The sequence below is a fragment of the Chrysemys picta genome, chromosome 2, assembly GCF_011386835.1.
Source record: "Chrysemys picta bellii isolate R12L10 chromosome 2, ASM1138683v2, whole genome shotgun sequence".
In the NCBI taxonomy this organism is placed as follows: domain Eukaryota; kingdom Metazoa; phylum Chordata; order Testudines; family Emydidae; genus Chrysemys; species Chrysemys picta.
Window position 1 is genome coordinate 162,933,273 of NC_088792.1, and position 142,715 is coordinate 163,075,987.

The 142,715-nt window shown below is 52.1% G+C and overlaps 1 protein-coding gene across 15 annotated transcripts; it reads right to left on the minus strand.

Moving 5' to 3' along the window:
* Window positions 1-796: 796 nt before the first annotated feature.
* On the minus strand, window positions 797-76,509 carry FGFR1 (fibroblast growth factor receptor 1). 15 transcript variants are annotated; one of them, XM_065584666.1, is made up of 19 exons: window positions 76,044-76,509; window positions 62,844-63,058; window positions 42,217-42,480; window positions 38,731-38,814; window positions 36,636-36,811; window positions 31,100-31,223; window positions 23,748-23,938; window positions 21,440-21,584; window positions 17,556-17,752; window positions 14,587-14,732; window positions 14,061-14,129; window positions 12,684-12,805; window positions 11,219-11,329; window positions 9,904-10,094; window positions 8,889-9,011; window positions 8,052-8,122; window positions 6,773-6,910; window positions 5,024-5,129; window positions 797-3,399 (listed from the first exon to the last, which is right to left on the minus strand). In XM_065584666.1, the coding sequence occupies exons 2-19, from the start codon at window positions 62,932-62,934 to the stop codon at window positions 3,223-3,225; spliced, it is 2,526 nt and encodes an 841-aa protein (XP_065440738.1). In that variant the 5' UTR covers window positions 62,935-63,058; window positions 76,044-76,509; the 3' UTR covers window positions 797-3,222. The 15 variants fall into 15 exon arrangements, with proteins under 15 accessions (XP_065440738.1, XP_065440737.1, XP_042696314.2 ...); XM_065584665.1 differs by having other exon boundaries at window positions 14,587-14,731; window positions 17,549-17,752; XM_042840380.2 differs by lacking the exon at window positions 21,440-21,584 and adding an exon at window positions 22,448-22,598.
* Between the last annotated feature and the right edge of the window lie 66,206 nt (window positions 76,510-142,715).

Below are 142,715 nucleotides of genomic sequence, written 5' to 3' on the forward strand. Positions count from 1 at the left end.
ATGGCAGAGCAAGGGGCCACGCCCAGGCCGGCCGCTGCTAGACCAAGTGGAGCCCAAAGCCGAACAGAAGTGCCGTAGAAATCCGTTAGTTATGCTCCCGTAGTGCCCACGGGCCCAATCAGGCTTATGGCTTGGCTGGGTGCTGTACAGACACACGAGGATACATTCCTTGCCCCAAAATACTAATTTTAACCCGCTTACCACAAGTTCCTTTAAGACTGACTGCTGTTTTCTGTTGGCTCAGGTCAGAGCTGCCTCTCTGCTGACCTCAGCCAACACCAAAGCAGGAGGCGGCAGCTACCGAGTCCTTGGCTGAGCGATTATGTCACCCAGCGGGCCAGCAGCAGAACCCCGGTGTCCTGTGGCCTAGCCACAAAGCCTTCCCCCAGAGGACCCGATGCAGCATCCTCCATTAGGACCTTCTGGAGCCCTGAAGTCTTTGCTCCATGCTCTCCTGGCTGTCTGAGAACCAGGGAATGCTGGGAAGGCCCCATATCAGGCTGAAGTGCTCAGAGCAGCCATACAGATTCTCCCCCTCTCTCCCCCCCCTCCCAATTTAATTTCTCCCAAAGCCAGGTAAAGGAGGTGGCCATATATACTCAAGAGTACTTGAAATCCAAGGAGCAGCCTTTTCACCAGGTCGCAACTTGTGCAATGCCAACAGTAGCTGTGTCTGTACCCGTCCCCTTCCCTCCTGCCCCACCTCCCTGCTCACAAGGAATTAGAGAGCACACAAGCCACCCAGAGAGACGCCTCCCACCGGAGGTGGTATAAACTGCAAGGCTGTATCAAAATCTCTTGGTTAAAGTCTTTAATAATTACAAGAATTCCAGATTCATTACAGAAGAGCTTAGAACAATAATATTTCTCCGTACAAAGGCAAAATAAACTTTTCAAGTAATAGCATCCTGGCTCTGGAGTTTGAAATGCCTGTGAGTGGGAGGGAAGGGCTCCTGCTCCTGGGTGTCTGCCACAGCACGAAGGCACCTTTCCCCCGGAGGAACTGCTCCAGGCGGCGAGAGGGTGGGAAATCTGGACTCGGCCTTCAGTGCCCGCAGCTAAGAGGGTGAATTTGCGGGTAATGGGAATTCAATGAAGTGCAAGGTCTGGCACAAGGAGAAGCCAATTAACGATGTGGCTTCGTGTAAAAAAACAACAACAACAAAAATGCACTATTCCCTTCCACAGCCCAAGCTAAGCGGCCCAGGTTTATCTCCATGCTAACCACAGCTGGGGTTTCCAATACAAGGCAGGGCTGGGGTTTCTAAGAACTGAAAGTGTCACTGGAAAAAGTATGTTCAAAGACACACAAAACCACTGGCCGAACTGTCCTTGCTGAGCCTCTGCAAGGAACCTCCCCCGGAACAAGGACAAGGACACCTCTTATTCTGCTTTGGAAGGGAGCTTCCTTTGGCCTTCCACTGGACAGAAAGAATCTACAGAGCTCCTCCCTGCAGATCTCCTCAGCCACACCGTGTGGATGTACCAGGTGCATTTAAGGCACTCAAGGAGTTCATTCGAGGAAGCAGAGCACCTCGCCAGGGTGGAGGAGAGACAGGGGCTCACCAGCCCCTGCACTCCGTGCTCTAGACCAAGGGCTGCAATCAGAGTGCATGGCAGGAGCAACGAGGAGCGGATTCAGAGACAGGGATGGGAAAAGATTGAAGCAGGCTTGGAGCACGGCTGGAATGTATATGGCAAAGCAGGATCGGAGCTGGCTCAGTATTCCCTGCTCTCTCCACGGAAGGCACACAGCAGGGAACCAACTCAGCTATGACAAAGGCCTCCCCGACCTAGGGATGGGGTGTGGGTTATTCACGCTTCCGACAAACGCCTCTGGCGATTGCTGGGAAAGGCGCTTTGCCCCTCCCCACATGGGCAGAGTCCCAGCTCGGACACTGCCAGTGTCCTAAGCCCTCTGTTTAAAATACAGATCACAGTGGCTCTCCAGCACGTCGCTATGACACACTCACGCACCAATATGGTGATCCGAGTGCTTCACAAGCTGTGCCCAAGTCCAGAAGGGCCCCTCAGATCCAGAACCCAGCACCAGATGCCAACAGAGGGATTTACATGGGGGTTGAGGAGTGAGAAGGCAGAAAAGGCCATTTATACAATGACAACATATTCCCAAAAGGCAGCAAACATTGTCATTAGTATTATTATTATTACTGTTTAATACAACCCCATATAAAACTGAAGCAGCAGCAATTTTTATTGAGGGACCTAAACTGAAATAGGTTTAGAACATAATTTAAAAAAATAAAAACAGCAAAAGTAGTAAAATATATGAACTTTTTTTTTTTATAGCAACTGATCTCTACCAGCCACTAGTAACTTACTACCAAACTGGTATATCTCTGGTAACAACCCTTTTAAAAAGACATGTAAATATATATTCATATTTATACATATTTGTAGCTATGTACACAAGATTTCTTTTTGTTTGTTTGTTTTTAGCACTGGTATATTTGGCTGCTTCCTCCACTATCAGTACTGAGCCGGGGTATATGCTGCGTCTGGCCAGTTCCAACGTACCATGAGTTTGGTCAGCAAAGCAAATTAGTATTGGAATTAATAAGCCATTGGCCAGTCTTCAAACCATCTCACATAGCAATAACCACCCAGCTAGGGTTCCCGCAGCATCAAAGACAGAGATGCTTCTAACGCATTACGATTTCCCAGCCTGCACTTCTTCACTGCTGGTGGAGCTGCACTCAGTACTGGCATTAGCTTATGGAGCTGTCGAAGTTTGGATCGCGTGGGTTTGCAAGTATAAAAGAACACAAGGATAGCCCAGGTTTCCATGTCCTCCTCCTTGGGAATGTCAGTCTGTCAATCCCTTGCAAAGAAGGGAATGCGCATTATTGACTGGTTCCAGGAGAAGGAGCCCGCAGCTGGTTCTCTGTCTGGCCACTGGCCAAAGAGTGGGGTTCAGTTTTAGTCCACTGGAACTATTCAAGCACAGATTTCATAGAAGGGAAATAAAAAACAAACCTTTGAGGTGCAGACAGTTCACAGCTAAGGTGGCTGGTGAAGCTGGCATGAGACATCGGTGGATTTGGTGATGGGAGATGTGTCTTAGAAATCCTTTACGCAATAGCTAAAAGTGATGGATGGCTGCACAGACAGCTTCCTGGCAGCAGCCTGGATAGCAGAGACGCATGCAAACACACACGCACACACACAGAGTTGTCAGTCTGTTGCATGGAAGTCCCAGCCTCAGCGTCGTTTAAGTCCACCGTTGGCGTGCTGATGCGGGTACTTGGGAAGACAAGGTTCGTCTGGAAGGGGATCATGGGAAAAAACTGAGTCCTCCCCTGAGGAACAGGTGGAGCTGCGGGTGTCTGGGAAACTGGGAGAATACTGGTCCAGCGGCATGGAAAGATCCAGGTATTCCTGGAGGGGACAAAATCCCAGGGACACAGCTCAGACCAAGAAACCAGAACCCAGGTTAGAAGAGGCCATGCAGTGAGCACACTACACTAAAGAAACAAGCAGAGCTGCACCAGGAACCTCAGTTCCCCCACACGCGAGGGAACCTTTGCCCTAGTGGGCAGGGGAGGCATGGGCATGGAACTCCCAACGATACCCACAGGCACCAGCCACCAGGCTGCATGGAGCCAACAACTCCAGCTCGCTCACTTGTGGACTGAGGGTGCCAACTGGGGGCAAATGATGCAGAGACTGAATTTGAAAGTCTCTTCATAAAGATGGCTATGGGAGAGTTTTATTCTGGAACAGGCATAGAATCATAGCACTGGAAGGGACTTCGTGAGGTCATTTAGTCCAGTCCCCTGCACTCATGGCGGGACTAAGGATTATCTAGACCATCCCTGACAGGTTTTTGTCTAACTTGCTCTTTATTCCAGTGCTTAACCACCCTGACAGTTAGGAAGTTTTTCCTAATGTCCAACCTAAACCTCCCTTGCTGCAATTTAAGCACATTGCTTCTTGTCTTATCCTCAGGGGTTAAGAAGAACAATTTTTCTCCCTCCTCCTTGTAACAACCTTTTATGTACTTGAAAACTGTTATCATGTCCCCTCTCAGTCTTCTCTTCTACAGACTAAACAAACACCATTTTTTCAATCTTCCCTCATAGGTCATGTTTTCTAGACCTTTAATAATTTTTGTTGCTCTTCTCTGGACTTTCTCCGGTTTGTCTACATCTTTCCTGAAATGTGGTGCCCAGAACTGGACACAATACTCCAGCTGAGGCCTAATCAGCACGGAGTAGAGGGGAATAATTACTTCTTGTGTCTTGCTTTCAACATTCCTGCTAATACATCCCAGAATGATGTTTGGTTTTTTTGCAACAGTGTTACACTGTTGACTCATATTTAGCTTGTGGTCCACTATGACCCCCAGATCCCTTTCCGCAGTACTCCTTCCTAGGCAGTCATTTCCCATTTTGTATGTGTGCAATTGATTGTTCCTTCCTAAATGGAGTACTTTGCATTTGTCCTTATTGAATTTTATCCTATTTACTTCAGACCATTTCTCCAGTTTGTCCAGATCATTTTGAATTATAATCCTATCCTCCAAAGAATTTGCAACGCCTTCCAGTTTGGTGTCATCCACAAACTTTAGAAGTGTACTCTCTATGCCATTATCTAAATCACTGAGGAAAATATTGAACAGAACCGGACCCAGACCTGTTCCGTGCAGGACCCCACTTGATATGCTATTCTAGCATGATTGTGAACCACCGACAACTACTCTCTGGGAATGGTTTTCCAACTAGTTTTGCACCCACCGTATAGTAGCTCCATCTGGGATGCATTTCCCTAGTTTGTGTATGAGAAGGTAATGTGAGACAGTATCAAAAGCTTTACTAAAGTCAAGATATACCATATCTACTGCTTCCCCCCATCCACAAGGCTTGTTACCCTGTCAAAGAAATCTATCAGGTTGGTTTGACACAATTTGTTCTTGACAAAGCCATGCTGACTGTTACTTATCACCTTATTATCTTCTAGGCTTTTGCAAATTGGTTGCTTAATTATTTGCTCCATGTCTTACCTGGTTGGAGGTCATGGCCACGATCCTATCCAAGTCTTCTACCAGCTGCTTAAAGGTGGGTCTCTGGGATGGGACTGCGTGCCAGCAATCTCGCATCATCATGTATCTGGAAACAGAGGAGTATGAGGAGACTGAATAAGCGTCCTGGGGACAATTCCTAGCTGGCTAGTCTATCTGCTAGAGCCCAGGACACAGGAGCTGACCAGCAGCAGCTCCAAACCTGAGTGAAACGGAGCAGGGTGCAAGCAGCCCACCACAAAGCTGCAGCCCTCGGGGCTTCTGGCTCTTCACACAGATCAAAATGGAGGGCAGCACATGGAGAGCTACTGTCTCCTTGGGGCTGTGCATTGGTGGGAGTGACTCTGTGGGCCACCCAGGCTGCAGTGAGCCAGCGGGCCGCACCTTGGGCCAGGACAGAATCAGAGATGATGTTATTTTTCAGGATTAGCGTTAATCCTTTTCATGAAAAGAAGATGAATCTCCCACCCCAGGCTGGGTACCCTGGGAAGGACACTGTGGCTTGTTCTAAGAGCAGGATATAACTAAAGCCTAAGTTAGTCCCTGCTTTGGGGTCAAGCTGGGATTCTCTCTTGGAAGATGTTGATTATTGCAAACAGATTTAGCTGAGATTTCTGCAGGGCTGGGAACTGCTTGGAAAATAACTTGGAACATCTGTCATTGCCCACAACGTGCCCCTGCCACTCAGCTCTCGGCAGTGCTGCTTGCACTGCTGAGGAGGCTGACTTTTAATATGGTCTCTGCCGATCTCCGCAATAATACCCTTAGCTGTTTTGCTGAGCTCTGGCTTTGCTGCAGCCCCAGGATCCTGGGCTGGAGGAAGGGACATAAAACAAATGGGTGAAAGTCCAGCAAGGAGCAGTATAGAAAGGACACAGATTAGGAAAAGGAGCTGGAACAAGCCGGGCAGGGGCAAGGCCGAGGAGAGAGCTCCGTCCCCAGATCCATCAACAAACATTGAACAGAGGATGGAAAGAGCCGAAGTGGCAGCAGGAGAAATGTAGGTTTTATAGGAGGAAGTAAAGCAGCGATCTGTGAACAGTCTGGGGATGGCACAGGCTGCCAGACGAGGGGAAGGAATGGCCATCGCTAGAGACATTTGAAGTTGAGACGAGAAGTCAGGGAGGGGACTTCTGCCATCAGCACGTTCCTGGAGGCTCATCTTCTAACTCTGAGTTCTGGAAAAGATTCCCCTCCTCTCCTCGTTTTTCCAAGGCAGTTTATTTTAAGGACATGTCCAGCTAACGAACCACCAGCCGACGTGACTAGCAATAAGGATGCTGGGCCGAAAGCTGCTTCTGCGCTGGGGCAGCCAGGGGAACCAAGTTAATCTAAATCAAAACCCTGCAGCAGCCCAGAGCCTCTCCTTCCTCAGAACCACACAGCTCAGAGTTCTGGTCTGAATCAAGAACCCAAGGCTTGCCAGTGGGCTCTAAGGGCTTGTCTACACACGGGGAGTTAGTCCCAATTAACTCCATGTGTAGATGCCCTTATTCTGGAATAATAATATTCCAAATTAGCTTAATCCACTTCCCCAGCTTTAAATTCACACCCTACTTTATTCTGGATTAACTGTCATGTGCTGACAATCCCTAAATCAATTTCACCTGACACTCATCTGTCAGTGAGGGTCCTGGCACAAAGCAGGGGGAGGGGACAGGTAACATCAGTCAGGACTCTGCATCTCCTTCCCCATCCCAGCTTTGCTCCCTGGCAGAGAGCTGCACTTACAGCTCATTGGTGCAGTTGCTGGGTTTGTCCATTCTGTGGCCTTCTTTCAACAACTTGAAGAGCTCCTCAACGGGCACCCCCGGGTACGGCGAGCCACCCAGCGTGAAGATCTCCCACAGCAGCACGCCGAAGGACCATCTGCTCCAGAAACAAAAACACAGTATCAAAAAGGCACAGCTCCCACCACAACACCGCCTTGCAACCCATCCCTCTGCCTGACACACAGCTCTTCTGGGCAGCTGCAGACACAGAGAGGGGAGAACGCCTGTGCCACCAGTGTGCATCACTAGCTCACAAGAACAACACCAGTGCTACCCACTGAGAACACAACACCCTGGGTCCATCTGGCGCAGCGGAAGTAAGTCACAGTCCTAGTGCACTACGCCTTGCCCCTTGTTAGGACACCAAGGCCACGGTTTGCATAAGTGATTAGTGATTTTGGGTGTCCAACTTGACATATCTTAAAGGGGCCTGTTCTTCAGAAAATGCTGAGCACCCATGCTGTGAAAATCAGGCCCCTGCAAGATGTCTCAGGCTGGGCATCCAAAAATCGCTGGACTCTTGTGAAAAACCTTTGCCCAAGTGCCAAATTCAGCTTCCAGTTCCACTAGTGCAAGCGGCCGGCTTCAACAGCCTCACAGGAGGCAGCTGAGAGCAGAATGTAGCCTCCAAATGTTCGGCGTCAGAAGGCATCGGACAGGAGAGAGTTTAAAAGCTTTCGATGACTTAAAAGATCTTCGCAGGAAAGTGAAGAGCTGGGATTAGCAGCTCTAATTCAGTGGCATTTGGAAGACAAACAAGCCGTGCTCATGACAATTATTGTTTCATTCGATTAAGATGAATCACATCTGGGGCTTTTCACCTTTGGGAAAATACTCAACACAAAGGAGGCTTATGGAGAGGCTGCTTGGCAGGCCGATGGCTAAATATGAAGGGGAGACATGCAGACAGGGTCCCACCACGATGTGATACAGCAGGTGTGCTGGGAGAGCAATGTGGATGGGTCAGCGATATGGAGCTTCCTTCAGAGTCCAGCTGCACATCTGTGTTTGCAGTGGAGAACGCTCAGCATATTGGAAAGAGGCGGGTGTTATCCATGAGAGAGGGGAGAGGAAAAACAGTTCCCTGGAACAATGATTTTGGTACAGACCCTCCCACAACCCAGATGGCCCTAATCTAGTCTATCATTTGAATTGTGCCTAGGCACGCATAGCCATGCAAGGACCATGCTGCGACACAGAGACCTCCTCATGGCTGGCAGGAGCAGTGGGGTACTCACACGTCACTCTGATGGGTGTATATTCGGTCGAACAAGGCCTCCGGTGCCATCCACTTCACTGGTAAGCGACCCTGGAATGCAGGAAAGCCCCCACCTGAATTCAGCCTCCAGAGCAAAAGCAGGCATGATGCAGTTACAGAGGGGAGGCTAACATACCTTCCACAGACACCCAGCCTCGGTACATGGCGCCCTGGGCAATGCCAGCAAGGGCATCATGACACTGATGCTGGGCAAGTCTCTTTGGCAAAGAGGGACCTTCGTCCTGGGTAAAAGGGACAGACGATGTCTAGTGCTCCATCCCCGAGGGCTTTACAGACGATCACCCACCACCAAAATGCAGCCTCCCCCGGGGGGAAAATGGCAGCGTCTAACATCTTTCTCCTAACTAGTTAGTGCCGCCACTCTTGTGAGAAAGGCCAGGGAGCGTTCCATGATCGCACGTGTTCGGGACCTTGGCACCAGGAGGAGAAACTCGGGGCCTTCTTTCTCCCAGCCCCGAGACTTCATCCGCCTTGGGAACATAGAACGGCCTTCTCATTGCCATGGCAACTGAGCGGTGTGGGAGGCAGAGGGCGAGGAGAGAGGGCAGACTGGGGGGGAGAACAAAGGGAGCAGAGGGCACGCTGCCCACCAGGCAGACGTCATTCTGCTGTTACAGTACCGAGGAGAATCTCTATGTATATGGCAGCCCATGCTCAGAGAGCTCGGGACTCCGGTACAGAAACCACCCTAGAAAGCTCCAGCCAAGCTATAAATATTGGCAGCGGCCTCAGGAAAAACCTGCTAGCTCTAAAGCGGAGCTTCAGCACGTTTCCCTTCCCCCACTGCACCACTCACATTAGTTGTCTTCTTGTAGTAATCTATGTGGTGGATGTCCCGGGCCAGGCCGAAGTCTGCGATCTTCATCACGTTGTCTTCCGTCACCAGGACGTTCCTGGCAGCCAGGTCTCTGTGGATGCACTGAAGAGAATGGAGATCCAGTTAGGCCGGGGGGTTCCTCTGCTGCATTGGCTGGAGTGGTAGCAAAGACACTGAACTACCCGCCAGCCTTCAAAGGGCCACAGCCACGATCCCAGAGCACAAACCACGGTCAGCAAGGGGGGAGCCAGGTGCCAAGCCCTAATCCCTTCCTGGCCAAGGCAAGGTGGGAATCTCTAGAGCCCCTTTCTCTTACTGCTGATGTACGTGCAGCGGGTGGGGCTCCTCCAGCATTGTTAGAGTGATCTTTCAAGCATTATAAACGTGTCCTGATTCCAGAGAGAATGCAGGTAACGGGTTTCATTTCAGTAATTACCTCCTTCGCTCCAGCCTCACTTCAGCTTCAGCTAGGGGTGTGCGGAGATGGAATCAGTGCCATTGTATTGCTTGGCTTTTAATTTTCAACATGCTGGGGAAAGAGGCCAGATCTGCAGCCCTGAACAGCTAAGATTGCCGCTTGTCCGCAGAGCCCAGACAGACGGTACAGTGGCATTCACAGGCCCCAGGCAAAGTCCTTGGCTCTGTTCGGGGACAGGCCTCTAGAGGGAGAAGGAGTTCGGTCTTCACGGCTCCCTTGGCCTTTCAGTGGCAAAGGGGCCAGTTAGTGACAGCTGCAGGGATGGGTTTGGGGATCCTGGGATCGAGAGCCCCAAACTCATTTGACTCAGACCAGCCAAGCACCACCTGAATTTTCAGTCACAGTGGCTGTTTTCATCACTTCGGGTGGATTCAGACTAGGAACCCAGGGCCTCCATTGACTGGGTCAGGCCCGTAGAGGTGCCCGATCACCACTCCTTTGCGTTCCCCAGGCCCTGAGAGGGACAGGGGTTCTGCGAGTGCTCCCCCAGGGATGGAGCTCGCAACCATTGCTCACCTTTTTGGATGCCAGGTATTCCATTCCCCTGGCCACCTGGTACGCGCAGGACACCAGGTCCTTAAAGGAGAGCTGCTCCTCAGGGAGGTGGGTCGGGTTGTAGCAGTATTCCATGCCGGGGGGCCGCCGGGCCTGCAGGTACTCCCGCAGGTTGCCTTTGGACGCATACTCCACGATCACATAGAGTGGACCTAAGGCAAACGGGAGGGGACAAAGCCGAGCGTCTCAGGCTTTGGGCTTGGATGCACAGGACACATGGCTGCATGGGCAATTAAGCTGTGTATTGTGCACATGCACAAGCCCTTCAGAACCCCATGACTGCGAAGTGTCTGTCTGAGGGGCACCTGTGGGCTTGGGCAGGGGTTTCAAACAGGGGAACCCTGCAGCAGCTGACCCACAGCAAGGAATCAAGGTCTCTGCTCAGAACAGAGCTCAGGCATCTTGCGTGCGTATGTACACACCCCCATGTCCCCAGCACACTCTCACACACATACACATACCACTTCTTTGGCAAATCAGAAGCTGCTCCTCTGACGTGTGAGGGGAAGAACTGGCCCTGCTCCTGCTCTGTGGTGAGCCAGCCGCACTCCAAGCCAGAAAATCACATAACAAAAACAAACCCAGGCCCACATACAGGCTGGGTGTGACGTGACTCATCCAACCCCAGGGCTCTGTGAACAGCTCCAGCCATGTGAAAAAAAACCGCTCTGCTCCACTCTTCCCCACCGCCGATATCAAGTGAGCTGTGTGCGTGCGCATATGCACAACCGTGCCTGCATAAATACCTCACAGAGGCTTTCAGGCACGGCGTGCCTTCCGTTCCTTCAGGCCCAAACACAGAGAGACTCTAGAAATGGCCAGACAACTCTAACCCCATTAGCGTTTGCCAGGAGAGGTGCCTCCTTGCCAGCCACACACGCCCCCCCCCTCCCCCGGTCTTCATATGAAGAGTCATACTGGGTCAGACCAAAGGTCCATCTAGCCCAGTAGTCTGTCTTCCAATAGTGGTCAATGCCAGGTGCCCCAGAGGGAATGAACAGAACACGTAATCATCAAGTGATCCATCCCCTGTCACCCATTCCCAGCTTCTGGCAAACAGGCTAGGGACACCACACCATCCCTGCCATTCACCGGGCACTGGCCCATTCAGACAGCTCTGGGATGGCCAACCATTTTCAAAACTCATCTGGATTAAAGTCCCTGTATCTTTCCACCTCTACAACCTCACCCTGGAGGCCCACGCTACCCCCAGCATTCTTGCTGTCCTAGCAGAGAAGCAGTTTGCTGGAGTTTCAGCCATGCACAGATAACTTACCATCCTGAGTGCAGGCTCCCAGGAGGTTGATGATGTTCTTGTGCTTGCCAATCATTTTCATCATCTCCATCTCAGATATCAGGTCAGATAAATCCTTCTCCGTAGCATCAGCTTAAAGCACAAAGAAAGGCACAGGTCATGTTTGTTCAGGCTGGGTTAAGCTAAAGCGAGGCCTAGAACTAAGTCTGCAGCAGCATCCGTTAGGGTAGCTTTAGATTTCCAGACTTGGTTTTCTCTGTCCTCCTCCTTGGCAGAGATGCAGAGCACTCGCACAGTGTACGTACAGGCATATCTCGCGGTAGCCCCATCAGAATGATTTCACCTCCGAAGTGCTGCAGTATTTACAGCTAAACCAGCATTCTCAGGTTCATCTCCCTTTCCAGGACTGGGAGGGTTAGGGTAGTTGGGTATTTTTCCCCAGCCACCTCCCAGGTGGAGTGACAGAGACCGAGCTCAAGTGAGAAAGGTGCTCAGATAGCAGTGACAAGCATGGCATAGATTAACGAGGTAGCTCAGAGAGAGTGAAATCTGTACAAGAGACTCTCCTTACAGGCATTCTCCGGCCTTAAGGGACCACCCACAGCATCCCCATACACGCAGTATAATTCTTCTCTACCTTTATTTGCAGGCCCCTTCCATGAAGCAACCAGTTTTTATTGCCCTTTTTGTCACTCAAAACCAGGGCCGGCTCTAGGCACCAGCTTGTCAAGCAGGTGCTTGGGGCGGCCACTCCGGAGAGGGGCGGTACGTCCAGCTATTCGGCGGCAATTCGGCGGACAGTCCCTCACTCCCACTCGGAGCGAAGGACCTCCCGCCGAATTGCCGCCGCAGATCGCGGCTTTTTTTTTTTTTTTTGGGGGCTGCTTGGGGCGGCAAAAACCTTGGAGCCGGCCCTGTTCAAAACAGAGATTGCTGGAGAAGCTATTACATTGTGCAGGGTGACTCCATCAGAGCAGCCGCTGGGGAGCGCCCAGCTCTCCCTGGGCAGCATGTGCTGCTGCAGGGCTGAACTGCAGAGAGTCTGGATAAGCGAATGCTGGCTCGAGGGGAGAGCAAACTGGGTGTGAAAGGCTATTCCTTGGCTGTACAGGGAAGGTGCTGTGCAGCCTTTGGCCATGGCTACGCTCCGGGCCTCAAGCTATCGCTCTGGGACAGCCGCTGGGAACGCAGAGTCAGAAGCTCGTCTTGAAAAAAACCCAACCAATAAACCTAACGATAAACTTGCTCAGTTGGGTCCCAATCCAACAACTCCCATTGGTTTCAGTGGGAGAGAGACGAGGCCCTTCTGGAACACAGGGCTGGACCAGGCCAGGCCTCCAGCAAACATGCACAGTCCACCTGTCTCCCCGCTGCAAGGTACGTTTCCCAAAGTCAGCAGGATTGATGCTAGCCTGAACTGAGACCGACTCAGAGAGGCAGCTGCAAAGCTGGGAAAAACCCTGCGGTGCCTATAGCCGCTACTTACACTTCAGCATCTTGACTGCCACTTTAGTCACTCGGTTTGGCTTGTCCTTGTCCAAGCCGATGGCTTCAGCGAGAACCACCTGCCCAAAGCAGCCTTCACCCAGAGGCTTACCCAGGATGAGCCTAGATGAAAGGAGAGAAGAAGGTAAAACAGAGGAGGAAGGATGCAGCTCGTGTCTGCAGAGAGAGATACACTCACACAGAACGGGACCCAAAAGGTAACTCTGCAGAAAAAATGCAACTCCTGTCTGCAGGCAGGCAGACACAGAGGGTGTCTTGCCATTTCTGTGGCCACTTGCTTATGACGGCATCGCTCCCCAACTAGCAACATTCAGCATAAAGTCTCCCCTGCCTGTTCCCCTTTGGATCACACTGGTTATTTGAAACAATACGCCCTGGGTACGGGCAGGACATCGAGACATACCCCAAGTGCAGCACAGAGCCAGCTGGTAACATGCTTGGGGAAGAGGGTTGTCTGAGAGACAGCTACTAGCATAATATACAATGCTATGTCAGACTGGCCAGTGTGGCATCCAATCCCGCTGCAAAGAGGAAGTTCCCGCCAGTCTCATGGCACAGAGCTAGGCCTGAGTCTCCAGGACTGTTGGGCAGTTCTGAAGCATCATGCTCTGCTTGGTTCCAAGCTAACGGGACCCTGGTGAATTCCAGGCACTGGGCCTGTTTGGAGCCCCATGCCAAGTTGTTCTGGTAGGGCTCAAAGACGCTGCCTCCCATCCAGGAGCAGACACCTCACAGCCCTGGCCAAACATTCACTTTTTGTTCAAAGTGCCAAAAATCTAGAGATTTAACTGCTCCCAACTGTGGTTTTCCTTCCTCAGACATCATCCCAGGCACTTTCCAAGGTGTCAGCTTCCAACGGGGAGCAGTTAGACAGTAACCTCCGGATCCACGCCACACCCCCCAGCAGCCTCCCCCCTCCCGGTGGCAGAGTTGCAGGCGTAAGACAGAGTGCCTTTGGAAAACCGAGGCTGCACTGAGGCAAACGGGAAAGTCCCACCCTGGAGGCAAGTTCCTGATGGGAATGCGTGCTCCCCTGGGAAAGGCAGGGCCAAGGTCATGGGTATGCCTGGGACTGGGAGAGGACGTTGTGTGGGTGACACTGCCCCAGTGACTTCAGCACAGACTCCAGCAAGACCGTAAGCAGGAACACACATAATGCCCTTTGCAGGCTGGAGGAGTCTATCTGCGGGCTAAGGAGCCCAGCACAGCTCAGGACACATTTTTTTTGCATATCAGGATGCGTTCTAATGGAGAGTTATACAATTAGAAAACAGCAACTTCAGGAGAAGGTTGTAATCAATGCAGTGCAGCTAAGGCTGCTGGAGAGAGATCGATTCAGGTTCCAGGAAGCCCTCACCTTCCGTAGATTTGAGTGTGGGGGTTGATCTCTCCGCAGGGCTGGGAATATTCTGAGCACCTGCAGCGGCTGGGGGAGCGAGAGGGGCGGAGGTTTCATGGAGGGAGTTATCACACAGGAAGGCGCAAACCTAGCAGTCATTTATCTTAGCTATTTGAAACCAATTTCAGACGTGACACAGCAGAACAGGCACACGGAGATGCGCAATGCTCCCTGCTGCTGGTCTGGAAGCAGCAAGGGTAGGAGGGAGATGCACATCAGTCCCTGGGAGCATATGCTCACCCTGAGGGCAACACTCCCAAATGGTTGTTTCAGGGAGGAACACACCAGCCAGGAGTCCTCCTCCCCATTAGCATAATTAAGGGACATGATGTGCTAAGGGCCTGATCCAGCAGGAGCCTTTCCTTTGACTTCAGTAGCATTTGGATCAGGCTGTGGAGGAACTGTGATCAGATGTAGGAGCCAGCTAGATACAGAAAGGCCGGGGTCGCCCCGCTGTGGAGCCCAGTGTGAGAGAGTGCATCACCTGTCCCTGGGGAGCTCCCACCGAGGGTCTTCGGGAAGCTCGTATTCCGAGACGCCTGCCAGCATTGGGGTACCGCTGGAGGAGAGCCGCGAGGGCCTCACAAGCATCACCCCTGAGTTCATGGAGGAGCTGGAGTCTGCTGACACCTGCAATGGGAGAGCCAAGGGACAGTGGGTTACCTTCAGGAAGCACCTGAGGTGGGGACATGCTTGGTTCTGGTAAGGAGAGGAGCTGCCGACCAAAGTGCTTTAGTTACCTGCTGGAGGCGGAGAGAGCCCTCTCTCCCGGGTACTGAATCTGCTGCAGCATGCAGTTGCCTGGCCCTTCTCTAGGCACTTCAAAGGGCTTTACAAACACCAGTTATGCCTCACAGCCCCCCTGGGAGGAGGTTGGAATCGTTATCCCCAAGTTACAGGTGCTGTGACTTGCCTAAGGTGGCAGAGCCAGGGACACAGGGCCGGCTCCAGGCACCAGCCCTCCAAGCATGTGCTTGGGGTGGCACCTGGAGGGGGGCGGCGCTCACCCGGAGAGAGCGGAGCTGCGGCCGGGCTCGCCGCCCTCCCCCGGCGCTCCAGCTGGCCGGGGAGAGTGGGGCTGCGGCCGGGCTCAGCGCCCTCCCCTGCCACGCTCCCCGCCAGGGGGCGGGGGGCAGCGGGAGGCTTTTTTGCCTGGGGCGGCAAAAAAGCCAGAGCCGGCCCTGCAGGGACAGAAGCCAGGAGTCCTGGCTCCCACTTCCCTGCTCTACCCAACTACTCCTTTTGCCGTAGAATGGACATGGACACAGCTGCGGACCCTTTTCCCCTCTTCCCCAGGTACAGCAGAAGGGACAGGAACATCAGCTCTCAGACCGACTGAGTCACCCCTGATCTTGTGCCCTATACTGCACCATCCGATCTGGTCTGATTCCTGGGCTTGGTCGCTCATTCCCTAGTGCTGGAGGAGCAGCACGCTCAGCCCCTGGAGGTAACTGCTCTGCAGCAAACCCCTTCAGCTCTCCCTGCTCTGCAGCAAACCCCTTCAGCTGATCTAGGTGAGGGCTTAGCAGGGAGCTTCAGACTTGATTACAAGCCGTTTTCTTGTGACACGGGACTGAGGAAAAGACCAAGGACACCCTCCAAAAAGCTAACCCAGTATAGAACCCTCCCAGTTTGCATGCCAGAGGAAGAACACGGCGTTCTGCACAGATCTAGCTGCAATCCTGGCCCCATTGGCATTACTCCAACATGGAGTGGGATTAAATTATTTCTAATTAACTTCCTCTAGGCTGTGCTGATATCGTAAAATCTACGGCCCATGGAGCCCTTCCAGCCACTCGGTGTGTAGGCCACGCTCCCCCCGTCAAATATTAAATTGCCACAAACCCTTCCAGATCCCCCCCATGACCCTTACTGACCCGCCGTAAATGCCAAGAGAAGAGGGGAAGATTCACAGAGGTGCCTGCTCAGAGTTGCTCCCACCCCCCGTATACAGAGAAGGGCCCCTCCCGCCCCACTCCCAGATCCTAGGACCTCCTTGATTGTAGCAAGGGCCAAAGGAATAAGCACAGAAGTACAGGAACAAGAGGCATTTTGAAGTGCAGCTGCCCATGCCTTTGTGGCTGGGCCCTCACGGGGGCCTCGGGATGGGCAGCCCCAAGTCACTGTTTCTAACAGGACAGGAATTATTCTTATTTGGTGCAGTGCGAAAGGGCCTGTTAGCTCGAGAGGTGAGGGCTTGTCTGTGCCAGGGGGCCCCAGGTTCAAGCCCCGCAGGTGAGCCAGCTCCAGAGGCAGGTTGCACATGCTCTAGTGAACTGGAACCAGATCTGACGTGGCAGGTCTGGACAGCCACATTTAAACAGCCTGCCGAAAACAACCCTTCTACACCCTTTCCATCCACAGACCTCTATGTGCCAAGCACCATGATCCTCAGATTGCAGGTAAGGAAACTGAAGCAGAGGGCGGCAGGGGACTTGCCCAAGGTCACAGAGCAGGTTAATGACCAAGCTGGAAATAAAAGCCCTGGCTCTTCATCCTGTGCCTTTTCCACTAGCCCATGTTGTGGCAAAGATGTGACACAACGCTAGGGGAGAACAGATATTTTTGGGCTGGGGGAATTTTTTTTTTTAAAACCATCATTACAGTCTGCCCACTTGCCCCCACCCCTGTGCCCATCTCATGTCGCCCCTCCCCACACTGGCTTTTCTGACTCATTCTTCTTCCCTCTCTGGCCCAAGCTAAGAAATTCCACACTGCTGCATCGACACACTTTCCCCAGGGACCATAATCAACCAAGCCCCGGAGATCCTGCTCAGGTGCGGCACTGGGAATGGCAGCTCTCTGGATCGCAGCAGTCTGGCTGGACCAGGGGAAGATCTGTCATCCGGCCACACCACCCAGGCTTACCCCTGGGGAAGGGAGAACTGGGCCCAAGCAGAGGCATGGCTGGGAGATTCGGACATGGGTCAAGTGAAGACGTCAAGTGGACATCTGATGGAGAGCTATGGGATATGAAAATGTGTCTCTCACCCACAGAAGCAGAGCCAGTAAAAGATACTACCCCATGCGCCTTGTCTCTCTAGTGAACGGCATGCGTGTGAGTGTATATGAGGGGTGGTTGTCTGTTGACTTAGAGAATCGGGGGGGTTAAAGAGGTTTTGTAGCTTAGAAACATGGCAAGAGATCAGCTTGGCGTTTAACCCAATCCACCTGCAACTCTCTTACCAAGCCTACCCACACCCCCCTACTCTGCGGCTTTGCTTTGCAAGCAATCCAGATTGCACTTCGGTCCCCGCCGCTCAAATAACATGTTCCCCTCCTTTCGTTCCTCCTCCTGACCCCCAGAGAGAGGATCCTCCCCTGGCTGTTTGTGCCGCTGGCCTGTGCTAGCTCAGACAGGACTGGCGGTCAGGGCAGCGTTGCTGGGCAGGCAGCAGGGGCTCTGAGTACAGGCAATACGTGCAGTCAAACCCCCTATCTACTTTCTGTTACCTGTCTGCGCAGCGGGATGCTCTTGGCCAGCTTGTGCACAGCCAGCTGGCTGTTGAAGTCGGTCTTCTTGGTGGTGCTCTTCATCTTGTAGATGATGACGGTCACCACCATGCACGAGATGAGAAAGGCCCCTGTGCAGTAAATGATGATCTCCAGGTACAGCGACGAGGTCATCATGGCTGGCCTGTCTTCAATAGCTGGGTCAGCGTGAACAAGGCATTAGTACTGCAAATCCTTCGCGGGGCGGAGTGTTAGAACGGGGGGGGGGGGGAGCGACGCCCACCCGCAGAGATTGTGATGGGCCATTCCTCCCCTCCCAGCCCACAGAGGCTCCAAGCACCAGGCAAACAGCTGAGTCCAAGCCAGGCAAACCTCCTGGCTCCAGCTATCTCGGGGTCTGAACCCTGTCTAGGACACACAGCCCAACGTACAGCAGGGACCAGCCGAGGCCAGGCACCTCCTCTCTGCCCCAGCATTCCTGTGCACACGAGTGACCGTGTGGTGTTCTCGAGCTGCCTCACCACGCTGGTCCGCAGCCAACCAGAACTTGGAGAGACACGAGGAACGAGCACAAAGCTTTATGTAAAAGGGCATGTATCCCCCCCCCCAGCCCCACCCCACCATAAGCAGATGTTGGCTGGTGGGAAAGAAGCAGCTGAGGGAACTTGAGACCAAATGGCCAGGCAATGCAGCCCAGAGAGGTCACAAATGCACGTGTCTGAGAGTGGAGTAGCGAGAGGAGGCACGGCTGTAACCTCCTCTAAGGAGCCGGGATTAAATGAGAATTACAAACATACATAAAAGTGGGTAGATATATTGGGCTGAGAACTTCTGGGACTTCCCATGGGTCCCTGGCTAGTGGCAGGAGACTGGGTCAGGGGCAGTCAGGGCAGGAGTCAGAATCAGAGTCTGAATGCCAGAGCCATGGGTCGAGGCAGGTCAGGAATCAGAACCAGATGATCTGGAATCAGGGAAGGCAGGAGCAGGGCTACGAGTGAGGCTAGGACAGGCCTGGAACAAGGCCAGGTGCAGGGCACAATATAGGCTGGAGCAGGGCTTGGAGCATGGCAAGCACAGAAAGGCAGAGACTCCACAGGCATCTGCATTGAGCAGCCTGCTGCTGAGCTTAGAAAGAGGCCTGCTAGCTTCCTAGGCCCTGTGGCCGGCCCCTGCCCCGTGTGGCCCAGCTGTGCTCCTTAGGCCATCACAAGACTGAGCAAGCGCAGCTGCAGAGCCTCCCCCCGGTAGCTAGAGGGGCAAGAGGCTGTGCTGGGCATCCAGGGATCCTTCTGGGATGGTATTGACTTCATTTTAACCCATGCAGGCGTTGCAAAGCAGCATGTACAGAGGGGCCTGGCCCAGGCCTGGCTTGGGGATGCCCCCTTTCCGTTCATGGTGGGTAAGAGCAGGAGGGGATTCGGGGACATGCACCTTTGAGGATTTTCCTACCCAGCCTGAGCTGGGACTGTAGATTTCTAGGGGAAGTTACCAGGAACAACGCTGGGACAGGCCAAAATAAAACGCTGTCCTTGTGAGACTGCAAACAGTTTGAACAGGAGTCACAAGCATTAAAAAAAAATTACTATGGGGGCTTGTTTTTTTTGTTTTGTTTTTTAAATGGTCCCTAGCAGCCCCTTAAATAGGGTTACCATACGTCCGGATTTTCCCGGACATGTCCGGCTTTTTGGGCCTCAAATCCCCGTCCGGGGAGAAATCCCAAAAAGCCGGACATGTCTGGGAAAATAGGGAGGAAGGGCCTGGTGGTGCTTGGCCGGGGCTGGGGCAGGCGGTGCGGGGCTGGGCCGGGGCCAGCGGTGCTCGGCAGGGGCTGGGGCCGGCACGGTGCTCGGCCAGGGGCGCGGTGCTCGGCCGGGGGCGCGGGTGCTGGGCCGGGGGCCGGCGCCCCAGGGCCCGAGCTGAGCTGGGCGGGAGATGCTGGGGCCAGAGCCTCTTGGCCTGGGCCGGCCGGCCACCAGAGGGAGCCGCTCGGCCAGGGGGGGCCGGACTGGGCTGCGCCACACCCCGCCCTAGCCCCAGCCCCAGCCCCAGCTTACCTCTGCCTCCCTGTTTCAGGCTTCCCGTGAACATTTGATTTGCGGGAAGCAGGGGAGGGGGAGGAGCAGGGGGCGGAGCGTTCAGGGGAGGGGGCAGAGTTGGGGCGGGGCTGGGGGTGGGGAAGGGGCGGAGCCGAGGCCCTATGGAGTGTCCTCCTTTTTAAAAATTAAAATATGGTAACCCTACCTTAAAGAGAGTTTCATTTCATCATGAGACAAAACCTGCCCCCTCCCCCAGGGACTGAACTGCAGCAGGACCCCCCCAGCTGAGTCGCAGCGAGAGCGGTGGAAGTTCAGGAACAGTTTCAGCGCAGTCGCAGCTAGGGGCTGCGGTGTATTACGCATAGCACCACAGCCGGGGCGGTGAGGATACTGGAGTTGCAGTTCATTAAGACACAAGTCCCCCCAGCCCAGCCCAGCCCTCCCTCCAGAAAAGCAGAGAGCCTCAGAGAAGGCATTAGAGGGAGTCCAAGTCTTTCGTGCTATACCCCACTGGAGAGAAGCAGCCACCATCTCCTGTTCAGATCCCAGAGCTCTGAACGGGGCAGGTCTGACAAGGGAGAAGTGGCTGATAACGGAGAAAGTTTTTGTATGAAAAGCACCACCAGGCGTACCCCAAAAACTTCCTGCAGCTGCCAGTTATCAGGCCTTGTCAGGGAAAGGGAAGCAGCATGCACAGGGCATGGCTGAGCCAGACCCATGCCAGGACAGGAGCACAACCTGCCCACAGAGGGCTCATGCAGAGGAAGTAGCACCTGTCGCTGCAACCCCAGCACCCAGGGGCCAGGTTCCTCCTCAGGGCAAGGCCAGGGCTACTGATGCTCAAACCGCCTCAGGGGGTCGGTGTGGGGGGTGGGAAAAGGGGAGACAGCAGCATGAGGCATGGGGGCTGCAGCTGACCCATCACTTTCCCCAATTTATTATTGGTTAACTTAGTTCTGTTTGTGAGGGCTCGGGGGACAAAGGGGACCAGGAACCTCCTCCACAGTCCTCTTCTTTCACCCTACTATCAAAGGCCCGGCGTCAGACTGAGCGGCGCTTCCACTCAAGATGGCTTCAGAACCAGTCTGTGCTGCCCCCGGGCTGGCAAGAAGGGTCTGAGAACTCCTCTGCCTCCATAGGCTGCAATCCCCGCTCCCAAACTCCCTCCAGGTGCTGCCATATGGCACTGTGACACCCACTGCATCCCCTCTTCCGCTGAAACCAAGGGGCAGCCGCTTGGGAGCCAGAGGCCTGGGTGGTTCCTAAAAACACTGTTATCGCCCTGGGCTAATGCATCAGCGCTTTGGTCAGCCGGCGTGGGGGCACAGGGAATGGAAAACACTGGCATTGCCTGAGAGGACAGAACCAGCCTGTTCTAGTTGGACTGAACCACCGGTTACACGTAAATCAGAGATATGCATTGCCTCGGCCAGGGAGAGAGCGGGTGGGCATGGCCACCAATTCTGAACCGTCCTCAAGGTGGGAAGAGGCAGGGCCCTGGCACCAAGCGGAGAGGGCACACGCTCCTGCCAGCTCCAGCATGGGAGACAGCATTAAATTACCCCCTTGCTTTGGATTCTCACCAGCAGGAGCCGCACAGGGAGGTGCAGCATGAGACCCCCTGGGGATGGGTTGAGTCCTAACTTGTACCAGGGCAGAGTGGCTGAGAGCACTGCCCTTGCTGGGGAAGCCGGGTGTCTAGGTGTGGAAGAATTGACTGGCAGGCTCTGTGCTTTCCCCAGGGCGGGGAGGAAAGGGAAAGCCCAGGCTCTCTCCCAGGCTGCAATGCATAGTTCATCAGACACGGAAATGAGGTGGGGAAAGGACAGCAGAAGGAGGAGTATGTACCTTCGAGAACTGTCAACCATGCAGAGTGATGGGAGATCCCAATAGAATTACCCGCCAAACATGTATACTCCCCAGCATCCTCAAATGAGACATTCCTTAAGTGAAGGACTTCCATTTCTTTGTCTGTTGTGTTAACTCCAGCCGTCTAGAAGAAAACAAATGGAAGCAAAAAACGGACAAGCAAACGACATGAGATCTTCTAGGAACCAAGGTGGAGGAGGGGGGAGGAACGTGCCCTGGTGTCTCATTTGCAAGACCCCCGGGTAGCAGAGAGAGACCACTGTAGACCTGTTAAAGAGACCCTTAGGACGACCTTTGATCCAGGCTGACCTAAGGAGATGTTTGTTAAAACCCTTCACCAAACTGAATTTCCTGCCCATCTGAACATGCTGGTGATGGGCTGCATGGAAAAATGGACCTCAGGAAGAAGGGGCCGGCTTAGTTTCATGCGACACAACTGCACAAGGGGAAGCGATGGGATTACGGAGAAACATGATGGAAGACAACATAGCTGAAGGAGTGGGGTTTGGGTAGGGAGATGACAGACTGTGAGATGGAGGGGAGAACACAACACTGTATTGTCACAGTCAGATCTGGTGCATAGATCGAGGTTTGAAAGCGAGGAGACATGAGCAAAATATGGCTGAATCACATCTTTATTTTGGAGGGGATCTAACTCAGCAAAGATCCCAAGCCCAGATGCGCTGGAAAAGACGCAGCTGGAGCGAGAAGTGACAGCTTGTGTTTCACCAGGAAGATGCTGAGATGGTTTAGATGCACCTATCCAATGTGTTTTGCTAATACAGTGAGAGCGCGCAGGGGAGAAACATCCAGGAGGGGAAGGCGGGCAAGCGACACAGAGCACAAAACTAAACTGGCCACTGCGAGTATTTTTCCATGGCTTGTGGCACCAGAAATATAGCAGAAACAAGAGAGCCCAGAGTTTTGTTTTCCACCGCTAGGGACTGACTGTCCAAGTAAGATCCCAGTTGGTGTTCTTCAGTTTACCTTTTGCCATGGGTCTGGTGACAGTGAGCCACGCAGACTGGTTAGCCTCGCCAATATAATTGGAAACCTTACAAATATACTCCCCGCTCTCGGCCTCTGTCACATTATACAGGGTCAGCACCTCCGCATCAGAGCTATTAATTCCTGAGTGCTAGAACAAACCAACAACACAGGAGTCACATTGACACAGTCGGACATTGCAGCCCCAAGATCAACATCAATCACATCATCAGTGCCTTGCCCAGACGCTGAATCAAGGGGCGACTAGCGCAAGTCCTCTGTGCCCCATCCCCCATATCAAGCAGTGGTGGTGTCTGTTTGCAGAAGTACAAGGGTCTGATAACAAGCCAGACACACACAGCCCCGAGGTGCCTATAGGTTTAACGAAGAAGGGCTTGTGCATTGAAACAGCTGACCGATGCACTGGCTTATGACAATTTGGTGACCAGTGCAGGAAGTCAGCAACAGCACAACCTTTCTCCCCTCCCTTTGAATAAACACATGGGCATCCCCAGAGCTCCCAGATGAATGAACATGCCCTGCTTGACAAGGAACAGATTCGGGGTGGGGTACCAAGGTGGCCATGAAACCACTGGATAAAGGGCACAGTGGGTTGCTTTAAGTGGCACAGACTGGTGTTAAGTACAACACAGCAGAGAGCCGTGTGCAAGGCAGGGTTACATCAGCTGCTTCTGCTCTCTGCTGTGCAGCAACTTGGCTCTCTTGAAGTGGAATTCCAGGCTTGTGGTGGGGGCTAAGGGAGCCGGGCTCACCTGAGCTATTATCTTGCTTTCTACATTCGCTATTTTAAAAATAACAATTTACAGAATAGGAGTGACCCTGCCCCAGCCCGCTGCATCTCTGAGCATGCAGATCCAAGGGCCACTGAATGCTTCACTGACAGTCTGTTCCTGGGCCAGTTAAGACAACCCCACTCTCTGCTTCCCAAGTCACTCTACACCAGTGTATTTAGTTTAACTTGGTGCTTCGGGGAGGGCATCTCTCATCCACATTCTGCTGAAAAGACTAGAACCTTCCTGACCTACCCACCAGTCAGGCTTTGGAGGGAGGAGAGAACAGAAGAAGGCTCTGCATGTCCCATCGTTTTGGCTCAGCTGGTCAGGAGACTGATACCTAACCCAGTCTGAATGGTAGCAAACATCATCCCTCTGCCCCGTTCCTGATACGCCAGTTCCATCCCAAATGGCTTCCTCCCCCAATTCATCTCCACCTCACCAGCTCCATTCCCGGCTCGTCCTGTGAAGGAAACTAAACGGGCCCACCCAGAATGGGACGTTACCTTCAGGATCTGCACGTAGGGTAAGTTATCGGGTCCGATCTTGCTGCCATTGACCTCTATGTGCTTCAGCCACTGGATGTGGGGCTGTGGGTCGCTGTAAACTTTGCACACAAACTCCACATTGCTGCCCAGGGCCACGGTCTTGTTAGCGGGCAGCCCAGCTTGGAGGATGGGCCGGTGAGGTGATCTCTCTGCAAGACATGGCAAGAGAGGGGATGGTCTCACAAAACCAGGGCGCCAAGTCCAGCGGGCCACTAAAGAGCAGCTCTGGGTGACCCGGACATTGTTCTCAATCTCACGCACATACACTTTGCTAGAGAAATGATCTTTTCTTGTCTATATTTTTTACGATGCTTCTTGCAGCCCTGTAGACTCTATTACTTGATGAGGACTCGTGGCTGGGATTCTACATAAAAAGACTAGTCTTAGCACATCATTGGCTACGTCTCCGTCCACCCCGTCCCAAACTTGTATCCCGCCCCCACCCCCACGCAACACACTTCTACCAGAGCCTGCTTGAGAGCTTAGATAGGGGAGGGCATCTCCTGAGTGACAGCACAGCAGTGGGGGCATAGAGTATTTAGCATCACTCCCTCTTTCGCTTCCTCTCCCGCCACCTGGGAAGAGCTTGCTGCCCACTGGACTGGGCCCATAGGGATCTAGTTAATTATCAGGCGGGTTTGACCTGGTGTCTGGCTATTGGTGGAAGCAGGCCATTTAAATCTACCTAGGTAGATACTTCTTGACACCTCTTCTGTGTGTGCAAAGTGAGAGAAGGCTGACTAACCTAATTGCCTTCTATGATGAGATAACTGGCTCTGTGGATGACGGGAAAGCAGTGGACATGTTATTCCTTGACTTTAGCAAAGCTTTTGATACGGTCTCCCACAGTATTCTTGCCACCAAGTTAAAGAAGTATGGGCTGGCTGAATGGACTGTAAGGTGGATAGAAAGCTGGCTAGATCGTCGGGCTCAATAGGTAGTGATCAATGGCTCCATGTCTAGTTGGCAGCCGGTTTCAAGTGGAGTGCCCCAAGGGTCGGTCCTGGGGCCGGTTTTGTTTAATATCTTTATTAATGATCTGGAGGATGGTGTGGACTGCACTCTCAGCAAGTTTGCAGACGACACTAAACTGGGAGGCGTGGTAGATACACTGGAGGGTAGGGCTCGGATACAGAGGGACCTAGACAAATTAGAGGATTGGGCCAAAAAAAACCTGATGAGGTTCAACAAGGACAAGTGCAGAGTCCTGCACTTAGGACGGAAGAATCCTATACACTGCTACAGACTAGGGACCGAATGGCTAGGTAGCAGTTCTGCAGAAAAGGACCTAGGGGTCACAGTGGACGAGAAGCTGGATATGAGTCAACAGTGTGTTCTTGTTGCCAAGAAGGCTAACGGCATTTTGGGCTGTATAAAGTAGGGGCATTGCCAGCAGATCGAGGAACGTGATCGTTCCCCTTTATTCGACATTGGTGAGGCCTCATCTGGAGTACTGTGTCCAGTTTTGGGCCCCACACTACAAGAAGGATGTGGAAAATTCAGAAAGAGTCCAGCGGAGGGCAACAAAAATGATTAGGGGGCTGGAGCACATGACTTCTGAGGAGAGGCTGAGGGAACTGGGATTGTTTAGTCTGCAGAAGAGAAGAATGAGGGGGGATTTGATAGCTGCTTTCAACTACCTGAAGGGGGGTTCCAAAGAGGATGGAGCTCGGCTGTTCTCAGTGATGGTAGATGACAGAACAAGGAGCAATGGTCTCAAGTTGCAGTGGGGGAGGTCTAGATTGGATATTAGGAAACATTATTTCACTAGGAGGGTGGTGAAGCACTGGAATGCGTTACCTAGGGAGGTGGTGGAATCTCCTTCCTTGGAGGTTTTTAACGCCTGGCTTGACAAAGCCCTGGCTGGGATGATTTACTTGGGACTTGGTCCTGCTTTGAGCAGGGGGTTGGACTAGATGACCTCCTGAGGTCCCTTCCAACCCGGATATTCTATGATTCTATGATTCTAAGGCAGAAGTAGAAGTGCCAGAGATCCCTGAAGTCCACTCGACTTTGCTATTGATTTTACATGAAAGGTGGTCAGATGCCCAAGTGATGGATGGCAGTATAAAACCATTAGACAGACAGACAGAACACAATAACAGGACAAGAGACCAGCCCAAAGCCCTGGGAGCAGCATGACCCATAACCTCACTCTATGGGACAACAATACAAGTGAGGCAACATAGAGCTACTGAAAACACAGGCCTGTCCCCAGCCTCCAGAACAAAACTGCCATGCTCGGCCAGAGCACAAAGTAGGCCCTAACCCAAGCCCGTATGCGGGCAGGGACGCAGTCCCAGCCCCTCGCTCTCTCTCATGCTGCTCGGGGTCAGAAAGCAAGCAAGCATGAACAAGACAGACGTGGATTCAAAGCGAACGTAGCTTCCCAGAAACAAAGAGAGTTAGGCCCATGGCAGCAGCAGGGAAAGGCCCTGCCGCCAGCCACTGCCTTCGCATCTTCACTCGGGAGGGATTAAGGGGTTATTTTTTCATGGTGAGCGGCCGGAGCCAAGATCTTTTTCATCCCAGCCAGTCACTTATTAAAAATACGAAGGGAAAGCTTCACCGGCTGCCTTCCCCTCTAATCCCTCTCGCTAAGGAACCTTGACGAGCGGCCCCCTGTATCCTAAAATCACACTCCAGTTCCCGAAGTAAGTATCACAGGACCGGCACAGCCCCTGCCAAGAGCTCCCCTCTGCTCGCACTCACACCCGCCTTGAATTACACAGCACGCTTTCTGCGGTGCCTCACCACTCCCCCCTCTGATGATGCAGGCAGGCCTCAGCCTGCTTCCTGTCCCGAGCGCCGCTTGAGGCCTAGCTAGAGGGCTACAGCCAGGGCTGATCACTGAGGAGGGAGTTAGGAAGAGGCCAAGCGACAGCTGGTTTCTCTGACAAGGGGGGAAAGAAAGGACAAAGCTGATGATTTAGAGCCCCAGCTCTGGTGGGAGCTGTCAAGGCCTGTGCCTCTAACCAATGCAGCAGGTGCCTAGAGATGCTGCAGGTAGCACCTGGAAGCCAGCCTGGCTCACTGGAGCTCGCTCCACACTTGAATTTCCACCTGGGAAAGGGTGAAAAGGGAAGAGTTGTTTTAATTCATAGTGAACTCACATCCTGCCCTCTGATCTCTTGCAGTTGCCACTCTGCCTGGTGCCACAGAGGAGGGGAGGCGGGCGTGGCTTCCTAAGGGCAGGAGAACGAGATTGGCAGGGAATACAGATGTATCTCGGAAGGAGATACATGCCACGTACGGACACTGTGCAGAGGCAACGGTGGCCTCTGTTCAGTGAAGCTTCTTGGAGGAAAGGGGATGGAGGAGACTCTGGGCCTGATTGCAATGGGATACAAGGTAAATGCTGGTAAACCAGTGCAGCAAGTGGGAGTGCGGACACTGGAAGGATTCGAGGCCTGCTCTCCTATGCATACTCTGCTTTCACCACCCATCCTCTAGCGCGCACACCACACTCACTAACATGCAGCTCCTACTACCACGGATATTCCCTCTGACTCTGTCCCTTTGCCTGCAAACCAAGTCTGCATCAGAGCCCAGGCTTTGCCTTTCCTCCAGCAAGGGAACAGCAGCACAGAGGAGATGAAATACATCCAGCACTAGCAGTTCTGAGCAGCAAGAGCTGTGGTGGCTGATTTTATGATTCCGTGTCCGCTCATTGCCTTGATAGCCAGGCCCGCAAGGAACAGTCCCTCCAATGGAGCGGCACTGGCAGTGCCATCAGATGTGTCCCCTTGAAAGCAGAAAGTGGGCAAAGGATTAGCTTTGGACCAGACCGGAGTGAGAAGATGACAGGATCTGCCTGGAGTCTGGCTGGCGATATTCTAGCTGAGATCTCACTGCACTCAGCGCTGGGTGTCTGGGATTTCCTGCCACTTGCCACCTGGCTGGAATCGGGTCCCTTTTCCCATACGTAGCCAGGATGAAATGGAAGCGCCACTATGCTGCATTGTAGGTGTCAGTGCATGGGGCCGGGCCTGGATACTTGGTGACCAAGCCTTCCTGAGCTGGGGCATTGCACGGAAGGATTCACACGGGGCTCCTAGGGGCAGGGCTAGCCACTAACCTCCAAAGGGATTTCCAACAACAGGGGCCCCAAAAGCCCCTTATGAAACCAAACTAAACAAGCCACCCAACCAGTTTGGATTAGTGACTTTCACCGCAGAGGGCAGTTCCATTCCAACAGTCTTACAACAAAAGGGCGAAGAGAAATCAAACAGGGAGGAGACCTTTCCTTCCCAAGAATGGACAAGGGCATCACGGCCCCACACAGACGACTCTCCCCCCAATGCCCTCCTGGGCCTGAAGCCAAGCAAGGGATCAGGTGAAAGGCCAGACCGAGAGAACCCCTGCTTTGCTCCTGGGGCCAGCAGAAGCTGGAGGAAATGCCGCTGCTCCAGAGAACAGCCACCGGTGCACTGTGTGGTGAATGGGGCGGATCACCCTCCCTAGCACAAACAGAAACCGAGTGTTTGCAAAGTGGAAAGGGGGCACGGACAGGTGAAATTCTTGTCAGGGAATGTGGGGGAGGGGGATAAACATGGCTACCTATTCATTTGAGGTCAAAGGTCAAACAAACCCAATGAGGACCTAGCTGATTAACAAAGAGCCTGCCACTGCGGTGAGTGAGCATTAAGAAACCCCTTTGTTCCCCCTGCTGACTATTCCCTTCAGTTTGCTCAGTGTAATCAAATTAAATCACATTTTTAATGGTTCATTTACTGGCATTTAGAGCAGCTCCACATGTGCAACTGCATAGACTAGCCTTCCCAGCTGGGAATTAAGGCTCATAAGATGATAAAAAAAAAAAAAAAGGTTGTGTCTGGACGACAAAATTATTTTAACTAAAATTTAAAAAAACAAAACTAAAAACCAAACCACCAGCTCTGAGGCCAGGCCACCCCTCCCATCCCCCAAGGGAGACAAGCTGAGCTCTCGGGAGACAGAAGAGATGAGTCTGATTATAGTTGGGGCAAGTGACAATTAAAGGGGGGAAGCAGAGTCCATCCAGCTATCTAGGTGCTTATGTAGCTCCTGGCTGTGCAGTATCCGAGTGCCACCCAGTAACAATTCCAAAAACAAGCTCTCTTGCAGGTGTAGAAACTGGGGGAGGTCACTGATTGAATTGTAATGCGAGGGAGCGGACCCATGCAGGCAAGGAGCTTGTGGAGGGGAAGCTAAGCTGAAGGAAAGGGCTTTGCATTTGGCTCAAAGTACTGCGAGGCCCGAGGGTTCTTCTTCACCCTGATGGGAGCCCCCACTGGAGGCGTCTGGGCGTCTTCCTGGATTAGCCAGAGTGGGGTTTGGGTTCCCCTCCCAGAGGTGAGACAGCCACTGGGAGCTCGCTGACTGTGACGTTGTGCTCGGGTATAACACCCCGGCCTTCTTTGGGGAAGTGAACATAAGAACGGCCACACTGGGTCAGATCAAAGGTTCATCCAGCCCAGTATCCTGTCTACCGACAGTGGCCAATACCAGGTGCGCCAGAGGGAGTGAACCTCTCTCCCGCTGTCCATCTCCACCCTCTGACAAACAGGGGGTGGGGACACCTTTCCTTACCCATCCTGGCTAATAGCCATTAATGGACTTGACTTCCATGAATTTATCTAGTTCTATTTTAAACCCTGTTACAGTCTTAGCCTTCACAACCTCCGCAGGCAAGGAGTTCCACAGGTTGACTGTGCGCTGTGTGAAGAAGAATTTCCTTTTTTTTTTTTTAAAACCTGCTGCCTATTAATTTCATTTGGTGGCCCCTAGTTCTTATATTATGGGAACAACTAAATAACTTTTCCTTATTCACTTTCTCCACATCACTCATGATTTTATAGACTTCTATCATATCCCCCCTTAGTCTCCTCTTTTCCAAGCTGAAAAGTCCTAGCCTCTTTAATCTCTCCTCATATGGGACCTGTTCCAAACCCCTAATCATTTAGCCCTTCTCTGAACCTTTTCTAATGCCAGTATATCTTTTTTGAGATGAGGAGACCACATCTGTACGCAGTATTCAAAATGTGGGCAAACCATGGATTTATATAAGGGCAATAAGATATTCTCCATCCCTTTTTTAATGATTCCTAACATCCTGTTTGCTTTTTTGACCGCTGCTGCACACTGTGTGGACGTCTTCAGAGAACTATCCACGATGACTCCAAGATCTTTTTCCTGATTAGCTGTAGCTAAATTAGCCCCCCCATCATGTTGTATGTATAGTTGGGGTTATTTTTTCCAATGTGCATTACTTTACATTTATCCACATTAAATTTCATTTGCCATTTTGTTGCCCAATCACTTAGTTTTGTGAGATCTTTTTGAAGTTCTTCACAGTCTGCTTTGGTCTTAACTATCTTGAGCAGTTTAGTATCATCTGCAAACTTTGCCACCTCACTGTTTACCCTTTTCTCCAGATCATTTATGAATAAGTTGAATAGGATTGGTCCTAGGACTGACCCTTGGGGAACACCACTAATTACCCCTCTCCATTCTGAGAATTTACCATTAATTCCTACCCTTTGTTCCCTGTCTTTTAACCAGTTCTCAATCCATGAAAGGATCTTCCCTCTTATCCCATGACAACTTAATTTACGTAAGAGCCTTTGGTGAGGGACCTTGTCAAAGGCTTTCTGGAAATCTAAGTACACTATGTCCACTGGATCTCCCTTGTCCACATGTTTGTTGACCCACAAGATCCAACCTCTTCTTGGCCTGCAGCCGACCGGAAGGGACTCACTACAGTGCCTCAGGCTAGCAGCGGTGCAGAACTCCACCCCACCCCAGGACTGCCCTCCACTGTCCAGTTGGGATATCAGCTCAAGTCCTGATATGGGCCCAAAGAGGAGAGACAGCAACCAGCTGACACCTCACCTGAGAGGTGGGCTGAAATCTGACAACGGTCACCGATTCCAAACGCCACATACAGCGAGGTGCCTAGAGCTAATTATAGAGCTTTGAGCAATTCCTTTCCACTGGGATGTGCTAAGGTTTCTCTGGTCCTGGACCCAGAACACCTTTCTCCCAACTGGGGCCTCAGTCCCAGAGCTCAGGTTCCCAGCATCGCCATGGTTTCCCCAGTCTTCGAGTCAGCCTCCACAATCCCCACCCAGAGCCCTACAAGAGCATCCCCGGGCTGCAGAACATCGTGTGCACGGCTACAGCTGAACAGAACAGGACCTCAGGGGAGCCCCCTCCTCTGCACAACCATGACCCCTTGTGCTACATTTATGGTTTGCATCACTGATTTCCCAGGGACATACGTTTCCAATTTTCCTTCTTAACCCTCTGCCCAGCTCAGCCTTTCTCACCCACTACGTCGAGCTGGTAGGTGTGGTTGATGCTCCCATATTTGTTCTCCACGATGCAGGTGTAGTTGCCTTTATCGGACGGCACCACTGAGTCCATGATGATGCTCCAGGTTGCGTAGCGGACCTAAGGAGGCAGGAGAGACAACAAAGACAGTTCAATGTGGTTATTGGCATACAGCTTTATCATTTGCGTACTCCAAATGGTATGGTGAGGAATTAGCAGCCCCAGACCATGCCAGGGCTGCGTTTGATAGAACAAATGCCCTTGAATTCCAGAGCATGTCAAAGCCATCTCTGACCCCTGGGCCTCATGTTCTAGGCAGGCCATAAATCTCGGCTCAAGGTCACCTTTACCCGTTGCTACAGGGGGATGGTAATCGCTCCCAGCTGTCCCAGGACAGACGCGACACAGAGCCATCTGCATCTGGAAACATGATGTCAATGGAGTTTGATGGGCTGGCACTGACTGCAGGAAACCCCTCTCCAGGTAGTCCCAGCCTGCCCTCCCGCCCGCAGCATCACGGGAGCAGAATCTCACCACGCCAAACTGTCTCGCATCTCTCAAAAGAGACTGCCCCGGCCTCTGCTACTCCCATGTCAGTCAGATAAGCACTCCTCCCTAGCCAGTCCTCACTCCCACGCAGGAATCAATTCCCAGTTCAGCAGACAGGACAGAGCCTGGGTATCAGGGCACATCCCTGAGTCACCTCCCGCAACTCCCTGACTTTATCCCCTTTTATGGGCAGTCCTCTTCCCACCCTCGCCCCCAGGGCCAGCATCTCCACACCCAACTGCAGGGGGGCTCTCTGTCACATGAGCCCCTGAGTGGAAACAGGGATTAAAAAGCATGCAGGTGAGCAAGGGTTCTCCTGCTGATGTTCCTAGGGGGCTTCATGAAACTGTAGGCCAGACTCCACCCCATGCATTTCACAACACCGCAGCAAGCTCTGAACAGCTCAGCATGCTCCAGGCAGGGCAGCTGAGACATGCACTGTTGCAATTACAGCATCTTGGAGCAGCAAAACTGTTTCCTGCCCTCCCAGCCCCAAAGCATCCCAGATCTCGGCTGTTTGGCTTGGAGAGGGTGAGGGGTTTTTACTGTGGATGTCCCATGCTGGACTAGCGTCTCCACTATAGTTTCCTGGGCCCTGGAAGCTGAGCTCCTTCTTCTCAACACGGCCATGTTCACTCCTGAATAAAACCACCTTTGTCACTGCTGGATGAAAGCAGGATCCCAAGAAGCAGCTTCTCCTATCGAGACCTTCTCTGATACCAGCTTCATGCTGGTGCTGTTGCATTCCTGGCTCCCAGCTGGATTCCAGCCCCATTATCCCACCTCCCCATCCGGGCATTGCATTGTGTGCCCAGGCCTTCACCTTCCAATTACAGCCAGTGTGCCACTGTCAGAGTCAGCTCACAGCAACAGGCAGGGGCAGCAGGAGCTTCCCACAGCACAAGGACACAATGCAGAGCACTGAGCCCTAGGCGCCTCTGTAGCCTCTCCAGGCACTGTCACTGCAGAAATGCCATACGGTAGCAGAGTGATTTAGGGTGGCATTTGGGGAATGGAGAAGCATTTTCTTCCTGTGCTTACTGAAAAACTGGCTTGCCCTGGGAGAAGGTGCTGGCCGGCCTTGGTTCTGTCCTGAAACTTTTCTCAACAACTGTTGTGAGTCACAATTTATACAGTTGTGTCTTTTGCCCCCAGGTACATCACGGACTTCATGTGAACAGCACCACTGAAAGGCAGCCAGCACTAGCCTAGGAGGGTAGGGTCCAGGGAGACCAGCCAGGAGATGAAGCACCACCCCATTGCTATGGAAAGTGCCCAGGCATCTAGTTTACAAGAGACACTCCCCTCCCCTGCACCATGAACAGCCCAGGGATCAAAACCTCCTGGCACGATGGGGCTCTTTCCAAAAGGTGCAAGGCTGAGTCGGCCCTGCTGGGATTTGAACTTTGGAAGCCCAGTTGCTTCAACAGTGATGCATGAGAGGAAGACTGCCCTTGGGTTAAGGACACTGGAGGGGAGCTCAGAAAGCTAGGGTTCTTATTCCTGGCTCTGGGTGATCTTGGGCTACCCTATGCCTCAGTTTTCCATCTGTAAAAAGGGCTACGAGTACTTTCTTTCTCCTACCCTGTGTCTCGTCTATTTAAATGGTCGGGAAGGGCAGGAGCACTCTTACTATGTGCATGTATGGGCAGCACGTGGCACAGTGGGGCCCCGATCTCAGAAATAATAATAATGACAAACCTAATATAGGAGGAGAAGGTAGGGAAAGGTGGTGTCATTGATGAAGGCGTTTTCCTCGGAGTCCCATGAGCACCAGGAGGGTCGGATTGAAAGCGTACAACTCCAGGGTGTTACAAGGATGAAATATTACTAACATACGCCAAGGAGACTCTCCTGGTGTCCATGCCACACCCGTTCCCTGCCTGAAAGGCCAGTCTCCCTCTCACCTTTGATTCCTTAGGACCAGCCAGGGGAATCTTTGAGCAGATAGCTCCGCTCCAGCATGTAATAAAGTGAGCTTAGTAGAGTCATGATGTGGCTGATTTCCTGGGGTTTGTGCCAGCGCCTTGCTGTACCCTAATGGGACATGGGCCAATAGCTGGATTTCATTTGCACAATCAAATGCATGAGTCAGTGGCCAGTGAATAATCAAACTGCTAGCTGGAGGGGATCGCAGAGCAGAGGGCTGACTCAGAGAGTCTCTCTCGCAGGAGAGGGCAAGGTCTTCTAGGAGACCTGAGGCTCCTATCCCAAGCACAGGGAAACACACTACTCGAGGTAGCAGCGGCTGCCACCAGGTTACCATACTGGCCACACAAGCGTCTCTGTGGCTGGGAAACCACCTCCCACAACAGATCTATGGCTTATCTGTTTCCTTCCCTGCAGCCCTGAACGGGGAGCTCCCACTGTGCTTCAGAGGAGCTGACACAGGTGGGAATCCTTGTCTCCAGCAGAGAAAGGCTAATTCAATAGCACACAAAGCCATCCAGCTGTTCTAGAAGTTTTTCAAGGCCCAATACACGGGCCAACTCAGCCAGGCAAAACCAAAATGTAGTTGCTACAAATGACTAAGAAAAACAAGAGTGCATCAATGGAGCTCGATTTCACTTTCGATAAAGAGTAATTATCATCTGAAAATGGCACAGACCCTTCTTCAAATTGGTTTGATTCAGGAGAAATGAGGATAATTATTTGATGCATGAATCATGGATTGTGTCTCATTAAAGCCATTATTGATTCCTCCTGAGAGACCTTGACCAACACTTCAGTTTTAAAAAGAGAAGGAAAAAAGGACAGTTCTTCCCTCTGGCTACTTCGGGAGGAGTTTTATGGATGCAGGAGTCTATGCAGTGGAGCTGTGGTGGCAGCACTGAATCGTTCAGCACTAAAACACGTTGTTCTCCGGGCAACCAAAGGAGGAGTGTCAAAACCAGACAGCAGAACGCCCACACCCACTGCCAGAACGCCTTTCGCTTCTCCAGAGGTGCAACCACACCACTCACGGTAGCTTTAAAGATGACAGGGAAATGCTCCCCTAGCAATCACAGGGTAAGCTGTGCCCTCCAATATTGTACAATAGCGACTGCTAGAAAGAAACAGAGCAGCAAGTGCTCTCTCTCTCTTTTGGCTGTTGGACTCCAGCGCTGGCCGTCCAGGGAGCCTGCATAGTGTTCCCAGGTCCTCTCCTGCTTTGATTTGAACTCAGAGCCCCGAACAACAGCTTTGTTACAAGGGAAAGGAAACAGTGAGATACCAGCCCCACACTCCTTGGAGAGCTCCAGAGTCTAAGGCTCCATTCGCCTGCTTCAGTTCACTCCCAGACAGCACATCCCTGGCAAACAACAGACCCGCATTGGAGCCAAGTGGCCTGTCCTGCTCTTCCTAAGGGAGACAAGTATCAGGGAGTGAATTATGGCCCGAGAGCTGGGCCTGGGAGACTTTCCCAAGAAACCTGTCAGCCTGGGCCCCCTACTGCTTCTGCTGGCCATATTGTTGCCCTGTAATAAAATCATCCCCCATCCCCTGCAGTAACTGGGCTTGTCCTATAACAGCCCCGCCGTGGGAAGAACCCAGAGAGTTCCCCGGAGTATCACAAATGAGGGGGGGAATCTGATGCAGTTTGTGTGCAGATCAATACAGCAGGGGAGCAAAAAAACCCAATGTCAAAGCTGGGCAAGAGAAACTCATTTCAGCCTTTCTTCCATCCCCTCTCCGATAACGCATACTAGCGCAAGCTTGACCCATCAGCAGGTCACCCTCACAGGTCTGTTTTGTAACCTGAATGTTACAGGGGCCCATCTGTCCCTGCTGGGAGACTGCAGCCCAAATGAGCAGCCTTCCTGGTGCATGCTAATCTGCAACACCCATTCACTTTCCCCCCCAAAGCAATGGTTTCAGTTTAGGTTCTTATCTGACTCCTCTTCCTGTAGCTTGGGAGGTGCCCAGATACATTTAGAGATGCAGCCTCACCATACCCCTGGGAGATGGAGAAGGTTTGTTACCCCCATTTCACAGGTGGGGGAACTGAGGAACAGAGAGGTTAAGTGACTTGCCCAAGGTCACAGAGGGAGTCTGTACCAGAGACAGGGAGTTGAACCCAGAACTCCAGAGGCCCAATCCAGTGCTTCCACCACATGTCCATCTTTCCTCCTCCTCAATGCACTTTTCAATAAGAATTATTTGTACCGGAAGCCCAGAGCTCACAACCCAACCAGCACCACTCCAGTATCACTCCCACAATGCTCCACCCTGCAACAACAACCCAGCACGCACATATACTCCCCCCTGCAGTGACAGCCCAGTGCACAGACAGCCCCGTGCTCACAAAGTATTCTACATCACCACCACCCTGTGCAAAGCTCATTCACAAGCAACCCTACAATAACAAACCTATGCACACGTATCCAGTGGGGATAGAATCCAATACGTTTTCAAGAAGGAGGCGTTTTATATTCAGGTTCTCAAGGGATTATTATAAACAGCAAAGGGGAAATAAATCATTTTAGAAAGTTAGAGAAATGTCTCCTTGGGACTCTCCCCCCACTTTACAATCCTGCAGGCTGTTGGGCGACCAGCATTGAGAGAACTTCCCCTTCCAACCTACCTGGACATACAAGAGAGATGCTGCTGCTTTTTCCAGAACAGGATACTTGGGCCCAATCCTCAGCGGGTGTAGGCTGGCAGAGCTCCATTGCAGGGAATGGAGCTGTGTGGCAGGCAGTGAAATGAGGCCAGTTTACCCCAGCTGAGAACCTGGCCCTAAAGAGAAAGGCTGACCCTAGAAGAACAAGAGCCCCCAGGGGGGCATTCAGGACTGCTCACTTTATGCAGCTCCTTGCACCATGATACTGGGAGCCTGGGGTTGGAACTTGGTGCCTATTCACTGCAGTGTTGGGTGCACAAAGAATGCCCAAGACCCTGCCTGGCAGAGCCAGTTAGCTTCAGACAGAGAAAATCCCACAGCCTCTATGCTCCAGACCAATCCATACCCTCTATCTGCACAGCACCCCCATTCCTGCTCACCTTGTATCCACCGATGCGGTGGTCAGGCTTGAACTCCTTGCCGTTTTTCAGCCAGCGCAGCGTGGGGCTGGGTGTCCCGCTCGACGGGCACTTGAACTTCACCGTTTTGGCAGCTGGGACAGCATGGAGCTTCTTCTCCATCTTCTCGGGGTATGTCCAGTAGGGAGCCACAGCCACTGAGCAGAGAGAGGCGAGTCAGCACGGGGGAGGACGCAGACAGGAGGGACCCGTGGCTCAGTCGCTGGCACTGGGACCTCACAACGGGCCATGTGCGCTTGGAACTTCCCCTGCAGGCTGCCCAATGCCCCCAGTGCAAATGGGGCACACTGAGATGGACGCCATCCCTCTGCCCCAGCCCCCGCTCCTGGCTTAGGGGAAGAACAGAGTCTGATGGCTGCAAAGGGGTTCGTTGTAAAAATGGCTGTGAAGGAGAGGAAGGGCCAACATAGCCAAAGGGAGAGCCCGAGACAAACCCAGGGAGGTCCAAACCTGCACTAGTATCAGTTCTTTCTAGAGCCCCTCTCAGCTGGATGAGCACCCAGGCCCTGTTAACAGGCCACCGGCTGCCTGCAGTGCAACCCGAGCCCCAGCCAGCAGCCTGTCGCCGGGCAAGATCGTGGCTCCAGTAGCCTAGAAAGTCTTTGATCACTTGTGTCACACGGTCACTGGAGATGCCTGTCCTGCACCCGGGGATACACTCCCTTCCAGCCCCAATTATGCTATTCAGCTGGGACCAGGACTCCTCCGTGGCTGGATTTGCCTTGCGAGCTTGGAAGCAGCATCTGCAGCTGCTAATCTGAGTGTGATTGCAGTAGGAGGGTTTGGGGGACAGGGAAGGGGCAGGACTTTTAAAAATACTGAAGAGTATCCTCTCTGGTTTAACCCTGCAGTCAGGTGGGCCAGGAACCTGGAGCTACGGTGGATTGTAGACAAGACATCCTACCCCAACCAGACAGATCATGAACACGTTTCAGGCAAGGGAAGGAGACACACAGTGTGGGGAGATAGCTCAGTGGTTTGAGCATTGGCCTGCTAAACCCAGGGTTGTGAGTTCAATCCTTGAGGCTGCAATTTAGGGAACTGGGGCAAAAATCTGTCTGGGGATTGGTCCTGCTTTGAGCAGGGGGTTGGACTAGATGACCTCCTGAGGTTCCTTCCAACCCTGATATTCTATGATTCTATGAGTATTTTAGCAGCACCCTCATTCAGACTAAGGGCTTGTCTATCTGGAGAAATTTACTGGCATAATTATACTGGGATAATTAGACCACTATAGTTAGGGCACTATAACTCCCTGGGTGGATACTCATTCTGGAAAATTATACCGGTGAGTTATACCAGAATAACTTCAGCAGGATCCTTCTCCCAGTATAATTATGCCAGTAAATTTCCCCAGGTAGACATACCCCAACTGGGATATTGGCAACACCAGGAAGCTAGAGGTTTACCTGGCCTGCCCAGTTGGTGGGTGCTCTGCCCTCCCCCAGCCCTTGCGTTCTCCAGGTGGGACTGGCTGGAGTAGGAATCACTTCCCAGAGCAAGCTGCTGGCCTTTTGTCAGGCTCTGAGTGTTATTTAGATGTATGCGCATGGCTCCAAGCCAGCCGCTCATGCGCACATGGCCAGCTCCTTCAGAGGCATTCACACGCTGACACTCCAGCAGCCCAGGTGACCTTGACATTTCCAAAGCGGATAATGGTCTGGGTGAATGAATGACAAGCTGAAGCCTGGAGGCATGAGCATTTCCTCCCAGCCTGCTACATCTGCAGGCAGGGGCAGTGAGGGCACTGTGGGAAATTCACAGGTGAGCAGAGGATAACAGCATGCAGCTCACAGCTGTTCGCTATGGCTGCTGGCAGCCTGGGCCATCACCTGCTAGGCCCTAGCAGCGCTGGGCAAGGCCCTGCCAATGGGCGAGGCCTCTCATAAAAACTCTTTTTAGTGAATGACAAAAAATAAAAAGGAGACACCACCCCATGAAATGCGGCGCCCGAGGTGCTGGGGCCAAGGCCCTTCCCCCCCGAAGAGGTAGCAGCCGGGGGAGAGCAGTGTCTGCCTGAGGCTGCGTTAGATATCAAATCGTGTCTCATGCGTACGGTTTGGTTTGGTGTTATCTGCCTCCTTCTCCTCCGAGGAGGAGTCGTCATCGTCGTCGTCATCCTCAGCGGATGGAAGAGCATCTGCAAGAGAAGAGAAGAGAAGAGAGGGCCGGGTTTCAGTTTTGCTTCCAGCTGCCTCACTTACCATCCTGCAGGAAGAAGAACCAAGCAGAGCTGCACAGGGCCACTCCCTTCCCAGGTGTGGCTTTTACCCTTCCTCCCCCTTGTCCTGCACATTCATTGGGCTGCCTAGGAGCCATTCACCCCCCCTTGTCTAAGTAGCAAAGGGGGTTCCCACTAATACAAACACAGCCCCAGAGCAACTTGCAGAATAGCTCCGATGGGCAGAATTAAAAGGCAGAGTTTAGGAACTGTATGTAACAGTTCCCCATTCCCCTTTGCCCGGGGACAATGGGAAGGGAGGGCTTCCCGGCATGCCCCTCCCAGACAGATGCTCACTGGTACATTCCACACGCTGGGGACCAGCAAGTCATGGCAACGCGATTTGCTGCCCGCACTGTGTCATGACACGAAGGGGGCAGAGCATGCAGGTACCAGAGCTCAGGCGAGGAGAGCTCTGCAGTCACCAGAGGTGGGTCAGACTGGTCAGGCTTCTTGCTGGTCCATGCCATTTTGCAGGCTTTCACCTCACATAACAGTGGGGTTCCAACACCAGGCACTGAGGAGCGTGGAGTGGGACGCTCATGTGGATGGGGAAGCCAGGAGGGTCAAAACAAGCACTCCCTTTGGTCCTGGGAGGGACCTGAGTACATGGGTTCTGGAGCCAGGGGAGAGGGAGCGGAGAACTCTGGGCAGTCAGGGAGAAATGGAGGAAGTCTGGCCCCCACCTGGCCCCTCCATCTCTCTCCTTGGCCTTGCAACCACAGCTCAGAACAGCCCTGTCCGAGACAGGACCAGGGGCTGAGAGTTCTCACCCGCCCACACACAACCAACGGTCCAAGGACTTGGCAGCAAACATGTCCTAACTCCCTGGCGCAGGCCCTAGATGCCGTGGTGCGTACCACTATGCAGGAGTGCTGGTGCGCCCCAGCAGCCGCATTTCAGTTAGAACACGGGATTTTACATCCACTAAAGAGGCCAAGAAGTGGCGCGATCAGTGCTAGGAGCCTGGTCCTGCCGATTTTCATACTGAATTCAATGTAATGTCCACATTTCTGCTTTCAGTGTGCCACGCCTTGTGGCATTGGCAATACAGCACTATATTGGCAGAAAGGGAGCTGGGGGACGAAGCAGAAGAGTGGGGATTAGCTGGGGGTTCAGCCCCCAGGGAGGGGGGTTGAGATAGTGGCATAAGCACTAGCTGGATGTGTCTGCTATATCGATCAGCAGGGAAATGGTTAATAGCATTGACATTTAAATTGACACTGAGATGCACGGCAGCTCACCCCCCTTGGAGCTATCAGTTCAGTCTGTCTGCAGGTTCAGGCAGACAATGCTATAGCAGTTACGGTCAGGTCACGTTTCTAAGCATTTCTCTGAACACAACGGCTGGAGACACAATGCACCTTTGCGTGAGAGCTGAGGTTCTGCAGGTGCGTAAGTACAGACTGCCCGGGCCCCTCCCTCTACGGCAGCTCAGCTTCCTAACCACCATCAGGCATTCCGATTCCAACACCAGGAGACATGCTAATTCTAGCCACTCTGACACCAGTTCCCAACCAGCTCCTTTTCACTGGCTATCGTATTTATCTGGCACCATGGTACCTCGACACTGCCCAGCCCGTCTAATAATTAATCTAGATCTGAGCCTGGCTAATGCTTGTAAGCATGTCTGAAGCTGTTTTCCAAACAGGGTGATGGGCAGGCATGGCTGTGACACTGCATCCACACCCCACATGGAGACAGGCTAAGAAAGCACAATACAGATTCTCTAGTGGGGGTAAATTGATAGGGAGTTTTTAGTTTGTGAGGTTGTTAGAAAACCATCTGCCTCCCTCGACAGTCACTGAAATCAGCCCAAAGTGGGGCTAGCTACCCCCCTGCTGGAAAATGCTGTGCCGGACCATGGCTATCGCTAGCATGGCTGGGTGCCCAGGATGGATGGGGCCAAAACAGCTCAGAGAGCTTTAATGACAGGCTCTGCAGGGCCAGGCCGCCTGCGCCCAATTCTCTGGATGATGAAAGGGCTGTGATCTAGTCACCTATCCGACAGGTTAAACAAACAGTTCTGCCCCCACCCCCCTTTGTACTGGAGACACCTGCCAGCAGGGAGCAGCAAACTGGGCCAGAATAGAACTCTCAGGGAGTCAAAGACTGGGCCCAGGTCACTCTGTAGGCAGGTCCCAGCATTGCTGAGAAATTCTCATTTGATTCCTAAATGCCCAGTTACCCACCTCCTCCCTTCTCTCCCGCACCTTCCCTGCTCTGCTCGCTGACTGCTTGGGAACAGCTGCTAATGCTCCCAGCCTTCCTCTTCAGAACACCGCCCGATTGTTCCAGGGTCGGCAATAAAACCCAACGGCTGTTGGTCGTCTGGAGGATGAGCTCCCATTTGCCTCCCTAGCGTTCCCCTCCACAAGCGGTGTCCTGATGAACCCTGCGCACCAGACCCCATAGTGACCCCGCGAGACATGACAGAGCGCGCAGAGCAGCCAGCAAAACGTGCAGCCGGCCCAGTAAAACCTAGCTGGCTTTTCCTGCCCCTGGCCTGAGACAACCCCATGGCAGTTTTCTCCCACACCTTCCAGGGCCCAGAACAGCTACGTGACCAGGCTACAGGTCATGAGACAAACGCACAGGTGCACAATGCCCTCTCGGCCTGCAAGACGGGGTTTGCAAACCCACTCACCACTCCCCAGACATTTCTTAGCAGCTAACCTGCCCCTAGGGCCTCTCCTCCCATGTCCAGCTAGCCCAGCAACTGCTCTGAATCCCCCCCATATACACCCTGCTGTGCAACACCTTTGCTCCAAACCATTCCAGGCAGCCTCCTGCAGCCAGCACTGAAAAGAGTCCTTGGGTGGGTGTAACAACATTTCCATTACCCTGGTACTTGTATCCCCAATCATACCACTCCTGGATCAGCCCCAGGGGAACAGCTGCTGCAGCATGAGTCAAAGAAGCTGCCACATTCTACATCTGCCCATCCCCGCTGAGGCAGCCAGCACAGCCAGTGAAAGGAGGGGGACGCGAAGTCCAACACGCTACGAATGTGCATCCAGGATGTATGGGCATGCGGTGCCACGGCACAGAGAACACATCAGCTTATTCCTAGAACTTGGCAGGGAGGGTGCACAGGGATGCTCTGATGCTGGCTGCACACCAAGCCATTGTAAAGCTTTGGGGTTCCCCGACCAGTGCCCCACAGACCACAACAGCCCACCAGCTACCAGAAGAAAGATAAGACCATCTGCAGGTGTGTGCACACAAGGTTTGCACCCTGTTCCCACACAGGTAATCTGCTTCCTGCCCTACAGCCTGGCCCCCCTTCCCTTTGTGCCCAGCCCCAGGGCTGCTACGAACCTGAGACATTAACGGAGAAGTAGGTGGTCTCGCTCCCTGAGGGGCTGTTGGTCATGCAGGCATAGAGCCCTGAGTCCTCAGGCACAGCGTCCCTGACCTCTACCTCCTCCCCAGTGATGCGCGTCCGGTTGTTCTCTGATAGCTGGACCCCGTCTCGCACCCAGTTGATGCTCTGGACATCGTCCCGTAGCCGGCAGCGCAATTGGAGGAGGTCGCCAGGGTGAGCCGAATGCGACTCCACTTCAATTTTCGCTTTGGGCAGAACTGGAAGAGTTAGGAGAGAGAGAAAGAAAATAGAGACAAAAGGAAACCACGCTGTGAACGGACGTTTATTGGGGTTTGCGCGTCCCGCGGGGAGTCTCCTGCGCCACCCTCCTGCAGCGACTCTGCAGGCCAAACCCTGCTCCGGGATGCAGGTCTCAGCTTTCCACATGTGGCAGTTTGGAGAAGCAGCGTCAGGGCGCAGTGTGACGGGCTGTTGTCTTTTAATCCAGCTGCGATGATGGGCACGGGAAGCAGCTAACGACAGCTGCAACAGGGTGCCATGCTTGCCAGGCAGATGGCTGCATCCGGTGGAGACGTGCCGGTGACTTGAAGACGGCATGGTGCGAAGGACAATTCAGCTCACCTACCTGTCAGCCTGAAAAGCACAGCAGCTAGCAGGCCTGCCACGCAGCCCACAGAGCGGGGGGAGAGGGGAAGAAGAGGCAGAGGTTAAAAGCAACTGCAGCAGGATTAAGCATTTCACCTTCATTTTATAACCCAGACATTAGCAAGGAAATTGAGGCTGTTCATGCGCCCTTTGACCTTTTACCAAGCATCACTCAGCCCAGCCCCTTAGGGTAAGAAAATAGTTTGGGCAAAGTTTTCAGAAGGGAATTTTGGGGGCTCAACTTGAGACCTCTCAAAGGGGCCTGGTTTTCAGAGGATGGGTGCTGGGCACTTTCTGAAAATCAGGCCCCTTTAAGAGGGTCTTCAGTTGGGCACTCAAAATTGCAACTCACTTCTGAAAATCTTGGCTTATTCATGACTCTCTCCCCTGCCCCCCTCCTCCCTCCAGTAGCTGAACCCCACCAGAGAGAGAGCACATGCAGAGGCTGCTCTTGGGAGCACCACGCTCTGCCCAATCTCTCCCTTCCTGCAAAGCTCAGGGAAGGCAGCCAGCAAAGCAGGCCAGGTTTCATGCTGCCTGATTATCACTTCGCTTAAAGCATTTTAAGGAAGGGGGAGAAGGTGGAAGATCAATTGAGGGAACTGCATTAAGGCAGAGGCTAAGTGGTAAATGCTTTCGTAACAGCAGTGTCCTGGCTGGGCCGGGTCAGCTCAGGTGAGCCTCCAGTTGAACAGGTGCTGGCTGGAGTATTCCAAGTTTCCAACTCTATTAAGATGGGAGAATTGCAGCTGCCATCAAATGCAACATTTGGTTTAGCAGCACAAAGATCCTTTCTCTTCACTCCAAGACGCTCCGACTCTACTTGATCTGTTGTCTCCCAACTACATTAGAGCCAGTCTGAGCATGTGTGGGCTGGGAGGCTGGGCCTCAGGCACTGCCTTTTAAACCGCTGTCTTGCAGGGTCACTGTTCCAGGATTCCTCTCTGGTTCCTGCTTTAGAGAACACCTGATACAAAGGTGTAGCTGAGGAGCAAGGCTGCAACCTCCGAGTGTGTGAGAACAAACAGAGCCCTCCAGAGGTTTCACATGCAAACCAACTACTCTGCACCTCCTGGCTCCAAGCAAAGCCACTTGAGATGAGTCCAATCTGGAAGCAGCTCATGTGAGGCTCCCTGAATTCTACCTACCTATCATTTGAGAGCAGTGTCAGCTGAAATACACAGAGACCCACTCGTGCACTCTCCCAGACCCCGAACTCTGCCTCGGGGAGCAGAGTCTCAAGGGGAGACATTGCTTCTAAAGACACTAGTCGCCTACAGGGCGAAATGTCACGATGGCCTCCCGCAGAGAAGTCTTTACCCCTGCAGAGGTTCAATCCCTCTCCCCACAGCTGCTCAAGGCATCATGGCTGGAAGGACTTGGGAGTTGCAGGGCCAGGAACAAAGGGGGAAGGAGGCAGGGTACCATAGGAGATACCCACCCTCCGATGCCAAACAAATCACTGCTTTAGCTTGGTGCAATACCTGGCACTGCCAGGGAGAGCAGGACACTGCGAAAGCCAGGGTGTCTCTCTGGAGCATGGCCTAGGTGTCCATGGCTCCATAGGCTTGGTTCAGCTCACACCCAATATCGGAAAGGACGAGAGCACGACCGTCCCACCTGCTCCCATCCCCATCAGCCCTGTTTGGGCTCCAATTCAATTTGGAGGCTTTCTCCACCAGCGTGATATTGAATCCAAGAGCAAAACGTCAATTGGATTTCCTCCGTGTGTGTCAGACTTCCCACAGCCTCCCCAATGCCTGAGTGGCATTACATACCCCCAACCTCTGTGCTAAGCTAATTTATCAGTGCACTCATCCATCAAACAGACAAGAGCTTTCTGGTGGATACTGCTAGAAACACACAGCAGTGCCCCTTCCCCTCCCCCAGAGAGGAACTCATAAAGAGATACCAGTGGGAGCGCTCTGCGCATTGGCATTATCCCAGCATCATGCTCAGAAAGCCACTTGTTCACAGAGCTGCAGACTCAGGCTACAGCGTGTGACCCCTACAAGCATGACTCCGTCTGCTCCACACAGGTAAGTCGTTTACAACAGATGACTTACCTGCCCAGAACCCCTGGGGCTGAGCACTTCATACCCTGCAGCCATCAAACACACACACAACCTGTGCAAACAACTCCAGCAATGTAAGCACAAAACAACATTGAAAGAAGCTTGCTGAGGTATTGATTGCTAAGTGCATTTTTCTTCCCATGCTGCCCTGGGGAGTTATCCTGAAATGCAACATGGTTTGCCCCATCCACAAAGTTACACAAGTTTAACTTAAATAAGTTTTTAAACTATAAAGCCGGTGCCGCTCCTTGTGTGGACACTTATTTTAGTTTGGCTTAAATGAATTTCTAATTACTTTAGCTAACACCCTTGCCCCCACAAAGAGGCTTGCATTGGTTTAAAAATCACACCTTTAAACAGTGCAACTTCAGGGCACAGACTATATTTATGTACAGCACCTTGGACAACAAGGACCTAGTCTCTTAAGCGCAACTGTAATACAAATAATATTTTAGTATTAAAAAAATGAAAGATCCATTTAGAGGAACTTTGCTTTTTTCTGCTATAGATCCTGTCTTGTTTTTGTTGTTGCTGTTGTTTTTTTAGGCATTTCTTTATTTCTTACACATGAGATGCTTTGGGGGAAAATGTTTAAGAGAAAACAGCCAAAATGTTTTCGTGATTTAAAAAAAAATTGACTGGTTAGTTGGGAGGAAAATTCACGGTCCGCCCTGCAGTGCTGTCAACCCAAACCACCAAGGGCAGGGTGCCAAATGCCTCAGAAGTTTATCAATAACACAAATAAAAAGTTTTGTAATATGGGAGTTTTAGACTGACAGCAGCCCTTTAAGTAATCAGGGAAAGCAGTCTCGCTTTCCTTGATCTTGTACAACCTCATGAAATGTGCATTTCTTGTAGCTCTGGCATTTTGTGTTTCAAATTATTAGTCACAGGCACCTTACAAAGCAGATTTCCATCCCATCTATGTACTCAGACACCAAAGGACTCTGCAGTGTAATGTTGTTCTGTTCCCTCCTTTCCAACAATAACAAACAACAACAGACCAACAACAAAAGAAATCACTCCAGAAAATGATACCATCTCACGAAAATCCCTCACTCCATCGCATCAAACAAACTGCTTGTCCTCACTTTCAAGGTCGTTTACAGTCATCCCCCCACCTGTCCTCTCTCACTTTCTACTGAGAGGTCTACTCCTGCCTCTGATCAGCCCATGATTCCAGCCTACATCGCCCACTTGCTAAACTTTCAAACAAGCAGCCTTGAGCTCTCTTCCACTCTGCCCCAGATGCTTATAAGTTGCTCCCCAAAGCTACCTCACGATCCACCTTCAAATGCCTCCTTGAAATCTCCTTTCCCGCAATGGCTATAAAAAAAACTTGACAAGCCAAGGCTGCGGGTGAGCTGAGACCACAGTCCATCACATGGACCAACATTGTCTCCTGTACTCCCCTGTTGGTCCATCTGATTGGTCATCTCTTGTCTCAGATTGTAAACTCTTTGGGGCAGGGACTGTCCTTTTGTTCTGTGTTTGTACAGCACCCAGCACAGTGCGTCCATGGCCAGGGCTCCTACATGCGACAGTAACACTAATAAGAAGCAGACACTTTCCTGTTATCTTTTTTGCCCCGAAACTGTGTTAGCAACTGTTCTCCAAGTGGGGTAAGCAGGGTACAGTTTAAATCATATCCATCTCATGCAGTTATTTTGTATAGAAACAGATCACCTGGGGAAGGCTTGTGGCCTGTTTTTTATGTCTCCCACCGAAGCCACAGAGGAGCTGTAAGCACTCATCCCCGCTGCAAGCCAGGCCACCTTGCTTTGGTTTGGTGCCTTGCTTATTGCTGATATTTACTTAGACTGTGAGGTTTTGCTTTGTCTGTGAAAGTCCTGCTAGCACTTCAGTCTAAGCCCAGCCACTGCTCCCTGCATCCAGGGGTATGAGGGAGTCAAAAGCTTTGATAGGAATCAGACTTTGAAGTTTGGAGTCACACCCAGAAGTGCCATGGACTGCTCCAATATTGCCAACTGCAGTTATTGTGCAATTATCTGATCGCTGTACGTGCTGGGAGATTTAGAACAGGGATTATTAGACCCTTCAGATTCCCAGTTCATGTTGGAGGTGTCCTCTTCCATTAAACAAACTCTGGGCCCATAAAAAGTGACTTTAGCCAGGAAAAAAATATTCCTGTTCAACAGGCCAAAGCTAGTACAAATCCTCTGCACTGTTTGTGCTGGGGACCAGGGCAAGGCATTGCCTATAAAACTGGCCTGGAAAGAATTTCAAGAAAGCTTGCCAGCAATTCTATGATGGTCTACGATAGTCTGCAAATCCTTACACATCTCAGCTGGACCTACAGAACTGGTGAGAAGATTGCTTGGGGTGTGGTGGGAGGAATTTGGGAGAGAACAAAACGTCAGGACAATTTACAATCAATCAGCTTTATCGAATATCCTGGGGCATTTGCACGCAGAACCCGGGTATGTTATTTTTCACATGGGGGTTTGATGCATGAACATGGACACAGGGCTGACGAGGGACCCATTCTCTCCAGGCAGGGATCCCTATGATGGGTTCAAGGGGCAGAGGCTGCTTTTTTATTTTCAGGCTCTTGTTTTTCTTTTTCTCTGGGAGGGGCTAAAACGGGGGGGTGGGGGGAGGTTAGCCATTAGCATGGGAGTGGGGGCTAGATCTTGTTTCTAAATCAACAAAGCCCCTCCCCCCCATCTCCTTAAAGTCAAAGGCTGTTTTACATTAACTGCATGACCATGCAGGCTCAAAGTGCAGAGGTGCTGGACGGGATGGGCAGGGTTTCTCTCTGAACTGGAGCTGATGAGCGCAGTGAGTCAGGAGGCAAGGCAGGCGGCTGGTAACCCAGAGCACATCTCTGCACTTAGGAGCAGAGCTGAACAGGAGGCCCGGTGGGAACGCTTGGAAAATGAATTCACAGGCTAATGAGCATGTCCAGGGTAGCTAACCCCTATGGAAGGAGAGGAGCTGGGTTAGAGACCCAGCATCCAGATAATCCAGCAAGGTCATGCGCTTTCACTGAAGGTACAAGGCGGGGTGGGGGTAAGAGTTCTGGCATCAGGGTAGCTTAATTTTGATGGCAGCTTATTCACTCATGTCCCCGTCACTGGCTCTGGAAGTGCAGTCTGGGTGCAGCAGCTAATCCGAGAGGTGGATGCAACCGCTTTGGACAAGCCTGTGGCATCCCAGCAGATTGCCTGCCATGCTGAAAACAACAGCAGGTTGGCCCTTCAGGGGCAGACAGATGGAGTGCCTTTAAAAGGAGGTGGGCACTGGTGGCTTAGGAACTGCCGGCCTGCGCTTTGTGTATGCTCTAGAGAGCAAGAGGCACTCTACAGCCTCCAGGCCAGGGTGGGGGAATGGTCGGGCTACGGGAGGACAGCCTTTCAAACTGGGAATCGTTGGAGTATGTCATATGGGGACGTCTGGCTGCCAGGCGCTCAGAAGCTTTGGACGACCCTGCAGCCCCATGAAGGGGGCATGGAGCAGCAGCAGACCAGGGTCCAACTCAGGGGACAGACAGATGCTTTTGGCACTGGGTGACAGAAAGTTGGAAACATTTGATTGGGCTTCTGCTCTGTCCCTTGCAGTCCCACCCCTGCTGTAGGCTGGGCAAAAAACAACCCCCTAAAGCTTTCCCTGACTAGGAACCATTCCTCTAAGAGGCTGCTGATTGGGCCCTAGGCAGCAAGCAATCAGCAGGAGCTGAATTACAGGAGCAGGCAGCCCATGAGAACATTTGGCTCACAATTCCCACAGAAGTCTCTGAGCCCACAGTTCCCCACCCCCTCCCCTTGGGAGAGGCCTGCCTGCTATGTGAGCTGTGATGCTGATGCTGGTTTGTCCTTGGTGCCTGTTAATTAAGGTGAGCCTGTTTGATCACTGGGCTCTGTCGGGCTGAAACGTCTCTTTCATACATACTACTGCTTTGTAACTTAAAACAAGCCAACAGGTGCAGCTCCTCCAGAGGGGGACAAAGCCACCGGCTGCTAAACTGCACTGCGCGCTGTTCAGCTTCTCCCAGAACAAGCAGCCCACTCTAGCAAGGGCTTAATAAGCCAGATAAACTCCCCGCTATTCTTCCCAGACCTTTGTCTTTCTCCCTTTGTGCAGGGAGGCACTGAACAGGCAACCTGGGCAGCTCCCAGCAGCAGAGAAGGAGTCCCCCTATAACGGACCCAACGGTAGTCACTCACGCACCACAACTCAGGGCGAGAGGCAGGGCTCCCCCGTCCCAGATGTTTGGGAAGAGCTGGGGGGAACAGAAGGAATATCAGAGTTAAAAAACATTTTAAACTACATAGGGCTGCAGAGTGGCATTCCTCCCCCTCTTTGCCTAGGTGGAGGCAGGAAAGGTGGGGAGTCATTGCCCTCAGGAGAGTGGGGAGACCTGGAGGTACTATTGTGAAACACCAGTCAGAGAAAAGCTACCCACCCCCCATTCATCAGGTCTCTCTGAGCTGGGCAGTGCAACGCGTGAACTCAGGGGCACCGCATGGGCCTCAGCTCTCAAGCACCAGCTGCTTGCCACAACTCCACTTAGAGCTGACACTTCCTAGTCTGAGGTCTGGGAGTCCAGGGATTTGTCAAGACACTTCCTGAGCATCAATGCCCCTTCGGGAAAGAAACGCCTCACCCAGGCCACCTGTTTCCCAGAAGACCCACAGCCTGCAACCCCCACACCATGACTGCATGGTTAACACACAGCCAGCCATGTCCCTTTTAGCTCTCCCACAAGCTAAGCAAAGACTGGCTTGGTCACAGACCTTGGATGGGAGATGGCCTAGGAGCTGCAGGAAGTGATGCTGGCAATTTGGTAAGTAAGAATAAGTCCTCATTGACACAATGCCCCTCCATGGTGTTAGCGGGCACGGTGCTGCTGCTATTCAAAGGAGATGCCAAGCCACAGTCCTCCTGGCGGATGGCGCTTTCTGTAAGCGAGGGCGTTACCCCTGCTCTCCTAGCCAAACTCTGTGATTGGCAAATAAATTCTGCCTCCTTAAATTACCCTGTAGTTTCAGTCAGATGCAGTGCTTTCCACTTCCTGTCCTACAATCCCTGCACAGGGTTAATGTGCACTGGTAGGCTGCTGATACCTTATGTCCCAGAGGGGAATCAACCAGGCCCTTCCCCATCTCATAGGCTCAGCTAACTCCTTTAGAAGTGCTTGGAGAGCCTTGGCTGAAAAGGCACGAACTAGAAGACTCCAAATGTATTGTCACCCAAACTGCTACCTGAAGTACCCAGTTTTGAGCTGCATTTCCTAGATTCCAAAGCCAGAAGGGACCACTGTGATCACCTAGTCTGACCAGGTCATAGAACTTCCCCCAAATAATTCCTCGGAGAGAGCTTTTAGAAAAAAATATCCAATTGCCAGGGATGGAGAATCCGCCACTGCCCCTGGTAAATTGTTCCACTGGTTCATTGCTCTGACCATTAAAAATGTGCACTTTATTTACAGTCTAAATTTGTCCAGCTTTGGTTTCCAGCTATTGGATCATGTTCTATGTTTCTAGACTGAAGAGAACACTTTATTAAATGTTTGTTCCCCAGGTAGCTACTCTCAGGCTGTGATCAAGTCACCCCTTAACCTTCTCTTTGTTAAACTAAAAAGATTGAGCTCCTTGAGACTATCACTAGAAGGCGTGTTTTCCAATCTTTTAATCATTCTCGTGGCTCTTCTCTGAACCCTCTCCGATTTATCAACATCCTCCTCAAATTGTGGGCACCAGAACTGGACACAGGATTCCAGGAGTGGTCACACCAGGGCTAAATATAAAGGTAAAATTTAAAATATTTTTTTTTCATGAAAAAGCTGCACGCTGTGAGATTATTGACTGTAACGGTACAAATCCAACCACATAGCAGCCCTTCAGTGGGCTAGACCAAAAGAGAGAAGAACGCCAGATCCTTTACATTAAACTTTTTCTTTTTTGAATTCCAAGTCTGAGAATGTAACTTGAGTTTCTGGAGGGAGGGTGCCTCATTCCTGGGCTAGGGGCTGCGAGTGAGGGAGGGACAGCCTGTGGGGAAACCTGACATCCCTGGCTGGAGGAGGGGCGATTCTGGCCCAGGTGGAATGTGTAATTGCTTTGAAACAAGTTTGAAAAGTATACGCATGATGTAACGTCCCCAGCTCTCCGCAGCTTTTATTACTTTGAATGGGAACTAAGAACTGAGTTTAGTCTGGCAAGTTCAAGCCAGATGGTAAATGTCACTAAGTTCATATAGCTGTCATTAGCTTTCCAAAGAGCTGGCCTCTTTCAGGGGGGAGGGTGAAGGGGAGGAGAGAGAAATAATTTCATAGCAAGTAAAATGTTCATTGCCCCCAATCTTAAAAAGAGCAAGAGGAGAAAACTCTTCAGCAGGTTAAAGAGGCCAGAGCCAGGGGAGAGACACAGGGTAGGAGAGTTGACGGAAGGGAGCAGCGCAGATTAACCTTTAGCCCTTCAGTATTCAGCCAGACTCTCAATCCAGCTCTTTTTCTTCTTATTAAGGATTTTGCATGCAAATGGCCCTGGGCCAGACTAGGCCATCGGAATGGAGAAGTTCTGCATTCAGCCCTCACAAACCGGTGCAAACTGCTGTGTTTGCCAGAGTGATTGCAATAAAGCAGCCAACAAAGAGATGCAGGGAACAATAAAGAACTGAATGGCTTAGATCAGCAGGTCCTCTTGCCGGTTGCCATGGAGACCCCCACCAGGGCTTACTAAAGGTATTTCCTGAAGAAAAAGTGCACACATGCCCAACAGCTCTGCTAATCCCAACAGGAAGTGCTTACCAGGGGAGGTGGGGATTGGCTTCTCTCTGATTTCAAAAGTTTCTCTCTCTTTATTTATTTATTTATTTGCAATTACTTAAGGCTGCCTGTGGGCATGCTGGGGGGGGAGGGGGAGAGGGTGTCCAAGCACAGATTCACTACACACTTCCCAAACAACCCCCCCCCCCCCCACACACACACACCCTGCAAGTTTCTGTTGTTATGATTGCCAATAGATCCCTGGCTGCAATACTGCAGCGGGGGGGACGGCTGCCATTCTCCCATCCCCCTCCACACACAGACATCTTTCAATTCCAAACTCTCGGGCCATCACCTAGGCCCCGGCCCCTGCCAAAGTGTGATGAGGAGAAACAGCTTCCGTTGTGCACAGCACAACCACAGGAGCTATTGTCGCTCACAAGAGGAGAAGCCACCTGTAGCTTGAAAGCTGAGGCCTGTTCTCATAGGGGTGGGGAAGGGAAATACACAGGCCCCATTGGCAGCAGCCCTGCTCTGTGCAAAGCAATGGCTCTGTGTGGGATGCACATGTGGCTCAAATGTAATACTGAAGCGGAGGAGCATGTACCCCAAGTCACGGCTCTGTGGTGCTGCACCCTGCAGTGATGCGACTAGCATCCTTTGACTCTGGTGGTGTCAGAGAGGTGGTTGGCAAAGCTGTGAGGAGCTGGCAGTGGGGAAGCTTGTCACTTGTGGCAGTGCGCAGGCGGAGTTACACCTTTAGACTTTACACTGACCTCCCCCTCCCCTCCCCTGGCAAACGCACTGGCAATGCCAGCATGGGGCTTTATGGCAGCGCAGACCCCAGCAAGCCTGGCAGTGCCTCCCCGGCTCTGCTGCTCAGCAAAGGCAGAGTCAGGCTGGCGCCCAGAGGTCTCTGGCTCAGCTGACGCAAGCTGGTGAGACTCCACTGACTGCACCTGGGATCCCGCAGCAGTGCCAGGTGCTAGGGGTTTGGAGTCTGTGTGAACCCAGGCAGGCTGAGGGGTCTGGCAGCAAACCCCTTTCCAGTGGGGACGCTGGTCCCCAGCGTTTGGTCAGTCTGAACGGCCTCCCTGCGTCCTGGCAACACAGCGAGGGGAGGTGCAACCTGAGCTGGTATTCAGCACACCTCCCAGCTCTCCTGATGGCTTGGATGGGAGCTGCCCCTCTGCACCTTCTCACCCCCGCTCCAGAGACGATCCCTTTGCTGAGACTCTCCAGCCCTGCTCAGCCCGACACCAGCACAGCCTTAGCTGCTCACTGAATTCCCAAATCTCCCCCAGCTTTGGGGGTAGGGGAGGGAAACATGTCGGTCTCCCACGCCCCCAAAATCACAGGGCAACACCCAGTGCCCCCTTCTGTAACCAGCCGGGTCATGCACGGAACTAGCGGAGGGTGGAATAGCTGAGATTCCTCCTGATGCCTCTCTGCAGCCCCAGCCCTGCCAGGTGCCATGCTGCCTTGCTCGCCCTCACATGGCCTCCCTGCTTCCCACACTGCAGTGTGAACCCAAAGGACTGCTGCCTGGCCAGGTTGGAAGGAAGGAATGCAGTCCCTCCCCCATCAGTCTCCACCTCCCTTGGACAACACCGCTGGGGAGAGGCGCTGCGGCCCCCTGAGCCCACCAGGGAGCCTTTGGTTTACCCAGGCTGATGCTGAGCTGGACTGGGATACTTCAGCCATCACTCTTCCTGACGTGAGGGCTCCATTCATCACCTGGAGCTTCTGTCTCTTGGGGATCAGGAGCCCCTGGGTCCCAGGGATGGAGCCTCACGAGGAACCAAAACCAAAGTGGCTCCCTCTTGAGAGGAGGAGAGACACATGCCCAGTGTGGAGAGGGTAATTGGTAACCAGGGTGGGAGGATAGTCAACCCCGAGCACATTTAACTCTGGTGCCATGGCAGCTTGTTCCTCTCCACAGCAGGGGAAAGCCCTCTGCGATGTATCCATTATCTCTGGAAACCAGTTGAAGTATGAAAAGACCCCGTCTATGCAGCACCAAACAGCAGAAACAACTTCCCACCTTTTCCTGTTGCAGCATCCTCCCCACCCACAGCCTCACAGCAATTCATGGATGTTCATTCACTCAGCCTGGTGATGGCCCAGGCAAGGATTGGTCTCACCCACCACTGAAATGTTGCCACCTCTGGGGAGGAATGTGGCAGCTGTTCGCACATTAGGCCCAGAAGAAGAGAGTTTGATGGACGTTTATAAACATTCATAAAATCAACGTGCCTCATAACAGTGGTGCCTCCACAATCCCTGGGGGAAGGAAGTTAATACTCTTGTCCTCCTGGGATTCCTACATTTTGTATGAGATGAAGCAGCATTTAATTAACAGGCATCTCAGTGTCTTTGCAAAGCCAGCCGGAATAAACCTGTACCATTCCCCTGGGATGCGAGCATCCTCCTCCAGATCCCTCTAGCCGCTGGGACCCTTTTGAGAAGGAAGCTACTCAAAATAAAAGCTTGCACTGAGCTCTGAGACTGACACAGCAATCCCCGGCTGCGCCGCTTTCATTCCTCTCCCCTTTGTGCACTTGCTATGGTCCTGGCAAGCAGGAGCAGCATTAAAGATCCCTGAGATGGATCCTTTTAGGGCAATAATTCATGGCTTTTCTGTGAAACATTAACTCCGGGCCTAGAGCTTTACCTGGTGGGAATTGGAAATGTGCAGCACTGGAGGGGGTGTCCCAGTGAGGCCTTTGTTCTCCTGATGTTTATATTGGGCAAAGGGCTGCAGCAACGTGTCCCACCTGCACTGCACGGGTAGGTGGGGATCCGGTATCAGGAATGTGGCTGAAGGAGGGATGCCAGCCCTCCTGAGACACTGCAGTGACCTTGAAGACCTGCCTATTCCCAGCAACCCAGTGTTCCAGAAAGGCCCCAGCTCTCCCTTCCTCAGTAGGGTGCGAATGCAGAAGTCACCCAGCCTGCTGACACCTGAGGGACATTCAGAAGGGAAGGAACCATGCAACTGGCACTTGCAAATGGTGGGACTTTACATAACAAACAGACAGGAGCAGTTTCCCAAAGCCCCTGGACAGGCTTAAAAAGGGAGTAATTGAAGGCTGATCATTAAGCCAAGAGGCCTGTGGAAGGAAGATGGGCAGGGGGGAAATTTCACCATGTGGAGCCCATGCAACCAAGGCAGAGATGGGTTTCATCCAGGCTTCAGAATTTAGCAAACCCACCCCAAATCCCTGGGTCTCATCACCAGCTGAACAATGGAATTAGCCCAAAGGAACAGGCCAAGCAGTAACCAAGGAAGGGGAGGGAGGTGGAAATCAGTGATTAAAAACCCTTGAGGCAAATCCACTCTACTTCCAAAGGCAGGCACCCTCTCCACTTACAGCTCAGTCCCTGGGCTTTGCTCAGACTGCAGGGAAAGCAGGGAACTGGGACTTCTTTCTGGGCTCTCCTGGGAGCGGGGAGGATGCTCTGCTATTTGCAGTTACAATTTATAATGGTTTAAAATTAATTGCTCATAGCAGGTGCCTTTTGGTCCATGACACACACCATGAATCTCCTCCCTTGCATCTCTGATTCACTGCACCTTGTGGGCAGAGAGGGGCTGCGGCACTGACTCAGCCACAGGCGCCCGGTTGCAAAGCACTAAGAGTCTGGGAGGAGGAGCTGAGTGAACTCCCTGGAAACCCTCCAGCCCAACACAGCTTATGTTTTATATTCTCAGTTCCTCGGGAGCACAAAAGAAGCTACCTGCACTAAGTTCATTAACAAGCTTGCCCAGGCTTCCCCTCTCACCAGCTCTGGCCAGGCCAGGCCAGGCTGCATTGGGACGGGGCACTGAAAGGCAGAGTGTCTTCAGCAGCACTGCTCTGCGATCCAGGATGGGTTTGCTAGGAGAGCAGGACCCTTCATCTTTTATCAGGACTCTTCATTCCTTCTTTCTCAGTGAAGTGTTGGAATGGCAGCCCAGAGAAGAGAGGTTGGGGTCCAGGCTGCAGGTAGGGAGGGGAGAGTCCAGGACAGGAGCTGGGGAAGCTGTTTCCCAGGTGAAAGCTGTTTCCCAGGGTCTGTCTCCTGGGTGCTCATTATCCTTGTATTTCTCTACCTGTTTCAATGTGGTGAGCAGAGGGGTTAGAGGCAGCCCAGATACTAACTGGATTTCACTGTCCCTTAAATGCTTTAGTTTCAGGCAAACCCCATAAGATGCTAGTTGTCACCCCATTAAAATTGGAGAGGGGGGGCACAGTTCGACCCCAGAGCGGAGAACGTGGTGAGCTGTGTGCCCTGGAGGGAGCAGGCCTTCTCTGGGATGCCAGTAGCTGCTGAGATAGCTGGGGGTGTCCCTTCCCAATAAATGTTCTCCTGCTCATTTCCAGTGCACTAAAGCGCTTCCCCTGTCTCTGTGCAGCCTACAGAGCGGGTGGCTGCGGTACCCCAGCCCCTCCGAGGGGTCCACTGCCATTAGTCCAAGCGCAGGAGGCTTTGCTGCAGGGCAGAGGAACTTTTTCTGTTGTTTGTAAGACTCCAGTGAGGAGCTGCTGGGATAAACCTGATCCCTCTGCCTCCCTCGGGGGAACTGAGCGTTGTAAAAACAGTGCCCCAGCTGCTAAATATGATCTCTGACCTCGGGCCGTGCACTGCGCAATAATAGCTCCCCCCACTCATCTTCTTCCCCCGGAGCTCAGCAATTAATCACAGCACCAGACACAAACCATCACTCGCTACATCCTGCCTCGACTGGCCTCCTGGACCTGCTGGCTGAGCTGGGCTGGGCTCAGAGACACCTCCCCGCCCAGGCCTTGAGGCTAAGGGGAACCCAACTAGCTACCACAGTCAGAAAGAGCAGCCAGGAGAGCTAGAGCTGGGAGTCACTGTTCTCTGTCCCAGGGCGTATCTAGGGCAACTCCAAAAAGTCCCTGGTGCTCCCTGCGATTTACACCAGTGTGAGAGAGGAGAGCGTGACTCTCAGCCCCGCGAAGACGCTCCTGCCGGGTTGTAGGGCAATTCTGCACCAACAGAAACATCCCCAACTGCTCTGGAGCAACTCACCAGCCCCTGAAGGGAGACAGCCCTGGACAGGCCCATAAGCCACCCTGCAGGAGTCTCAGTTGACTCCAGCTGGTCAGTGCCAGCCACTCCCTCTGCGAACATCCACTGTCCTGTGAAATTCCTTCCAGCTTGTTGATTTTAGGGCTCTGGCTGGCAGGGTGGGAGTGGAGCTAATGGGAAAGAAATGCAGAGGGAGCACAACACAGAGAGCCAAAACCCCACCCAGAAAGCACTGCAGGCAGACGGGGGCAGACAAACTCCACTGGCACCATCCCAGAACATGCGATGTCACAGCCTCTGCGGGGAGGGGGCTTGCTGGTACTGGTTACGGTTCCCATTGCATGCGCTGTGGAGCTGAACCATCACGTTGCAGACAGCCAGTTGACTACGGTTCCCATTGGCGCTGGCTTGCCCCAGAGCTGTCCCTCACCTAAGCCCCAATACATTCTGCCATCCTGCCGCTCCAGGTCACTCACTGACGGAGCTAGAACTGCAGAGTTAAGGAACAGGGATTATGGGAAACATATCTGTGGAGGCGCCACCACCCACAGCAAGGGCTTCATCTGCCTCGCTGCCTGGAGATTATCCATGGCCTCTCTGCTCTGAGCTGGGGGGGGGTCGAAGATGAACTTTCCCCCTCACTCCCACCCCCTGCCAAAAACACCCCCTGGCAGGGCGTGGGGAAGAGCGAAGGAGCTGTAACTCTGTGCTCAGGCAGCTTTCCAGGGAAGAGCCAGACAACGAGACTGGAAGATTGGCTTCCTCTCCCACTGCCCGACACCAGCGAGATAATGCTCCCCACCCCCCTTCAAAAGAGCCCTTGCAGGTGGAGCTTAGCCTTTTAGCCAGCTGGGCTAGTGTCTGCGGAAGAAAATGGACACGCCTTCCCTCCTTGCTGCCAAGGGGAGAGGGGATACAATGGAAGTGCTGGCCACGGGGCACTCGTGCTGCCCCAGTTCTAGTGACGGACACGATGCCCTGCAAAGCCCACAGCATTGGTCCAGCTGGATTTAAAGTGACCGGCCAGCTGGACACTGAGAGCCAACGCTGCAGCGAGCCAGCAGCACTCAGCGCTTTGCACAGTCAGCTCTCTCAGCAGCGGGTGGCCCAGGTATCCAGCGCTTATGGGGGAGCTAAGGCCCATCGCTGAACTCCTCGACATGGGCCGGCATGCGGGGCAATGCACAGGGCCTCAGGGGGTGAGGGGAATAGGGTGACCAGACAGCAAGTGTGAAAAATCAGGACGGGGGGGGGGCGGAGGAGGGGGAAAATAGGAGCCTATATAAGAAAAAGACCCAAAAATCAGGACTGTCCCTATAAAATCAGGACATCTGGGCACCCTAGAGGGGAAAGGGCAGCGTGATTCTTTGCAAAGCTCAGCTCACATGCTACTAGCAGAATCTCCGCCCTAAGGAAAGCACAAACCCCGAGAGGGAGGGAGGGAGGGAGGAGTCGGAGAGGGAAAGAGGATTAAAATACGAAGGGAAAAAACACCCCAAAATATCCCCGGGGAAAGGCAAAACAATAGCCCCCTGCAGGCATGCTCAAGAGAGGATGGATGGGCAGGAGGATCAGGCACTGGACTGGGACTCTGGAGATCTGGGTCCTGTTCCTGGGTCTGTGCTTCTGAATTGGACAGTGCTTGATACCACAGTGACAGGCACAGCACAAAACCCCTGGGAGCGAGGGAGGAGCTTTAGGCATACGCTGGACCCACGGATTAGACAGACTTCAGACCGGGAGTGTAAATGGTGGAGGACGACACTAACACGTTGGGGAAAATAAACCTCTGTGAGTTTCTGCAGGTTTTCATTTAACCTGAAGACAAAGACAGGCTTTGTGAGGCAGACCGAGCCTGCTCATGGAAATACCTGGACTTTCCCCTTTAACTAGATGTTTTACCACCGCCAAATTTAGGGAACTATAAAAGGCAGTAAGTGCCCATTAAGATTTTATTTGCTGCAGATTTTTCAGTAACTGGCGGGAGCCCTGACAAAGGCAGAATTTCACCAGACTCAACAAGGAGGAGGGCTGGAGACTTAAAAACCTTTCTCTCCTGCTATAGCAGAAGCTGCTCTCCCAGCACCAGCCCTGGGGATTATTACATCTCCGAGAAGGGAGTGTCGATGCCTCTAAAACAGATGTAAACTGAAACCCTATAAACATAAAAAACGGAGTCCAGAAAAGCTGCTGCCTTTGCAATGAATGGGACCCAAGTGCAGTCACTCGCTGCTCGCCAGGTGGCACCTACCAGGCCCGCAAAACACCGCACTAGTTAAAAAATAAACAGTTCAGTTGCCTGCCTGTTGCCCATTTTCTCACCATTAACACTCGCCGTTTGCCATGGGCCTGGCACACCCTGGCCTGCCCAGCTGCTTCCTGCAGGGTGAGAGGACAGTGGCTGTGGGGCTGGCAATCTGGCACATGGCCTGTGGGCACAGGAAGGAAACGAGAGTGGAAGAATCTCCTCCCGCAGCAGGCCCAGCCAGCTCCACCCACCAGCGCCCACAGCCTGGGCAGCTGCTTCAAAAACACAAACTAAAAAGGGAGAAAATGATCGAGACCCATCTCCTTCCTGGCCTGTTAGCGGAGAACCGGGTAGCTGCCACCGCAGCCTTGCACAGGACAGCAGCAGTGAGACCCCGCTGGATCCAAAGCGTTCCACAGACTTACCGAGCTCAGCCTCGGCTCCGCTGGGCGCTAGGCAGGGATCCAGACACACAGAGGGGAGGGAACCTGCTCAGCACTAAGCACTGACCCAGGGAAGGAGCTGAGGATAGAACCCAGGGACCTGCTGTTGTTGTTCAAATGGGTGCCTAAAGTTAGGTTCCCAAGTCCTCCTTTGGCACCTAAATAAGCGGCCTGGTTATCTATAACACTGAGCACTCAGCAGCTCCCGCTGCAGCCACAATTTGCCTACCTGTGCCTTTAGCACAGGGCCCTCCCTCCGCCCGAGAGCTATCCTACACTGCCTGAATGCACCTCTCTGGTTAGACCCCGGAAGTGACGCCAGCCTGGAGGAAAGCAGGCTTTCCAAACAATCTACTCAGGCTGTACAAACCCCCTCCTGGCAGAGAGCAGTGCAAAAGGCAGGTAAAATGTATGTACATGTGGATCTTACGGACCCTCTCCTACCGGATATTTGAGGGTCCATCCGCACTGGGAGCAGGACCAGGCTAGGTACAACCACTTCCCAACATGGAGTCCTCCTGTTCTTCTTTTTATGGACAGAGAATGGTTTTCTCTGTGCACAGCCTCCGAGTGGGTGCCAAATGACAGACTCTGCCCCCAGCAGGGCTCCTCACCATGGCTGTGTCAACGTAGCGGTGAGGTGTTACTGGGAAAGGCTAAAGCTCGGTGCCCATTTGCTAGTTGCTTGCTCTGACTAAACTACAGCTCAAGAGCATCTGAAGACAACGGAGCAGACTGGGGAAGGGGAAGGAGAAGGGGAGTCTGCCCTGGAATCCTCATTAAGCTCTCAGAAGTTAAGAAGCCCATCTCCCAGCCTCCTGCCGTACCCTCATAATGCAACAGCCAGTCTGATTCCCAACACAGCCCGGTCACTCGAAACCCAGCAAGCTACATCCCATGTACTGTCACAGTCTCCATGCCCCATGGAGTCAGGCGCACGGCTTGTCTCTAGGACTAAGGAGAGCCAGTCCTGGCCACCCCTCACACGCCTGGGGGAGTTTCAATCATATTCCAAAGCTCTCTAGGAAACGTCTCAGGGGACGGGCGGCTTTCTAAGCAGAACCCTGTTTATTCAAGACAAGTGCATATTGGTGAGAAAAAAAAAAGCAAAGGAAGTTAAAATGCCAAGAGGAGAGCTCAAAGTTTGCCATAGTTTGTGGCACCTCTGGGCTCTGTGCTGAGGCAGCAAGGGTGGCCTCTGGCTCCAGAGCCAGTTACTACTGTCTGGAAGGCAGTACGGGGATGGGAGTGCCAAGATGCCAGCTCCTTGGCTTGCATCACCCTGTAGGGAAAGGTTGAGGCCATTACCATGCACGACTGTTGTCAGTATCTCTCTCTGTAGCATTCTAGAGCTCCCATCACTGGGACACATTGGTGCCGAAATCGGTATGCTAGCCAGTGCACCATGGCTGTTCATGCTAGGCTGGGATTTGCAAAGCAGCCAAAGGGGGTTAGGCACCTAAATCCCATTGAAATTCAGTGAGAAAATCCCAGCCTTATTCACCAACACAGCTCACTTGCGGGTACCATACACTTCATGTCGTCCTGACCATTCCAGCATTGCTATGTTCCCCTAGGGAGCGGGAGGGCTGGATACTCTCCCGCAAACAACAGCCACCATCTGGTTACAGCCCTGTTCCTCCCCTCCCGGCCATCAGCCACAGACAGACAAACCCACCAATCACTGCAGAGAAACATCAGCACTGGGAGTTCTGCTCTTTATCCTGGGGCATGGTAGGCACATGAAATGGATGCCAAGCACACAATACCTTGGGGTTTTGGGGGAAGAAGAGGACTAGTGGGGAGGAGGAACAATGAGTCCTAAACACAGAAATGCCCCACAGAACATTCTTGTGTAGTTCACGCCAAGACGCAGTAAGTCAGAAAGCCTGTGCGTTGGTGACTGGTCTGTTTATTCTCTGCCTCACCGTGGGGAGAACCGAGGCTTTGAAATGCTATAGCGTTACTCGATGTTTGGGGGCTGCCTGCAGTGCCCAGGTTGGCATTGGGCCAGGCCCATTAATACGTGGCCATTACACCTCAACATGCCACCGGGTTACAGAAAATTACAGGGGTAGAAGGGAAACAAAAGCCTCCCAGCCTAGCCAGGGAGAGGCAGGTTCCCATGGGTCTCGTTCGCAGCTCCTGGCAAAGAGCAGGGTAAGGGTTGTGACTGGTCACAGCAGAGTTGCCTGTGAGCCAAACCCATTAGATGCCCTTTAGTAACAAATAGTGATTAAAGACAAGTGGGAAGCTCTAGTTTGGGGGACCTGGTCTCTAGCCCCAGGAAAATGCCACTTCGGTTGTGGGAAGCCCGTGCTGCAGCAGCCGGCCGAGTCAGCGCTCGCTCTGCGATCACTCAGTGAGAGTGCTGGCAAAGCTTGGGAGCACTGAACCACCACCAGAGCCTGGGCCCTTCTGCAAAAGCCAGGAACTCAGCCAACCCAGCTGACACATGACACACAAACAAGCGACGGGCAATGTTCCCCAGTTCCCCAACATCTCCTTCTTTTCGGAACGGTGCTTTCATCACACACACTAATGGCCAGTAGAGACCAGACCGAGCACCAGGACCCAGACCAGAGCTCTAACGCAGTTCTCAGGTGAGGGCAGGCTAGCGCATTCCCCTGCTGAACCCAGCGGGGCCATGACCACAAGTCAGTGAGATGTTTACCACGAGTTATTCCAACACCACAACACAGACTCCCTGACATTCAATGAGGACTCCCCAGCATCCTTCAAAACAACTAGCCAAGGCAAGGCCGGTACCTGTCTCGTTCGATAATGGGGGAGGTCACCACACTGATCTCAACTACAGCTCATCAGAATGAGGGAAATGCTTGCCATGAAACAGAATCAGCTCTCCCGTCCCACAGACAAGGGGGAATCCCTATCAGCTTTGACACAACCCGGTCAATGTTTTTCATTGCACACATTTTTTTCCAGAGGAAAAATGGCCTTTTTTTTTCAAAAAGTTTCTTTTGAATTTTTCTCCTTTTTAAGAAATGTTCCCTTATTTTGTTTGTTCTGAATGGCGATGTTCCTTTGGCAATACTTCCCGTTTCCCAGCCAGCACCAGCTGGCGGCTGGTGAGACGTTTTTGCAGCTTCTCGGCTCAGGTAAGCCTGTCTTCCCTTAGCACAAGCACAAACCGTTCACTGCAACAGCCAACATACTCGCTGATCGTGTTCCTACTGCGGGACTTCAAAACAGTCTGTGCTTGTTTCATAAGAAAGTCAGAGACACCCAATATCTTATAACCATTCAGGAGCAGCAACTCAAAGAAAGAGGGCTGCGAACAGACGTGCCTCTTATCCCAGCAACCTGCCCTTAAAAGGGCTCTTTCTGTCACATTTCTATTCACTAGCAGCAGGAGCTCTTGACTCCAGCCAGAGAGACTCTAGACATGAGAGGAGCAGAAGGGTATGGTTCCTCTTACCTTGGTCTGGCAGGGTTGGTGCTGGCCTTGCAGTGCACAGCGTGGCTGTGACCAGCACAGCCCAAAAGAGGAGGCACCTCCAGGTAAACATCCCAGTTCTACAGCTACTGGTTGGCAACTGGGCTCCAGAACTCCATGGGGACTCCCGTCTAGACTGCCGGCTTGCTAGCTGGGGCTCGCTTAATCTTCTCTTCCAAACTTCCAGTCCCTTCAAACTGCCAACCAGGAAACAAGAAGAGTTAGATCAGAAGTAACTCCGGCCCCTGCGCAGTGACAAACAGAGAACATAGGAAATCCTCTCAAATTAAACTGCCTCAGACGTGGATTTTAAAAAAAAACCTGTTTGTGTTAAAATCGATGGGGATAAGTCGCTGCGATTTCTAGCCCTCTCTTTCATTTAAAATACAAGTGTTTGCAGCTCTTTTTGTCAGTAGGTGACATATGCTACAAAAGAGAACAGCTCCACCGTGCAATAATAAAGTCACTCTGCGTGTGTGACCTTCACAGCTAATCTATAAACAGTGACGTTTCAGTCTGGACTCCCCTGGGAACCTAGGGGCTGGCTGCACTTCCAAATTTGGGTGCCTAAAGCGAAGCACCCAAAGCTATGTTTCAGCACCTCAAAGCAGCCACCCATTTCTCAGAAGTGCATTTCCCCTGGGCTGCAATAAGGCTGCAGGGGCTCCACACCAGAGCTCCTCGGGAATTTTTCAACAAAAAATTCCAGTTTGCCAAAACCAAAACTGTTTGCAGAAAGGGTGGGTCTGGACAAACCTCCAGACTCAAACAAACATTGGAAAAAGGTCCGAAAAACCTGTCAAAATATCCAGTTTCAGCATTTGCTAATTGAAAAGTTTTGGTTTTTCATTGCTTATTTTGAAGCACACAAGTTTTAAAAGGGCCTGCCTATGTCAAAGTCTCACCAGATCTTTTGCTTCTATAGCATCTCTCATCTCAAAGCAATTCAGGAGCTTCAGAAACTTACCCAAATATATCTGCACCCACCACTGAGGTGCAAGACAAGTGACCCCACCAGCACCACCCAGCAGTAACGCAACGAAAGCAGATATTCCCAAGCAATTGCATGTGTGCTGGAGCAGGGCTTGAAGAAAAACAGAATAGGAACTGTCCTTCAATAGTCTCCAGCTCCAATCAGGGACATAACCGGGGGGGAGAGGAGGGATGTGTGCGCAAGCGCACAAACACACGTAACACAACAGAACCAAATTTATCTGAACTCCTCTTATCCAAAGCTTCCCATTAGCCAAAACCAAACAAACTTTGCATCCCCGCTTCTATTCAGGCGAAAGAGATTCTGCTGCGTACAGCTCTGTGAACACAGGTTTTGCAGGACGACCCATCAAGGCCCTTCAATTCGCCCCCGACCGATGTGCACTCTCCCAATAAACGGCATTTGATCTCCACTGAGTGACATGCCTAGCTTGTTGTGAAGAAGCAGAGAGCTTCAGGATCTGACTTCCATGGTCTAGTCTTCAGCTCACTGGAATTGGAAAACCCAGATTTCTGGAACCAGCGGGTTAATTTGCATCCATTAGCATTTTTGCTCCTAACCTAAGGTTACCACGTGGAGAAGATCTCTCGCTCTCTCACCTAGCACCACGGAGATGGGCAGGACAGTCTGGACAGATAAGGGCTAAAAAACACCTTTTGATTCTAAAAATAAAACACACACATAAACCCACCAAATTGAAACCAACAGTTGGGGCCAAGACTGAAGACACCAGGGGAAGTAGAAATTTGCCTAGATAAAGCTGAGCGCAGCCGTGCTGCATCTGGGCAGCTGGGAAGCTGTGCAGCTCAACACAGGTTCAGCCCCTGTATTCAAACAAGACCCGGTTCAGCCCTCCCGTGAACGAGAGCAGCTCCTGGTGAGGTCAGTGAGGGCTGGGCCCAGGGCTGCGTTTGGCCACAGATTGTATCCCCTGTGACTGAGAGTGAATTGAGAGCATTCAATGGCTGAGTCCACTCCCCCCACCCCCCTTAAGCGAGTGGAGGCTGAGAGCCCCACAGCCACCACCTCTGCTCAGTTGAGAATTAGCCTGTAGCTGGTGGTGTCAACAGCTTTCCAAGAGGTGGCTCACTAAGGGGGACTAGCCAAAGGCAGCCCACAGAGCTCCCCAACAGCCCTCATCCTTAATGCATGGAGGCTGATCATTCCCAGCTTGCGAAGCCCCATCCTGAGATAGGGTGACCATATAGAAGTGTAAAAAAATCAGGACAGGGGATTGGGGGGGTGGGGGTAATAGGAGCCTATATAAGAAAAAGCCCCCAAAATCGGGACTGTCCCTATAAAATCGGGACATCTGGTCACCCTATCCTGAGATGAACAGCCTGGCTGCAGTGCATTCTGGGACCTGTAGTCTCCATGGGCTGCACCACGCCAGTTTAAGGGTTTGGGGTGACAACACTCAGGTTCCTGGCCCATTGCCAGGCCCTCTACTCAGCCCTGCCCGCAGTGCCAAGTCTTCCCGCAGGCAGCTCAGAGACTCATGACTGGGTCCCATCCTAGCCTCCAAAGCACAGACCCACTCAGCCATCCCTGGCCAACCCCTCCACAATGGGGTTAAAACAGAGGGCTAAGCCCTGCCTTCTAAGCGCCACCCTTGACTTTGCAATGGCATAAAAGACAACGTCCCCTCACCGCTCAGTCATTAATAGTCCCTGGGGCACTGTGACAGAACCAGCATGTTAGAGACCTACCCAGCTAATTTACATTCTGCCTCCAGAACCGCCCCCCTGCATTTTAGTTGGCCATAAGATTCTTCACTTCCTGTCCTAAAACATCAGGTCATTCTACTGTACTTGATTAAACAGCAACTGTGTTCTGGGCCCAGATGCGTCTGCCATTCAGTAGTGGGTCAAGTTGCCTCTCTGTATCTTACCTACCGTTGTGGTGGATGGGAATGTGAGACTTCATTCATGATTGCAAAGTGACACGAGATCTGGGGCTGGGATGTGCTGTCGATGTAGAACGCTGCGTTTGTTATCAGGATGATGATATTGATGCTCTTCTGAAGGCAGTGGAAAATAACCTGAATGGAAGCTGATGTTTACCTAGCTGAACTTTAAAAGGATTCTTCCACCCGGGGCTCTCTGCTTTTGTGCCACCCAAACCCTCAGAGCGGCTCCCAAAGGCAGTCCTGCTTTGCAAAGTGGCTAAGGTTTGGGGGCAGTGTATCGATACAGGCGCTTGGATGGCAAACACCAGCTTTATCTCCATGCACCGGCGTGCTCAGGCGCCAGGCAGCAAGTCTTAAAATAGTTTATTGAATGTTAACAATTTACCCGGGGTTGGGAGAGGGAGGGGATTCTTTGTGGAAAAAGAAGTCTTTGGTATTTTTGGAAATTATTTTCCGTCTCCAAGTGGTTTTGTTTATCGAGCGCACATGCTGCCCGGAACATGTCCTAATGTGGAATGTCCTTGCGAAGGCCTCTTCTGAGCACAGTGCTTTGCCAGGGCCCTCGCAGGGAGAAGGTAGCACCGCTTGAAGCAGCAGCTTATGCAAAGTGAGTCAGTGCTGGCACAAAACCCCACAAAATTCTTTCCCTAATATACCTCAGAGATGGCTCATTTCAGCTGAGTCAAGGGGAGCTGCTTCCTGCTCAGCTAACCAGGACCGAATACTTCCATGGAGAATCACAAGGATCAGTCACTAGCAGTGATCTGTCCCCTGGCTGATGCTGGAAAAAGTGACAGGCAAAAAGTAAAAATGTGGATCAGAGAATGGGAAGGGAAGTGCCCCACTGACGCTCCATTTCCACTGAGTAGAAAAGCGTTGGACAGAAGCAGTGCCTCAGTAGAGCAGAGGCAGGAAAGCAGGGAGATAGAAGAAGAGGAACCTCTTCCACTGGGGCTTAACCAAACACCCCATCTAGTGCAATCAAAATCAGCACTGAAAAGCAATTAGGCAGCCAGAGCTGAGGAGTTTACAGGGAGGGGCAAGACTGGGACTTACCAGCCTGGCACTTTCCTTTTTAAAGCTAAAACTCCCACTATTGGAAGGGCTTGTCCTGAGTTGCCAGGCCCATCACCAGCAGGAACAGAGCTTTGCAACAGAAGTGTCTCTATTCTATTGACAGGTCCCTCCGTGTCTGAATGGCGCTTCTGCCTTGCCCCACCCTCCTGTCCCCAATGTCTGTTCTGTGCCAAGACCCTGGGCACATGAGGTGAGGAAGCCGGGAGAGCATTTGTACCTATACAAACAAAGATGTGACTCTTCTCGGTGTTTGCGCAGCTTTTCTATAAATCTGAACAGAAAATGGTTCATTCCCAAGGGCTGGAACGCTAACAGGGCTGCCCGTCAGCTCCTTCCAGCGTGCAAAACCTAGTGCTCCCCACAGTTCTATGCCCCTATCCTCCCCGGGGTATGCTGCAGAGTTTTTATTTTTCAGGGGAAGATTTCAACAACTAAAAATGGAAATGCTAAGAGAGAAACTATACCTAAGTGCCCTTTAGAGACCTGGCTGCAGAGGCTACAATTATAACTAGCCCAATTACACCCACACTTCTATTTAAAACGGTGGACAGATCGCGTGTGCATTCATGTGCCCTCCCACACCAGGATGCCCACACAAAGGCAGAATCAGACACTGAGCATGCACCCGGTTACCTGTGCACACCCTCCCCAGCAGAATCACACACACTGCACATTCACACATGCACAAGTCCACTCAGAGTCACACGCTGGTAATGCAGCTCAGACATCCTCTCACTGCTTGGAGGCCCCACAAAGGCATGATCTACTCCCACACCCTTTGCTCACATATACACAACAGATGGGAAAACTTCAAAAGGTTCCCAGCTTAGACCTAGCTCTCTAGTTTTCTACAATGCTGCCCCTCACCATGGTACCTGAGAAAGCATCCAAGCACCCAGAGTTTTATCCAACCTCCTCGAATCATCCAAACAGAGCTGGGAATCTCAAGCGAGCGGGCTCAGCACACAAAAGGCACTTCAATCCTTGGCTGCAAACCCAGAGCAAATGTGCATTTTTTTTTTTTTTGACATTTCAGGGCTATGGAGGATTCTGACTTTACCCAATCCTGTTTGCTCACCGTTAGGGCATGTGCCCATGGCTCCAAAGGAAAGAGTCAGAGGGTATCCAATCAAGGCCAGCACTCTGCTCACAGCCCCTCTAGCTGTGTACTATTTGCTATAAGGGAATCAAGCGGTATTTTACCCACGCATACGCTAACAGTCACCATGTCCCATTGTCCCCCAGAGACACGCTGGTTTCCAGGCCTTTCAGTCAGGGAATCTAGTGATCAAAATTGAATGTAGCAGATAAAACCCAAGGCTGCTTCAGGACTCGACAGGAATGCAACTTATAACTCAACTCCCAGGTCAGTGTGTCATCAAACTCCCGTGGGCTGGGCTCAACCCAGCCACTACGGTAGGGTTGCGTTTGGTCTGACCAAACCTGGAACTTGCCCACTGGGGGCCTAAAAAGGACAATCGAATTGTCACTGGAAGAGACAAATCCAAGAACACATGTGCTGGGACCAGGCTGAGCTGGAAGGGTCACCAAGCACCAGAGAGGGGCCTGAGCATGTGCCTGTGCTGACCAGCACAAGGGTGGCGTGGGAGGATCCTCTCCAAAGGGCTGTGGCCAGCTCCCTTCTCTGCTCGCTGTGGTTTTTCAGTCATTGCTCCTACCAGTGGCTTTAAAGCCACATGCTCTTTGTAAAGCAGCGTGGAGGGGCTGTGGGGGGAGCAATTTAGGGTTGCCAACTTTCTAATTGCAGAAAACCAAACGCCCTTGCCCCGCCCTCATCTCCGAGGCCCCACCCCTGCTCACTCCATCCCCCCTCCCTCCGTCGCTCGCTCTCCCCCATCCTCACTCGCTCATTTTCACCGGGTTGGGATTGCAGGAGGGGGTGAGGGCTCCAACTGGGGGTGCGGGCTCTGGGATGAGGCCAGGGAGGAGTTTGGGGTGGAGGAGGGGGCTCCGGGCTGTGGCCGAGGGGTTCAGAGTGTGGGAGGGAGCTCTGGGCTGGGGCAGGGTGTTGGGGCATAGGAGGGAATGCGGGGTGAAGGGTCCAGGAGAGAATTTGGGTATGGGAGGAGGCTCAGGGCTGGCGGTTGAGGTGCAGGCAGGGGTTTGGGGTGCAGGCTCCGGGTGGCACTTACTTCAGGCAGCTCCCAGCAAGAGTCCGGCATGTCCCTCCAGTTCCTAGGTGGAAGCATGGCCAGGGGGTTCTGCTCTGCGCTGGTCCACAGGCACCGCCCCTGCAGCTCCCATTGGCCTGCACTCAGGGCACTCAGGGCAGCGCTTGGAGCCCCCGTGGCCACCCGTATGGCTATGAGCCAGAGGGACATCCGGCTGCTTCCCGGGAGCCGCAGAGAGCCGGGAAGGGAGTCTGCCAGCCCCACCAACTGGACTTTTAACGGCCTGGTCAGTGGTGCTGACCGGAGCCACCAGGCTTCCTTTTCTACCAGGTGTTGTGGTCGAAAACTGGATACCTGGCAACCGTAGGGAGCATGGGGGTAATAACGGGTTGCTGGATATTTCAATATCTGACATGTGGGATTCTCAATTGTGTCAGTACCTGAAACCAAGCCGGTTTGGAGGGGCGAGCGGATGCTGGGGAAGGAAATGCTCAGCAGTAGAAAGGGAAGGCTGAAGGGATGGCGTGGGTGGGTTCTGTTCTCACTGCGGCTTTAATGGAATCCGTCCCCAGTTCAGGTCACAACACACCGCTGGTCATAAGGGGAAAGCCACAGGGCTAGTCGTTTTACACCCAGCCGCTCCCTTTGAAAGCAATGGGGACTCCTCCTTCCCCAGCTAGAACCATGGGAGCTGCTGGATGCTGACCCATACTGAAAACCGGGCCCATAATGTGGGCATGAATCAAAACCAGAAGCTTCACTCAAAGACTATGACTGGCCAGCAGCTCAGCGCTGAGCACCACCATGGCAGCTACCTTTGGTCAGAGTCCTGGCTCCAGAATCGCCCTCCACAGGCCAGCAGGAACTGGCAGTGGTGTAAAGAGCTCTGGGCAATATCTTAATTCACCTAACAGTGACCCCTACACCCAGCTGAAGATCAGGGGCCAGTGCCTCCGAAGTGAATCCCCGCCCATCTCCTCCCAGCTGCAAAGGGGAGACCTCGCAACAGAAGATAGAAAGCACGGACCAACAGGCTGTGATGGGGAAGTGGGGTCTCCCACCCCCAGAACAGTGTGGCAGGGACATGGTTGAGGTACCGGGTGCAAAGTTCACCCCCCCCCCCAAGGCAAGCAGGTGACTGGATAATCACTTACCAAACACTGGAAGTAAGCATGTAACCCAGCTTGAAAATATGCATGGCCTTAGGGGAAACTGCATATTTTTCACTTGAGTCTCAAGATAAATAAAGCCTCAACCTCACTGCAAACTAAGGAAGCGCCACAAAGTGCTGGGACCGAATTAATCCCCCGCCTGCATCCCTCCTCGCCCCGGACTGCACTCAGGACAGGAACCGAGTATTTGCCGAAATAAAGAGCAAATAATTCTAATAGTGTCTAGGGGAGAAAACAGTAATGTTTAAAGCAGACACAGACTTGGAAAAATACATGCCTGAGTGTGCAGAATACAGCACTTAACCCTTCCATGCAGTAACCTTCTCCCAAGTCACATGTACATTTCTAGGAGCACATTGCAATGGCCCACAGCTTAGGGGCTTCAGCAATATGGAAGGGATTATAAAAAGCATATTCCTAATGAGTAAACTAAGATCTCAGTCAGAAGCCTCTTTAAGACTTTCCTGAATTTGCTCCAGGCACGAAGTCTGATGCAGCCATCTAGCAAAAATCTAACTGATTGCCTTTCATCACCTCGGTGGAAATATGGGATCAGGACGGAGTAGGGAGGGAACAGTTTAACAACACTGGGATACCTTTAACATTTCAGAAGTGACCCCGAACAGGGGTGCTGTCTAATGGACAGGAGAGGGGACTGAGAGTCAGGATGCCTGCCTAGCTGGCCCCCGGCGTCTGTTCCCAGTTCTGCTACCAACTTGCTCACAGCAAAATCTGAAGCCAACATTTTCAGAAGTAGCCTCAGTTTTGGGAGCTCAGTGAGAGATGTCTGGGGCCTGGTTTCCAGAGTTGTGCAGAGCTGTGGGTTCTCAGTGACCTCAGCTGGGCTTGTGGGTCTGAAGAGAATCAGGCCCCGGGGATCTCAAGTTGGGTACTCAAAATCAAAGGGCTCTTTAGAAGATATGGGCTGTAATCTCTCTAGGCCCCATTCGGTGAAACAGGTATGATCATATTTACCTGCTTGACAAGAGAGTCGAATGATTGCAAAAAGCATGCAGCTCCCCAGATGAAAGGTTGCTAGAGAAGGGGAAAGGATGAACTCACTCAATTCCAGCAAATATTTTCCTACTAGAGATAAAGACAAACACCCACAAAAGAGAAGGAAAAAGACCTCCAAGGCCTGGAAAGCATAGGAGGAAGTTGAATTACCAAGGACTAGAGCCTTTGTGAGCTGATCAAATCCCAACTGTCCTTTTCAGCAGGCTGTAAGCTATAATGCTATGAGAACATGCATCATGAATGCAGCACACTGGGACTGCAAGCAAAACGGGTTCTACTTCAGGTTAAATTTTTAAACAGCTAAATACACAAGGTTCTGGAGGGAACAATAAAGTCACCAGCTCTCCTGAAAGCATGAAGGGTTCCCTTCCCAGCTTGGGCAGAGCAGCCTGGTTCCTTATTTTAAAGTGGAATCGGAGTCATGAATACGGTAGAGTCAGACGCTGACAGATTTGTAGTTCCCGTGGACAAGAGCTGGTGGTGCAGAGCATGGGAAGAACCTCGCTCTGTCCTTTACCATTCCAGGGCAGAGACTATCTTGATTTATTTTAATCCTCTCCAAGCAAGACAATGGGAAGGCACCAGTGCATGCCAGCCACCCCTGAGATTAAGGGAGGAAGTGCTCATGTGTGGGGGAAATGGCCATTAGCCAAAGAACTATGTGAGGACCTGTTCTCCTGATCCCGCACCAAAGCCAAGACTAGGCAGGATACCGTCTCCCTCTTCTCCCCCAGCCCCACCACCCCCACACTATGTGATTTGCATAGAGAACTTGTTAGAGCTGCAAGAATAGTGAGGGAGAAAGAAACTCCACATCTGCCTGACTAGGAAAGCGAATTTTAACTGTCCTATATATTCAGGACTCTGAAAAACAACCCCCTTCCACGCACACACATGTTAGTAGTGCAAACAGTCCAATCGAGTACATTTTAAGGTACAAGTCACCAAAAGGAAACCGTATATTCAACTGTAAAATTGCAGCTTCCCAGTACCAATTTGTGGCATGCTAGTTACCTAACTCATACAATCAGAGAACAGAAACACTGCTATGTGACTTCAGTACCTAACATAGTACAAACTGCACCCATCACGATTGAATATAAAATTCAGATTTTGAGCTGCGTTGATTTGATACATAAGTCAAGTGGTTTTGTTCACATTCCTTGATTGGACGATTTATACAACTAACCGACACAGTATAAATTGCAAGCATCACAATTGACTATAACATTCAAATTTTGCACGGTGTTGGTTAATTATATAGGTCGTCCAATCAGAGAACACAAACAAGATCACAGAAGCAAACCAGCCACCACAATGCAAATAGGGAGCATTTACAACCTGATTATTTTCTGAAGAAATTTGTGAATAACTTGGAATAAAGAATAATTATAGAATCTCATCATCCACTCATCATGAATTTGTTAATAAAAAGTCAAAATTTGTTGAATATAATATCTGCAGTATTCCCAACTCAAGCATTTAAAAATTATGAGTCAAAATCATGAGATTTTAAAAAAAAAAAAACTTTGGGTTCTTCTGATTTTCCTTGGTTATGAAGCCTTTAGGGCTTCTGTTTATAAAATATTCTAGGTAACCAGTAAGGCTAGACACTTACTTAAAAAAAACCCCAAAGCAGATATTCCCATGCAATTGAATGTGTGCTGGAGCAGGGCTTGAAGAAAACACCAAATATCATGAACCATGCTGAAATGGTGAGAGTTGGCAACATTATTTTAATTTGTTAAGAGTTATGCACTCAGCTCCAGAAATGTTCAAAGATCTTAAAAGGTGGGTTCAAAAATGCCAAACAGTTTGTTCATACTCTCACAGCAAAGGCAAGTGCAAAGCTTTCCCATGGGGCGAGTTCTCTGTATGAAAGGCCTGTCTATATCAGGGATTTTTACACCAGCATAGCTACTCTGGTTTGGTACATCTCAATGCAGGGCTCAAACCTCACTTTACCCCGGCACCTCTTCACTGGAGGTTTGCACCAGCATGAGGATCCTTTCTACAGACATACAGACAAACCCCTTGTCAGAAGCTACGGGAAAGGCCCCTATCATTCAGGAGTGCTGAGAGCCATTCAACCAAACTGTAAATCCTGTGTGTGATGGAAACCAATTCAAGCCAGGGGGTGCAGCAGCACCCCCAGCACCCCTAGTTCCAGCAGCTATCATTTTATAAATATATTTTAAAATGAAATGTCACCCATTTGGAGCAGACAGAAAAGTAGCAGCACTATCAAGGGAACGTCCAGGAATTCCTTGTCATTTTGTTTCTGAAAGAGAGACTGACTGTGTTGGTAGTTGAGGGATGGAAACTGCAGATTCAGTGTCCCAACCCGGGGCACATAGAATCCATTAAATAAGGCCAGGCCTCGAGAAAACAAGTTCACTCAAGATCAGCCCCCAGATACAGCTGCATGCAGAGCTTGGAGAGTCTCAATGAAGAGTTTACTTCTGGCCATTTCTCATTCATGACCAAGGATAAACAGAGGGCCTCATTTAGCTTTGTGCAGCTCAGTGCGTTACAGGAGGGAGGACAGAGCACAGCCAACATTTTTTTAGACTCGCTAACAAACGGTCTAACATAAGGGGCGATATCTACAGCAGGACTACCCTAATGAGATACTCCAACCAGTGCCTCCTCATAAGGCCAATACAGGCTCCAACAAACTTCCGCTTTAGCAAGGAGAACTATGTCAATAAGACATTAGTAGGCATGAGGAGCCCGGGCGGGCATCTGCAATACAGGGCATTAGTACACTGCATGCCTGCAAAAATAATTCAGATAGGAGGGATATCGCTGGGGTGTCAAATGATTAGCAGGGCTGGAAAACTACACAGCAATGTTTTATGGGGATGCTTTTATATCATCCCCAAATACGGAATAGTAAAGCAAGGTTGGGGAAGCTTTCGGCTAAATTGTCGAGATGTGCCAGGTATTAAAAAAAACTTTCCTCAGACATTCAACTATGCAGAGTACATCTGCTAAGGAAGAGTAAGGAAACATTTAGCTTAATGGCCATGTCTAGAGAAAGTGCTATTCTATTACAGAGACAAAATCAACAGGCTTGAAACCAGAGGGAATATTTTCAATGCAAAAGAGATTTCCCCCACCCCTCACTAAACTTTGTACCTTAAGAAGCTTTTTTGGCTCAGAAAACCCTCCTCTTTTAAAAGGCAGGCCTCATTTTATGTGTTAAGGCAGCTCTCTTAAGGTCCCAGCGAGAAAACAGTTCCTTAAATCCCAAGAATCTCGCAGCAAGCCGAACCCCTAAAACTGGCCTCACTCGCTCTCCTCAGACCGCAAGGTTATAATGGGAGAATGGAAAAAAGCAACGCATGACTGCCGGGTAGTAATACAATGCAGGCTCCTTCGGGGAGCATGTGGGGAGCAGCAGCCCATCTAGCGAAGGTCTAGCAGAATGCCCGGTTGCAATGCTCTGAATCTGCCTACACGATCCCAGGAGGCTGTTGCTGGGTTTTGTTCAATTCAGACAGGAATGTCTTAGCCCCTTGCCTGTGCTCTCTGAACTAGCCAGGCAGCCGCATGCCTGCCATTAAGCTCCCAATAATCAATATGAGAAACATTTACCAAGTGCCAACTATCCAGAGAGTTTACACAAGTTCAAGAAACAACTCCCCCTCCCCTCCCCGCCTTCATTTCCAGTCACAGGGATCCTCAAAAAACAGCCAGTGGCCTGACCCCGGTGGCACCTGCCCTACAAGAACTCTGAAGCCACCTTTCCCCGTGGCCTAGAGGGGACTAAACCCCTCCATGCAAACTCCAGCCCGGGGCAGTCTCTAAAGCCCTGCTGCAGAAATGGAGAATTCAGCCCCATGCGCTGGGTGTCCCTAACCTTTGACTGCCGAAGCTGGGACTGGATGGCAGGGGGTGGATCACGCCATAAATTGCCCTGTTCAGTTCATCCCCTCTGAAGCACCTGGCCCCAGCCACTGTTGGCAGACAGGATCCTGAGCTAGATGGACCCTTGGCCTGCCCTAGCATGGCCGCTCTTCTGTTCCTCCCCTTACCCCAGTACAGTGACTTCAGTGGCTCTCCTGTTCCATCACGAAGGAGAGCAGGTCCTCGGGGTGTGCTCTGCCCACGGGACTAAGCAGTTCGCTCTCCTTTGGGGAGGTCTCGTCTGGTAGCCAGGCCAGGCACAGCACCAAGAAGTGCCCCCAACTCCTCCCGGTGGGTCCTACCAGGACCCATCCACGCCGGGGCTCCCTGCGGCCGGTGCATCGCTGGGGGATACACAAGGAAGCGCAGGGCCCGATCCTGCAGGCGCCCGCGCGCACCGGTAACTTTGCTCAGGGATGGGGCTGGCTTGCTCCCAGAATCGGGCCCTGCGAGGGACGCGGCGAACTCTGCCCAGCACAGAGCGGGAGGTTGCTGCGGGCTCCCAGCGCCCTGCTCCCCGGGCACCTGGCACCGCAGGCCGGGAGGGGCCGGAATCAGCCCCCGCGGCTCTGCCCCAGCCACTGCTGAGCAAGGTCCGGCCGCCCCCATCGGGGCCCCAGGCTGGCGCGGGGACGGGAAGCAGTGGGGTGCATTCCAGCCTCCATCACAGCCCCCCGCCGGACACTGACCCTCCCGCGGGCCAAGCTCAGGCTGCCCTGGGCGTTCTCCGCAGCGTTTCACCGCCAGGCCCCCAGCCCCGAGCTGGGGCGCCCCCTCTGACTCACTCCGGCCTCACTCAGCAGCCCCGCCCCCATGGAGACAGACCCCGGAGGCGCCCCCCCCTTCCCCCTCCCCCCAGGAGCGAGTCCCAAAGTTTGGGGAAAGTTTGCCCGCAACTGCGATGGCGCCTCCCGGGCAAGGGGGGCGGGTGGGGGGCCGCGTGGAACGCCCCCTCCCCCAGCTACTCACCGGTCCGACAGGGCACAGTCCGCGGGGTCCAGTGGGGGAGCGGCCGCCCCAGGCGGGGCCGGTCCCGCTCGGTGCCCCCGGAGCTGCCGCAGAGACACAATCCCCCGGCGGCGCCGGCTGCTGGGAACAATAGGCGCAGAGCCCTGGCCGGGGCTGGAGGCGCGCAGACCTCCCGATCCGCCCCAGCTCACAGCCCCGGCTCCATCTCACCAAGGGGGCCCCCGCGCGCTGTAGATCCGGGAAGGGGTCGGCCCCCGGGGAAGACACAAGTGGCCCCGACGCCCCCTAGACTCCGCCGATCCTGGGGGCTGGAAGCCCAGGTGCCCGGACGAGCTGCGGTGGATGCGCTGCGCTCCCCGGGTTCCCTCCGTGCGCTCCGGAGCAATGCACCTCCCTCCTCCGGCTGCTGCCCGGTGCCCAGTCTCACACTACGCGCTGCAGAGCAGGGCTGAGTCCCTCCCTCCTCGCCAGCCCCTCCTCCGTCCTCCACACCCCCCTCCTTCCCAGCTCCTCCTCCTCGCTTCGCTCAGCCCCTCCCGCTCCGCCTCGGCCCCAGTCCTGTCTCTTCTCCATCCCACTGCCCCCTCTCCGTGTTCCCACGCCTCCCTCCTCCTCTCACCCGCCAGCAACCTGCCGGGCTCACCCCCCCCTGGGCTAGCCTGTCCCGAGTGGGGAAGCGTCCCTGCCTCTGCCGGGAGAAGGAATCTCAGGCTCCGGCTTCTCGGGATAGACAGGAGCGGGAAGGGCTCGGGACTTTGCCCGGGAGGCTCTTCCAAGTGCGCTGGATGGGCGAACAAACCCCTCGGTATTTGGATCGTGCAGTGAGCTCTGAGCCCCCGAAATGCGGCTCCTCCTTCCGCACGGAGCTCATGGCAAAATCTTGGCTGTGGGGCGCAGGTGGCTGGGGAACGTCCCTTCTTCCCCAGCAGAGCTGGGCCTTTGGCCACCTCTCTGGTTTACATTTGATTTGCCTGTTCCCTTCCAAATAAACCCACGTGGTTTCTAAAGACTGATTCCAAACAGTGCAGTTTATTGTGTAGCGTGTGTTTCATATCCTGATGATTTCTGTGTATTATGGTAGCTCTCAGAGTCCCCGAGATCAGGATCCGGGACCCCACTGGTCTAGGTTGTAGTACAGATATGTAGTAACAATAGCTAGTCTTACAATCTAAGCCCCCGATCCTGCAATGAGCTTCATGGAGCTAGGGTGACCAGACAGCAAATGTGACAAACTGGGACGGGGGTGGGGGGTAATAGGAGCCTATATAAGAAAAAGACCCCAAAATCGGGACATCTGGTCACCCTACATGGAGCAGCCAAGACTCAGTCAATGAGCGCTGCCAGATACAGGCTGCCGGACATACAACAAATAAAATAACCAAGCAACAGACATGACATGCAACATGTCAGAAGAGCAGGACTGGTCAGGAATCAGTGTTGCCAACTCTTGTCGCATGATAATCTCCTGATATTTGGTGTGATTGTTAAAGCCCCACCTGCCAGGATCAAGTAAGAATCTCAGATTTCTTTCTTTCTTATTTTAGGTAAATTTCTAGCCCTCATGGTTGCAGAGTAAATCTGAACTAAGTGTGAGATAAAGGCTCAGGGAAACCAGGTGGCAAAACCACAAAACCCAGCATTGCTGATTTTACTTTTGAAATCTTGGGATTTTTAAGACAATTTATGATTATTTAGGGCTTGACTCACAATTTTTGAACCGTTGGGGTTGTTGATATTGTCTCTCCCCTCCAACACACACGCTCGCTTCCCCACTATTTGTTAATTCATGCAAAGTGCCTAAAGCTTTCTGGAGTTAAGAAACAAATGATAACAAAAAGAGAGAGAATTCAGAGGCAAAGACTAGGGATTTTTTTTTATTGTGAATCGTTTGTTTTCCAGTAGGAAGACCTGAATTAAAATCTTGCCCCCCTGTCTTTTCTGGGAGAAATGGGCTGGCAGAGTTCCTCTTTCCTATGTTTGATACTTCCAGCTCACAAACATCTTAGTATGCTTTTATTATGTACCACCTAAGACCAGGATCCTGTCATTATGTTTGTGTGGTCAGATCGTTATGCCCTGAGTGTTCTGCATGGATCTGACCACAGGATCAGGACCTAAATCCTCAAGTTTCAGAATTTGCTTTGATTTGCAAGAGTTGCCTGATGGCTTCCATTCACATTTTTCTCCCTTTTGCTCCTTATAGACAAAAATATACCAAACTGCTATTATCTGGGGGTTCTGGTGATTTGAACAAACTATTTGAGGTTTGCTCTCTTGGCATATTTGTTTCCATCAAAAGCTATAGGCAAATGTCTTTCTTAGCTATTGCACAGATAGCTAACATTTATTCCCCGTATGCATATGTGGCCTGGCTTGTGGAAGTGATGAGCACCCACGGCTCTTTCTGAAAATCAAGCCTGTATCTTCCACTCTGATGGGCTTGGAAAGGATTGTCAGATCCAAATCATCTGTGCCACAAATCACTGAACAGTCCAAAAAACAACTGACAGCTGAAATCATTCACCCCATCTGTCTCATGTCAACACTTCAGCGAGGTCTAGAGGAGAAACATGGTGAAAGTTCTAAGCTGTGAAGCACTTGGGAAAATCTCTGCAGGCACAGGCAACAGTCCAACCTTTGGATTTTCTGGGAGGCCTCAGTCACCAGCTCTGCTAGGAGGTAGCTGTAGCTGGAGTAGCATGCTGGGTCTATTGTCATGCAAATTAATCTGCCAAAAACCCTACTTGGCTTCAGAATTCTCAGGCCCAGTCCCCCCACTAAGCAGCTTCTAAAAAGAGAGAGAGCTGTCCCCAGGCTAGGTTCACCTAGGATAACGCAGACTACACAAGGAGGTTTGATTTAGGATTCAGGGAGCCTAAACAGTGAGGTAGTCCTGGATGAGACTCTAGTGCAGTATAGGCCAGAATAAAGACATCTCCTGGCTCACTGTGGAAGAGCTGGAAGAGACAATGTGTAAATGATTAAGTTATAAAGTGGAACAAGACAGGCTGAATTAGACCCATCAATCACCACAGCTATATCTGAACCAAATGCTAGGTGTCCATCTTTGGAACGAGAGCAGCCCATTGCCAGCTCAGGCAACTGCTTACTTTTGATGCCAATGGCTATTTAATAGGTTTTTCCAGGGGCGATCAATAAATATTGGTTGATGCCTGGAGTGGAGAGAAGGTAACATTCCTCCCAAGTCTGTCCTATCCATGCGAAGTGTTGCAACTGATCGCGTTCATTAGGGAGGAGGGCTTGTGCAGGGAATAGTTTATAAAAAATATGATCTAGCTCAGTCACAAGATATGGGCTAGATACAGGAATCACTGGGCGAGGTTCTTTGCCCAGTGTTCTGCAGAAAGTCAGATTAGATAATCACAAACGTCCCGTCTGGCTTTAAATTCGGTGACTCCATGAAAGGGTTATGGTGGGGGAGCTCTGACGCCGTTCCCCCTTCTGATCCCAATGTAGTTGTGATTCAGTCTCTCCGGCTTGCTGCCTTTTGAAGAGCTCCATACTACGTCTCAGCTCACGGTTCCTCTCTGATTTCAGTGAAATACACACCCAGGCAGTGAGCCTGGTTATAAACAGGCTGGCGAGCAGGAGGGATTTGTTGTTTGTTTTGGTTTCAAAGCTGCATTTTGTTATCCTCATTTTGTCTGTTTCTATTTGGCTCCAGATGTATTCTTTTAAGGCAGATAATTGTGAAGAATGCAGTCCAGGTTAGCCGCCAAAGCAGCAGCACTGAAGGAAGAAAATATATTAGAGCAGGGAGACGGCTAGCCAAGCAGGGAAGACGAGAGCTCTTTACAACAAGAAGGGAGGAGTGTGAAGGCCCAGGGCCCTCCTGCAGTTTGGTTCTGCAGCACAGGACTGCCGGACCGTAACGGATGAAAGAGTTTGGGTAAGTTAGGGTAAGTCCACTCTGCAGTAAAAACCCCGTGGCATGGAGTCTCAGAGCCTGGGTCAGTTGACTGGGGCTGCAGGGCTAAGAACAGCAGTGTAGACATTTGGGCTTGGGCTGGAGCCCGGGGTTCTGAGACCTTCCCTCTCACAGGGTTTCAGAACAGCTAGACTGCAATTTGAGCCCCACTGCGTTAGCTGACACAGGCCAGCCAGGGGTGTTTTCTTGCAGTGTAGACATACCCTTACAGCCAATATCCTTCCTCCCGCAGCCTCTGCCCCCCAAATCCCTAGGAATTAAATACCTCATCGGTTCTGGCATGGCAGCTGTGTTAAAGTGCCCTCCTAGCTAGACTGGTGACGAGGGCCATGACAGGCTCAGTGCAGGTAGCCAAAGAGCCTCAGTGCAGGGTGTAGCCCAGGGGGCCAGCTTACCTCTATTATAGTCACTGCTTTGCATTATATTCTGCTTTATTATAGTCAGAGGTAATGCAAGGAACCTACAGACTTGTATCCTGTAAGACATTGGCTTCAGCAGTTAGCATGAGGTTTGAGGCCTATGAACTTGGCATAGATAAACTTAGGTAACCCATACATTTGGGGGAACTGGAAGTAGAGTGTAGAGAGGAATTTTGTCCATAATGACATCAGCCAACCACAGAAACATAAACTGATACCAGCTTCTGGAAGGTTTTGGATGGACCATCCGACTGCAAGAGCTCCATGGCAACGAATTAACGTATATGATAATAAGTTAAAATCATAAATATACTAATCTATAGAAGAAGGGCACCTTAACATTGGTAAGGGGAGGAAATACAAATAAGGAAGAGGGGAGAAGCCTCTGTTGAAATTGCATTAGATATGGTAACATCAGCGTAAACCCCTGAGCGCCGCGCCGGGCTGCCCAAACCCCGGAATGCCGCGCCGCCGAACCCCCCACCCCGAGCCGTTGAAACTCCCCCCCCCCCCAAGCGCCGCGCTGGGCCACCCAAACCCCCGAGCGCCGCACCGGGCCGGGCCGGCCAAACCCCCACCCCGAGCGCCGTGCCGTGCCGCCCAAACCCCCGAGCGCCGCACTGGGCCGCTCAAACCCCCGCCCCCTAGCGCCCTGCTGCGCCGCCGAAACAAAAACTCTGCAAGCGCCCCCCGCCACCCCAACATTGGCCGCCCTTTCTAAGTTGCCGCCCCAAGCACGTGCTTGGTTGGCTGGTGCCTGGAGCCGGCCCTGAACATGGGGCAGTAGGAAAGACAGATGTAGCCCTTGGGAGGGGCTAGAATGATAGCCCCTGTTGAAGATGAGGAGGGTGACGGTGATGAGGAAGATGATGGCTAACATTTCAGGTTGTTCTGCAAGGGATGGTGTGAATACTGATGTTCAGATGTACGTTCTGAATTATCTCTATCCACCTTACTGAGTGAGAGTGTGCGTGACTTTGCTAAATGCATAATACATTATTTATTTGTCAATATAAAAGAGTTCCTATAGTGTGTGTTGCACCTGTGCACATCGGGGTTCCCAACTATAGAATAATTGTATCAATACTGGGCCTGATCTTGGGACAAGAACCTGTCAACCCATCAAAGGGATGATTTAGTTGGGGATTGGTCCTGCTTTGAGCAGGGGGTTGGACTAGATGACCTCCTGAGGTCCCTTCCAACCTTGATATTCTATGAGAGTGATAACTGGGGTTTTTTATTCATAATCTATAGCTCAGGCTACAAGGAAGTGCTCCTCCAGGTCTCCAAGGCTCAGCCACCTGGAGGCCTGCCCCAGAGAGCGGGTGGTCAGGACCCCAGTGGTGGGGGTGCCAACGGAGTACATTGTCCCAGGCAGGGGGTTCTGACTTGTATTTTACTGTTGTCTTTTTGCAGCAGCAGCTCCAGTGGCCTGCCAAGTCAAGGGTTCTGCTGAGTTTTTGTCCTGTCTCTAATCATGTCAGCCCTGGCACGGCTCTGCCTGCATTTCAGCCTTAACACTTCCCTGTGATGGGGAGAGAGCGGGGGAAGGCTCACACCTCTGTTGCTATTGTTTCTCTGGAAGGAGATGGTTTTCTGCCTGGCTGGATTAACGAGGCAGCAGCCTGGGGGGGATGACGAGGAAATTTGGGGGGTTCAGTTAAAGACTTTTGGAACCTGCTGAAAACTGGAACAAGATTCCGACCCTCCTGGGCAGCTCCAGGCCAGGGGTTTGCTCCCAGTGCTGGCACCAGGCGGGATGGAGTCCCTCACCCAGCATCCCCGGCTCAAAAGCAGGAGATAGATAGAGCTGTTACCATCTGCTGGCCTGGGGGTGAAGTGAGCTGGCCTCCCTGTGGCTAAGGGAACAGATGTCCCGATTTTATAGGGACAGCCCTGATAGGGGCTTTGTCTTATATAAGTGCCCATCACCCCCCACTCCGTTCTGCTTTTCACACACTGGCTGTCTGGTCACCCTACCCTGGAAGCACGGACGTTGCTCAGTCCTGGCCCTTGTTGGCAGCCTCTGCTGGGCGTGAGCAGGCCATGGAGCCTAAGCCCCCCTCTGGCCCCAGGGCTAGGTTGAGTTGTGCTGGTGGAGGCTGCTGCCCAGGCCTCTCCTGCTGTGGGCAGGAGAAGCTGGGCTGGCGCCTTCCAGCCCCAGAGCACCTATGGAGTTGGCGCCTATGCCTGCAGCCTCTGACATGGCAGAGATGTTGGGGTTTATACAAATCTTCACACACCCTCTGCCAATAAAATAAAATAAAATAAAATAAAAATAAAATTCTTCATGTTTGCACCTGCACTTCCCATTGAAATCAGTGTGCTTGGGCACCTGGGTGTGTTTGAAAATCCCACTTGGTGCCTCTCTGCATCCTTAAGTGGCTTTGAAAATGTGTCCCTAGATGTCTAAGTCAGTTTTGAAAATGGGACTTAGGCTCCTAAATCATGTGGGCGCTTTGGAAAATGGAAGCCTTTAGGCCTGAACCAAAGTCGGCTGGGGTCCGCTGGAGTCTTTCCATTGGCTCCACTGGGATTTGGGTCAAGTCCTTGTCGGGGTTTGACGCGGGATCAGCTCAGGTGCACATGGCCAGATGAGATGGGAAGGTGATTTGCTTTGGTAGCTACTACACAAGATGGACCACTACTCTGATACAGGATAGTCCTTCCCAAGGCCGGCTTTAGGCCGATTCCCCCGATTCGGGACCAGCGCCCAGCCAGAGCGCGGCAATCCCCGCGGCCCCGCAACCCCTGCCGGAGTGCGGCAAATCCCGTGGCCCCGATCCCCCGCTACCCAGGCCGGAGCGTGGCAAGTCCCGCAGCCCCGATCCCCCGCTACCCAGGCCGGAGCGCGGCAAATCCCGTGGCCCCGATCCCCCGCAACCCCAGCCGGAGCGCGGCAAGTCCCGCGGCCCCGATCCCCCTCTACCCAGGCCGGAGCGCCGCAACCCCGCAACCCCGATCTCCCGGCCGGACCGCGGCAATCCGAAGTGCCGCTGAAGACTCGGAGCGCCGCCCGGTGAGTACAAGCCTCACGAATCGGGGAGGGAAATTAACCGCCTAGCTGCACGGACCTCAAGAGACATGGTGAAACTGGTGAAGTCAGGGCTTTGTTTCCATTTGGGAGGCTAAAGATCAACCAATTCCAGTGTGTCAGGCCCCCTAGAGAAATCTGTTAGGTTGTGCAGGAGCCGTTTGCACGGCAGAGAGGGAAGAGGTGCTACCTGTCATATCACCATTTCTGCATACAGTGATGGAAGGAGGCTTTGGGGGGGGGGAGCCCAGGTCGAAGGGGTCCTGACGAATAACGCAGAGCATATGCCCATGAGGCACTGTGAACCCCCTTGCCCAGGGTAACTAGCATCTTCGATGCAGTGCAATGTTAGTGCACTCAGGGCAACTCCAGAAACCCTTGTCAGCTTCCCTACTATTTGCACATGGGGGCGGGGGAGGAGGAGCTGCATTTGGAGTTGCTTTCGTCCCAGTCGAAGTCTCCAGAATGCTGCTTCTGCTGATGATGAATTCCTTGGCTCCCTTGTCTGGGGCTGCCCTGAAAGTGCCCGCTCCATCCTAGCTGTGTGGGGCTGCGGCAGGCACGGACTGCTGTGCTGGGTTATCAGGAGCTCGCTGGCTAATAGGGCTGCTTAGGAAAGTGGCAGGGAGGTGCATGAAGAGACATTCCTTTGGCCTGTCGGGAGGAGGGAGGGACACCATGGAGCTGCCTTGAAAGGAGAAAAGAGGCAGAGAAAGAGAGAGGCTGGCACTTTGCAGGGTTTTGTTTTGCCTGCAGAAGGAACAATGGAGTTTAGGAGCCCATCTGGGAATGGGCTTTACAGACAAAGGCCTGCCTCTCTTCCCCACTCCTGCGGGGCTGCCTCTCTGCAATCATTTTTCCATTATACAGTGTGAAAGATTCTGAAGCTCAGGGCTGAAACGCTGCTAAACCTCACCCAGTATGCATGGGCAAACACACACTCACACACACAAGCACAAACATGCACACTCACACAGACACACACAGCTAGTATATTTTGTCCTTCGTTTTGCAGTGTAAAATGGGCTCGAGGAAAAGTTATTCTTCGCGTTTCAAAATTAGCATCTCCCTCCCTTGAAATTGTTCCCTGGGGATCCTGGAAATGAACACCTTAGCAGACTACTGTGCCTCTCCCCTACTCCTCCCTCTGTCCTCCATTGCACCTGGGCATATTGGTTTGTTATTGTAGGGTTGCTTGTGAGTGCAATGAATGAGCAGTAAGGAAGGAGGGGACTGACAGGGTGGGGGCAGATGATCTGTATGATTGCTGTCATTCTAGCCAGTGTAGAGATTACAGCAAGGAAATCCTGAGGGGTTCAGCCTCTACCTGGGGTCAAAACCCCCATAAGGAGAACTCTCCACCCCTGCAGCAGAGCACAAAGGATTTGGTTAAAGCACTGGCTTCTGGAATAGGTAGTTACATGAAAATCGCAACATTCTTCTCTTTTTCAGAGTAAATGTCTAGCCATCCTGATTGCAAAGAAAAGCCTGAAAATGTGAAGTCTAGAGGTAATTAAAAAGAATGCAACATGTACTATTATGTAAAACTTTCCTAATTTCAATCTCATGATTATTGGGGCCTGACTCATTAGTTAGGAATGCTCAGGACTGGCAACACAGACACCGAGGCTTCTTGCAGGGTTCTCTGCAGGTGGAGGCTGCTGATTGGTATATTTTGAGCTAGGTCCTTGTGTGACTCTATCTTCTGTAAAGCATCCAGCACATTTTGGAGCACTCACTAAATAATAACAATAACTATCAATAATGTAGGTCTGGATCCCTGCCAGATTTAACTGTGTGCACTGTGACTACTCCCATCAGCGGCTATGGGGCGACTCACCGCGTGTGGAGTTTCAGCAAGTGTGTAAATCTTGGCAGGATTGAGGCCTCAGATTGCATACTCGTCAGGGCAGGGACCACCTTTATATTGTGTGGGTACATACAGCACCTAGCAATAATTATTTACATTATTTAACTGCCTACTCATTATTAATCATGTCCTTTATTAAATTAATCAGACTAATTGATTATTATTACCTCACCAACGTACTCAGTGCTGTGTGAGACACAGAGTGAGCTAGCCCCAGGCTGGAAGATTTCATACCCTAAGCCTGCACTAGCCAGCAGCCCAGTACAGCTCCTCCTCCTTCCCAGCTTCCTTATATTAGGAACCCACAGCTCTGAAGGTGGAGAGCCATAAAAGATTCAGTCTGCAGCTGGGTGAGGATGAGAACTGCAGGACAATAGAACTGTTTTTTTCCTGACCTTAAGTTGCCTAGTTAAAGATCTGCAGCCCCCTCAAAGGGGCTCTCTTCAGTCCCTAATTCAGAATTTAAAAAACAAAAGCCAGCGACTCTCGTTTAGGTTTGAAGAGGGGTGGCAGGGAATAAAAGCTGAAGGACAAAGAGCTGCCCCTGAAAGTTCTGATGACAAAGATGTTGTCAGCTTCTGCTCTCCCTGAAAAGGCCAGAGCACATCAGGGTGCGGAGCTGTCCAGAGACATCTGGCCAGCTTGGGGAATTGCAAGCTCCTTGCAGCCAGCGAAAGGCAAGGATGCCCTGCAGCCCTCCAGTGTGTGTGTGTGTGTGTGAGTGCAAGTGTGTGTGTGCATGTTTGTCTCTGTGCATGTGCATATGTGTGGCTGCATGTGCAGCGTTTAGCATGTGTCCTTACAAGTGTACAAATGTATCTGTATCTGAATACACATGTGGCGCTCTCTGTGTGAACATAAACTAATAAACAAAAGTAGGGAAAGGGAGACACTAACTAGTGGACATCTCAGCAGTGTGGGGGAGAGTGTGATTTCATACTGAGGCAGGAGACTGGCCATCGGAGTCCCGATTCCTCACTGACTCACTGTGTGACTATAACCAAGTCAGATAACCTCTCTGTGCCTCAGTTTCTCCATCTGTAAAATGGGGCTCGGACGTCTCTCCATCACCAGTTTTGCCAATGGACATTTGTAAAGTGCTCAGAGACTGCCCCTTCCCCCCCGGTGCCCTGTATCCTTATAACTTGGTGATTTGCCATGTCTCCTTGAGCTAGAACGTCTGAGTCACTAGCATGTGACTGAGTGAAGCTGTCCCAAGGTTAACGGATTTTAGAGCCAAGTTCCCTGGCAGAGCCGGGAGTTTAGAGCAAGGCAGGATTTTGTATAAACCAACAGCAAGTCAAACACATTTTGAAAGAAGAATGCTGGGTCCCTAAGCCAGCAATGAACGAGAACAGAACCCTAACCCCTCCTTCCCTGGGGGAACAGAGAAGCTGCAGAGACTGACAAGGAGAAGCACAAGCCACTGGCTTCCCTCGGGAGACGTGGCATTTGATAGTCAGCAACACCAAGAATAAAACATTAGCTGCCGGGCATGATTTAGAAACTAATGGCAGCGGTTTCCAGAAAGAGCCCTCTGCTGCCTCTCCGCTCTAACTCAATAAAGCAATATGAGTGGGTCTGGAGAGCTGAGCTCCAGGCACTCCTGCAATCATCTGCACTTCAGGGGCTGCTGGAAGCCCACTGGCTAAGTGGCCCCTTCTGGGATCTCCAAGACCCAGAGCCATGCGCTGAACAGGAGGCTGCAGTACTCTACAGCTATGATCCCTGATACAGCCACTTGCCCAAGTGTTAGAGTGCAGGTGCCGCGACAGAATTACGTAAAGCCTTTGAAAGAAAAGCAGCTATCTCCAGACAAGTCACCTCCAAGCAGCACTGACCCCTACGTCATAGGGCTCCTGGTCAGGCATGCTGCAGGAGCAGGTACTCCCAGCTTTGAGCTATCTATTGGAATTAGTGCTGGTACTTTGCCTATTTTGGGCACCATGGTCCTGGGCAGGTACCTGGAGCACTGGGTGGCTGTATTTGAAAGCACGCTCTACTCTTCTGGAGCATGGCATTTCCTTCTTACTCTGCCAAGCTTTCAGGGGAACGCAGCAGGTGTCTGAGGCAGCGGCATGTCTGCGTTGTACATCATGTCACTGGTACGTTACGCAGCAGGAGGGAGTGGCAGCCTGGCACGTGATGTAGCTGTGCCAGGGCAAACCCTTTGTGTTGGCAAGACCTAGGCTCTGAATTCCTGATTTGTGCCGCTGCTGTGTTGCTTCCAAACCCACAACCTCACATCGACATTTGCTCTGTGTTGAGCATCAACCAAAACCCATTCTTTTCCCCTTGGCTGCATCTCAAAAGCATAACAACATCCCCCAGCTGCTGCCACTTAGCTGTTTATCTGCTGGTAATTAAGGGAAACCGATCCATCAGATGCCATCTCCACTGAGCAGCGAGGGCATCATTTTGCCTGCCCATGGGAGAAGAGATGGAGAAGCCCAGCCACGGTACCCACATGGTTCACTGTGGTTAACCCACAGACCCAGCATTGAGAGGACTGGCCATTTTGGCAGCTGGGAGACTAGGAAACGGATTTAATAGGCCCTGTCAATGATACCAAACCCTGGAAACAGAAATGGAGGGGATAGGAGGCAAAACCACTGAAGGAACAGAACATACAATGAGATCCAAGGCTTGTGACTAGGCAATAACAATACCTGAGGGATGAGCAATGAACCAAATCTCTTTGCTACCACAGTGAGCACCCCAGAACCAGCTAACGGCACTGTATGTATCAGCAACAGCTGTGGATTCGAATCCAAGACCCCAGTTAGCATGGGGGCCTTTGCTAGACTCCCTGGCCCTGATTCTGTTCTCAGTCACACTGCTGACAGTGTGGAGTGGCAGCAGTGACTTTGGAGCGTAACCCAGAGCAGGGTGTGGTCCCTGTCTCTAACCCAGTGTCTCTAACCCGCCTCTCTGCAGAGTCAGTCATTTGTCTGAGCTGATCCACAAGTGATCAGTGGCTCAAACACTTTCTGATTCATCCAGAGACACATCTGGCTCACACACGGCCCAGAGAAGCCACAGAAGTTAGGAGACATTGCCTTCCAGGCTGGGGACGGAGGGCAGGAGCCTGGTTGGCTCAAGGCCCTGAGTCCCCAGATCAGTGAGTGGAAACAGCAGCTCTGGCATGACTCCAATCAGAGGAGACCAATCTCCCTTGCCACCACCTCTGGTGAGGAAAACCTCCTCTCACCCTCATGCAAACTCCCAGCAATTGGGCCTTCACCCTCAGGACAGGGCCCCCAATGCTGTGCTGGGGAAGCAGCAACTATCTTTCATTACTGTGCTCTGACGGACACCGGGGGTAGGGATGAGTGAGGTGTCTCTGGAAAACTTAGACATCCCCTCCCCTTGGCTACCTGAACCAGCACATGGATTCAATAAACCCCCATCAATCCGGAAGGCTTTGCTTGGAGCTCCCTCTGCCCAGAAATAGAGAGACAGTCGGAATTTTTCTTCTCCAGTGGAGCAGTTTTCCATCGGAAAATGCTGTGTCAAGGAAACTGAAACGTTTTGCAGGCATGTAGCGATTTCATTGACATTTTCATGGGAAATTATCGAAATGCTTCATTTCATTTTGATATATAATATAATATAATATAATATAATATAATATAATATAATATAATATAATATAAATGTCAAAATGATAAAGTCCAATGAAGTGTTCCGCCCTTAACCTTTTGGTAAGGTTGAAATGAAATACTTTGGAATATTTTGTTTCATGAAAAATTCCAAGATCTCAACTTTTCATCCCAACTTGGGATGAGCCTGAATTTTGAAATCACAGACTATGCTCCACTAAGGAAATCTCTCTCCCCCGCCTCCCCTTGCCTTCTTAGCTTCTCTGTCCCTCTACGACTGTTATTTAAGGTTGTACCATCGGCCAGATCAAGCTGGATCAAGCTGTTCAAGGAGGTGGGGAGCAGGGCTCAGGCAGAAATGACACCCCGCTTGGCCAGAGAGGTGTGGGCAGCTCATTGTATATTCCAGATCCTTAGCAATGGACCTCTTCAAAGCGCTTAGTTAAGGAGCTGTGGAAGGAAGTTCAGGGAGCGGAGGTGCAATGCCCCCGCCACAGGAGAGAGGCTGACTACCCTGCAATTGTCAAATACCAAGGAGCTCATTAAGACATCACATGATATTTTATTGTCTGCAGAAAACAATGGGGCCAGACAGTTTCACTGTGGTGTTTGCAGCCAGACCAGCAGTTAATGTACTTCTCCCAGACTTGAGGGACCTAGAGGGGAGCCACTCGTTACCCTGCTGTTTTCTCCTCCCGGGCAGTGCTCAGTGTGCATGATCCATAAAGGCAGTGACTAGGTGTGAAGGAGACATCGGGGGCAGGCAGGGCGGGTAAGAGGAGCTGATTTCGTGATCCCTGCGATCCATGTTCTCCAGCGGCTGTTGTGCAAGGCAAACCCACAGTCCACTTTGTTTATTCCGTGGAAGTCTCTGCACCTCAGATCAAGCACGTGCGTAACGTGTTGTGACAAGGTGACACCAAGCACAGGTCTGCATGGCGAATCCTGAGAGGGAGGGATGGGGATGAGACCTGCCCGCCCTGGTGAGTTGTTCTTTTTTCCAGATATGGATCAGTCCCCAGTGAGACACTGCATCGAATTCACAAAGAGAACTATACTCCTCAAAGCGAAGGTGACAGCGGCTGGCAGGAGGCCGCTGTGGTCAGGGTGTTCCTCTGAACGATCCTAACATCTCAAGTCTGCGGAGCCAGGTGGAAATCTCATGCAAACTGGCTTTCTAGTGAGCTCTCTGGAACCGCCACTTTCGCTCCTATCCAGATCTGCCTTTCTCATTGCATTTGGGTCTGTCCAGCACCTGCTCCAGGCAGAAACCAGGAGAAACAAGCATTCCCCTGAATGTTTCACAGCTGCACAGCAGCTCCAGGGGACGGTTAGGTTTTAGCACCCTGTGCTTGCAACTAGAAATCTACCCCAGGCCGTACATAGTTATGCACAGCCTCTTGTGCTGCCTTTAGCGCTCACAAGCAGGAAAGACCCAGATTGCAGCACTAGTCACGTCTCTTGTGACGGTGAGTGAATTCAGGTGCTTGACCTTAGGAGCCATCAGTGCTGCTGCTTGACCTTAGGAGCCAAGGTAAATTGGCCTCCAAGTTTTCAGCTGAAATCTCCACTGCGCCGTGTTACCTGAGTGACGGCTCAGGCACTTGGGTCACTTTGGAAGGTGGAGGAGGCCCGTGTTGGAGGCAGATGGAAATGGCTGCCTGTTGAAGCCATCACATAAAAGCAAGGACTGCTTGGGAATAACCTTCCCTGGGAGCTTTCCCCGAATATACAGCACCTCTGAGTGGGGCTCCAGCACCTGGGGAATGGCCAGGCTCCTCCTTCGGCTTCTTTAGTGATTGTCATGCCAGCGAAAAGCAGTGGGTTGGCAGCCCAGTGTGGTGGTCCCAGAGTCCTACTGAGACCCCAAAGCATGTGCGGGCAATGGCAGGGTAAGTGCCCGCCACATGCCTACACACACGTCCCTGCTACCACTGGGCCTCAGTCTGTCCTGGAGGGTTGTTGGCAGGGACATCGGAGGAGGCTGTGCCACTGTCCTGCTCAGTAACAGACTGAGGAGCTGGCAATCAGGGAGGGAGATAGACAGAGAGAGGCCATGCCTGGAAGAGACACATTAGCCTTGGCAAGCGACCTGCTGCAGCTCCCCATGGCTGGCGGCTGGCACGTGGGACAGAGTTTCAAAGGAGCTTGGCTCCCATTTTGTCACGGAAATAAGGGCCAGTTTTCCAGAAGCACCCAGCACCCGCCGTTCACCCATCACATGGAGCTCTATCAAAAATCTGGTTATTAACGGTGGTGCCTAAATGGGCACCAGGCTCTTCTGCAAACCTGCCCCTTGGGGACTCCCGGGCGAGAGACACACGCCTGGCACCTTTGTGGAACTGTTGGACGTGGGATTGCCGGTCACTCCCCGATTGTCCTGCCTCCAGATTATTCTCCCAGAATTCTGACGTAAAGTATCTCAGATTTTACAATGAGATTGCACGAGAACTGCGGTGTGTGGTGTCCAGGACCTACTGGGATCCACGCAACCTGTGTGAACATCTCAGTGACTTCCAGCCCTCGGAACTAGAGCTGGCACCAGGAGCAGGCAGCTCTCCCACAAACCGCCATCCGACTGTAATTTACTGTAACAGATAATCAGTTCTGAGGGGCCTGAACGCTTGTCTCAGCTCCCCAGCCCTCAGGCCACAGAGAGTCTCTTTAATTTGCTCCGAGGTTAACAGTGCACCCTTGGAAATGCGCTTGGTGGAACGCTTCCTTGGGGACAATTATTCACTGCAGTGTAGTTTCTGCATGAGGCACATTTGACTTCTGGCCTCTGATTGATTTGCAGAAGGGAATTAATTCTGTTTGCTTGACATCCCCTTCTCTCTCTCATCTGGAAGCCGAGCCTGATGCACGAGTGACATGCCATTCCAGTTGCTCCTGTCTCTTGGAGGGGCTATAATGTTTCATAAGCACTCAGCAGAGCCGCCCAGCACTTTTCATTAGCTGCACTAACACTCCACTCATCTGGACACTGCTCAGGACTCTGGAAGCACCTCGCTCACGCTGGGCATGCACAGAGGCTTAACAAGAGGGCAGATTCCAGGGATTTGTTTGCATGGAGGGACACCGTGCTCTGCGCATAGTCCCACCGAATTCAGGGGGGAGTAAGGCACTACTCGAAGGAGTCCGAGTAGCAGAATCTGGACAGGTGCTGCTCTCCAGCTGTCTCTGATCAATCCAATGTCGGGAAGTGCTAAATCAGCTCCCGCAGGACACAGCTCCCAGCCTTGGGAGCTGTAATAGTGTTTCTAGGGCACTTCTCGTATCCCTTCTTCTGCTCCTGGGGTTCAGACATCACAAGGCTGAACAGTAACTACAGGGCACATTCCAACGCCACTAACAGCTCTGTCTGTTGCCGAGTCTTGATGCGGTGAGCGCCACATGAATACAGACTGTCACCTGTCACTGCTAGTGAGGGAAAAGGTGGTTCCTTTACCAAAGAGCCTGTCTGTCCCCCCAAGCACTGACTGCTCTGTGCACATGCAGGGGCCTGCCCCCATTCGGAAGGACCCAAAGGACCAAGGATGAGGTGCTGTGATACCATGGTGGTGGGGGCCATACAAGGACTTAGACAAAAGCCTGCATGCCTGACTTGCTGCCACGGAGAGCTCAGGAAGCGTCTACCTGCCCTGCACCACCTCACCAGCATTAACCCCTGTGTGGAAGCAAAGGATCATTCCCCCATGGCAGATGGGGAGCTGAGACGGGGCAGGACGGAGTGACTTACCCATGGTCCCAGAGGGGGTCTGTGTCTGAGCCAGCAACTGATCCCTGGTCTCCTGAGGTCCAGTCTAGTGCCCTGCCCACTATCCCAGCTCCAATGTTCTCCACACATTTTTGAGCTGGCCAGGTCCCCAGCTGACAGCGTGGGCTCCTGGTGAGATCAGTCCGCGGAGGATTCCAGGCTGTCATGGATGAGGGATGATGGCCTGATGGGCCAGGTCCCCAGCTGATGCAGCTCTGTTGACTTCAGTGGAGCTATGCTTTACAGACTGTATGAACTGATTGTTCAAGCTATGGAGCAAGTTCTGCACTGACTCTTAAGTCCATGGAGTTGGAGGGTACGTAGCTCAGCACAGAATTCACCTCCTTGTCCGCTGGGATTCCTTTACTCACCACTAAAACACAGCCAGCTTTGGGGTTGAACACAACTGCGCGTTAGGACAGGAATTGAAGAATTCGGGTGGTGGAACTCAAGGAGGCAGAACGTAGTCATCTGAACTGGATTTTGTCCAGGACCCCAGCAGTAACACTCTAATCTTATGAGACTTACGTGATCGAGACCTTGGGTTTACGTCCCATCCAAGGGACGGCACCTCCAGCAGCATCGCATCCCTTCAGCACCCTACTGCAGAACCGGCTCAGGGGAAAGAAAGCTACCTACTGAATCAGCACTTCCTACAGCACCTGTATGTTCTTTGGAGGACTCTCATCAGAGACTAACACAGTCTGACTCTGGTTCACTTGTGAGACCACAGATGGCCCCTGCCCTATGTGACCTGGCTGCCCGGGAACCATGGGCGGCACTGGATTCTGCAGTATGAATGGGGTATGTAGCTAGGGGACTGAAGGTCAGTAGGTGCTGACTTAGCTACAAGAGCAATACACACCACGCCAGCTCCTGTCCCTTGCCTTGGGTCACATCAGCAGCTTCATCGGGATAGTAGCCGGTGCCTGTAGCCCTGTGGCTTCTCTGCTTGCTTTCCTCCTGTCAATGATATAAGATCACTGTCTCTCTCAGGATTTGATCCTTAAAAAGACTCCCATTGACTTCAGTGGGCTTTGGATCAGGCCCTCGCAGATAAAGGTACTTGGGTTAACAGCTGTGACCTCCTCTTGCTATCCTGCCCCATGCGCCTGGCTCTCCCAGGGGTTCTGCTCAGCATGCAGGCGATGGGGCAGCAGACGGGCTTTGGAACAAACTGTGCAGCTGCAGCAGTGGAGCTAGCAGGCTTGTTGCAGGGTGCAGGTTACCGCTTCTCAACAGTGCCAGCAAAATGGTCTTTTGCTGCAAGGGCTGTGCCAGGCCTGCTTAGTACCTACTGTCTGCTGCCCTTGGGGAGGCTGCAGGCTCGCTGGGGGAAATGCAGGCCTCCCAGAGCCACATCGCAGGCCAAAGAAATGTTTTGGGGTAGCAGGGAAACAAACTTCACTTTCTTGTGAGGGGCAGATTATCCCACATCTGCCTGCTGCGCGGTTCTCATGCCTTCCTCTGAGGCGCCTGGCTCTGGCCACTGTCACAGACCAGATACAGGGTAGAGGGACCACGGCTCTGACCCAGTGTGGCCGTTCCCATGCTCTGTAAAGAGGGGCAGAGAAGGCCATTTGGGCCAGCCATGCTTGCCCCCTCCTAATCCCATGCCCTGCACTTTCATGTCCAGACCCCTCCCCCTGCTCCTCTCTTTACACCCCGCGTTTTCCTGCCCACCATGCCATTCCCACAAAGGCCTGGTCTACACCTGAAGCGTAGGTTTCCCTAGCTATGTCTCCCCCCCGAGAGACAAAGTTAAGCCTTGGTATAGGGTATAGGTCGACGGAAGCAATCTAGCTCTCACCGCTCGAGGGGGTGGAATAATCACAGCAACAGAACCCCGCTGTGTCACTGCGGTACGTGTCTGCAGCACCGTGGCTGTAGCATCTGTCCTGTAGACAGACCCTTGCTCTGAACCTCACCTCACATTTAAAGCTCTACAGTGATGGTGCCCTGACTGCCTCCTTTGAGGCGTCTGCTCTGCGGCTGAGTTGCTCTGAAAGCCACCGAGCTGCCGCCTGCTGACTGTGCTTTGCTATGCATGAGGGAGAGAGACCTGCCCTGGCTGGGGGAGAACTGCTGAGATTTAAATGGAAAGAGCCTTTTCCCTGTGGAGGATGGGGATATCTAGGGGGATGTTAGTTAGGTGGGAGGGGCTGCACTGGAACAAGTGCTGTACACTAGGCTCTAAGGGGCAGAGTGCACAGCTGATCCTGTGACTCCTTCCCAGAGAAGCCAGTCTAGCTGCAGGAGAATTAACTGGCTTATACCCTGCCTCGCTCATGATCAGACTCCCCAGCTAAGTTCAGACTCCGGGATCTTTTCTTGCATTACTTGATGGTATAAGGTGCAAAAAGAACCCGGCTGTTTCCCTGGGTGCAATTCCCCCCCTGCCACAAGTAGGAAAAGGCTCCATGCGCTGGATTATAAATAGAGTGCATTTGCTCTGGAAATGAGCAATGCATAAACACAGGTTCCCACTTTGATTAACTCGGAAGCTTTTATGCAAAGCTGCCTTCTCCCGTATCCCGCGGCACCGGGACTTGCGAATACAGAACAGGCATTAATAAAAGCTGAGATGGAAAGGAACTTGCCACACTGCTCCTGGGGAGCCAGGTGAATAAGCTGATGAAGCCGATCAAAGTCATTTAGACTAAACACCCTCTGAATTTTCGAGGTTGGATAGACTGGCCCGTGGCCTGGGATTGTCCAGCCCTGGGACATTTCTCTCTCCTTATATTAATAAATGACCCTCTGGAGGGACACAGGTAGCAGGAGGCTTTGCATCAGAGCTTTTCAGTGGCTGACTGGGGGGACAGAGGGAACAAAGTTTTCCGGAAGGTGCCCAGTGCACAGCAGCTTCAGGGCTCTCAGGGCTACCTGAGGGGTGGTTCAAACTATGCTGACTGAGACTTGAGATGTGCCTGTGAAAGGTGTTGCTAAGAGCTCTCACTGAAAGCCGGGTAATTTAGTAAACTGCTGTCCGGTGCGTCCCGAGGCAGCTCTCAGACACTACCACCAAACAAGCCAGGAGCCGCGGGGTTCCCCTGGGTTCAAAGTGGGACTCAGAAGAGATAATGCTGGCTCTGCCACCTACTTGCTGTGTGACCTTGGGCACATCCTTTCCCCTCTTTGTGCCTCGGTTTCACCAGCTGCTGGGGGGATATAACTTGGCCAGGCTGGTGAGATGCTGTGAGCCGTGCATGTGGCAAGCACGACAGAAGCGCACAGTGCTGTTTCAGGCCTGCCTCCAGTTCTCAGGCGATGAAGCGTAGCCAGTGGGCGTCTTTCCATTGACTCCCATGGGCTGGGGAACAGTCCCGAATGCTTATCCCCGAGCTGTCAAGGAAAGCAGGGCCCACGAAGGTGGGACTAGATCCCAGTTCCCTAACAGCTATTGATGTAGTGACCAAGTGTGGCCGCCAGGCCAAGCCCAGCCCACTAGGCCTGCAGCTGCCCTCCTCTCTAGTGCAGAGCTGAGCTCTGAGAGAGTCCCTGCAGGTCCCAGCCTCCCTGGGCATCCCTGGAAGGTGCAGGCCAGCCGCCATCACATGCAGCTGTCCGACTCCCACGCTATTGCTCTGACCCGGGCTTGCCGGCTGCGCTCGGTTCTCTCAGGGACTCTCCGCTGGGAAAGGCAGCCCAATGCGCGTCCCAAGCTGGCAGCGAGCTGGGATGGCAGGGTTCGTTGTTCTGACCAAACATCTGTTTCTCCTTGTGATATTAGGTTGCTTTTATCTGCTGTTTGCTCAACCAGCTTGGGGAAGCTTCTTCCCAGATCGTTTAGAACCGAGTCCCTCTTGGCCTTGTCTTTAAAGAGCATCAGGTTTGCAGAACTGTGTTTACTGGGCTAGAATTTGGACTAAGCCACTCAGATTCTTTTAGAACTGCGAAACCTGCCAAGAGAAAAGAAAAACCCGGGCTGCTCAGAGCGATCCCTTCCACTCGAGGAAGCCAAGGGACACCTAATACTCCAAGAATCCTGCCCACTCCTGCAGCCACACTCCCTTTGGCTCCACATTCCCAGAGGCTTGGCATGAGCAGGGCTGGCTGCTGTTCTGCTTGGGAGGGGCCCTGGACCTGTTGTTTATCTCTGGAATCCAGAGGATCTAAACTTTCTGCTTTCTTGTCACTGCAGAGATTCCACCACGCAGATAATCTGATAATAGCATTTTCTGCACACTGTCTTTTAGAAGTTCCATGGCAGCTTCTTTCATCAGGAGAAAGACTATAATTATGTGTCATTACCCATGGGCTATGGTTTCTCTCCCACTACCTAGAGCTGGGTTTCTTTCTTTCTTTCAAGCAACCCTCCGATATTTACAGTGAAAAGCCACAACCGAGCAACAAAAACACCAGGAAGGAGGTCGTTCTCCTTTAAGGATCTAAAATGAAAGCAACACAAAGCAAACAGAGAACAACTCTGAAGCCTGACAAGGAGGGAATGTGACCCTTTGTGCCTAGGAATTGGTTTCAATATTACTGGGCCTTTGGGATGCTTTTCAGTCTCCAGGTTAGACAGGAACCTAGTGGATCACTTCCCTGGATCTTTGCCATATGTGATGGATTGCACTGTGCAGTGTGTTTTGTGTGCAGAACAGCCTGCCAGCAGGGGCAGCCCCAGGCTATCAGAGAGGGAGGCTGGGGAATGGACTGATGGAACCACTCAGGGATGTCCATTCTTCATGGGGCAGCCATGTTACATCCACCTTCTTGTCTCAGATTCAGGCTCCTAATCCTGGTCTTTAAATCCTGCCCCTGCCTGACGCTCACTCCTCATTTCCATGATCCTGCCTCCGAGGCTTTTAAAGTTACTGATGAGGAGGGGCATCCCCTGGACAACATGCTCCCACCAGCTGGCAGAGAGTTTGGGGGTACAGGCCTGATCCAAAACCCACAGAGGCTTCAGTGGGCTCTGGGTCAGGCCCTAGGAGCAGAAAAGTTCTGGAGCCGTTTGTGCCACTTGCTGCTGGGCTCCCACGGTTTGCAAACCTGATGCCAACGTTCAGCTCTCGAGGTCTCCTGGACTCAGGAGCCTGATGGGCCCGTTGCAGCGCTCGCCCGTCTGCTCTGCTGCTGGTGCCGGGCTGCTCTTGCAGTGAGTTATGAGCGAGATGCCGCCCTCCACCCGGTGCTGCTGGTGTTCGGGGGAGGTCGTTGGGTTTTCCAGGGGCCGGGGCTGCAGAATGGAGCGGAAAGTGCTGGCAAGAAGCAGCGAATGCTTGTCTCTGCCAGGAAGCTACTGGAGAGCACTGCCAGAGCAGAAGCAAAGTTCGCTGAGGAGAGCAGAGACCTGTTGGTCCCACAGGATGGGGCTGGGGTCGCTGGGCCAAGTTAATGGCAGGTAAATTTAAAGTAGCTCAGGGAGATGACGTGAGCCCCAGGAAGACAGAGAGTCCAGTGCCTGGAATCTAAAAGGGGCTGGATAATAGGAGGTTTATGGAGCATGAGCTAAGAGCAATTGAACCTCCAGGACTGGCCCAGGCTCAGAAAGGATGTTCCCACCCCCACCTCCCCACCCCCAGTCTGGTGCCTTGTATAACAGCACCTTAGCTGCCATCTGTGCGACGGAGCTGGTGAGCGAGGAGCACTGGAGAAGGACGGATAGAGGGAGGGTGCATGGGAGGGGGGTGCGAGTGGAGCGGGAGCATCCTCATAACATGAGTCTCCTGCTGTGGCTGGAAAACATTCACAGCTCCCTGGTACTGCCCAGATGGGAACTCCGGTGGGTCCTGCCAGGCTTGGATTAGCCATTGTCCCCTGCTGCGCCCTCTCTCCTGGCTCAGCTGCACCCCTGCAGTGTTACAGGAGCCGCCAGGTGAGCTGGGGAACCTTGCGCTGCAGATGGAGGCAGCTGACAAGAGGAGAAGGAAGCTGCATGGACCCCTCTTCCCAATGGCTCTCACTACCTGGCAGGGATGGAGGAGTGTGGGCAGGTCTCACCTACCATCCATCCTCATTGACCAGGTGGGTGGTAGCGGCGACGAGTGGGCAGGTGGGCACACAGGGTCCCATTGGGGATTAAAAGGGAAGTGACCCTGCTGTCAGCAGCCCGGCCCCTAGGACAGGAGCAGTGAAGGCCTCCCAGGGACATGCCCTGTGTCCATGGCTCCCTCTAGCGTGTCTCAAACCTGGCAGTGTGATGCAGAGTGCCGGGCCAGTGTGGCTATACAGGAGAGCTGAGCCCAGGGCAGCAGAGCTCAGGTAGAGGGTGGGGAATACGGTCCCTGTCTCAGCTCAGGAATGATCACCAGATGCATTCTGCTGCAAAGAGGATCAGAAATGAAAATGACAGCAGTGAAAAGAGCTGACTCAGGCGGGGCGGCAGCAGCCTGGGGACCTGCCACTCGCTGGCACCTTCTGGTTTCCCTTCTGCTGCTTCGTTACTGAGCCACTTGTGTTTGCTGCAAAGGCTCCTGGTGCACTGGGGATTCAGCAGGGGGGGCCCTGATGTTCTCAAGCAGAGGCCAATCGACCTGACCTCTCCTCTCCCCCCACCCTCCGGCAAATGTAGATTTCAATGCACATTAGCCACTGGCAAAAGAGGAGCTGATCCCAAGGGCATGGAGGTCGCCGGGCGGCTCCGGCTTTGAGCCTCCTCTCCATTGATTGTAGAGCCCCGCTGGTAACTAATAAGTAAGGGGACATTTGGGTTTGGAAGCCAGGAGCCTAGTGCTGGACACTTTGGCAGTTCCCAAATGAAATTAAAAGGAAATGGGGGAGTCTGACCAGGAGCCCCAGAGCCCTGGTGTGTCTCTGGTGGACAAGGCTGTGGTATGAGAGCAAGTGCCCAGCACCCAGCATCACAGTTCAGCGCCGGGCCTCCAGTCAGAGACGAGCCCTGAAAACCAGGGTGGATTTGATTTAAATCACTAGTCAGGAAGACTCGATTTAATTGTGGTTTTCTACATAAAAGTGCATTCTTGTTGGTTGTTATAAGTAACCTTAATACATATTCTTCACAACTCAGAGATAGATGTAGGTTTCATTTTTAGAAGTTACACACTATACGTTTTTAAACAGTGATTTATTTTGAAAACTTTTCAGGTGAGTTTTACAGCTATATCAGAAAACGAATGATTGTTTGGTTATTTCATTTACCAAAGGTAATTGAAGCAGATATTTATGAAGTCATTGGGAGGTGAACTATCTCCAGTTCAAATATTTGGAGGATTTTCTTGCCATGCTGTATTAGGAGGAGAACATCACCAGACAGTCGTTTAAATTGTTTTATTTAAGTAAAGCAACAATGTTATGTATTCTGGAGCAACAGCAACAGCAAACATAATATTTTAACAAAACAAGCATATGTCCCTCGCTTCTCACATTTATCTCCAGACTTCTTCTCCTTGTCCAGATCTATTCTGCCCCCAACAATCTTCTATTCATTGAACTTTTTGAAACTTTGCACTTTTAGAGAGAAGTAAGGGATTGACTCTGTGTACACAAATTTGCAGAGGGGCAATAGGGTGAGGTCTGTTATTTCTCACCTCTATATATTGTTTATTTATTTAAAAAATTTTTTGCTGTTAACAAGCAAGTTATCTCTGGAGACACAAATCCACAGTTTGAGAACTGCAGAACTAAGCATCTGTGATGGTATCTTCTGGACTGAGCACTGAGTCCCATTGGATAGATAGAAAGATTAACCTAAATAATCTATAAAGAAGCCCCTGGAACCCCATAAGATTGGGTCTCTAATTCATGAACTATTGGAACTCATTTACAAAACTTTTCTTAAACATTATATGTCTCATACTATAGAATTAGAATTTATAATCCCTATTCCATGATGAGATGTCTTTGAGCTATAATGTATCTTAATTAAAACTATCTTTAGATAGGCTTTTTCCTCAAAAAGCATTTTATCAAAAAAAATCCAATTTAAATAAAAAAAAATCCGATTTTTAAAAAAAATCATTGATTTTTATCCACCCTTCTGAAAACCGAGGCACAGGCGGGAAGATGGAATCGAAAGACAGAGAGGAAAGTGGGAGAGAGAGAGAGAGAAAACAATGGAAGCAGCCAGGACTTAATTTGTGCCAGGGCTTGTCTGGCTAGAGAATCTTGCCCGCATGCTCGGGGTTCAGCTGATCGCCATATTTGGGGTCGGGAAGGAATTTTCCTCCAGGGAAGATTGGCAGAGGCCCTGGAGGTTTTTCGCCTTCCTCCGCAGCATGGGGCAGGGGTCGCTTGCTGGAGGATTCTCAGCGATTTGAAGTCTTTAAATCATGATTTGGGGACTTCAACAGCTGAGTCAAGGGAGAGAATTATTCCAGGAGTGGGTGGGTTAGCTTTTGTGGCCCACATCATGCGGGAGGTCAGACTAGATGATCATAATGGTCCCTTCTGACCTTAGAGTCTATGAGTCTATGAGTCTAAGGCCTGGTCTACACTACGAGTTTAGGTCGACTTTAGCAGTGTTAAATCGAATTAAGCCTGGACATGTTCACACGACGAAGCCCTTTCTATCGACTTAAGGGGCCCTTTAAACCGGTTTCTTTACTCCACCTCCGATGAGGGGATTAGCGATAAAATCGGCCTTAGCGGGTCAGAATTGGGGTAGTGTGGACGGAATTCAACGTTATTGGCCTCCGGGAGCTATCCCACAGTGCTTCATTGTGACCGCTCTGGACAGCACTCTCAACTCAGATGCACTGACCAGGTAGACAGGAAAAGCCCCACGAACATTTGAATTTCATTTCCTGTTTGCCCAGCATGGAGAGCACAGGTGACCACGCAGAGCTCATCTGCACAGGTAACCATGATGGAGTCCCAGGATCGCAAAAGAGCTCCAGCATGGACCGAACGGGAGGTACGGGATCTGCTCGCCATATGGGGAGATGAATCAGTGCTAGCTGAACTCCGTAGCAGTAAAAGAAATGGCAAAATATTAGAAAAGGTCTCCAAGGCCATGAAGGACAGAGGCCATAACAGGGACGCACAGCAGTGCCGTGTGAAAATTAAGGAGCTAAGGCAAGCCTACCACAAAGCCAGAGAGGCAAACGGAAGGTCCGGGGCACAGCCGCAAACATGCCGCTTCTACGCGGAGCTGCATGCCATGCTAGGGGGTGCAGCCACCACTACCCCAACCATGTGCTATGACTCCTTCACTGGAGAAACACAAAGGGAAGAGGGTTCGGGGTACGAGGAAGAGGAGGATGAAGATAATATGGATAGCTCACAGCAGCAAGGAAGCAGAGAAACCAGTTTCCCCAACAGCCAGGATATGTTTATCACCCTGGACCTGGAGCCAGTAACCCCCGAACTCACCCAAGGCGTGCTCCCAGACCCTGAGGGCACACTGGGGACCTCTGGTGAGTGTACCTTTGTAAATATTACACATGGTTTAAAAGCAAGCGTGTTTAATGATTAATGATTAATTTGCCCTGGCAATCGCGGCCAGTACAGCTACTGGAAAAGTCTGTTAACGTGTATGGGAATGGAGTGGAAATCCTCCAGAAAGCTCTCCTTGATGTACTCCCAAAGCCTTTGCAAAAGGTTTCTGGGGAGGGCTGCCTTATCCAGGGCCGGCTTTAGGCCAATTCCACCAATTCCCCCGAATCGGGCCCCGCGCCTAAGAGGGCCCCGCGCCCAGTGGCAGGGCCGCCGGGGTGGGGGCAAGTGGCCGAGAATCCCTTCCCTGGCTAGAGGCTCCTTTTTAATTTTTACTCACCCGGCAGCGCTCCGGGTCTTCGGCGGCACTTCAGCGGCGGGTCCTTCACTCGCACAGGGTCTTCGGCAGCACTTCAGCAGCAGGTCCTTCAGTGCCACCAAAGACCCGGAGCGAGTGAAGGACAAACCGCCGAAGACTACGAGTGCCGCCCGGTGAGTACAAGCCCCACATGTTTTTTTACGTGGTTTTTTTTTTTTTTCCAGTCATCCCTGCCGGGGCTCCGTCAAAACTGTTCGAATCGGGCCCCGCACTTCCTAAAGCCGGCTCTGGCCTTATCCCGTCCGCCATGGTAGGACACTTTACCACGCCAGACCAGTAGCACGTAGTCTGGAATCATTGCATAGCAAAGCATGGCAGCGTATGGTCCCGGTGCTTGCTGGCATGCAGACAACATCCATTCCTTATCTCTCTTTGTTATCCTCAGGAGAGTGATATCATTCACGGTCACCTGGTTGAAATGGGGTGATTTTATTAAGGGGACATTCAGAGGTGCCCGTTCCTGCTCGGCTGAACAGAAATGTTCCCCGCTGTTAGCCACGCGGTGGGGGGAGGGGTGACGTGATCATCCCAGAGAATTGGGTGTGTGTGGGGGAGGGGGGTTAGTTGGGTTTGTGCTGCATGTTAACCCGGGAACCGCAGCCCCTCCTTTTACATTGCAAACCCATTTTAAATGGCCAACCCAACGGGTGCTTGGTATAGGAAATGAGGGCGCTACTGTTTGAAACCATTCCCACATGTTAAGAAGGTGAAAAAAGCCAAAAGACTGTGGCTTACCATGGCTGCCTGCAAGCCGAAATCTGTTGCCTGGCACCGCGTGAGTGATCTCTCACACCAAACAGGCAGGCCCTCAATATAAGAGGAAAAATGCGACCTTGTAACGAAAGCACATGTGCTGTGTAATGTGAACAGCAAAATTTAACGTGAAAGAGTGTACCCATTGTTCTCTAAAATGTGTCTTTTTTAACTACCTCTCCCTTCTCCTCCACCAGCTGCAAATGTTTCTCCTTCACAGAGGCTAGTGAAGATTAGAAAGAAAAAACAGCGGACTCGGGATGACATGTTCACGGAGCTCCAGATGTCCTCCCACGCTGAAAGAGCACAGCAGAATGCGTGGAGGCAGTCAATGTCAGACTACAGAAAAGCACAGTATGAACGAGAGGAGAGGTGGCGGGCTGAATCGCGGGATGAACAGAGCAAGTGGCGGGCTGAAGATGATAGCTGGCGTCAGCTTGCAGACAGAAGGCAAGAGTCGATGCTCCGGCTGCTGGAGCATCAAACTGATATGCTCCAGCGTATGGTTGAGCTGCAGGAAAGGCAGCAGGGGCAGAGACCGCCGCTACAGTCCCTGTGTAACCAACAGCCCTCTTCCCCAAGTTCCATAGCCTCCTCACCCAGATGCCCAAGAACATGGTGGGGGTGCCTCCGGCCACCCAGTCACTCCACCCCAGATGATTGCCCGAGCATCAGAAGGCTGGCCTTCAATAAGAGTTAAAGTTTTAAACTGCAGTGTGTCCTTTTCCTTCCCTCCTCCCCCACTCATCCCAGGCTACCTTGGCAATTATCCCCCTAGTTGTATGATGAATTAATAAAGACTGCATGAATGTGAAGTAACAATGACTTTATTGCCTCTGCAAGCAGTGCTTGAAGGGGGAGGGGAGAGTGGGGTTTTTGGTTTACAGGGAAGTAGAGTGAACTGGGTGGGGGGGTGAGGCGGAGGGTTCATCAAGGAGAAACAAACAGAAGTCTCACACCGTAGCCTGGCCAGTCACAAAACTCGTTTTCAAAGCTTCTCTGATGCGCACCGCGCCCTGCTGTGCTCTTCTAACCGCCCTGGTGTCTGGCTGCGCGTAATCAGCGGCCAGGCAATGTGCCTCAACCTCCCACCCCGCCATAAATGTCTCCCCCTTACTCTCACAGATATTGTGGAGCGCACAGCAAGCAGCAGTAACAATGGGGATATTCTTTTCGCTGAGGTCTGAGCGAGTCAGTAAGCTGCGCCAGCGTGCTTTTAAACGTCCAAATGCACATTCCACCACCATTCGGCACTTGCTCAGCCGGTAGTTGAACAGGTCCTGACTACTGTCCAGGCTGCCTGTGTACGGCTTCATGAGCCATGGCATTAAGGGGTAGGCTGGGTCCCCAAGAATAACTATAGGCATTTCAACATCCCCAACGGTTATTTTCTGGTCCGGGAAGAAAGTCCCTTCCTCCAGCTTTTGAAACAGACCAGAGTTCCTGAAGACGCGAGCATCATGTACCTTTCCCGGCCATCCCACGTTGATGTTGGTGAAACGTCCCTTGTGATCCACCAGGGCTTGCAGCAGCATTGAAAAGTACCCCTTACGGTTTATGTACTCGGCGGCTTGGTGCTCCGGTGCCAAGATAGGGATATGGGTTCCGTCTATCACCCCACCACAGTTTGGGAATTCCATTTCAGCAAAACCATCCACTATGGCCTGCACGTTTCCCAGAGTCACTACCCTTGATATCACCAGGTCTTTCATTGCCCTGGCAACTTGGATCACAGAAGCCCCCACAGATTTGCCCACTCCAAATTGATTCCCGACTGACTGGTAGTTGTCTGGCATTGCAAGCTTCCACAGGGCTATCGCCACTCGCTTCTCAACTGTGAGGGCTGCTCTCATCCTGGTATTCTGGCGCTTCAGGGCAGGGGAAAGCAAGTCACAAAGTTCCATGAAAGCGCTTACACATGCAAAAGTTTCACAGCCACTGAGAATCGTCCCACACCTGCAGCATGATATGGTCCCACCAGTCTGTGCTTGTTTCCCGGGCCCAGAATCGGCGTTCCATGGCATGAACCTGCCCCAGTAACACCATGATTTGCACATTGCTGGGGTCTGTACTTTGTGAGAGGTCTATGTCCATATCAATTTCCTCATCACTCTCGTCGCCGCGCTGCAAGCGTCTCCTTGGCTGGTCCTGGTTTTGCTTTGGCATGTCGTGGCTCTGCATATACTCCAGGACAATGCGCGTGGTGTTCATAGTGCTCATAATTGCCGCGGTGATCTGAGCGGGCTCCATGATCCCAGTGCTACGGCATCTGGTCTGAAAAAAGGCGCAAAACTAGTATCTGACAGATGGAGGGAGGGAGGGAGGGGCGAGTGACGACGTGGCGTACAGGTACAGGGAACTAAAATCAACAAAGGTGGCTGTGCATCAGGGAGAAACACAAACAACTGTCACACAGAATGGCCCCCCCCAAAGATTGAACTCAAAACCCTGGGTTTAGCAGGCCGTTGATTTCATGGAGGGAGGGGGAAGCAAATGAATACAGAGCAAATCTATTTTGACTGATAGCCCTCGACATCTTCTGGGTGCTTAGCAGAAAATACTGGGCGCTTAGCAGAAAATAGCATACTACGACTGATAGCCATCATCATCGAGACTGCCCAGGTGCCCATGATTGACAGCCACTGCAGTACAATGACGACGGATATCAATCATAATATACCATCTTCTACCAAAAGGCAAGGGGCTGCTGCTGTGTGCAATGCAGCCCCACGTCTGCCAGCCCCACATCTGCCAGCACCTAGATCGCCGATGAAGGCTACCAGTCATACTGCACCATCTACTGCCAAAAGGCAATTAGCTGCTGCTGTGTAGCAATGCAGTACCATGTCTGCCGGCACCTAGAGGACATATGGTGACGGTGAACTGAGCTGAGCTGAGCGGGATCCATGCTTGCCGTGGTATGTTGTCTGCACAGGTAACCCAGGTAAAAAGGCGCGAATCGATTGTCTGCCGTTGCTCTGACGGAGGGGGAGGTGCCTGACGACATGTACCCAGAACCCCCCGCAACACTGTTTTGCATCATTCAGACATTGGGATCTCAACCCAGAATTCCAATGGGCGGCGGAGACTGCGGGAACTGTGGGATAGCTACCCACAGTGCAATGCTCCGGAAGTCGACACAAGCCTCAGTACTGTGGATGCGGTCCGCCGACTTCATGCACTTAGAGCATTTTATGTGGGGACACACACAATTGGCTGTATACAACCGATTTCTATAAAACCGGCTTCTAAAAATTCGACCTAATTTCATAGTGTAGACATACCCTTAGTCTGAACCCCTGACCTCTGAGCCTGGCAGTTCAGAGCCCCGGCACATCTGGGCCTGGCAGTTCAGCGCCCTGGCACATCTGGGCTTGCCACATCAGTTATGAAAATAAAAAAAATTGCTTGAGCCCCGGCCCCTCTTTCATTACAAATTAAGCCCAGGAGCAGGGCACTTAATGGAAGGGGGTGGTGGGACCTCCTGCTGCACTGTCACATCCCCAGTGCTCACACTTACTCTGCTTCCCTGTCCTGCGTTACAGGAGCTCTCCTGCTCCCTCCTCAGCCTTGCCTTGTCTCCCACTCCTTTCCTTCCTCACAGGCTGAGCTCTGTTCTGTCCCACTTCCCCAAGGTTCGCTGGCTCTCCCTGCCCCCTGCGCTGGCACTCCAATCAGTCTCTCTTGCTGTCTATATCCCCTTTAAGAGGGAATTTATCAGGCACATCTGTAAATATTTTGGTTGCTGATTTTCTCCAGGTTCCCAGCACTGCTGCCTGGCCCATTTGACAATGGGAGTTTTCTCCCGGTCACAGCCTCCCTTCCTGTCTAGACAGCGCTGAAGAGCCCGCTGTATTTAGAGAGGAGAGCAGAGAGTTTGCCCGTTTGTTTTGCCAAACCCACATGACCCTGGTGAGGCCGGAACGAAGATGCCTCCCACACCCGAAGCAAACTGCAGCGGGTGACTAAACCTGCCCCCTCCCGACTGGAATCTGCTTTGATATGTCACCTGCGCCTGCCACCCACCTCAGCCTCCTGTGTCCCCCACCCAGCCCCTGCCCCATTCTTGTCACTTAAGGGCCAGATCCTGACCAGTGCTGTGCTGAGCCCCACTGAATGCATGCTCCTGCCAGCGCAGTGGGTGATGGGAAGGCAGGGGATCATTTTTAATGCTGCAGGTCAGCTCCCAAATCAGTGCGAACTCTGGGTACTCAGCACCACCCCGGACTGGGCCCGGGAACTCTTTTGTTCCAAATATGGCATGGCCATTTGCCTCCTCTACTGCTGAATGCCAGGCCAATCGCCCCACTCCGCAGGATCCTGACAGCTGCTGCTGCATAAAGCCTTTCCTACAATGTGCTTTGCAGAGTTTGAGGTTTGCACCCTGGGAGTCAATGGGAGCTTTGCCACCGGTTTCAATGGAAGCAGGATTCAGCCCTAGATGAGTGCACAGTTGATATGGGTCTGAACTAAACCCCCTGGCTCTGGGCACCCCATGCAGCCCATTCTGGTTCTGGATTTTATGGCTTGATTTGAGGGACAGAGAAATGGGGAAGCAAGTCGGGTTTCGAGGAGGGATTCGGACCACGATGGCGAATCGATGAGGTGGAGCCAGAGCTGGAAAAGGAGTCAGGCCAGGGTGCATGAAGATGGGGTTTTGCAAATCAATTTCACTAGTTTGGGGGTTTGCAAAATGAGGGTGAGTGAAATTTTAGCTGATTTTTCTCCCAAAGGAGAATGCCATGAAAACTAACACCCCACCCGCTCCGGGGGCAGCCTGTCCTGTATGTGGGGATAGACGGGGCTGGGGCTGTGCGGGGGAATGGAAGGTCCCTGTTACAGGGTGGCTGACCCATTTAAATGAAGCAGGTCCGGCTCCCCCGTGCCAGAACAGGTGCTGCCAGTTTGGCCAGTTAAGAGGGTGGGGCAGCATGTGCAGCTATAAAGGATCAGAACGAGTCGGAGAGGAGGAGGTCCGTGAAGAAAGCTGAAGGAGGTATGTGGTGGAAGTCTGAGAGCATCACAGGGTTTTGCTAGTTGATCTCCCCGAGACAGGGCTTAAGGTAGGGAAGCAGCAGAGGGGCTTATCTACTGATGTCTCTGAGCTGGAGCCAAAGGCCCAGAGAGGGCTGAGGGCCAGGGGAACAGTGGCAGGGCCCACCTGGGGGCCTGTCTGAGATGGAACAGGGGGCATGAGAGATGCTCCCCTGGGTAGGATGAACTGCTAGTGGTGAGGCTGGTGCTGTTCCTGTTGGGAAGGGCTGGGTTGGCTGCTCTCTGACTGAAGATGAGCCCAGGGGAGAGCTGCTGGAGTGTGATTCATACTATGCCGATGGACCAGATGCTGTGCGATGTTCAGGACAACGTGCAGGGGGTGACAAATGGACAATGCCTGGGGATTTCATTATGGATTCTTTGCACTTGTTTTTGTTTTGTAATAAACCAGCCCCAAGGAGGGGCGTGTCTGAGGCCAGAGAGCAACACTGGCATTAGGGTGCCCAGCTGCAAAGGGAGGGCTCAGGGCTGGGGGGTCATTCAGCCTGTCATCCCAAAAGCAAGGCTGGCAGGGTATGCCCAGGTTACAGCAGTGGAGGGGCTGTTGATTTTGCTATTAGCGTGTCTCTTTCTCGCTTCCCCTACCCTCTTTGCAAGTCTCTCTTTGCTTTTCTTCTTTCCCTCCCCTTGCGGCACAGTTTAGCCTGCCCCTTACGCCAGCAGAGCCCTTGGAGGTCTGCCCATCGCTGGGGATGGCCCCTCCTTCCCAGCCACTCTAAAGACAAGGGGTCCCTATCAGACCAGCTGGCAGACACTGCTGTGATATGTGGCATCTCACAGCCAACAGCTGAGGAACTCAGCCATGGCAGATGCTGCCGGGGAGCTCGGTGATTTATTTCCAACACGCTGGGGAAGAATGTCTCCCTCACAGGCTCCCACTCCCCTCTACCAGCCACACAGACGAGTCTGCATCCCGGGCCCGTTGCTGGGGAGACTCTCCCAGCCATGCCCCCGACTCTGGAGCTGCTTTCCTCAGAGTGGGACCCACTGTGCCACTGGATGCTCTCTTGCCTGGCTCGCAGCCTGCCGCTGGGTGCCCTGCTGCCACCTGGCTTCCTTCCAGCGGCTGGAGTCAGAGCATTTCAGGTGCCATGCTCCAGGGACCGTGCGTTCCCTTGTCCAAAGTAACCCAAGCTGCAGCCCAGGAACCGGCCCTGCAGCAAGTGCCCAGGGCCCGCTGCACCTGGGAATGGCAGACGAGCTGCTGTCTGTCACTCGATAGCCAGCCCAGCCCACACAGGAATGCTGAACATTTGGTGACCGTAGCCTTGACTTGTCATCAGGGCTGCCTTTCCTGAGAGGCCGGCAGGCAGGCCCAGCGTAATGAGGCCGGTGTTCCAGGAATCACATTTCCCATTGACACAGGAATGTAAACTCCGGGGAGCAGGCGTAACCCGCCTGTGGTGATGGTAACACAGGGAGCAGAGCTGGCTGCTCTGGAAATGTTCCGCATCCTGGAAGGTGGTGGAGCCGGTTCGGACTTGCTCTGAGAGGGACAAGTGATAGTTCCTGCTGCCTCTGGCCGCCGAGTGCCCCGAGGAGTTGCTGTCCGAGGAGGGAATGGAATCTGACCTCAGATTGCCGCCTGCCTAACCCTGCATTGTGAGCTCTCTGGGGCAGAGACTCTCGATAGCGCCCCACACAATGGGGCCCTGATCTTGACTGGGCCCTGGGTGCTCTCATAATGTCACTGGAGATAGGGTGGAGTGCTCCACCCCCTCAGCCCAGGGGCCTCTGCTTTCCAAGCCCTAGCTTCCCTTTTAGCCCAATGGCTCCTGCAGATCAGGTTCAGCCGGAGATCAGGGACGTGGTGGGCAGGACTCGTCCCTGCCCTGCACCTCAGCTCAGCCTGTCCTGGCTCTCAGACAGGTTCTCCCTGGTTCCACACCAGGACACAGAGCCAGGTTGACACTGCCTAAGGATGGGGATGGGGTAAGGCCTTACAGGAGCTCTCTCTTGCTCTCTGTGGAAAGTGGCTCAGTGGGAGGCTGCTGCATCTGTCTGCCAGCCCAGCCTTGCACTGGAGACACCACTTATCACAGGCTTCAGAACCCAAGTTCGCAGCTGTGAATTATTTACTGCTAATTTCTTTTCTTTTAATTTGCGAGGGAGCATTTACCAGGGACACTGCCCTGTTCAGCCTCTTTGATCAGAGGGAGACAGCAAGGCCAGACACACCGCTCTAGGTGCTGGGTTTCACAACCTGTGCATCTTAACCGTCACCATGCAGAGAAGTTTGGGAGACCGAGACTGGCTGTGTCCTACCCTGGCCTGGTCCCCTTTCCAGTGCTCCAGATCCCCTGTCTCCTGCCCAACATGCACTGGTCTCCCATGGTGAAAAGTAGCTAGTTATCCACAGAGGGAAATTAGAATCAGGCATGTCAAGGCGGCTGCATGAGGCTGGAACCAAGGTCATTGTCCTCCCAATCAACAGCAAGCAGCTGCATCCCTCTGGGAGGGAGCAGAGTGGGCAAGGCTTAGAGAGAGAATGTCCGTAATGAAAGAAAGAGAGAGGTGTATGAAGAAGATAGGGAGCTGGATGTGCAGGGGAGTCCAGGGAGAGCCACTGAAGTTATGTCTCAGCTTTGAGCTGGGGTGAGACATACCCGTGCTAGCTTTCTAAAAACTATGTCGCTGCAGCAGCGCGAGTGGCAGCAGGAGGTAGCCATCCCGAGCACCTACCTACGTGAGACGCTAGGCACGTTATCGGGGTGGCTAGCCACTCCTTCCAGCCCAGCTCCACTCTCAGAGCTAGCGCCAGTAGATCTCCTTGTCTGGCAATCACCCCGCCAGCTCTCAGTGTAGACCAGGGGTAGGCAACCTATGGCACGCGTGCCGAAGGTGGCACGCGAGCTGATTTTTCAGTGGCACTCACACTGCCTAGGTCCTGGCCACCAGTCCGGGGGCAGGGGCGCTGCATTTTAATTTAATTTTAAATGAAGCTTCTTAAATATTTTGAAACCTTATTTACTTTACATACAACAATAGTTTAATTATATATTATAGGCTTATATAAAGAGACCTTCTAAAAAGGTTAAAATGTATGACTGGCACGCGAAACCTTAAATTAGAGTGCATAAATGAAGAATCGGCACACTACTTCTGAAAGGTTGCTGACCCCTGGTGTAGACGTACCCTGCAGTGCAGCCATTTGTAACATGGAGGCATTGCAGCTCCCAGCATGCAATCTGCTCATCCTGTTCGGCTCTAGGTGGAGGATTCCCATCGACTGCATCAGGACGGCTGTGATCTGCTGCCCTGTGCGCAAACCAGGTGTGACGCTCCGGCAGCTTGCCAAGCTACTCATGCAGTGCATGGATCTCCAAGTCAGGGAACCAGAGTGAGGTAGCTGGGGATTTGCAGGAAGCTCAGTCCAGCAGCGAGCCCCTTCTGCTGAGATGAGGCCACGTCTCAGAGCTGCGTGGCACTGAGTGCTGAGGGATACCTGGGACAGTCCGTAAAGGGGACGGGATTGAAGAGACTAACCCAGATGCTGACGTGCCTGGGCTTTTCTACAACAGAGACGACTGGGCTAGAGTGACACCCAGACTGTATCTAGGGGCCCAGAGATGTTACAGTGACTAGTGCTCTGTGTTTATGATCCAAATTAATAGTTTTTTTACAGTAGCACCCATAATGAGCTAGGCACTCTATGACCATCAAGACAGGTAGATGTTGATTCATTCCTTTGTGCTTAGTCTGCAAAGCCAGGAGACACCAGTGCTAGACTCCCTCTTCAATATCGGTCTTTCAAATATTTCTCATTCCATTTGATGGTATATGGTTTCCAAGAGTCTTTGTAAAGCTGATTGTAACTATTTGGTGCAGACAGATGGAGCAGCATGGTCCAGCAGGTGAAATGCAATATACACTCAACTGCACTTGTCCACTTCCTCCCAGCAAAGGTTTAGAAAATGGGCCCCACAGAAGGTTTCCCATTTGCTCAGTTCAAGATCCCAAATGCAGAGATGTTTGCTAGAAAGAGCTGGAGCAGAATTCCAGGAGAACGACAGCCTATGTGGAGAACGGCTACAGGGTTGTTTAATATGGGCCGGGGGGAAGCATATGGGAAAGAGATAATGAGAAGGCAGCCAGCGCTGACTGAGATCTTTACTGTTCACTAATCTCACAGGGACTTAGGGAGCTAATAGAATGATTTTACTGTAATGGATCCTCTTGTCCTCAGCAGGAAGTGGCATCTGCCCAGCCCAGCAGCACACCCCTCTCCTGTGGCCTCTAGCGTGGTGCCAGGCCCTTGGCATGTCACACACCCATCTCCTCCACCTTCACAGCAGTGGCTAGTCAGAGAGGCACTTAGGGTGGCTCACCCTCCTCACTCCAGCTGCTTTTCCAGGCCTCCACTTTGCAAGAAGGAGCAATCGGAGCCAAGCAGTGGAACGGGTGCACTGTGACCTGCCAGCTCCCTGCAGCTCAGCAGCCAGCAGTTTGGGAATCATGGGACTAGATGACAAAAACGACTGCCCATGCTGATGAACTGAGCACGGGAGTCTGATCTGAATCATTGGCCAGGGGGTGGGGTGGGGTGGGGGAAATCTTTTGGCTGACTGACGTCAGAGAGGGGAGCTTCAGAGACTTAGAACGAGGGAGCCATTGGCTTCTGCAGTGGCAGGGGCTCTGTGCAAGCGAAGTTAGAGGAGCAGAAGCCAAACTGGGCTTCCAGGAAGCTCCCCCGACAGATTTATAGGAATGAGGCCCTTTTCACAGGAGTTCATGCTGAAAACGATCCGCGGATGCTCTTCTCAGGGTCTCCCGCAATGAGCCCAGATTTACTGCCGCTGTCTAGTGCAGGAATAATGAACCCTGTACGGCAGTTGCACTCGCGGGGCCGGAGGTGGACGGCTCGGGGCACATTTCCCCATTACTCTGGAGCTACGTAACTGGAAACAAGTTCCTGGCCAACTCCTCCTCCCGCACACATTGTGCAACCTCACTGAACTCCAGCAGAATGGACCTGCGGGGCTGACTCTCAGGTAAGTGAGGGGGGAATCCGCCCACTCTGCTTATTAGCAGCGCAAGAAGGTATTGGATAGTTACAGTGAACTGATGGGGCTGAAATGTTACTGTCTCCAAATGCCCCCTTCTTCCTGTCCCTGGCAGGCAGCATAATATGGTCTTTGTGCAAAGCACGGCCCTGTTCCCATGTCCCAGGGCAGAGAACTTTCTTGTTATCCCCAAGGGTAGGTGGCTTGAGAAGAACTGGCTAGAGACCTCCGGCTGGCAAGTGTGTTGAGCGCTGCTGCTTGCATGTTAAGGGCCGATCCCAGCCTACAGAAGTGTTTTCTGCCCTTTAGAAATTTGGGGTGGTGCCCACCTAGCAGATCTCAGGCACAACAGCGATGCCTCTTCATTCCCTATGTTAGTGGCAAACGAGTGGCATTCCCCATTACTTAATGGACACAAGGCATGGCCAGCCTCTGCTCCTAGAGCAGCTGCCATAAAATGACCCCCTTCCTTTGGAAATCCAGCTCTGTGGGAAACCAGGGTGAGGCTGACAGCCCCCAGGAACTCCCATCCGCTGCTCCAGCCTCCAAGGGAGCTGCCGGATGCTGAGCTCTTTGGAAATCGGGCCCACCCGTAACAGAGCTCCCCTTTCTAGTGCTGCTCTCTGTGCCTCAGGTACAGTGCAGGGGGCGGACGTGATGACCTCTGGAGGTTCCTTCCAGCCGTACATTTCTGGGATTCTGTTACACAGGGTTGCCCCGCTGCTCACACTGAAACCCTGTTTGTGAGATGAGGCGCTGCTCTCTGGACAGGCTACAGAACCGAGCACTCGAGGAGAAGAACTGTCAGCATTTTAAGACAGGGCAATTGTGCGGCCAGTCTCTTCAAAGGGGGTTTCTCTAACGACTCGGAATGTAGACACAGTCAGCTTCAGACTGTCGCCTATCCTTGGCATGTGCCTGCTGACTGACTTCGAGGGCAGACTATCAGCTCTTCGCTGGGCTGGTGACAATGCTGTCAAATGGCTGGGCACACTGTACATACAGCAAGAGAGAGCAGTTTTTCAACCCTTTGCATCTTCTGAGCTCTGCACAGACATTAAGATTCTATTATATGAATCCCCATAATAGACGTGAGAGCTAGGTTCGTTTTATTTCCCCATGGCAGGTGGGGAAACTGAGGTACAGAGCAATGACATGACCTGCCCAAGGACCTTCAAGGAGACAATAACAGAGCGGGGATGGGAACCCTGGAGTTCTTGTGCTCAGTCCAGTGCTCAATCCACTATATTATGAATAAACAACGCTGAGGGTGAAAAGGTTGGTCCAGTGACTACGGTGCTCGCCTGGGATTTGGGAGACCCAGGTTTAATTCCTTGCTCGGCTACAGACTTCCTATATGGGCTTGGGCAAGTCACTTAGCCTCTCTGTGCCTCAGCTCCCATCTGTGCAACAGGGATACACCACTGCCCTGCCACACAGGGGTATGTGAGCATAAATACATGAACAACTCTGATGTGCTCTGATCCTGCCCTAATGGGGGCCAGACTGCTACAACAGAGAAATTGCTTGCCCAGTGGTAAAGTAGGGTGGCCTAGGACCAGTTGTGTTTCCCTGAACTCAGCCTCCTTCAGGCCCCTGGGTGGTGCAGGGCTGGAGGGCTCACCTCCACTGCTCCCATGACAGCCCATTTGTCCATTCAGTGTCAGGTGAAGACAATTGTCACTTATTCAGCCAGCCCCAGCATTCAGGAAATGAGCTGGAGTGATTGTAAAAACCTGTCATTTAGCAGCGTTAATTACATGGCCTGGTGCGACGAGGCGAGTGGCCCTACATGTAAACACCTGCCTGACTTCTCAGGGACTTGGGGAACGTGTTTCTGAGCGCACGCCCGTGCAGTGCAGGCCTGGGGAGATGGCATTGTGAAGACAAGTCAATAACCTGGCTGACCCAGCTGTGAAACACTTTGACGGTCCTCCCACTGAAACCAGAGCCACAGATGACCTGCAGCACTTCAACAGCAGACAAAGAACTCCATGCAGCCAGAGGATGGGCAGCTATGCACCTGATCCGTAGCCAGCGCTATTGGCTACTCTGGGTTGGCTGTCGCATTGCTGGCGGATCCCTTTTTCCTTGCAGACTGGGGATATTCTGGGGGAAATAATTAGATGTGATTTCTATACCGGGCTCGCAAGAAAGGGAAAGTCCTGCTGAGCTGTTCACTTGCTTTCTGAAATGTTCACTGGCGTTTATTTATTTTATTAGGTTGCCAGGGGTGCAAAGTTGTGACATTACTGCAGTTTGCCACCCAACATGATGCTGATTGAACTAAGGGAGATTTATTTTTCTTTTCACTGAATTCCAGTGGGAGCTGAGCACTTAACTTTCTTAAGGCTGTGTCTCCACTGGGAAATTGACTGGCATAGCTACTGCAAACGAAGCTATTCCACAGGAGCTGTTCCATAACAGCTCCCCATGGGGAGGCTCGAGTCCGGAATAAAAGTGACTTTATTCCAAAATAGTTGTTCCACTCACAAAGCACAGTAATTAGGCTGGAATTCAATCACATTTATTCCCGAACAGAGTATCCACATAGGGGAGTTATTCCAGAAGAGCTAAATGATACCAGAATCCTTCTTTCTGAAGAGCGGTACCAGCCAATTCCCCGGTATAAACAAGGCGTTAGGCTCCTTTGAAATTCCCAGCCTAAGAATGTTATCTGTATCCCTACAAGATAATAATCTACCAAACGCTGAGGGGGATAGACCAGCCCCTCCTTGTTAGCTAGCCCTCCTGAGACAAAGAGCAGTTGGTCTACGCACATTTATCTAAAGGTGAAGGGCATACAAGGTCAACAGCTGCAGAAGCTCCTAGTCCAACCCTCCAGTTGCTCCTTGCCACCCTCTGCAGTTATTTGCAGGGAGCTCTGCTTCCCCAAGTTTATCTATTTTATTCCTAACTTCTCCTCTCCACCCAGCAGGCTTAACTTCCACTGCGGAGTCGCGTGGCTTCCACAGCTGTTGATGCACCAAGTCCTCCTGGCAGGGCTTCAAAGGAACCGAAACGTGGAACAGATGCTCAGAGCAGCAGCAGCAGAATCCCCATCCCTGAGCCTCTGTGGTCACATGGCAATTTAAGGTGTGGTGTTGACAGAAAGCAACAGCTTCAGGGCTGGAATTTGCTCCGTTTATTTTTAGTCACTGGTGAAGAAACACACGTTTCCTTGGCTCTTTGAAGCAGGAGCTGCAGTGGGGCAGCTTGACTTGTTTGAATCTATCACACGGCAGCACTGGTAGGAGAGAATGGGGGTGTGGGAGGGAACTTGTGCCATTCCTAATCCTGGTGCTACTTATACTGGGGGGCTTGACCCTATGCCCAGCTTGGCCTGCCGCAGACACAGAGCTCTGTGCCTCACTGGATGAGGAATGGGCCCCTGTTTGCTCAGCTGGCCCCAGGCTAGGAAGCGTCCCCCTCACTCCCACCCGCTGGTCTGGTTGCACCGAACAAGGGGAGCCTAACAGCCAAGCAGGGCACAGGCTGTCCTCACCTGCGTGCCAGCCCCCAAATTGCTCTGCTTCACACTGCCAGAGAGGTCAGTCCGGCCAGGGCAGCAGGACGCTCTCTGTGAGTGGGGCGAGGCAGCACCTTGCATGGACTGTTCCTCCTGGGCCGAAATGCAAACGCTTGCTGCAGTGAGGAAACTGCAGGGGACTGTGGCCCCTCCCTGGCCTGCGCCGGGAGCCTGGGGGTGAACCCAGCACTCTCCGAGGGCTGCCTCGAACCACCCCACAAGCCTGTCCTCCTGGCTGGACCTGCCTGACTTTGCCCTTGCCCTTGTTTCTGGGGTTACTGCTCCATGTGATGATGGCTCTTGCCAAGACCTGGCAGTTGCTGGGATGCCATGGAGGGCCAGAGTGGAGCTCACCAGCTAGCTGGACATGCTGTGTGTGAGTCCTGTATGTTGCCATCACAGGGATACAAGCCAGCGCCCTCGGGGTCACCAGGTGTGCCCAGGCACTTGCCCCTTGAAGTCTACGGGCGTGTGCAGCTACCCCAGGTACTGGCTCACAACGCTCAGGGTGAAGTTGGCTCAGCCACACGCTGGGTGCAGCAGATGAATTGTGCAGGGTTTCAGGGGGGTCCTGAGTTCCTTGTACTGTTTTTAAATGGATCCCGACTCGTCTGCAGCTCTTGCCTGAAATGCCTGGTTATGCATCTTCCCTAACTCCTCTTCCGACAGGCCACAAGCAGCTGTGGCCCAGGTCAGCAGGAAAGGCTGAGCCTCTGCTCATTCGCAAGCTGCAGACACCCCCCAGCTGTGCTCTCCTCTCCAGGACCAGGCTGTGCTGGGAGTGAGTGCACAGAGCTGACACTGCAGAGCCAGCTCAGAGGGAAAGAGGAAGCCATTGCACCATGACTTTTACTGCTGAGAGGAGCTTGGATTCAAAGCCCTCGGGGCAAGTCTCTGGGCTGCGAAGGGTTTGGGAAGAGGCTGCTGGCTTTTCCCACCCTCAGCTGGGCACAGCCCCTCTCAGGGCACAGGCATGGCCTTCTCCGCCGGCAGGTTCAGGGGTCAGTGTGGAGAAACCTGGCAAAGTTTTTCATGCTTTTCCCAAGCCATCTGGCCTGGAGCGCTAATGCCCCAGGCTCCTGCGACGTTCCCAGGACATCCCATCTCCGAGGGCTCATCAGCTGCCATGGCTAGCTAGGAGATGCAGAGCTATAAACGGGGTGGGGAGGAAGAGACGTGCCAACCCTCTCCATTAACGAACCCTCCCCAAATATGGCTGGGTTCAAGCTTTGGGCTGGTTCTTGGCTGAATCCAAAGCAGCTCAGCTCACGCCGCTGGCAGCTCCGGAGGTGCAGCTGCGGCCCAGGGCACATTCTGCTCCGCAGAGCTATGTGGGGCTGGCAAGGAGCTGTGTAAATGAAGAAGATTAACACTGGGATTGAAGTGGGCGTGAAAAATGACTCCCGTTTTGAAGGGATAAAGCTGCTTTTTTCTGCCGGGCTCTGGGACCATGGAAGTGGCTTCAAACTTTAATCCCTTCCGCCTGATCCTTCTCATTAGACATAATGTCATTAACGGGACGGAGAGGAGCTGCAAAGCTGTTTCTGCTCCAGGGTCACATAGAAGAACAACAGGGCACCAACTGACGCTAAGGCAGGCCAGCCCGCAAAGGAATTTAGGGGGGATTTTACACACAGAGGAGTCCCTACATGCACAGGGAATGCACCACTGAGGGCAGCAGCAGCAGCTAGTGCCAGGAGCTAACCAGATAGCGGACGCTGGTGTAATTCAGAAGGATGTGTGTGGCCAAGCCAAGCCGGGCTTCCCAGCATTTAGTGCAAGGAAAAGCAGTGAAGAAATGACTGAAGGGACTCATCAATTGCTCCTTAGGCTGCTGGGCAGATCTCAGGGTACGTGGAGAACTCCAGGGCATCCCCTGCATGGTCAAGTGGTGCCCTCCCAGTAGGGTGACCAGATGTCCTGATTTTATAGGGACAGTGCCAATTTTTGTGTCTTTTTCTTATATAGGCTCCTATTAGCGCCCACCCCCGTACCCATTTTTCACACTTGCTATCTGGTCACCCTACCTCCCAGCTCCCAGCATGTGCTTAGGAGTGGGGTATGTGTCCGAGGCTGAATGTTGTTACAGTAGAGCACAGGCAGCCAGACTCTCATCTCTGCCACCCAGGCGTAAATCCAGAATAATGCCACCAACATCCCCTTTACACCAGGTGTGACTGCGTGCAGAATTGTTTCCCTCAGCCCCTAGCCTGTGAGAGGTTAGTAAGGGCTGGAGTGGTGGCTGCTGCCAGAACACCTGCTAAGTCAACACCAGACTTAATGGAGTGGAGTGTACAGCTTTATGGCTCAGAATGATGCCCTGATGCACTATTGTGCTTCAAACAATCAACTCAAATGGCTTTTACTTGAAGACAGAAGGCTGCATCATCGGTATCAATTTGTATATAAATGTGCTGCTGGACACAGGCCAAGCTATTTGGTCCTCACTTGATGTATTTATAGTTAAAGAGCCAAGGAGCCCTGCAGTCTTTCCTGTCCTGAAGGAAATCTCTTTTGCCTTCCTTCCTTGCCCTATCGTTGGGGAATAGATGGGCCTTTTGATACACAGCAGGCACCTAATATTGGCTGTGCAAACAATGGCTGCGTCAGCTGCACAAGGTGTCCCCTGGCACTGCCAGGATGGAAGTTGGGCTGTGGGCATGTGAGAGCTTCTGTGTGCATATGGCTCTCCTGAAAACACCTTCGGACTAAATCCACTGGAGGTGTGGGAGAACATGGCTCAGAGATAATCACTCAGCAAACTACAGATTTGCAAAGTCTGTGTGAGGAGAAGGAGGAAAAACCACTCAGTGAAGCAGTGATTCTGTGGAGCAGGCAGGGGAAAAGCCTTGAGTTCACATTAGGGCTCTTTGCCCTAACACAGTGACTCTCAACCTTTCCAGCCTACTGTGCCCCTTTCAGGAGTCTGATTTGTCTTGCGTACCCCCAGTTACACCTCACTTAACAACTCCTTGCTTACAAAATCGGACATAAAACTACAAAGGTGTCCCAGCCACACTATTACTGACAAATTGCTTTCACTCTCATGTTTACCTAGTAATTATAAAATAAATCAATTGGAATATAAATATTGTACTTACATGTCAGTGTATGGTATATAGAGCAGTATAAATCAGTCATTGTCTGTGTGGAATTTTAGCTTGTACTGACTTTGCTAGCGCTTTCTATGTCTCCTGTTGTAAAACTAGGCAAACATCTAGCTGAGTTGATGTACCCCCTGGAAGAGCTCTGTATACCCCCAGGGGTACACGTACCCCTGGGTGAGACCCACTGACCTAACAGACATCACCCTTGCAAGCTGGGGGTAAACCTGGTCACGGAGGGTTCTTCTGACAATGTAAAGCCAGGTGCTGTCGCTCACCCTGCTGCAGACTGGGAAGGTGGGAACTGAGGGCGGCCTCTCGAGCTGGGGCTTTTCAGGTCATTGCAAATGGCAGTGAAAGTTCTCCACATCCCCGGGGAGTAGGGGGAGCGTGTTTCCCCCATGCACAGAGAGGGAAACAGAGGTGCAGAGAGAGAACGTGATGCACCCAAGCTCACAAAGTGACTCTGTGAATAGAACTGAATCCTGATCTCCTCCCTCCCAGCCACCTGTGCCGCCCCCTAGGCTGCTCTTCCCCCACTGCACACTGACCCCCCCCCATCACCCATTCAATCTTTAGTCCCATTTGAACAAAAGGGCCCATTTATTTAAAGCTTGCTAAATAAGTCTGAGTGGCCCCAGGGGCCTCACTACAGACACCCATGGATGGCTTCCCTGCCAATGCTTCCAACCCGCAGGCCGCGACAGCCGCCCTAGGGGGGCCTTAGATCTTTATGGCCAGTAAAGGGGTCCGTGGCTAATTTATGCCCGCCTATAATTTACAGCCTCTTTACAGCTGTTGTAAAATCCCCCATAAATCATGGGCAACATCACAGACAAGGGACAAAGCCTCCGTGTCGTCACCCGTAACCAGTGCCTGAGGGCCCTCCACAGTCAGGGGGCTGGGCTGGAGCCAGAGCCGGATGAGCCATCCAGGGGCTGTCGTGCCATGAGCCCTGAATCCCCCTGGAGAGCTGAGAGATACTGCCCCCATCACGCCCTGCCATGCGGGCTAATCCTGTCCTATGGACTGATTAAAGCCTGCTCCATAGCCAGCCCCTGTCCTGTCTGCTGCCTCCACTCCCCATAGGGAATCCATGCAGTGTACAGGGGAGTTGGTGTTTCAGGTAACACGCTGGGAGCCAGATTCTCCTCTCACTCCAAATTTAAAGGTGGTGGTTACTGCTGATTTACACCAGCAAGTGAAAGGAGAGGCAGGTGCACAGTGTCTGCTGGTTCTGCCATGGGGAGGACCTCCTCTAGCTCCCAGGGCTACAGCCCTCACCAAGGTGCAGTTTCCCGTGTGGGAGGGGGTTACAGCAAGCCCAGCCAGCAGGCGGGAGCCGGTGCTCTGGTGTCTCACGCTGGCAGAATGAGCCTGGGGGGCTGTTTGCTGGGGAGAAGTGAGCTCAGGGTACAGCGGAAAGAAATGCCAGGGAGCTCCCTGTCCAGGCTGACCAAGGGCCCAGAGGAAAGTGCGGTGGGGGAAGGGATGCTGCTGGGCTGCAGGCCGTTTGGGGCAGCAGGAAAACATGCAAAGGCAGGAGGAAAGAGGCGAGCCTCTTCGCCTGTGTGCCAGGGACCTGGCATTGTCTCCCTCTGTTGGGCACCCACCCTGCCAGCCAGGGGTAAGCACTGACAGCAGAAAGCAAAAGTCTTCTGACCCTGGACCGTCTGAGAACCTACCGCTGCTGGCTGAGGGTCTGGATCCAGGCTCAGCTGCTTGTTATTACCGCTCCTAATTTGGCCCGTTGTTTTGCTGGCCGGATCCCGCAGCTCTGTGCTTAACGCTGCCTCTGCTATTAGAGAGGAGACAAGCACTGGCTAGTGTGCTGCCCCCACATCAGCACTGCGAGCGGGGTCCTGGACCATCACGTGAAATGTCTTCTGTGAGCAGGCAGCATGGGCTGCCTCGGAGCCAGGGGCCACCTGCCCAGACAGTGCCCCCCTGCTGCCACAAACCTCTCTGTACCTCCTGCTACCCTGTTTCCCCGAAAATAAGACATCCTCCGAAAATAAGGCCTACTTACAGTTTTGCCTCTCGTTGTAATATAAGGCATCCCCCCGATAATAAGACCTCCCCGATAATAAGGCATCCACCGATGTGTACCGTATTCTTCTTCATTGAAAAATAAGACATCCCCTGAAAATAAGACCTAGCGCATCTTTGGGAGCAAAAATTAATATAAGACACTGTCTTATTTTCGGGGAAACAGGGTAGCATCACAGCTGGTGCTCAGCACAGCCCAGGGAGGGGGCAGGGCTGTAAATCCACTCACAGGAGGGCTTTGGGGGAGGCAGGATGGGGTTGTGCTGATGACATGGGACTGGAAGTCAGGAGACCTGCGTTCTAGTCTTGCCTCTGCCCCAGGCTTCCTATGTGCCCCAGGGGAAGTCTCAGTTCCCTCAGGGTTGCGATGATGGTACTGACCCAGATCAGAGGCCAGTTTCTCTTCCACTGGTGATGCTAAAGCCTCTGGAGCTGCCTGCCTGTCTATTACACTGCTAGGCATTTAGAGGGGCAAAGGCAACTTCACTTAGGCTCTGCAATTTTTGAAGCTGCCTGTCTGGCTCCTGAATAGGGAGAGCCCAGCCATACACAGAACATTTCAGTACAGATCTCCACCATCCATGAGCGTGAACAGCCATTTCTGATTGGAAATAATCAGTGAGGTCCTGAGCATGTATCCTGTAACCTGGGGCCCTGAGCATGTTCCACATGGTGCTAGATGGCACCTCTGAGACAGACAGGCTTTTCCCTTCACTCCCCTGTGTGGATGCAAAACCTAATCTAAGCCCCTGCACTCTCAAGAGCACAGGGTCAGCTCCGAGCAGGTGCTGCTGGGACCCCAGCCATCCTAGAGGGGGTGACGAGGGGCGGGAGGAGATGGGGTCACCACACTGCCTCCTAGACAGTAGTACAGTGGGTGCGCCCCTGCTGCATGCTGCAGCTGGGAACTGCAGCGTGGTTTAGACACTGCTCTCCTGAAGCCAGGACAATGGCCGAGGCACGCAGATACACCAACTCCTCCAGAGGCAGCAGGTCTCAGCTGAATGGGGTTCTGCCGTTCAGCCAGTGCCAAGACTAATGCGAATCCCTTGGGGTCACTGAAGTCCTTGCTGGGATTTGTGAGAGGAAAAAGGGGGAGAAGCCGGGATTTCGTGCTGTGGGACTCACAGAGACTTCACTTTTGTGCTGTCAGAAAGGGCTGACTCAGAAGATTTGAGAGAGGAGGCAAAAACCATCAAAGCCGCTGCAACTGAGCTGGCGGAAGGTGGTTTGGGTCCGGGCCCGCATGGATTCTCTTAATTTCAGTGTTCTGGGTCCTACTCTAGAGGAATGCAGCAGTCTCTACTGGCCTTGCTGTTCTCCGATGGGACGGGGCTCATTAGGGTGACCAGATGTCCCGATTATATAGGGACAGTCCCGATATTTGGGACATTGTCTTATATAGGTGCCTATTACGATATTTGGGACATTGTATTATATAGGCGCCCCCCACCCTGTGTCCCTATTTTTCACACTTGTTGTCTGGTCACCCTAGGGCTCATCAAAACCTTTCCATTCCAGGTAAGGGTGTTCCTGCCCATGCATGGCTCAGCGGGGCGTCTGCAGCTGCTGCTCCTGCATGGTTAACAGTAACATGCTCCTGGGTTCCTATGATTAGTACAAGGCTGGTGCAGCTTTCTTAAATTACACAGCATGCAGCTTTGTGTTGGCGCGTGTGAGATTGCAACCTGAGAGCCCGTGAACCTGAAATGTCCCCTATGGGGAATCCTGTAGAATTTAATCGAGGCGATTGGGGCAGGAGAAACTTGTACTGCTGCAAGCCAGGCTGCAGGGAGAGCTTGTGGAGAATGGTAATTTCCCCAAGAATAGGATCCAGGTAATATTGACCTCTCTGCTCTTCTGGTCCATCCCACTGGCAGCGGTAGCAGAGGAGACTCTGACATGGCTGCTCCAGCCCAGCTGAACACTGGTAAAACAATTCCACTGTGGAATCCTATTAGCCACGTGCTTGTCACTGTGATGGGAAACTGCTGACCGAGCCTCAAGCCACTGTGTGGAGAAGGTGGAGCCCCATGGCTGTCCATGCCTAGCAAACGTCTCTGGGAGCTAACTGCAATTGGCGTACTATTGCCGGGGATTGCCGCCGGTCAGGAAATCCCCACCCCATGTACAGAACAGACACCTGGCCACCAGGTCTGGCACCAGTTGTTCTGTGCCCAGAAAGTCGACTCCAAGGGGACAAATCTTAGAGGACCCACAGCCTTCCTGCAGCCTCAAACTCCTGCCTGCCCATGCATGTTGGATGGAGAAAGTAAAGCAAAGCAAAGCAAAGCAGAAACTGCTGCCAGATCCACTTTGCTTCCATTTTGTGTGAGTTTGGGCTTCATCCAAAGCCCATTGGAGTCCATGGAAACACTCCATCCCCCTTCAGTGGGCTTTGGATCAGGCCTTGGTGCTCATGGAGGAGGCAGATTGGACATGCTGGCTAGAGGCAGCTAACACTCAGGCCGGGGATCTGCCACTCTCCTGCGCTTTCCAGGCCCCTTGCTTTCATGGTGGCTCTTGCCGGACACGGGACAGCTGCGTTGGCTGGGGAGAGGCCCTCATTCCTCAGCTGCATACTGGCACCTGGGTGGTGCTTAGCTGACCAGGCTGCTGTGCGCTGCCCCACCTCCGAGGTTTATTTAAACTTCCTCCAGCCCCTATTTATGGTCCTATTTTTACCAGTCCCATGACCCTACAGCCCAGACACAGGGATGTACCCTTTGGTTGCACCTTTCCATTCACTGTACTTTTTGCTAAAGACCAAGCCCAGTGCCCCCAGTTGCGTGGGGTTTATATAGCTGTGCTCAGCTGCCCTAAATACACGCACCTTAATTACAAACCACATCAGCACACTGGAAAACACAGGGAGTATTTTTAGGTGACTAAAGAGACCAAAGGGGAATAATGGGCCAAATGTATGCCTGGTGTAACGACACTGATGTCAGCTGGCAAGCTGGCATTATGCCTTCAGTCCAGTATATTTATAAGGCTGTAGGGGAGTGCAGTCGGCAGTTCTCAGCACTACAAACACTTAGGCCTTGGCTACACTGGCAATTCACAGCGCCGCAACTTGCTGCGCTCAGGGGTGTGAAAATGCACCCGCCCCTGAGCGCAGCGAGTGCAGCGCTGTAAAGCACCAGTGTAATCAATGCCTGCAGCGCTGCAAGCTATTCCCCTCGGAGAGGTGGAGTACATACAGCGCTGCGAGAGAGCTCTCGCAGCGCTGGTGGCGCGACTACACTCGCGCTTCACAGTGCTGCCGCGGCTGTGAATCCCCAAGTGTAGCCAAGGCCTTTGTGCCTCCTAAGTCAAAGGGAGCTGTGGGTTGTTACTATCTGTGTTACAGTAGCACCTAGAGAAGAACTCAGCACATTCGGTACACGCTGGTTGCTGAGCTCTGTTGAAAATCTGGCCCTCAGTGACGCCATGAGAGCTGCTGGGCGCTGGCACTTCTGGAAAATCCAACCCTGGTGATTCCCAGCTTGTCAGTGCCCTAAGAAATGGGTTAAGCCCCAGGGAAGGCAGCTCTGAGAGTATGTTAAATGTGCTGGTTGAGAAGGACTCCCCCTCTTTCACACAATACATCTACAGAAAGCAGCAAGCGAAGCAGAGATCTCAGCCTAATTACACTGTGCGAGTTAAAGAAACTGCAATTTTCCGGCTGGCAGCTCCTGCCGTAGCAGGTCCCCGAGTTCATTCTGGTGGGTCAGTTCAGCAGGGCATGGTCTCTGGCTGGAGCTATTGGCTTTTGCATAAAGAAACAAACCACACACACACAAAAATGCCATCTCATCTCCCGGAGATTTATCAAGCATCCTGCCGGGCTTTAATGTGATTACAAATGACATTCACAGGGAGCAAAGCTATTACCCGGCTCTCGCTCCCATGGTTTGCTGACTTTGGGAACTGGCAATTAGACCGAGAATAGCACATTGTGTGGGGTCTGCTCTGGGAGCCCAGAGCACTCTTGGACGGCCAGAGGGGGCATGGAGTGGCCATGCCAGTGTGACCCACACACCTTCTGGGTGTGGTGTTCTGTCCCCTCTAGTGGCACCGAGACCTTAGAGACAGAGAGCTTAACGAGTCTGCGCTACAGCCTTAACTAACAGCCATGTGGCTTTTAGCTCATGCAGCAGAGGCTCATGCCAGGGCCGCCCGGGGGAGGGGGGAGCAAGTGGGGCAATTTGCCCCAGGCCCCGGGCCCCACAGGGGCCCCCATGAGTATGTCGGAGGCTCCCCCCGCCTCCGTCTTCCCCCATCCCCCGGCCTCTCAGCTGGTAAGGGGGCGGGGCTGCGAGCTCAGGCCCCGCTGGAAACACCATGCCTCTGCAGCGCTGGACGCGGCACGCTGAGGCTCCGGGAGAGGGGCTAAGCGGCATGGTAAGGGGCCGGGGCCGGGGACCCCCCTGACCCCATCCCTCACAGCCCTGACCCCAGCTCTGAGCCGGGCACCCCCTGACCCGATCCCCCCCCAGCCCTGACCCCCAGCTCCGAGCCCCAGCCCCTCTGAGCTGGGCACCCCCCAATCCTATCCCTCCACAGCCCTGACCCCCAGCTCCAAGCCCAGCCCCTCTGAGCCGGGCACCCCCCGAGCCCATCCCCCCCACAGCCCTGACCCCCAGCTCCGAGCCCCAGCTGCTCTGAGCCGGGCACCCCCTTCCCCCCACAGCCCTGACCCCCAGCTTCGAGCCCAGCCTCTCTGAGCGAGGCACTCCCCCAACCCCATTCCCTCACAGCCCAGCCCCCCAGCTCCGAGCCCAGCCCCTCTGAGCCAGGCACACTCCCAAGCCCAGTCCCCCAGCTCCGAGCCCAGCCTCTCTGAGCCGGACACGCCCCTGACCCCATATCCCCACAACCCTGAATCCAGCCCCTGTGAGCCGGGCACCCCCCAACCCAGAGCCCAGCTCCTCACCCAGCCTTCGGCAACAGCAGCACCACCCCCAGGCAGCGAGAGCCCAATGACACCAACCATCACCATCACCCAGCAACAGCCCATTATGTAACTGCAAATGTATACATACCAATAAAGCATTTAATGTTTTTAAATAATGTATTTAGTGTATTTTCAAATTATTACAAATTAATTTTTGAATGTATTTCACTGATTATTTTTTACATTTCCAAATACATGTAACTATAGTATTGAAACTTTTTTTTATGGAAGGAGCCCCCAAAATTGCTTTGCCCCAGGGCCCCTGAATCCTCTGGGCGGCCCTGGCTCATGCACTAAGCTCCGGAGGCCCCAGGTTCAATCCGCCCACAGGTGACCGGGGTCTGTTGGTGTTACAGCTCATCCGGGATTTCAACTGCGAAGTCTCTGAAACTCAGGATGCGCTTCCTGAGCTAGGGGAAGTATGTAACCCACACACCTCCTGGGTGTGGTGTTCTGTCCCCTCTAGTGGCACCGAGACCACTTAGAGACAGAGAGCTTAACGAGTCTGCGCTACAGCCTTAACTAACAGCCATGTGGCTTTTAGCTCAGGCAGCACAGGCTCATGCTTTAAACTTCAGAGATCCCCAGTTTGATCCCGCTTGCTGACACCCAGTGTCAGTCCGTATTACACATGCACCATAAAACAATACTTCTTTGCACCCAGTCACAGGGTACACGGTCCCTTCAGGAGTGGAGCAGGACCAGACCCAAAGGCTGGTGAGTGGCTCCTCAGGGCAGCCAGCTTATCCTGAGAGGGGGTGCACCTGTGGCTAATTGATGAGTTGTCACTCTCAGCTGGGGCGGATGCAGAGCGGGTTATATAAAACAAGCTGGGCCCCCAGGGAGGAGAAGCTCAGTGAGTTCTCCTTGGAAGTAGGGAGCTGGAAGTGTCTGGAGTAAGGGACTCAGGTTGGGCTTTAGGTGTTAAGCCTCAGCTGGCAAGGACTGTTTAATGATGTAACTTGCTAAGCAGACACCAGGGAGTGAAGGACCTGGGGGTCTCCCTCTCCTCTGGGTCAGACGAGCACAAGTCTGTGGCAAGACCGGGACAAACCAGGGTGGAAAAGACTCAGGTGAGGCTGTTTCACGTTATTCCTTATGGGCTGTCAGTTAGACTGGTGGGGCTGAGGTGAGAACCCTGTGAGCTGGTAATGGAGCCCTGGGTGGGGAGGTATTTGAGCTGAAAGAACAGGGGATGAGGTGACTGGTGGGACCTGTGGGGTGCACTAGAGGATATGCCGATAGAGCTAGACGGTCACACAGCCCATTCATCCAGGGATACCAAAGGGCTTGACAAGCATGAATTAATTGTGCCTCCTAATGCTCTCCTGAGGTGGGAAACTAATACCAGGTCCACAGAGATCACTTTCCCTACCACTGTGTGTGCACGTGACATACACCACACACACCGCCCCCGGGCTGGAAGGCCCATCCATACTGCACACAGCAATTCAGGCAGGGAGCAAAGGTGCATGTGGAACCCAATTGGAAGCATGGGTACAATTACCCATGTGGAGAAGCTGGGGATGCAGGGTACAATTACACTGGTCTACAATTTTTGAGAAGTCGTCTGCTTCGGAGATAAAATGTGCTATTTATTATGTATTTTGATGTGCTGAATTCAAATATGACAATTAAAACAACTGATTGGCTACTGTTTCTAAGATATTTAAGTTTTTACATTTTATGTCTATGTATATTGCGTAGATAGTAGAGTTTTAATCATAAATTGTAAACCTAGATCTTTTCATGTGTTTATGGTTGCTTTACATGATAATATTTCACCTGTCCTGTTTATGTAACACTTTAAAAATCAGCAAAAGGGTTATATAAATAAAATGTATTATGAAACAAAAGGCAAAAAACTATTATGTACATAGTTTAGTCCTATTCAGTGTCTACTTGGCGCTTCTTGGCTTGTCTCTTGTATTCATTAAATGGAGCATCTCTTGTCACTGTCCAGCAATAGTCTGTAAGCATTGATGGGCTCCATTTGCCCTGATAGCGTTTCTCCATTGTTGCAATGTCCTGGTGAAATTGCTCGCCGTGCTCGTCGCTCACTGCTCCGCAGTTCGGTGGAAAAAAATCTAGATGAGAGTGCAAAAAAGGTATCTCTAGTGACATGTGGCAACCAAGGCTTTTGTATGCCTTGAGGAGGTTTTCCACCAACAACCTGTAGTTGTCTGCCTTGTTGTTTCAGAGAAAATTTATTGCCACTAACTGGAAGGCTTTCCATGCTGTCTTTTCCTTGCCACGCAGTGCATGGTCAAATGCATCATCTCGAAGAAGTTCACGAATCTGAGGACCAACAAAGACACCTTCCTTTATCTTAGCTTCACTTAATCTTGGAAATTTTCCATGGAGGTACTTGAAAGCTGCTTGTGTTTTGTCAATGTCCTTGACAAAGTTCTTCATCAGATCCAGCTTGATGTGTAAGGGTGGTAACAAAATCTTCCTTGATTCAACAAGTGGTGGATGCTGAACACTTTTCCTCCCAGGCTCCAATGACTGTGGGAGTGGCCAATCTTTCTTGATGTAGTGGGAATCTCTTGCACGACTATCCCATTCGCAGAGAAAACAGCAGTACTTTGTGTATCCAGTCTGCAGACCAAACAAGAGAGCAACAACCTTCAAATCGCCACAAAGCTGCCACTGATGTTGGTCATAGTTTATGCACCTCAAAAGTTGTTTCATGTTGTCATAGGTTTCCTTCATATGGACTGCATGACCAACTGGAATTGATGGCAAAACATTGCCATTATGCAGTGAAACAGCTTTAAGACTCGTCTTCGATGAATCAATGAACAATCTCCACTCATCTGGATCGTGAATGATGTTGAGGGCTGCCATCACACCATCGATGTTGTTGCAGGCTACAAGATCACCTTCCAAGAAGAAGAATGGGACAAGATCCTTTCGACGGTCACGGAACATGGAAACCCTAACATCACCTGCCAGGAGATTCCACTGCTGTAGTCTGGAGCCCAACAGCTCTGCCTTACTCTTGGGTAGTTCCAAATCCCTGACAAGGTCATTCAGTTCACCTTGTGTTGTGAGGTGTGGTTCAGAGGAGGAGGATGGGAGAAAATGTGGGTCCTGTGACATTGATGGTTCAGGACCAGAAGTTTCATCCTCTTCCTCTTCCTCATCTGACTCAAGTGAGAATGATTCTGGTGCATCAGGAACCGGCAGTCCTTCTCCGTGGGGTACTGGGCCTATAGCTGATGGAATGTTTGGATACTGCACAGTCCACTTTTTCTTCTTTGACACACCTTTCCCAACTGGAGGCACCATGCAGAAGTAACAATTGCTGGTATCTGTTGGCTCTCTCCAAATCATTGGCACTGCAAAAGGCATAGATTTCCTTTTCCTGTTCAACCACTGGCGAAGATTTGTTGCACAAGTGTTGCAGCATGTGTGGGGCCCACCTCTTGGCCTGATCTCCAATTTTGCAGCCAAAATAAAGGTGATAGGCTTTCTTAACCATAGTGGTTATACTGCGCTTTTGTGATGCAAAAGTCACTTCACCACAAACATAGCAGAAGTTATCTGCACTGATCACACAAGTACGAGGCATCTCTGCTCACTTTGGCTAAACAGAAATGTGTCCCTTTGCAAAATCGAACACTGACAAATAAGAGAGCAAGACACTGTATGATTTCTAGAGCTGATATAGGGCAATTTGTTCAGCAGGGTGATGTAAGCTTCGTTATGATTGCATCATCCATGACTTCTAGGAATAACATGACGCAATTCACATCATGTATGACGCAATACCAGCTTCAGATTGCATCATTCATTGTTTTGCCTAAGAAGCAAGTACTGTCCAAACCTAGTCATAGATTTATTCATAGATCCAGTCAAAGATGTATTTTAGTCATTTCTGGTTTAAATTGAGATCCCTTCCCTTTATAACTCATTTATCCTCCGCCATTCCCAAGTCAAGGGTCGTATATACTGACCCAATAGCATATCTTGAAAACTAGAGCCAATCAACAATTTTAAGCATCATTTTCGTTCTCAGTGACCCAGAATTAGTAAAGTTTGACTACATTTATTTCAGAAGCATTTTGGCTGTAGAACAGTGTTACCTGAACGGGGAGTTGGCTGGGACACTGGGCTAATGTCTATACAACATGTAAATCCAGCCTACGGCCTGGTCTACACTACACACTATGTCAGTATAACTCTGTCGCTCAGGGGTGTAAATCCACACCCCATGAGCGATGCAGTTATACCGACCTAGCCCCTGGTGTAGACAGAGCTCTGTCAACAGGAGGGCATCTCAGGGAGGTGGAGTCCTTACATCCATAGAAGAAGCTCTTCCATCGGTTTAGATGGTGTCTTCACTAGGGGGAGGTAAGCCCTGAGTTGTCTATGCAGTTAACAATGCCTTCAACATCTGTCTGGGGCAGAGAAGGGTGGGTAGGTGTGGTTCTGAGAAAGAGACGCAGCCCCAGAGTACTGAATGAGGGAGCTGCTTGCCTGAAACCTAGAACCATACTAGGTTTTGTTTAACTATTTATTTATTTATTTATTTATGGGGAAAATGGCATTTTGTTAAAAGACTTCTTTTTTGCAAAAATGTTTTTGGTTTTCCTGAACATTTTGGATTTTCGTGAAAAAAAATTTTTGGGTCATTGTGGGGAAAAAAATCATTTTGGCATCTTCAGTAAAAACCCAACATAGGTTTCTTGGAAACTTCTTGATGAAATTTTTTTTTTTTTTTTTATTTTCATCAAAATTTTCCATAGTAAAAAAAAAAAAACAACAACCCATTTCTGAGCTGCTCTGGATGTTGGAGGTTCACAGCTCAATAAAACCTGGCAGATCAGTCTGCGCTCGACCCCCGTGGGAGGGGACAAAACCTGGAGAGTCCGCCAGGCTATGGGCAGAGGGAAGGGAAGCAGGGCCGGCTCCAGGCACCAGCTTACCAAGCAGGTGCTTGGGGCGGCCACTCCGGAGAGGGGCGGCAGATCCAGCTATTCGGCGGCAATTCGGTGGACGGTCCCTCACTCCGGCTCGGAGCGAAGGACCTCCCGCCGAATTGCCACCGCAGATCGCGATCGCGGCTTTTTTTTTTTTTTTGGCTGCTTGGGGTGGCCAAAACCCTGGAGCCGGTCCTGAAGGGAAGGGTCTTGCTTGCTTTGTTGGAGCCCTTGTGGCTTGTTCCCTCTGCATGCAGATGGCGCTGGCTAAATCTCTTCGCCTGGGCTGTTATGCCCTTGGCACAGCAAACAATTATCTTTTGGTTACTGTGGCTTTGAACAAACAGTTGCACTGAAAGGAATAATGACTCTGAAGTGGCCACAGGCAGCTATGCTGGCTAAAATAACCCCCCGGGCCAACCCATTGAGTCTGGGGAGACTGCATCAGGCTCTCAGAAGTGATTCATGGAGGGGCCAACTGGTAACTTTCCACTGCATCTGGCGTTTCAAAGAAAGGAGCCCTGTGTGCAGAGTGCAATTCAGGAACAATGGCAGCTCTTTGCTGCTTGTGAGTGGAGCTGCTGAGGGCCAGAGCCCAGCTCTGTTTGTTTTCTGGAGGGCAGAGAGCTTGTTTCTCCTATCCTGTCAGAGTGGCTATGGTGTGACATCGGGGCATTTCCCCTCTGCACAAAGAGATGTGGCAGCTCCCCGTCACTAGCGGGACCCTCGCCTGGGCTTGATCCATGGAAAGGAGATGGATCTTCCCCTGGCCATGAACCTGCCCCTCTCTTCCCACAGAGATGAGCCTGATTTATAGTCCCAGCCAAGCTGAAACTCCTTCCCCCGCTGATGCTAACCTGCCTGGGCCCCCTGCCATGCTAGCACAGGATCTCCCCTCAGTAAAGAGGGCAGAGCTTGGGTAAGCCCCTGCCCATCTCATCCTGGGTGCCATCACCCCACAGCTGCAGGAGCAGTGCATAGTGTATAATCTAATCTTTCTCTGAGACCCCTGTCACATGAACACCCAGCTCCATCAGTCCCCGTTTCCTTGCTCGCCGTAGCAGTGACCAGCCTGCTCTGCCTTCTCTGGTCGCCTGTAATCCCGTTAATGCTCACTATTGCATGGTGCTCAGAGGGACCCGAGCTGCTGTCGGGGATCCATCTGCCACTTGTGGACACAAGCACGTCCACATCCAGGGAAGTCCTTTTCCCCACAGGAAGGCCAAGAAAAATGAGAGCAGCTGTAAGACCAAAGCGACAGCCCTCAGGGATTTGGTCCCACTGCCAAATCCCAAGACAAGAACCTAACAAGCGGGGTCCCTGAAGCCTGACTGCTGGGCATGAGCCCTGCCATGAGGGGCATGCCCAGCAGGGGAGGAGTTTCCATTCAGGTTTGGCAAATGCTGTGATCAGAAGCCAAATCTGGGTTTCTCCAAACCAGCTAACGGAAGCGGCAGGAAACTCGACTCATGCAAGAACTGCATTAGGTAGCTGGACATCCGGTGCAATCCTGCCCAGACGGGACTCTCCATATCCACCCAGAGGGGCGCTGCGCATGACCTCACCAGGCTGAACTAGAGAAGCGAGCATCAGTGGGATACAAAGGAAACGCTTTTGGTTGCAACAGGGTTTACAAAGAGTTTGAAATCTTTTAGCAGCGTGTGGGGTGGAGAGCGCCGGGTGGCTTGTGGGGGTTGTATCTCAGATGCCAGTTCAAACTCACCCTGATCAGGACTGACCAGGAGCTAATCAGTGATTAAGGTGGAATAACTGAGTGTGATGATCCCGGCTCCCAGCAGGGAGGTGTCCGTATCCAGAAGAAGTGGCTGTCTCAGCAGGGGCTCCAACACTGCACAGCCTGGGGACAGAACTCCTCTCTCGCCCCCTGCAGAACGAGGGTTGGCACACTGGCCGAGCAGGGTGTGTGCAGGAAGCTGGCATTGCCCATTCTGCTCCTGATATGTGGATAAACAAAGGGGCTTCAGTGTCTAGCACTGCCAATCAGGCACCTCCCTCTACTGCTAAATCCATTACAGATTGACATCTGCAACCCCGAGCGTGCTATTCCACAGGCTGGCCAAGCCCCGAGCCACCCGTGGACTCATCAACGCCCCAAAGCAGCGGTTCTCCCTCTCTTCCAATAAGGGAAGCTGGTGATAAAGCTGCTGAGCTCACTAGTTCCCATGGTTTCTGTGAGAGAGACCCCCCCCCCACCTCCTGTGGTGTGTTCACAGCCACTTTAGGATAACGGAACCATAGACTGGGCCAAAACTCCTTCCTGCTCCCGTCTCCCTTTGAAGTGGAGCAGCAGATTCACAGAGGTATCGGCTGGCACTTGCTTTGATTGTCTGATTCACTCCTGCCAGCCCTTCGCTGCAGTCCTGTCATAGTTTCAGTAGTACGTGGTAAATGCAAGAGCAAAAAGATGGGAGAGCAAAAAGATGCTGCAGATTAGTTGGCTATATTAACAAAGGCAATAAACCTTTTACTGCTATATTATCTTGCTCTGAGATCTATTCAGAGCTGATGAGTAAGACTGGCCCTGGTGAGTAGTAACTAAGCTCAAACTGGGTCAGGTCAGCAACCTGGGACTCGTGTGTGTGTGTTGAATCTCTGCTTTCACTTTAAAAAAAGACTAGGTCTCAAGCCCTTCTGGTTACAGAAAACACTTTAAAAACATGCATAACCAATGCAGCAATGGCTGCCTGAGTGTGCAGAAAGCCTGAAACAGTAGCTCTGAGAGGTGTAAACTGCCCTGTTCATGTCAATGCCTGGTGATGGGCAACTGAGACATCCAGTGATGATGTCAACACTGTTAACAATTTCACTGCTATCAGAGCGCAGGAGAAAGGAGAGAGGGTCTCACATCTGCACAATCTAGTGTGGATATGGTTTCATTGTGGTGCTGTGAGTGGATGGTGTTCAGGAGGGAACAGTTGCTTCCATCCACTCCCAAATCCATCCCAAGGAGCTGAAAGGCCAAAGGGGGGGAGCAGAGCCCCACAACCAGGGAGTTCCCCCCCACATGCTCATACCAGAACAATTGGGGCCAAGAAGTTTCCTCCCAGCTCCAGTGGCTGCTGCTCCTCAAATGCTGTCTGCAGACTCAGGCAGACATCAATGAGGCTCAGTTCACGTTTTCAAGATTTCCGTCTCACCCAGGAGGGCTAGAAACCTATTTTGTTTAAAGTGAAAGCTGAGATTCTCGTCATCATAAAAGCCTGGGATCCAGGGCACCTAGGAACACATCTAATAATATGGCTATGCCTTAATCCTAGCTTCCCCCCCCCTGGTGAATCTGAACCGCAGGGAGTGGGGAGGGAGCCAGTCCAGAGGATGATGTCAGTGGCCTCTCAAATGGGTAGGGCTCAGCTTGTGGGGGAAGACCAGGAGAGCACCATCACTTCCCACCCCTCAGTCCGAGCCCTGCTTAGAAGGCAGACCCATGGAGATGTTCCAGCTATTCATGCTTCCAGTGGGGTCAGAATTCCCCCCAGAACTGCCTCTCTCCTGATAGTCCCGTCCTTCTGCTTCCAAACCAAACCAGGAAGTGTGCTGGTACAACACAGCTGAGAATTCACAAAACAATTGTGACAGAGACTTTCGGATCAGAATCTGCCCTGGGTGAAGGGATGGGTTGCTCTGAGCTCAGAACCTAGCTCTGCTACCTTGCTTTGTTTTGCTGCTCTGCTTCATAGCCACCTACCCACCAGCAAAAGAACCCTGCCATTCCCTGGAGCTTTCCCTTGGAGTGCTGGCCATGGTTTATCGCAGGTAGACGCCTGTGCTCTCAGCCCTGTCTTGGAATTGTTTTCCCTGTGCTAACGTTCCGGAGGAGATTAATAAAAGAGCAGGACAGGGAGGACTGCACTAGTGCCTGGCACAGCCAAATGCAATCCCAAAAAGGGAGGGGGCTGAAGCCGGCAAATGGCACTTTACTTGCCCCACTGAGTGAGCAGGAGGGAGGGAGCCGCCCCCACTTTGCTACAAAATGCATTTGGAAATGAAGCTTTCTGTTCCAGCTAGCATCCAGCTCTTGCGGGGGGGAGGGAGGGTTAGTGATGGGAGCAGATAGCCGCTCTGTCACTGCCTCACTGCGGGACCCTGTGCGAGTTGTGGCTTTGGTGATATTTTCTCAGGTATCCCTACATCAGTATTTCTCAGGGGCTGGGATGGTAATGTGAGTGGTGCCTCGGTTGTGTGATGGCTTCTGCACAGGGAGGATCACACCACTGCTAAACAAGTGCTAGCAGGGACACCCGGGGCTGTGTGTGCTACCACTTCCATGATGTCATTGAGTCCGGGAACTTAGCAAGCCTCAAAGAGGGGTTGGGCATTGCCTCTGGATAACAGGAATACCAAGAGTTATGATGGTTAATGCCCATAGACACTGGAAGAAGTATTAAACCTCATGCTTCAGACTTTTAGCCACTCGGACGACAAGGGATTAGGAGGAAACTTAACGTGCAGGGCTGGTTGTCCCACTTCTGCCTAATGGGAGGGTTCTTGCACCTTCCTCTGAAGCAGCTGCTGCTGGCCACCCTTGGAGAGAGATCCCCGCGCTAGATGGGCTACAGTTCTGTTCCAGGCTTGCCGTTGCTATGCTCCTACGGTGCTAAAATGCTCCTAAATCAGCTTTCTGCCCTCATTGACACGGGTGGGGGCGTTTTGCATCCACACTGCGCGGGTGAAAGCCAAGACACAAAGCGCAGGGCAACATCCTTGGAGCATTGATGATGCAGATGCTGCAGTCCTACACTCTTCCGCTAAGCTATTGCATTCATCTCCAGCCTCCTCCAGCTCAGGTCTCTGCTATCTGCAAATGCACTAGGGCTTATGATAACTCCTCCGAGTGGTTTCCTGGGTAGGGCAACTAGGGGGAGGACACACACCGCTTGATTTATTCCAAAGAGAAAGAAGTGTATGCTTTTTTTTTTTTTTTATCTTGAGGATATGCTTTCAGAACGAGGCACCTAATTATATGGACTATTCTGCACTATAATTTAAGATGAACTCACCAGACACATTTAATTTGTGGTCTAAGACCGATTTAACCTGACGTGAGAGCATCAAGAACCTGCTAGCCAAGTCCCTTGTGTCATGACCAGAGTCAAGTTCATCTGGGTACAGAGATGAGTCGCTTGCAGAATTATATAGGCTGGCCTATGCAGACGGTGGGAGAGAGAGCTATATAAACCAACAGCCATTAATGGTGACAGTGTGACAGAGAATGCACAGGCAGCCCAGTGTGCAGACAGCCCAATAGGCTGGTACTGAAAACTGGCGTCAGATGTGGATTGGCAGAGCTAACTTCCAAGCTTGGGATGGTTGAGATTCTAACGGCAAAGACTAGAATCAGATATCCAATTGAACCTGTTGTAGTGGGCACAGAGCAATAACTATCAGCTGCTCACTTCTGCATTTTTCCTACCACTGAACAAATTGACAGTAAGCAAACACTCCAGAGATAACAGCCTGTTAGTCACCCCACATGTTATGAAAAAAACCCAGCCCGTGTTGCCTGGTCTGACCAAGTCCCTGTGACCCATCATCTAAAGACCTACCATCTGTTCCAGGCCTCTCGCAAACACAGGCTGCTCTTTGGAAACCACCGGCCCAGTGAATCTGGTGAAGCGCTCTCCCTTGAAGTGTAGGTGTCCGTAGCATGTCTGCAGCTGTCTGGCTGCTGAGGAGTTAGGTTAGTTGCTTTGGCAGTGAGGTTTATGAGCTGAGAAATTGGGGAGAGATGCTGGGGGCAGGGGGTGAAGCTGTGGTCAATAAATAACTGAAACGCCATGGTTACTGGGCAGCATATTTTCAGAGCCTGTTCCTCTTTGTTTTGATTCTGCAAACCTCCTCCCTGCCCTGCTCCATTCTCTCCCACTCACTAGCAAGAGGCACTGGTGCCTTATTGACCATATTCTCTGTGGGGTCTTGGCCACGCCTTGTTTTAGCACCTGGAGGAGGAAAGGAGAGGGTTTAGCTAGGCTGAATTCCCTTCTACTGAGAGGAGGCACTCTGCCTTCTGCATCTGGGGCAGAGGCTTGTATGCCATTTGATACCAAGGGGTCATCCTGAACGAGCCTCCTATCTACTCCACAATAGAGTAAATACAACCACAGCCTCGGGACTTCGACTTCTCTGGGATGAACCTGAAGAAAGGCAGGGGACAGGACAGGCAGGACCCCCTAGGGCGTAGCTGTCCCAGGTGGACAGGAATCACTAACAGCCTGCACTAGTGTCAGACAGAGCGAGGGCTCTCTGAGGCTGGATTTCCCTGGGACTGGCCCAGGAGAACAGTGCATCTGTCGGAGCTAGTCAGCCAGAGGAAGAGGTGCCAGGCTCCAGGCTCTCTGTGGAATAATTTGCTAGCGAGCACCTTGCCAATAGGAGGGGAAGCAGCTTGCTTTCTGGTGGCGAGGGCATTCGGCCATCTTCCCCTTGTGCACCCCCTGAGGTTCACAGCAAGCCCTGAGGTGACCAGCAGTGACAGGCTGTCTTTAGAAGGCAGGGCAAGCTGGTGCAGAAAATGACACACAGGAAAGGAGACGCAGCCCAGCAGCAGAAGAAATGTGATTGCCAAGGATTTCAGAGGCAGGAGGAAAAGCTCTCCTGCTTAGCCTCCACATAGCAGGCTGCACACGTGGCTTCTGCCTGCCAGGAGAGCAGGTCAGAGGGGTCTTGTAAAGCGCTGGCTGATGGCACCAAGCATCACCATTGCCAGCACATTGGCATGGTCAGGGCCGGCTCCAGGGTTTTGGCCGCCCCAAGCAGCCAAAACCAAAAAAAAAAAAAAAAAAAAAAAAGCCGCGGCCGCGATCGCGATCTGCGGTGGCAACTCCGAGCCGGAGTGAGGGACCGTCTGCCGAATTGCTGCCGAATACCTGGACCTGCCGCCCCTCTCCCAAGCGGCCGCCCCAAGCACCTGCTTGAGAAGCTGGTGCCTGGAGCCGGCCCTGGGCATGGTCAAAGCCCTTCCGGAGACAGCCACCTGCCCCTCTCTGTGACCCCGCAGCACTTTTCTGATACTGGATTCAAAAGTTGGAGTTGGTCCTGGAAGGGCTACGACGTGAGCAGGATTTGCTCATTGTGGTCAGGGTGTGGGAAAGTGGGCTGGATGATGTAGGCATGGAGCCTTGTGGGTCAGGGTCACCAATCTCCATCTAGTCAAGGTCATTACTGACCGAATGTGGTTACTGGCTGATGTCTGGGAGGGCTACACAGAAGGGCCTGCTGAGTCTCCATCTAGCACATAATGGCGGTCATGACACCCTTTCCGGAAGCTTCATCACAGATTAGGGACCTGATCCAAAGTCCATTGAAAACAATAGACACCCATTGACTGCAGTTGGCTTTGGTGCAGACCCAGGGGACATTTTACTTCTTATGTCTGAGGTAGCCTCTCCAAAGCAGGATTCAGGAGCACTGCTGAGGCCCAGCGGGGGAGCGGGATGGCCTGTGGATTGCAGCTTGGATCATGGTTTTCCTTCCCTAGGATCCTGATCTCTCACTCGAGTCCAAAACAAAAACATGGAGGAGGGTGATAAAGGAAAATGATGTTACAAGAGAAGCTGGAAGGTTGGAGGGGAAAAGCAGCAGGTGTGTTATTGCAAACGAAAGTCAGCGTAGGATCTTTCCAGCCGGTGAATGGTGTTTGCGAATGGAACCTTCTCTGCAAAGTGGACGCTGATTCCTGCTCTCTGGCTTATTTGACTCAGCCTGCATCTTTGCTTTGTTGACTTGCCCTTTCCATTTGCTTTTGTTTGGACTCTCTTGATGAATTATTTAGTGATTATCGTATCTGTCATGCTGACACCTCTGATACAAGCAGCGCTGCTGGCAGATGGGTGGGTGACAGGACGGTATGACACGATCCCTTTGGCTGAGAAGGTCAGGATTAAAAAGAACAGGTTCTGTTTACTCTTTGTGGTTTGTTTAATAACACAATGGCTTTGTTGGCTAATCGTGGGGGTTTTCTTAACTCCAGCGGTTGGTTCTGGGAATTCTTACATCTCCGCAGGTGAAACGTTGCTAATTTTTGCAACAGTTTTCATCAGTGACTAAAACTGCTCTTGCTGTTTGAAATATGCACTAGATGTGTGTGTCCTGGGGTAGGTGCTGCTCACGCTGTTCTTCTTGGTGTCCAGGTGAATATTACTCATGGCTGGGGGGGGGGACGGGGGGAAGGTGGGGAGATTCCAGACACATGAAAGATCACTCAGAAGAAAGGGTAAGGGGGCCTGGACTGGGAGCCAGAGCATTTAATACCTCACCACAAGTTCAAATCAAGCTGTTGTTGAATTGGGCTGGAAGTTGTTGCCATCTGCTGGCGAGCTGTTGGCCACTGTGAAATGAGTGGGGTGGTCTAGGCCCAGTTTCTCATGCGTGGGTGCCTGCCCCACACACCTCACCACTCCCATTGGTGCCCACTGATTCTTCAGCAGAAGGCCCGGAGTGGAGTTTTTCAGCGACAGCACTAATTCTCCACTAGCCAGAACATCTGCAGGGACACATACGACCCCTTCAGGCAAGCTCCCGGCTCAACAGCCACCCACCAGGCCAGTCCCAGGCTCCCGGCTAAGTGGTGCTGACAGCACCACCCCAGGACTAATGTCTGTGCATCCAACATGGCAAGTGCCAGCACAGCCTAGCAGAGAGCATATGCTAGGAACGCTATTCTCTGCTCTTTGCTGCTAATGCAAGAATCCCTCATTAATGCTCGGCATTGGGCTTTTCCCTTTTCAGGCCGAGCGCGCTCAGGGGCGAGTAGGTGCCCCGTTCTTGCAGGGTGCCGGAGCAGGACTCTCCTGAAATGAAATCAGTGGAGTTGCACCTCTTTACACCCACTATTGGAGTCTGGCCTACAGACAACAAAGCCCATGGGGGAGAACCTGATGGAGCCCAGGAGTTGGTCAGACTGCCTGCCCTCTGCACCATCGCTGCTTGGCCCTTGAACCTCTGCAGTGATGATGGTCCATCCAGCTCCCTTAGGAGATTCCAAAATGCTGCCCAATGCTCTGGCAGCTAAGAATGCCAGCCCTGAAGAAGAGCTCTGTGTAAGCTCGAAAACTAAGCTCCAGAGTTTCTCATTTGCCAACAGAAGTTGGTCCAATAAAAGATATTATCTCACCCACCTTAGTTCTGTCTCTTTGGCATTAATGTGAGCTACAAGTGCACGCTGCAACAGGAACACTCCCCAAAGCTTAGTCATGCATTTATTTAAAAAAAAAAAAAAAAAAAAAAGCTAGAGTGCAGGAAATTGAGCCTAAACATCATGAAAAGAAAAGATAATTCCAGGGCAAGAGGGGGATGTTGCAATTCTATCTCCTGGGAATAGTTGCTAATAGAGCAACAGCAGGTTCAGTGAACCTGTTACCAACACGAACTAGTTTGCAGTATTTTCAGACTCTTATGAGCACAAACTAATGCATTATTTACAAGATGCAAGTAACTCCCCCTCTCCCCATCCTCTCCACCACTTTGTTGCCAAGGCAACTGCTTTGATTCTGTTGTTTCTTCCCATGTTTTTGTAAGAGATACCATACTGTGGTTAATGAGCAGTTGTCAGCGAGCCTGACTGGAGGAAGAATGTGTTTGTGTGCCTTGGGGTGGTGCATTTTGGAAGCAAATGACCAATAGAATCAACTTTCCCAAGAAAGCTACAATGAGTGGAAATGCAAAATGCTGCCACTGTATTGCCAAATATTAATGAGACAGAATCTCCCCCTCCTTCACCCCAAGACCCAAACAGTGATAATGCAGGTGATCTCACAAATACAAACATGGCTTTGGCTTTCTTAAAAATAAGGTGTTGCCCAGCCCATAATATACTCCCATTAAAATTAATAGGCAGCAGGTTTAAAACAAGCAAAAGCAAGTATGTTTCCACACAGCGCACAGTCAACCTGTGGAACTCCTTGCCTGGGGATATTGTGAAGGCAAAACATATAACTGGCTTTAAAAAAGAATTAGACAAGTTCCTGGAGGATAGGTCTATCAATGGCTGGTAGCCAAGAGGGTCAGAGATGCAACCCCATGCTTCTGTCCCTAAGCCTCTGACTTCCAGAAGCTGGGAATGGACAACAGGGGATGGATCTCTCAGTTGCCTGTTCTGTTCATTCCCTCTGAAGCATCTGGTATTGGCCTCTGTTGGAAGACAGGATACTGGGCTAGATGGCCCATTGGTGACCCAGTATGGCTGTTCTTATATTCATCTATAAATTACAGGCACTGGGAATTTATTCTGTGAGCCTGTGAAGTTGTTCACTTCCTGGCACTCTGGCAATTGTAATATTACGCACAGGGTGGTTTCGGTTTCATACAGAGTCTGGAATATTTGGATATTTAGGGAGAAACTTCAGTTTCCCTTGTTACTGGTCTCGGAACAATGTAAACCAAAGTGCTCGTGAAATCTGTGGTGCTGGGATCCCAATCAGGGTCCCCAGCTTGCAAACAAAAAAACTGAAGAATAGACAGGTCCTCAAGACAGTAGCTCTCTAAGCTCTTACTTGGAGTGCAAGAGGAGCAGGGTATCTGCTGCTGCCGCCCTGCTTTCTAAGGAAATGCTGATGAGTGCAAAGGAGGATCTTCCTAATTGACTGCAAAGATTCTTGAATTCCAATACTTGGCTCTGCCCAGCATCACCAACATGATTTAACACAGTGAGTCTTTAGCACCAGAAGCTGCATGATCCCCTGGTGGGGGGATGGTCCAATCCAGAGGCTGAATTATGAGACTGCTCCCTCCCCACCCCCCAACCAGAATAATATTGCTCTGGGCTCTTGTGGCTTTGCTTCCCAGCATGTGTGGCTTCATGTCACAAATGGGGGCCAGGAATCTAACTCCAGCAAGAACTGGCCCAACCCCAAACCCCAGCACTTTGGGAAGTTCTCGGTTAGCTCCCCAAACCCCAAAAGTTATTTAAATTCCCACTTTTCTTTGCTCTTCCTGGTTTTGGCAG

Excerpts from the sequence above, each read along its gene's own strand:
- FGFR1 (XM_065584662.1), bottom strand. The coding sequence starts at position 62,934 with ATGTTTACCTGGAGGTGCCTCCTCTTTTGGGCTGTGCTGGTCACAGCC. Across the intron at positions 14,130-14,586 it reads TGGGAGCTCCCCAGGGACAG|CCGCTGCAGGTGCTCAGAAT; the intron begins GTGATGCACTCT and ends TCGCTCCCCCAG. Across the intron at positions 9,012-9,903 it reads AATACCTGGCATCCAAAAAG|TGCATCCACAGAGACCTGGC; the intron begins GTGAGCAATGGT and ends CATTCTCTTCAG.